This window comes from Camelus bactrianus, chromosome X, assembly GCF_048773025.1.
Source record: "Camelus bactrianus isolate YW-2024 breed Bactrian camel chromosome X, ASM4877302v1, whole genome shotgun sequence".
NCBI classification, from domain to species: Eukaryota; Metazoa; Chordata; class Mammalia; order Artiodactyla; family Camelidae; genus Camelus; species Camelus bactrianus.
In genome coordinates this window covers 93,443,460-93,587,638 of record NC_133575.1, presented here as the reverse complement: position 1 = coordinate 93,587,638, position 144,179 = coordinate 93,443,460, and the positions used below count along the sequence as shown (strand labels likewise).

Genomic DNA, 144,179 nt, shown 5'->3' with positions numbered 1-144,179 from the left:
ATGTGGAAACAACCTAAGTGTCCTGTTAACAGATAAATGGATGAGGAAGGATGAGGAATATTCTAAAATGGAATATTCAGTCATGAGAAGGAAGGAAATTCTGCCATTAATGACAACATGGATGGAACTTGAGGGCATTATACTCAGTGAAATAAATCAGACAGAGAAAAACAGATACTGTATGATCTCACATGTGGAATCTAAAAAAGCCAAATTCATAGAAACAGACAGTACAATGGTGGTTACCAGAGGCTGGGGGGAGGGTGGGGAATTGGGAAGATGTTGGTCAAAGGGTACAAATTTCTAGTTATGAAATGAATAAATTCTGAGAAATCTAATGTATGACATGGTAATCGTCATTAATAATACTGTATTATATACTTGAAAGTTGCTAAGAGAGTAGATCTTAAGTGTGCTCACCATAAAAAAGAAATGGTAATTATGTGATGTGATGGAGGTGTTAGCTAACACTATAGTGGTAATCGATATATATATATATATATATATATATATATATATATATATATATATATATATATATATATATATATATATAAACGTATCAAATCACGTTGTACACCTTAAACTTACACAATGTCATGTGTCAATTATATCTCAGTAAATCCGGGGATAAAACCAAAAGTGGGAGACAAAAGGAGATTTGGAGTAATGTGAACTCAGGTAACAAAACATTCCATTCTCCAGAATTTCTCATTCCCTATCATTCTGAGTCATTTGGGGTTTGCCATATACTTAATATATTTACAGTGTATTTTAACTATAGCCCAGGCTGCCTTCTAGAATGCCAGCTGTTGGGTGGGGTAAACTAACAAAATCCCATAGGATCTCTAAGACAGAAATCTGTATGAGCTCACACTCAAAAGGCTTTAGCTAAAGGAGAAACCGTTCCTGCCAATTTTGGAAAAAAAGCAATCTGCTTAACAGTGCAGCAGACTGGAGCCAGAAGCGGCCAGTGGGGCTGCAAATGAAGCAGTGGCTACAGAGGCAAGAGAGGAGGAGTAAAGGAGAGGCTTTGAATTTGACAGCAGGTTCAAATGCAAATGATTCAAGTCGCTAAAAGTATATGCCCAGTCCTTGTGCACAGATGTTAGCAGCTGCTTCTCTGAGCCCCCTTTCCTGGTTGCCTGCTTCAGTAAAACCACATGGTTGCTGACAGGGAACAGAAACAGTCTTATGGACTGGATCTTCCTGTTCCTAAAAGAAGGAAGAGAAGGTAGCGCTCTTGAGAGATTCTTTGCTTCTACCATGAGAGGGGCTAGTTTATGGCATCTGTTCTTGTGGGCTATTTATGCCATATTGTGTTTGGTAGACAGAGCCATCAAAGAGTGACTGTGTACGTTCCCTACCCAGGGATTGGCTAAGTCTTCAGGGAGTCTCTAGGGAGTCACGTGCAGTGGAGCTTAAGAGTTGTTTGCCGTTGGAGTCACCCAAGTGTTGTTGAGTGCTCTCTAGAACCCCAGTCCCTTCCAGCATTAGTGACCTTGAGGACTCTGAAGTCATGGGTGAGGAAACTCCAGGCTGGGCCAGGGCCTGAGGCTGCCCATGAATGCTGCCCGGCATAGGATGTCATCTTCGAAGTTTGTGGAGGAGAGGGAACTCATTTGGGGCTGCAGAGATCAGGGAAGGCTTCCCGGAGTAGGCGGAGTTTGGGCTGGACCTTGAAGGGCAGTCCTTCAAGCTGGAACAGCTACTACTGGACTTTGATGATGCCAGTATGGTCCCCAGTGCCCAAAGCTCCCCCTCCTGAGCAGATAGCCTCTGAGTAGTGGCCAGCAGGCGTGTCCAGCAGGCTCACTGGCTAAGGCCAGAGGGTTTCCTTGACCTGAATGGTCCAGATAATGGCCCCAGATCCTTACTTCACTGGGTTCCAAGAAGAACCCTTAGCACATCACATTCCTGAGCAGAGTTTCCATCTGCCGAGTACAGTTGCACAGTGAGAGATGCTTTCATTTCAAGGGACTGTGGCCCATAGGTTTGTGACTGTATAAGCCTAGACCCCTGGGGGGAAAATGAAGGCTTGGGAAACAGTGAGGTCCTTGTGGAGTTTCAAGCCTATTTCCAGTGGCTAAAGGGCACTAATGAGTATAATGCAGGCAAGAGACGTTGGTTCAAACAAACAACTAATTGGAATTAAGAGAAGAAGTGTGCAGAGGCCCCTAATGAATGGATATGCTAATTGGTCTTCTTTGCTAGCCCCTTGGGCTTTGGCTGTGACATAGACTAGCCTATTAGACGCCTGCTCTGTAATAGCTGCTGAACACTGGGGCCCTTTATTGCCATGGTAACATTGATGTCGAGAGTCTAGCTGAGCCCCGGATCTCTTAATTTACTACTCAGGCGGCTACAATTCTTTGGGTTTTATTATTCTTCGTGCCCCGGGTGCCAGAGTGGCAGTGAATCATGCTTATTCATCCTCTGCACCGCCCACGGTGTCTTTGAATAAGTCAGGGTGTCTCTTACTGTGTGTGATGAGCAGATTATTAAGTTAGAGCCTGTTTCTGCCTTAGCTAAGCTAGTACGTCTCAGAAACTCAATGCACCTCTCTAACCACTTGCTTCCCTGCTGCATCAAATGGCTTTTGGCAAGCAGAGCCATGGCACTGCAGTGGGCCCGCCAGGGCCCAGCCTCCCAGAAGCTTTGTGCTTGCTAGGTGTGCAGGGAAGAGCAGAGCAATCCAGGTGGGGCAGCCTCAGCTGGGAGAATGAACCTTGGATACACATGCCGTCAAAAGGGAGAGTCAAGGTTGGAAGAAGAGTCACTGCAGAGAAGGTCCTGGCTGGGAGCCATGGTGCTGGAAGTTTCAGTCAATCTGGAGTCGGCAGGTAGGGCCTGGGTGGAAAAGGTGATCCCTCATTCTGAGGAACTCCAGAGGAAGGAAGCAGTCTTCCAAAGCTAGAAGTTATCAGGAGGATGCATTTCACTTTATTTTATAAAAGGCCTTTGTTAAAAAAACAAAGCTGGTCACAGAGATCAGCTGCCTCTGAAAGTTAGTAAGTGACTTGTCACTGGAGCTGCCCGAACTTTGCTGTCTCAGTGTGGAGCTGTTCTAAGCATACACGGCTGGGGGTGAGGAGTAGGATGGAGGGTTTGCTAGATGACCTCTTAGGACTCTTCCAATTTTGAAATCTTCTGTGTCTATATATGATGATGTTTAATTTGTCAGGACATACGCTAAACTTGGATGACACTTTATATGTACACGTGCTTGCTTTAACAGCACATGTGCTAAAATTGGGATGATACTCTATATGTGTTTGTCTGTGTCTAACTCCAGCCATAGATGAAACCTTGCAACAGGTGCAGGGATATTTTCCTGACACCTCTGTCACTAAGAAGTGGGCAACCTGAAACTAAAGCTAATTCGTGCAATAAACCCCCAAATTACAAATGACTCTTGCTGGCAGGAGAGAGTCTTGGGTGTTGTGGTTTTGTTTGTTTTGTTTTTTCCTTTCATTGCAGCGTTTGACTGGGCATACTTGCGGGAGAATTGATAGACTAGAGAAAACTGTGGACTACACAAAGTCGGAGCACGTTTACAAGCCTTTTTTTTGTTCTGTTTATTGGGAATGGAGGGTGTAGGGCGGGGGCAAGAGGTTTTCTTGAGCTAACTAGAATCTAAGAGGTAGAATTTTCCCCTGTGACAGGCTGGACAGAGAGCTGTAAACCTAAAGACAGTCACTCACATGTGCAAAGCACAGAAAGGGGCTGTCGGCAACGTCGGTCTTTTCTACCAAAGCCTGCAAGCCGGTTTATTATCAAGCAGCAGCGTTTCCCCACACAAAGGACAATGATATTAATCCAACCTGAACCCACTCTAGATTCAGCAAGCACCAGTCAGAAATCATAGTGGCTCTCAGCTGCCTCTTAAATCAAAATCAAATTCATAAGCAAGAGCTTAAGGTCTCTCCATCAACATCCTGCTCAGTTACTCACTTGCTGTAAGACCACAGGAATGCCAATTGATTTCTCTGTTAAACCATCTCTCCACCTTGAAAGGTAAGTCCAGTGTCCCTGCTTCCTCACTCTCGGGAATGCTGCGGGCCTAAAACTCTTCAGAGGCAAATGGCAGGAGAATTCTGAAGTCAGGTGGAATTATTGCTCATTAGAGAGTATAGCTTAGTGTTTAAAAGCATGGGCTTTATTTGGAACTGGATTTGAATCCAGTTCTGACTCTTAATAGCTGTATAAACTTGGGGAAGTTACTTCACTTCTGTGAGCCTCAGTTTTTCCATCTGTAAACTCATTGGGTTGGCATAGGATCAAATGATATAATTTATATAAACTGCTTGGCTCAGTTCACCCAATTAATAATAATAATAATAATAATAATAATAATAATAATAATAATAATAATAATAATAATAATAATAATAATAATAATAATACAAACCAACCAACTGAACAAAAATACCTCGTCATTTTTGACGGTTCTTCCTCACAAGCCCTTGACCTGAGTGGGAAAGGGAGCAAGCTTCCTCAGGTTGGAGGCAGTGCCCCCATCTAGCCTGCTAATGTCTCTCATGCTGGGGATGTGGACCAGGCAAGAGGGAGGTGGTGTTTGGAGGTGGAGCAAGAGGTGAAAGGTGAAGGCAGACTGCTAAGCCTGAGGTATTTTGGAGGCAGATAAGGCCTTTGAGGACCCTCATTCACATCACACCTTGTAAAACAGTGGTTCAAACTTCAGTGCACTCAGGAACCACCATAAGAGCTGTTCCACCTGCTCATTCCCGATTACTCTGAAGATTACTTATTAATTTCAAAATAAAAATGTACCTTTTCAATGAAGAGTTCTAGAAGACAAACCTTAAATAAGTGATCTAATTTGGCATCGCCCATAACAGGGCAGTGGCATGTGACGCTTCTGATGTAATGCAGAGAGGGAAGTGAACAGCATTGCTTCTGTAGTGTTCCTGCCAAAGATGTTTAATATAAACCCAGTTGTGAGGAAACAATCAGACAATCCAGATTGTAAACAAGACAACTAACCTGGACTCTTCAAAAATATCAATATCATTAAGGAAAAAAGCCAAAGGTACTGTTCTAGAATCTAGATTAAAAGAGACTAAAAAGAAAAGATAATCAAGTGAAATCCATGATTCTTGATTGAATCCTGAATCAGCACAGACAGCTAGGATGCTTTGGAATAATTTGAGAAGTTTTGATATGGACTCAATATTGCATAATACTATTCCATCAATGTTACATTTCTTGGATGTGATAGTGGTATTATTATTACTCAAGAGAATGAGAGAATGCTCTTTTTCTTAGGAGACAGATGCTGAAGGATTTCAATGCAAAGTGGCACCATAACTGCAATTTAATTTCAAATGTTGTAGCCAAATACATACAAGTTTGTATGACATGTGTGTATCTGTGTGTGGAGAGAGAGCATGTGTGCAAATGCAAAATGTTAATTTCCAGGTGAAGGACATGCTGGTATTCATCATAGTTTACTTCCAGATTTTTCCAAATAAAAAGCTGGGGGCAAAACATAAACCTTTCCTACAGCTCCATCCCAGATGTGCCTTCTCATATCCCCAACACTCCCTTGCACCCCAGTTCTTATTCACCTAATATCCCCTACCCCATAGCAACAGGGGATGGTTGGAGTTAAGGAGACATGAAATCAGGGAAAGCCTCATGAAGGCAGCTACATCTGAGCTTGGCCTCCAGGGATGGGGCAGGATTTTGCTAAGCAGAGATAGCAGGAAGAGAACTTTCCAGGAAGAGGCAACAGCTCGAAAGAAGCTTGAAGAATGTAGAGCAGAGGTCCTCAACTTTAGTGAACACTCATGTTCATGTGAGGAGCTTGTTAACTATGCAGATTCTCTGATCCCAACTCCAAAATTCTGATTCTGTAGGTCTGAAGTTAGGCCCAGAAATTAAAAGGTTTAAAAAGCACTAAGGTAGATCTGCGGCAGCAGTTTGAGGACCATGATTTGGGAAACACCAGCATGGGCGGTTGCCTGTTCCACATACACAGAGGACTGGCCCTGTCGCTCTCTTGTTCAGCTCAACCTCTCATGGGTTAATTGTCACCAAGGCCGACATTCACCTTCAAAGAGAAGTCCTCTATACTAGGTCTGTTAGTCACGGTGTCTGCTGTGTCCAATACTCTGCTCACTGCCTCCTGGTCAGGAAAGCAAATCCAGCTAGTTGTGGCATAGGGGTGACCTCGACTGTACCAGGAATGGGCCCCATAACTTGATGACAGTTGAGGTCACCAGACGCAAAGAGTACTGTCCAATAGGATTGATAGTAACAAGCTAAGGCAGTCAGACCAGGAACCTGTGGAAGTGTTCCTATAGACTGCAGAGAGAATTTTCCAGTCAATGGCAAAAGGAGAATAGAGCAGGCTTAGAGAGGGCAGCAGGGACGTTAGACAAGATGAAGGGAGCAAGACTCAATGACTAGAGCTGCTTTGGAATTTAATAGTTTTCTAGGCTTGTGTATCCTCACCATAATCTTGTCTTGAGGTATCCTAAGTCAACCTTTTATCTATGATAAAAGGATTAAATGAATGCGCCTTCTGTGAGGCTCCCAGTTCTTAGAGAACCACTAATGCTCACACTGAAAAGTGTCTCTGGGGCATGCTGCTGCTCACCAGAGGAGCTAGCACGACAGAAGCAAGATAACTGTTTTTGTCTCTTGGCTCTTCAAACAGACATACAACTCAAGAAAAGAAGCTCTGGGGCAGGGCCAGTATAGCTCAGTGGTCGAGCACATACTTAGCATGCAGGAGGTCCTGGGTTCAATCTCTAGCACCCCAGTTAACAAGAGAAAAAGAAAAGAAACCCTGAGTCCACTTTCTCAAGACTCTTCTGGGTCCCCCAGTGCCTCCCTTTCCTATCGCCAGTCCTCCTTGCTTGGTTCAGGATGGTGGAAACCCCAACTTGTGTCATCCTCTTCTGAACTGTTTTCTGACCACCAGCTCTGGCTCCAACACAAGCAGAGCCCAGCATGGTAAATCCACACCCAGAAGTCAAGAAACAATCACCCTCTGTTCAGACAAGAGCAACAGCTGCTAGCTGGGGTCAGGGAGGGGATAGCTGAAGGCTGTCGGGAGGTTATTTCTACGGCTCAAAACTCTGCCACTGGGACATGACAACCTGTTATCTGGCTAGACTCTCAGGCCCAAAGACACCTATACATTGTAGACTTTGGATTCAGGGAGGTGAAAGAAAAATTTATGGTCTAGTCAGACTTTGGGACTCCCAGTCTCCAGCTCTTTCCAGTATATCAGTTCTTCCACAACTCTTCCACCCACTTTTGTAGAAGGAAGCATGACATGGCTTGGCATTGACTTTGCCCGCCCTTTGCCTCCTGAAAGTCTGTCTTCTGGGCAGGGTGACCAGAAGCTGTCAAAAGGGAGAATCCTCAGCCTAATCCTCATCCTACGCCTCTTCCTCCGGGAAACTGGGACACTATCCTCTGAATTCACTAAACATACAAGGTATAGAGAGGAATTCTAGCCCCAGACCGGCTATAAATGCACAGTATAATGTTGGACAAGTTAGTCACTTAAGCTCTTTGGACCTGTTTCCTCAAAGGGCTGTTGTGAGGACAGCATGTCATCACTCTGCTGAGAGTGCTAGACGAATCATCAGGCCTTCTGGGAAATGATAAGTGGGAATGGCCTCACTCCTCCACGGCCTCCAATTTTTTCTCTCCCCAGCCCTACACTGGCAGCTTCAGTTGTTGCTCCAGCTTCAGTGATCAGAGAGAATGATTGCCTAACATCTCAATGTTGTGCATAAAAAGAGTTTGTAGATAATAAGAGCAAAAGACCTATATGAACAAAAGGGATACTTGGGACTCCTGAGATTAGAAATCTCTACTGAAACCACTTTATACAATTAATTTGGGGGTTATAAATATATGGAAAATGTGATCTTGAGATCCCACCATTGTATACCCCCTGAACCTTGCTGAACCTGGGTGGTCCAGCAAGGATACAGGAGGCCTGGTGCCTTTGATGTAGAGTTTGGCAAGTATCCCCCAGGAGCTAAAACTAGTAGTCATTTAGGGAACAGCTCAGGTGAGCCTGTTGTGTCCTCTGGGAATTTTTTTCATCAATATGAATATGCCTGACAAAAGCCTATTACAAGAACCATAACCCTGGGAAAATAGCATGATTAAGAAGATAAGATGATAGATTAAGGGCTTCCGTTAACCTAGGAGACAGAAGGAAAAAGAATTATAATCAGATAGTTTTAACCTCTTCTCTGCTTAACGAGACACCCAGATCATCCAACTTGAAAAGTAAGGTCAGGTCCAGTGACACGTAGGTGTGGAGGAAAGGCAAGGAAGAGTGATGTCATACGATGCAGCAGCTCCCCCTGTGTACAGCTCAGGAAGCAACAGCATCCTGGGAAAAGAGTGTGGGTTCTGGAGTCAAACAGGCATGGGTACAATTCTCCGTTCCAACACTTTTCACCTGTGTGACCATCAAGACTTGTGATGGTTCTGAGATTTTATCTTACTTGCAAGCTAACAAAACCTGCCACATTTTTTTTCATGGATGCTGGCAGAAGACATGAGACTCCTGGGCCAGAGATAAGGGACTTTGTTTCTCACAGCAACAGTAGTAGCCAGAGTATAAGCATTTTCCTGTGTCAGTTCCCCTTGCTCCCAAGACTCATAAGAGCTACTCAAAACGGGGCCAGGTGACACCTGCACATGCTGTGGGTTGTGTTACAGGAGAGCAACAGTGACCTAAAGGAATCTGAATCCTTTATAATGGGCAGTAATTTGCCTTTCCATTGCTCTGGAGGGAGCCACTATATCTTCCAAAGCTGTTCATTATACAAATATCCTTGAAAAAGTTGCCCAGAACAGTGTCAGTCTGTGTCTCTGTTCACAAGATGGGCAGAAACATGGGAGATTCATGGGAAATTGTCTCACAGTAATGATCATGAGCAAGTTATGCAATCTCTTTGAATCAATCTCTTTTTCTTCATCTGTAAAATGTGTATTGTAATAGTACCTATCTCATGGAGTTGTGAAGATTAAATGAGTTCATACATGTTAAAGCACCATACACCTAGAAGATGCTCAACCAATGTTAGTTTCATTATTCTCACCCTCACTTTCTCACCACTGTCACTAGAAGGCTCTACTATTCTGCACTTCCTGTTCTGTTCCTGCAGTCATTTCATGGCTCCCAACGAAGACCTCAGTTTATTTCTCACCATTTTTTCTCCCTCATTTGCTAGTTTCCATTCATGCCCTGTCAGGATTTAATTCCCACTTAACTGATTAATTCTTTATTTAACAGATATTTATAGGATGGTGACTCTGTGTCAGATACTGTGCTGGGTGCTGGCAATACAGCAGAGAATGAAAGAGACATGGTCAGCAGCCTCACGGAGCAGGCCCTTTAGTTGTGGGGGTAGACATTAAACAAGTAAATCAGAAATTATTGATCACCAGGAAAGCATAACATATGGAAGAGAGCGTTATCCACATTATTTGATCTGTACTGCCTCACTGAGAGACACGGTCCACATAGAATCATGTCTCTTACCACTTTTCCTTGATGGAGTCAGACTTTAATCCTGGGCTCTAACTAGGTAAAAGGTCAATCTAAACTTGCGGACCAGCTAGTATGTAGAACACTGTCCAAGGAGTGGAGTCCTATTACTTTTCAAGACAGGCAGCAACACTGGTGACAGAAAGGAGAGTCATGAATATAAGGCTTCTAGAATCTGCCGAGGACTTGAAAGAACAGATCCCAGTTGACATTATTAGACATTCTTTAAGAGAAAATACAGCTATGAAAGGTGTTTTTGAAAGCAAATCTGTTGGCCTTCACTCTTAAGGAACCTACACAGTGCCCTTATTTTTCACAATTAGCTGCACAAACCTTCCTCCCTTTATTCAAAGGTCAGCGTCACCTCTGGCATATAAAGAAATGATCATGCACTCTAAACCAGTGAGATATTTTCTCTTCCTTCTCCTAGCTGAATATTTTTTCTCTCCAATGGGATTGCAAGAACCTTGAAGGCAAGCCTTGTTCCTCACACTTCTCTTGTAACCCACTTCCACTCTTTCCCTTCCCAGCAAAGCCTGCATCTGTTCAGTGACACGGTCTGTTTTTTTTAAAAAAAAAAAAAAAGCTAAAAAAAGGAATGATGCTGTGGAATGGCATGGTGTTTACAAGCATATTCGTGGTTATTTTATTTATAAAAATTCCCAGACTTCTCTGGTCAGTCACTCTTATGGTATCAACAAAAACATTTTTTTCCCCAAGTATTTTGTTAGCCCAAACAGACTGGTCTCCCTGGTTTCACAGATAGAAAGTCAGGTGTTAATGTGAACCAATCCCATGCTAGTACAGTACTGCTAAAAATAGAAGCAAGGAAACATTATCCCTAACTCTCTCTTTAATCATTAGCTCGGCCACTTAGTCTAATCCCCTTGATCATGAGTCAGGGACCTTTCCAAGACGTCCGTCACTGCTTCTGCCCAGGGCAGGGGGCAAGGGGTGATTAACTTCAGGGGAGGGCTTGAGGAGGAGGTTGTTACCTCTCAGCTATTGTAACTTGGAAGTCAAGAGGAGGAGCCAGCTCTTTGGAGAAACGAGATTGGAAGGAATTTTTGAATGCTTGTGAGCAGTAGAGAAGAAGAAGCTATGACAATTGCAAAAAATTAGCCCAGGCACTAAATCTGGCTGTTCACTTATCAGGACTGGACCTAGGAGACCTTGGAAAGTCAATAATTCCTAACTTGATTCTAGAGAGGGGGATGGTGTAATAAGAAAAGCATAGAATTTTGACTTTGATAGCCCACTGTACTTAAGTCTAAAGTTAATATACTTACACACCTCCTAAAAAATGTGAGAAATTTAGAGCACTATAACTGTAATCACTTCTCTCCAGACTTTTACTCCTTTTAAAAAAACTGTGAAATATAATATACATACAGAATTTGAAACAGACTTTGTTTTTAGGGCAGTTTTAGGTTGATAGCAAAATTGAATAGAAAGTACAGAGAGTCCCCATATACTCCCTGCCCCCACCAACCTCCCCCCACCATCAACATCCCATACCAGAGCAGGACATTTGTTACAATCAATGAACCTACACTGACACATCATAATCACCCAAAGTCCTCAGTTTACATTAGGGTTCCCTCTTGGTGTTGTACATGCTATGCATTTTGACAAGTATATAATGGCATGTATCCACCATTATAGTATCATACAGAATAGCTTTACTGCCCTAAAAATCCTCTGTCCTCCATCTAGTCATCCCTCCCTCCCCACTAACCCTTAGCAACCACTGACATTTTCACTATCTCCAGTTTTAACTTTTCCATAATGTTATATAATTGGAATCATAACAGTGTGTAGTCTTTTCAGATTGACTTATCTCACTAAGCATATGAATTTAAGTTTCTCCACATTTTTTCATGGCTTGATAGCTCATTTCTTATCTGTACTGATTACACAAATTTGATGCATAAAATATTGTGTGGCCTAATGAAAAAAAATTAAAAGCTAACACCATAGGGAACTCACTACCCTGGGCAAGAAATAGAAGATTGACAGCACTCAAGAAATAATCCTCCTCCCATGTGGCCTTGTAAAAACAACTAGTCTGGACTCTTTAAAATATAAATAACATGAAAAGAAAAAGGGTAAGGTCTGTTTTAGGTTAAAGAAATCTAAAGAGACAAAGTAACAAAATGTAATATGTGAACCTTGTTTGGTTATTGGTTCCCCACCCCCACCCCCCAAAAAGACCCATAAAAGACATTCTTGGAGAAGTTTGAATATGGACTGTTTATTAGATGATACTATACAATTATGTTAATTTATTCAAGGATGATAAAGGTATTGAGGTTCTATAGGAGTATGTCCTTATTTGGGGGAGATTAATGCTGAAATATTTAGGGATGTTTCCTAATGCCTGCAACTTATTTTTATACAGCTCAGCAAAAATATACATGGATATATATGGGAGTTCCATTGCTGGCATGATGATGTGAGGAGCTCTGTGGACCAGCTCTTCAGTGAAATTGGTGGAAATTGTGAAAAAAATACATACGACCATTAAAAATCTCTGGAAATGATCCTAAGGACATACAAAAAATGAAGAAACATCTACTCAAGAAAGTCTACTAAAATTTGATTAGAACATGGGGACAATGTGGTATTTGAACCAAGACCCATTCCCTTCCTCCCTCTTTCCTAGCTCTGCAAGAAGAAAACTCCTCTCCAGACTGATGCAAATAAGAACACAGGTCTCTACCTTCCCTGAGCTCCCAGTTGGAGGGCTGACATCTCAGGAAGTGCAGGATGTGAGCTTTTCTCATCTGGCCCTTAGCTATCTGTTGCTGAGGCTAAGATCCAGTGAGTGTGGCCAAGAGGTGCAGGTTTCCTTTTTCTGTGCAGCCCCCACTTGTGGGATGGAGGCTCTACCTTGGGTATGGCACTGCTGAGAATATTCGGGCACTGATCACCCTTGCTCTGGCTTGTAAGGTGGTGGTTCTCTGCTGGGAGAAGCAAGCCTTGAAAACTTGAGGTTACTGCCCCCTATTCCTCTGAGTATTAAGCTTCTAGAGGCAGAAGAGAGAAGGGAGCAGAAAAAGTATTTGAAGAAATAATAGCTGCAGTCTTCACAAATATATTGAAAAACATTTGTCTACACATCCACGAAGCTCAATGAACTCTAAGGAAATACAAAACAAGATAAAAACAGGAAATGCAAGGAAATACAAAACAAGGGATTTATAAAGAACTCTTACAACTCAGTAATACAGAGAGAAATAACCCAATTAAACATTGGGCAAAATATCTGAATAAACATTTCTGCAAAGAAGAAATGCAAACAGCCAATAAGCACATAAAAAGGATGCTTGACATCATGACTGATCAGAGAAATGCAAATTAAAACCACAGTTGGATGCCATTCACACCCACTAAAATGACTATAATAAAAAGTCAGATAATAACAAGTGGTGTCAAAGATTTGATAAAATTATAACCCTTATACACTGCTGGTGGGAATGTAAAACAGTGCAGCCACTTCAGAAAACAGTCTGGCAGTTCCTGTAAACATAGTTACCACATGATCCAGCAATTCAACTCCTTGGTACACACCCAAGAGAAATGTACATACATGTTCACACAAAAATTTGTACACAATGGTTTGTTGTATAGCAGCATTATTCATAGTAGGTAAAAGGTATTAACAACCCAATGCCTATCAACTGATGAATGGATATACAAAATGTGATATAGCTAGACAATGGAATATTATTTGGCTATAAATAGGAATTAAATGCTGTTATAGACTGAATTATGTCCCTCCAAATGTATATGTTGAAGCCCTAACCCCCAATGTATATGAATTTGGATGTAGAGCTTTTAAGGAGATAATTAATGTTAAAAGAGGTACTAAAGGTAGAGTCTTAATCCCATAGGACTCGGATGCTTATAAGAAGAGGATGAAATACCAGAGATCTCCCTCTTTGCAGGCACACAGAGGAAAGGCCATATGAGGCCATTGAGAACATGGCGGTGTGCAACCCAAGGAGCAGTCTCACCAGAAACCAACCATGATGGCACCTCGATCTTGGACTTCCAGATTCCAGAACTGTGAGAAAATAAATGTGTTGTTTAAACATCTCTGGTTGTAGTGTTCTGTTATGGCAGACCAAGCAGACAAATACAAGTACGGACACGTGCCATGGCATGTATGAAACTTTAAAACATTATGTTAAATGAAGGAAGCCAATCACAAAAAACATATGATTCCGTATATATGAAATGTCCATAATACACAAATCTACTGAGACAGAAGGTATACTAGTGCTTGCTTAGGGCTGGGAGGATGGGGGGATGGGGAGTGGATAGCTAAAACTATGACGTTTACATCTGAGGTGATGAAAATGTCCTAAAATCAAATATGCTTATGGTTGCATATAGCTGTGATTATATTAAAAACCATTGAATCATACACTTCAAATGGGTGAATTGTATGGTGTATGAATTACATTTCAATAAAGCTGTTAAAATGTATGTATGTATACATGGAGAAATATAAAGCAAAATGCCAAGATGTTAGCATTTGTTACATCCAATTAGAGGGTACGTAAGTGTTAATTGTTTTATTTTTCCAACTTTTCCAGTATCTGTCAAATTTTCCTTAATAAAAAATTGAAAAAAAAATAGAAGCCTTCCCATGTGTCCCTTCTTGGTCACTCTCATTTTTCCTCTTGAAGAAATAACCAATATGTTGACTTTTGTTAATCATGTCCTTTCTTTTCTTTATAGTTCTACTATCTATGTATGAGTTCCTAAACAATGGAGTTTAGTTTTCCTGTTTTTCAGCTTTCTATACATGGGGTCATAGAGTATGTAATATTTGTTCCTGACTTGTTTCCATCAATATTATGTTTGTAGGGTACATTTGTGGTCTTACATATAGCCACAGTTCATTAATTTTCATTGCTAAATAGTATTTTATTGTTTGGAAATATCACAAATTTTTATCTTGTCTACTGCTGGTCAACACTTTGGATTATTCAAGTATAAGGGCTATTACAACAGTGCTGCTAAGAACATTCTTGTACATGTCTTTTGATGAACATACATACAAATTTCTGTTGTGTGTATATATAGAAGTGGAATTGCTGGGTCACAGAAAATGCATTAATTTCAAATCTAGATGATGCCAAACTTTTTCAAAATGGCTAAATCACATTACATCTCCACCAGCAGTATGTCAGAGTTCCTGTTCCACATCTCTGCCAAAAATTGATATTGTAAGGATTAAAAAAAAAAAACTTAGCTATTCTGGTAGATGTGTGGTGATATTGCATAATGGTTTTAATTTGCATTTCTCTGGTAAAATTGAGGACATTTTCATATGTTTATTGGCCATGTGGATTTCCATTTTTGTGAAGTTACTGTTTATGACTTTTTGCCCATTTAAAAATTTTTATTATAATTTTCCAGCAATTCTGTACATGTCCCAGGTCCTAGAACTTTATTTGCTACATATATATTGCAAATATCTTCCTCTAGTCTATGGATCAATTTTTAATTCTCTTAATGGTATCTTTTAATGAACTGTTTAATTTTAATGGAGTCAAAGTTATCAGTTTTTTTCTTTATGGTTAATAATTTTGTGTACTATTCAAGAGATTCTTCACTATCCCAAGGTTGTGAACATAATCATTTACCTTTTAAAAGCATAATTTTGCCCCTCAAATTTAGATGTATAACCTGTTTGTACTGATTTTGGGGTATTAATTGAAGTAAGGGTCCAATTTATTTCCTTTTTCTATGTGTGTACCCAGTTGTCCCAGCATCATTTTTTAAAAGAACCATCTATGCCTCTTGGCTATTCTTTCAAGAAGATTTTGCCATTCAGCTGCAAGGAGTGCATTTAGCTGTCAGCCTCCGGTGCATCACCTTTGAGATCGCTAAAGTATTTAAGCAAAAGCCAAGATTTTCCCACACAGCCCCTAGTCAATGACTGAGCATGGGAGGTGTACAAAGCTAAGGTCTGATCCTTTCTGCCCAATGAGGAATTTCTCTAATGAACTCTTCATTCAGGATGCCAAAATTTTCACAATTTAAGGTTCTCAATGCCCAATCTTGCTTTCCCTTCCTTTCCCACGTTACCCTCCAGTAAACCTCTTGTGCTTTGTGCTCCATTTAGGTGTCTCCTTACCAGAGGACCTAAACTAATACATCTGCTACCAGGAGTGATCCAAGAAATCAGGCAGTAAAATGGAGTTTGGGAGATGGTATTACTCACCACCAGGCTGTCAAGGCAGACCCCATCCCTAGTGGTAAGTGTGGTATGTATTGTCCCAGGCACCAGATGGTGGCACACTTGCTGAAACTTTCACAAGTAGTGTCTTGGGGAAATGTTCTATGAAAGGGAATGCTTTGTCCATGCAATGATTCAGGCTTCTGGGAAATGGGGGCAGGGGGCGTGGAGAAGAGGGAATCATACAAAGACAATGAAATTTATCAGCTGTTATTTAGTTTTATTGATACCTACAGAAGGATAATGAAAAGGTGAGGGCTGTTAATGAACAGTCAAATACTGTGAAATATAGAGTGTCTCTTTGGTAACTTACACCAAAGCTCTTATCTTCTGCAAGGGAAGAACACAAAAAAATCTGAAGACCAAACTCAGGATTTTAAAGAGTAGAGGAGCTTTGAAGATGCCAATATTTGGTAGAGGCAAGTTTGTTATGCTAAAGTCAGAGCCTTGGTTGGGAAAACTTGGGGCACATGTGGTTGAATGACCCTGAACATTTTGGCTTCTTAGTCCATTCCAGTTACTATAACAAAATGCCACAGATTTGGTGACTTATAAACAACAGAAATTTACCATTCACAGTTCTGGAGGCTGGAAGCCTGAGGTCAGCATGCCAGCCTGGTTGGGTGAGGGCCCTCTTCCCTGGTAACAGACTTCTTGCTGTGTCCTCACATGGTGAAAAGGGCTAGTGAGCTCTTTGGGGTCTCTTTTATAAGAGCACTAATCCCATTCATGAGGGCTCCCCACTCATGACCTAATCATCTCCCAAAGGCCCCGTCTCCTAATACCATTAATTGGGCATTAGGATTTCAACAAATAAATTTGGGAGGGACACAAACATTTAGATCATAACAGCTCCCCGAGCTAGCACTGCCAGATTTAGCAAATAAAAATATAACAAAAATTAAAATATCACATGGGACATAATTATGCTAAAATTGTATTTGTTTATCTGAAATTCTAATTTAACTGGGCATCCTATCAATTATCTGACAGCACTACCCCAGCCCCCTCTGCACCCTCAGTACCGGCACAGGTGGCCCATTCCTTCTTATTAAGAAATAATGCACCAGCCCCCCTCCCCATGTGGGAAGACACTGCAGAGGCCTCTCTCCCTCAAGGCAGCAGGAGACCCCCTCAGGATCTACCCACCTCTTCTCCTGCAGTCATAGCAGCATAACCCATCTAAGAACATCATGGGCCTGATGGGGGAGGACAGGGCCTGTATCCCAAGGGATATGCACAAATTAGCTAGAATGTGTTGGCTGGAGTCAGAAGAGTATTCATGGGACTTGATTTTGAGGGTGCTCAATCAAGGGGGCCATGTCATAAGACTGGATAAGGGAGAATTTATTGATTTGAGGATACTCTCTTGGGGTATAAGATTTAATACTTATAATAGTTCATTTTATGTGTCCACCTGACTGGGCTAAGGGATGCTCAGATGGCTGATAAAACATGATTTCTGCGTGTATCTGTGCAAGTGTTTTTTGGAAGAGAATAGCATTTAATTCAGGAGACTGATACAGAGGTTCACCCTCACTCATCAGTGTGGACAAGAGGTCCACCCTCACTCATCGATGTGGACAAGCATCATCTAATCTGTTGAGGGTCCAAAAAGAACAAAACGGTGAAGAAAGGGTGAATTTCCTTTCTCTCTTCTTGAGCTAGAATGTTCATTTTTCCTGTCCTCGGATATCAGAACTCCTGGTTCTCAGGCCTTTGGACTCAGAAGAAATGATATCACCAACTTTCCCAGTCGCCAGCTTACAGACAGCAGATCATGGGACTTCTTGGCCTCCATAACCACATGAGCCAATTCCTATGAATCCCCTCTTACATATCTATGTATATGCTATTGATTATATTTCTCTGGAGAGTTCTTACTAATACAGATTTTGGTCCTGGGGGCAGAGTAGTGCTGCTGTATCAAATACCGAAGAAACTGAAAGCAGCTTTGGAACTGGGTAATGGATAGAGGCTGGAAGAGTTTGGAGGTACCTGCTAGAAAAAGCCTACAATGCCATGAACAGACCATTAAAGGCCATTTGGGTGATGGCTCAGAAGAAAAGAGCTGTAGAGACAGCCTCAGTCTTCTTAGAGAATAGCTAAGTGGTCATAAACAGAATGGTTACAGTATGTCACAGAATGGACAGTAAAGGTCATTCTGATAAATTCTCAATGGAAATGTGGAACATCTTATTGGAAACTAGGGGGAACTTGTTATAAAGTGGCAAAGAGCTTGGCTGAATTGTGTTCATGTCCTAGTGTTTTGCAGAAGACAGAATTTGTGAGCGATAAAATTGGATATTTGGCTGAAACTATTTCTAAGCAAAGTGTTGAAGGAGCAGCTTGGCTTCTCTTGAATGCTCGTAGTAAAATGAGACAAGAGCAATGGCTTAAAGACAGAATTGTTAATCAAAAGTATAACAAATTAAAGTTTTGGAAAATTCTCAGCCTATCCATATGGTGAAAAAATGAGAAAGCATGTTCATATGAGAACACTAATAGCATGACCAAGGGATGCTTTGATAAGATTAGTAGGGTGTAAGCTGTGAACTTAATCAGCCACCCCAGCAGGAAAACAGTCTATTTGAACTGAAGGAGGAGATGGGAAAGAATGAGAGAAAAGTTCTTAGATTTTATAGGACAGGACCATAGAGTTATTCATCTGTGAAAGTGCAATATTCTTCAAGACAAGGGACAAAGGACCCAAAGGCAATTCAGAGATTATCATGGCTGCCTCCTTGGTTCCAAAGGTGGGGGGCATCTCCTGGGTTTCAACAGACCAGATGACTCCCACTCAAAGTTATGGGTGCTGGACTTCTGCCCAGTGGAGTTGTTGGGAGCTGAGTCACCCCTAAGACCCAGACTGGTAGAGCCACCAGCATGTGATTCCAGCCTGAGAGAGCTGCCACATGAGCTGCATCCAGCAAAGCCATGGGAGCTGAGCACCCCAGTGTGTCCTGAAGGCAGAGTTCCTGTCCCAATGTGTCTAGAAGGTGGGACCTCTGCCCTAGAGGGTGAAGCGTTAAGTTAAAGATTATTCTCAAGCCTTAAGATTTAATATTGTTTGTCTTGGAGTTCGACTCGCTTGGGACCTGCCACCCCTTCCTTTCCTGTTTCTCCCTTTTGGAATGGGAATGTCTGCTCTATGCTGGTCCCACCATTGCGTTTTGGAAGCTCATAACTTGTTTGATTCCACAAGTTCACAGCTGGAAGGGAATGTGTTTCAGAATGAATCATACCTTGAGTTTCATCCAATTTAGATGCTATTTAAATGAGACTTTGGACTTTATACTTTTAAGTTGATGCTGAAATGAGTTGTCTTTTGGGATGGAATGAATGTATTTGCATGCAAGAAAGACATTAATTTTGGAGGGCTGCGGTGGAATGCCATATTCTGAATGTTTGTGTTCCTGCAAAATTCATATGTTGAAGTCCTAACCCCCAAAGGTGATGGTGAGGCCTTTGGGAAGTGCTTAGGTCATGAGGGTTGGCAACTGGAGTAACCTACACATTGGGTCTTTTGTCCTGGGGCATAAAAGCTACAATAGTGGAAAGGCAAGTCAAAGGTTCTAAAACTGCAGCTGACAGCCAAGATAGTAAATAAAAATCAATACTCCACCCCCTACCCCAGGCAGAGATTGGTGCTACTCTAAGGATCTCAAGGGTGAAACGATGGTGTTCCCCATTTCATACATACACCAGTATAGACCCTGCAAAAATTGAATAGAACTTGAAAAATTGCTGGAGATGACCACAAGTTTAAGCAATTAGTAGCCAATCACAACCTCTATGCTGGTCATGGATCTTTACTAGAGCAGATTAATTTGGCTTTGGGTACATGATGTATGGCTATTGATTTGGCAAATATGTTCTTTGCTATTCCAAACAAGAGAGAGGATCAGAAAGAGTTCACATTTATGCAGAATGCAGAACAATATTCATTTATAGTTTTGTCCAGGGATTTGTTATTTTTTCCTGCCTTCTGTCATAATATAATTCAAAGAGATCTGGCCTCTAGGAACATCCACAAAAATATCCCATTTATCCATTACATCGATGATCTCATTGTGCTGATTGAGCAGGATGAGCAAGCGATGGCTAGTTCTCTGGAGGCCTTGGTAAGACACATGTGCTCCAGAGTGGAGGAGATAAAGCCTATAAAGATTTAATGAAGTGTTTCATGAGGGCGAAAAAAAAAAGATTTAATGAAATGCTTAAGGATCCAGGGGTCAGGAGCATGTGGAGAAATACTTGCCAAAGTAAAACACAAATTGTAGCATCTTGTGATCCCTGCCACAAAGAAGAAACGCACTGTACCAGGAAGAACTATTTTGGTTTTAGAGGAAATAATTCCATACTTGAAAACACTGATCCAGTCATATAAATGGAAGTCTACCACCTTTGAGTAAGTCACAGACCAAGAAAGGGCTCTTTGCAGCAGATCCTATGGAGTGGGAAGAATAAGGGGTGAGAAATTTGTAGAGTTTATGGCAAGTCCCAGTGGGCTGCTGTTACAAAATGGGAACAGGATGAAATATGAATGGAGCTTATGTAATCCATTTGGACAACTCTTGATACTCCATTGCCTTGCTCTATTTTAATTGTGAATGGACAAGTGCAGCAACCCCAAACCAAGGTGTGTATGGTTGCCAGGGTCTCAGGTTTCACAGCATTGAGGGTTTTACTGACATCGCAAAGTAAGCCACCAGGACTAGCAGAGGTGATATCTGAGGGTGAGAGGAATTTAGGATGGATAGTGAAGGAGGGAGACAACACACGTAAAGCAGCTTCAGAATTTTGAATCTATACCACTGCCAAAAACATACCCACTACCTAGAGTACACTATTTGTTTGTACTTATTTTGTTTTTAAGCCTAGGGTATAGAGTCAAAATATTGTGTTCAAAAGTTTCTTGGGTTAGTTCTCACTCCACTCCCAAACCCTAAAGTGGTTGTGTTATTTGTTTAAAATACTCTTAGGTTCATTTGTTTCTGTTTTTATTCTATTTTGGATTTCTGTTCTGCCCCCGTACTTGAGGAATTTATTTATTTAGTGAAAGTAGAATAAAACAAATGACTTTTGTGTATTGATTTTGTATCCAGAAACCTTGCTAAACCTCTACTTATTTTCATACAATTATTGCTTAGTATTTTCATTGTATTATTTTTTTAAAATACGAGTCATACACTATTGTTTTGCCTTGTTTGTTCGGATTTACCCACATGATCATCAACTCTTTCTCACTATTTCTTTTTGTGATTTAGACCATCTTTCTGATATCACTTTTTTTAAAGTACATCCTTTACTAAACTCCCTAAGTGTTTGCTTGTCTGAAAATACCTTTATTTCACCATTGTGCACAAAAGAAAATATTTCCTGGATATCAATTCAGGATTGACAGACTTTTGTAGAACCTTTGAGGACAACATTGTACTGTCTTCTGATTTTCATTGCTGCTATTGAGAAGTCTGCTGACAGTCTGTTTTTCCTTTGTGGAGGATCTGTATTTTCTCTCTGGCTACTTTTTTAAAATTAAAAATTGTATTGATATAATTTTAGATTTACATACAGTTGTAAAAAGATAATACAAAGTCATACACTTTATACTTTGCCAAATTTCCCAATGGTAACATTTTGCAAAAATAATAATATGGTATCACAACTAGGATACTAATATCCACGATCTTATTCAGATTTCCCCAATTTTACTCACATCCATTTTTTGTGTATATGTCTGTGATGTAAGTTTATATTAAGTTCTGTGCAATTTTATCACCTGTATAGGTTTGTGTATCCACCACCACAGTCAAGATAATAAGTAGTTCCAACACCACAAGGATCCTTCATGTTGCCCTTTTATAACTTCACCCACCTCCCTCTTACCCCCTCCCCCTATCTCTAATCTTTGGAAACCACCAATCTGTTCCCCATTTTTATAATGCTGTCATTTCAAGAATGTTATATGAATGTAATCATATAGTATGTAACTTTTGGAGATTGGCTTTTATCACTCAACATAATTCTCTGGAAATTCATCCAAGTTCTGTGTATCAATAGTTTGTTCCTTTTTATTGGTTGGTAGTATTCTATGGTATGCACATATAATACTTTGTTTCACCATTCTCCCATTGAAAGACATCTGGCCAGTACCATATTTTGCCAAAAAGCTGCTGTGAATATCCAGTAACAGGCTTTTATGTGAACATAAATTTTCATTTCTTTGAGAAAAATGCCCCTGGCTATTTTTAAGGTCTGTTCATCTCTGGTAGTCTGCATTTCACAGTGTGTCTAGGTGTGAAGTTCTTTTTCGTTATTCTGCCTGGTTTGCATTGTGTTTCCTATTATCTGTGGATTCAGATATTTGCAGCCATTATCTCTTCAACTATTCTTTTTCAATTTGCTCTTTCTGAAATTCCAATAAGATGTATATTGGACTCTCATACTATCTTATTTCACTTTTAACTTCTTTCATATTTATCATCTCTGTCTTTCTATAGTGTTTAGTGAGTAACAGCACAACTTTATTCCAGCATGACCTTGATACTACAATCATACAAAGACATGAAAAGAAAAGCAAAGTGCAGACAATCCTCAAGACCCTAGACCCTTTAGGAACACAGACACAAAACCTTTGAATAAAATTTTAGCAAACAAAGTCAAAACTACAATGAGGTATCACCTCACACTGGTCAGAATGGCCATCATTAAAAAATCCACAAACGATAAATTCTAGAGAGGATGTGGAGAAAAAGGAACCCTCCTACACTGCTGGTGGGAATGCAGTTTGGTGTGGAAAACAGTATAGAGATTCCTCAAAAGACTAAGAATAGACTTACCATATGACCCAGGAATCCTGCTCCTGGGCATATATCCAGAAGGAACCCTACTTCAAAAAGACATCTGCACCCCAATGTTCATAGCAGCACTATTTACAATAGCCAAGACATGGAAAAAGCCTAAATGTCCATCAACAGATGACTGAATAAAGAAGAGGTGGTATATTTATACAATGGAATACTATTCAGCCATAAAAATGACAACATAATGCCATTTGCAGCAACATGGATGTCCCTAGAGAATGTCATTCTAAGTGAAGTAAGCCAGAAAGAGAAAGAAAAATACCATATGAGATCGCTCATATGTGGAATCATAAAAAAAAAAGAACATAAATACAAAACAGAAACAGACTCATAGACATAGAATGTAAACTTGTGGTTGCCAAGGGGGTGGGGGGTGGGAAGGGACAGACTGGGATTTCAAAATTTGTAGATACTGACAGGCATATGCAGAATAGATAAACAAGATTATACTGTATAGCACAGGGAAATATATACAAGATCTTGTGGTAGCTCACAGCGAAAAAAAATTTGACAATGAATATATGTATGTTCATGTATAACTGAAAAGGTATGCTCTACACTGGAATTTGACACAATATTGTAAAATGACTATAATTCAATAAAAAAAAGTTAAAAAAAACCCCTAAAAATAGACTTACCATATGATCTAGCAATCCCACTCCTGGGCATATATCCAGAGGGAATTTTAATTCAAAAAGATACATGCACTCCAATGTTCATAGAAGCACTATTTACAACAGCCAAGATATGGAAACAACCTAAATGTCCATCAACAGATGACTGGATAAAGAAGATGTGGTATATTTATACAATGGAATACTACTTAGCCCTAAAAATTAATAAAATAATGCCTTTTGCAACATGAATGGACTTGGAGATAATCATTTTAAGTGAAGTAAGCCAGAAAGAGAAAGAAAAATACCATATGATATCACTTATATGTGGAATCTAAAAAAAAAGGCACAAACTTATTTACAAAACATAAACAGACTCACAGATACAGAAAACGAACTTAATGGCTACCAGAGGGGAAAGGAGGTGGGAAGGGATAAATTGGGAGTTCGAGATTTGCAGATACTAACTACTGTGTATAAAATAGATAAATAACAAGTTTCTTCTGTATAGCACAGGGAACTATATTCAATATCTTGTAGTAACCTATAATGAAAAAGAATATGAAAATGAATATATGTATGTATATATATGACTGAACTATTATGCCATACACCAGAAATTGATACGACATTGTAAACTGACTATGCTACAATAAAAAAAATTTAGCAAACAGAGTCAAGCAATATACAGGAAAGATAATAAATCACTAAATTACTGTTTATCCCAGGAATCAAAAGTTGTTTTAACTTTTTAAAATCAGTCACTTTAATTCACCATATTAACTGACTAAATGCAGAAAAAAGATTTGGCAAAACCCATCACCCATTCCTGATAAAATCTCTCAGCAAACTGAGAAAAGAACGTCCTAAACCTAATGAAGGCAACTATGGAGAACCTATAGCTACCATCATAATTAATGGTGAAGAAATGAATTTTCTCCTAAGATAACAAAGCTAGTATGTCTGGTCTCATGACTTCTATTCAACATTGTACTAAAGATTCTAGATCATGTAATAAGGGAAGAAAAAGGGGAAAAAGACATACAGGTTGGAGGAACAACTCTTTATTCACAGGCAACATGATGGTCTGTATAGAAAACCTTAAGGAATCTACAAAAAAAGTTATTAGAACTAATATATGAGTAACAAGGTTGCATAATATGAAGTCAGTATACAAAAATCAATGATATTTCTATATACCAGCTTTGAAGATCCTAAAATTGAAATGAAAACTATGCCACTTATGGTAACATCAAATGATTTTGACATAATGAGCTGACAAAAGATGTGGAAGATCTGTGCATTTAAAAGTATGAAATATTACTTGAGAGAAATAAAAGAAAACCTAAATAAATTGTGAGATATATAATATTACTGTATCAGAGTACTTGATATTCTTAAAATGTCATTTCTTTCCGACTTGATCTGTAGATTCAGCACAATCCAAGTAAAAAATCACAGCAGCTTTTTTTTTTTTGCAGAAAATAACAAGCTTTTTTTCTATTTAGAGTAGACCTTTCAATATTTCTTTTAGCATGGGTTTAGTATTGCTAAACTCTTGTAGTTTTTTCTTGTCTGTGAAATTCTTTATGTCTCCTTCTATCCTAAAGGATAGCCTTCCTGGATAAAGTATCCTAGGCTGCATCTTTTTTTTTCACTCAGGACTTTGAATATATCTTGCCACTCCCTTCTGGCCTGTAGTGTTTGTGTAGAGAAATCAGCTGAGAGCCTTATGGGGGTTCCCTTGTAACTCACTCTTTGCTTTTCTCTTGCTGCCTTTAGGATCACTTCTTTATCCTTGACTCTGGCCATCTTGATCATGATATGTCTTGGTGTGGGTCTGTTTGGGTTCTTCCTGTTTGGGACCCTTTGAACTTCCTGTACTTGGATATCTGATTCCTTCTTTAAGTTTGGGAAGTTTTCAGTCATGATTTCTTCAAAAACCTTTTCAATCCCCTTTGATCTTTCTTCCTTTTCTGGGACCCCTATTATGTATAGATTGGCATGCTTTATATTATCCCATAGGTCCCTTATGTTGCTTTAATTTGTTTTTATTTGTTTATCTTGCAGTTGTTCTGATTGGGTGCTTTCTAGGTCACTAATTCATTCCTCTGCATTATCTAGTCTGCTTTGTACAGCCTTTAGATCTATTCTCATCTCAGCCAATGAGTTTACCAATTCTACTTGGCTCTTCTTTATTGCTTCGATTTCATTTTTGACATATTTTATATCTCTAAACACTATCTCTTTTAGTTCCTTCAATACTTTGGAGACCGTCTAAATGTCCATCAATGGATGACTGGATAAAGAAGACGTGGTGTATTTATAAAATGGAATACTACTCAGCCATAAAAACTGACAACATAACGCCATTTGCAGCAACATGGATGCTCCTGGAGAATGTCATTCTAAGGGAAGTAAGCCAGAAAGAGAAAGAAAAATACCATATGAGATCGCTCATATGTGGAATCTAAAAAAAAAAAAAAAAGACAAAAAAACAAAGCGTAAATACAAAACAGAAATAGACTCATAGACATAGAATACAAACTTGTGGTTGCCAAGGGAGCAGGGGGTGGGAAGGGATAGACGGGATTTCAAAATTGTAGAATAGATAAACAAAATTATACTGTATAGAACAGGGAAATATACACAAGATCTTATGGTAGCTCAAAGAGAAAAAATGTGACAATGAATATATATATGTTCATGTATAACTGAAAAACTGCTCTACACTGGAATTTGACACAATATTGTAAAACGATTATAAATCAATAACAAACGTTAAAAAAAAAAAGAAAATAACAAGCTGATTCTAAAATTTATATGAAAATGCAAAGGAACCTAGTGAAATATAGTGGTGAAAAAGTAGAACGTTAGGGAGCCAGCATCAAGGATGCATGTTGATTCTTCTTATTTCATGTCAGGAGACTTCATGGAGGAGACAAGATTTGAGTAGGAGCTAAAAAGATCAGCGAAGGAGACAAACTGAAGACTGATAGACCTGATAAATGACCTGACATCTCTGTCCCTGATTGGAGAATGGAGCAGTTCTAAGCATCTTGCTAGTCCTAAGCTAGATGGACACACTGGGTATTCTATGTCAGCAAAAAACAAGATGGGAATGACATTGGGTTTCAAACCACAGATGGCATGGTCAATGAGAAATGTATTCTCAAATCTAAGTTTTTCTGGTGTCTCTTATCTCTCTTGAGATTGGCCTTCTCAATCTTCTCGGTCTCTAAATGACCCTTAAATATTGCTGTTCCTTACAGTTCTTTCCTAAGATTTCTGTTCTTCATATCATACAGATTCCTCCTGCGTGACCTCATCCACTCCAATGTTTTAAATTATTCTTACATCTTCCACATTTTTATCTCTATACAGATTCCCCCCCAATCTTCAGATCTATATACTCAGCTTCCTATTGTATATCTCTACCTAGATATCCTACAGATATCAAACTCAAAAGGTTCAAAATTGAATTAATTAGAATGATGTCAGCAATAATGGAGTGGAAAGGACCTCAGAAAATACTCTCTTTCACAGAGCCAATGAGAACACTGTTAATAATGGTCATAATCTGCTTTTTTAGATCTCTGGAAAGTAACAAAATGCTTGCAGGAACCAGAGTGTGTGTTGAAGAAAAACAGCTAGAGTGCAGTAAGAACAGCAAGCTGAGTGGCATTTTAACTTGCTCTAAGCCCATCTCCTTCTCTCCAGTCCTGCAGTAGCCTTTAAAACTGACAACCCACAATAATGTGGAAACCAAAAGCCTGGCAGCCACTAGAGGGGCAAAATGGGGTTAGAGCTCCTTCAAACCCTATACCTATATAGTTGTCATTGTTTGACCTGTTTGATGGTTCCCTGGAAGACACCATTCACAAGGTTTGTTTTTATTTGACCTTAGAGCTCACCCAGTGTGAACAGCCTTTTCCTTGAGGGTGTTTGCTGAAAATAGTAAGTGGCAATTATTTAACATCATTGCTGCTAGACACAGTGGGAAACAATAGGCTTACCAAAAATCTCAAAAGGAAAAGTGGGGAATGAAAGGCCCATAGGGGTTTTGACAAGCTCTGACAATTCCTGGGACTCTAGAAAGTCACACACATGTGTGAGTCTGTGTGCACACTCAGGAAAAACCTGAGGAGGCCCAAAGTTCTCACATCCAGCTGATTTTGAGGTTCTATGTAATCAGGAAATGAGGGCTAAGACAGATTTTCAAGTTATCTGGCTCAATATTAAAAGCTCCAAAGTGAACACAGAGCCCCTCAATAAATACTGGGAGATATTGATTCCAGGCATTTAAGGAAACTATCTAATCATTAGCTGCTCAGTAAGCTAACCAAGCAAAGACATATGATGAAGAATACAAACTTTACAGAATTACTTCAGAAAAGTCATTAACCAAACAAACAGCAATATTAACAAAAACAAACAGAAAAACAAAACATAAAACACCCTGGGCATAAGAGAGAATCTAATTTTAGGAGTTGTCACATTATATTATTGAAAAATCCAGTTTTCAGAAAAAATTATGAGACATGCAAAGAAACAAGAAAGACTGACTCATACACGGGAAAAAAGCAGTCAATAGGAAATGTCCTAGAGAAAGCCCAGACATTGGAGTTACTGGGCAAAAACTTTAAATGAGAGGTTTTAAATATGCTGAAGTAAAGGATCTCAAGTCTACTGAACTAAAGCAAAGTATGAAAATGATGTCTCACTAAATACCAATTATCAATAAAGAGATAGAAATTATAAAATGAATGGAATAGAAAGTATGGAGTTGAAAAGCTTAATAACTGAAATGAAAAATTCGCTAGAGGAACTTGACAACAGAATTGATCAGGCAGAATAAAGAATTAATGAACTTGAAGATAGTTCAATTGAGATTTTTGAGTTTGAGGAGCACAAAGAAGGGAAAAAAGGAAAATGAACAGAGCCTGAGAGACCTGTTGGACACAGTGAAGCATCAACACAATGGGTGAGAGGAGAGAAAGAATGCGGCAAAAAGTACATTTGATGAAATAATGTCAGAAAGCTTCCCAAGTTTCATTTAAAAAGAAACATGAATCTGCACATCTGAGAAACTAAACAAATCCAAGTAGGATTTGTAAATGTAAATGTAAAAAGATCCACGCCTAGATACATCATAATCAAACTGTCAAAAGACAAAGAAAAAGAGATCATCCTAAAAGCAGCAAGAGAAAAGTGACTCATTTGATACAAGGTTGCTCAACAAGATTAACAGCTAATTTCTCATCAGAAACCATAGAGGCCAGAAGGCAGTAAGGTGACATATTAAAAGTGCTGAAAGAAAAAAGACTGTTACCTAAAGAATTCTATATCCAGTAAAACTTTTCTTCAAAAATGAAGGAGATAAAAACTAAGAGAATTTATTGTTGGCAGATCTTCCCTACAAAAAATACTAAAGTGATATTTTTAGGCTTAAATGAAAGAACACTAGATAGCAACTTAAATCTACATGAAAAAAAAAAAGAAATTGCTAAATTGAAATACATAGATAAGTATAAAAGACAATATAAATGTATTTTTTCTTTATAACTTCTTGGTTTGAGCACCACCTCTTCATTCCATTGGTGAAGGATGGATTCCCCAACCTAAGGTTATGGAGATGGCTGAACATACAACACCCAACACTGGACAGATGAAATGGACAGCAGTTTATTAGTCACATATACACACAGCCCAGTGAAAGAGGACAATGCATGCCATGCAGGGCCACAAGGGGTTTGCACTTGGGAACAGGGTGAACAAAGAGGGTCTGAAGGAGTCAGACTTTGTAGTATCAAGAGTATGCCTTGACTCTCAGTTCCCACAGAAGGATGTGATTGGCTTGTTTGAATAATTCCATGGGCCGACAGGGAACTGAGGCATGCTATTCAGGGTTAAGTAGGAACTATTCCTGATTCCCATGAGAAGGAGAAGTTTTTGGCTAGGGGACCTTATCATCCATAGGAACAGAGTGAGGAGGGGAACTTGGATTTAGGCTACTTGAGGCCTTCCTGATTTTACCAGCTGTCAAGGCAGCACTCAATATTAATTTTAAGATTTACATCACAGCTGACCTCTTGAATCTTGATATCAATTTAAATCTTGATCATGACTGAGACTTTTAGGGATAGGAAAAGTGCCTCCCTAGGAAGTGAAGTAGGAACTTGACCAGGAGAAAGAGGGCCACATGATGAAGAGATCATCAAAAAACATTAACTTTAGAGGTGTCCCCCTTGGTGGACAATAAAGGCAGTTGAGGGACCTGTGTGGCATTGGTGCAGGGAGTACATGTCCCCAGAAGGCATGAATTTAGACTAATCAATGCCTGTGGCAATAGTGACACCCAGTGGGGGTCCATTTGCCACTTTGTGACTTTAATAAGCGTTCTCTGAGGAGCTCAGTTTGCCTTTCACTCAAACCAACTTCCTGGGGCCTATAGGAGGGGTGGAAGTTCCACTGAATGCCTTCCTTAAGAGCCAGCATTGTGTATTCTGAAAAGTGAAATGAGTACCTTTGTCACTATCACTGATGTCTACAACTCCAAACTAAATAAGAAGCATCCTGGTAAGGCCTTGTATTGTGGCCTTAGTATATGTAGAGACATTTTGTGACCTTGGTTTATATTTTGGGTATCTATGGATCAAGAGATTCCCAGAGTTCTTTATCTCAAAGGGGGCAACTCTTAGGCAATGGCCCAAGAGTTTGTAAAAATGTACAGATGAGACTATTTGTTGGCCAGGGTATCCAATGTTAAAATGATTACCTGAAGTGTGGCCAATTTTGCTGACTCTTGTGTACCATCCTTTTCAGAGACATTCTGGTTAAGGGATGAAAAACAGCAACATCCTATTGAACTCTATCAAGCATGGTGGTGTGATGCCATCCATAAAGTGTATGAATGCCCATTATTGGCCACCTGGTTGATCCTAAGGGAGTCCCCAGGTTGCCAAGAGTCTGGGAGACTAGCATCATGGTATCTGGCAAGTGACTGAAGATAGAGGAGACCACCCCTCTTGTAGCCAGGTTTGGCTCCATCCAGTGGCAAGGAGACCTCATTAGCTGTGATATGCTTGTGGGGTGCTGCTTCCATGACCCAAGGCATAATGGGCAGCTAGGTATAAAAGGTCACAGGCTCAGGGACTATGAGAACCTTGATTTTCAGAAGATCTCGGTATGTGGCCATCAGTTGTTGCCCTGATGGTATGTAGTATAGGGCTATGATGCTTCTTGCTTCAGAAGCCTATGGACAACTTAATTTATAGTCATCGTAGGTGGCCTAGAGATTCCAGGAGGCATGAAAGGATGTTGCTAAGCTACAATGAAGGAGTCTCTGAGGGAACTAACAGAAGTGCTTGTTGATTTCAATTTGACAGATTCTAGAGCTTTTTGTTGGAGAAGGCCCTATTCAAGATGGGCCAGTTCGCAAGTAATGCATCAGTGATATAAAGTAAAATTTGTAGATGAAGAATGTGATGCCTCCAGAACCAAAAAAAAAACAAAAAACAAAACCCCAACCCTCAAAGCTGTTGGACTTGTATTAATATTGTGGGCACTTAAAAGGTCAACAGCTGTTTAAGACAATGTCAGAGATGATATAGCTCTCAGTTTATCAAAGAATTTTCAGAAATGTAACAGAGGTGGTCTTGCCTTATGTTTGGAGCAATGGTCTATCCTCTTTTTGTGAGTGCCTTTGTGAGTTATTTGTATGTCCTCAATAAGTGTGTCAAATCAATCTCCTTGGAGGAGTATGTTATTGTGGTAATGTCATATCTGTGTTCCTAGAGAAAGGTGGATGCAGTTGGGATCTGGTGTGTGATGGCAAGTTTGCTGTGGTACCCTAGTAAATACACCCTAGTAAAGGTATATTGTGTCCTTTCAGAGGTGAAGCCAAACAGCAGTTGAGAAGCTACTGAAATAGACACTGAACAGAATATACTATCCAAATCTATAATAGCAAAATATTTACCAGTTGGAGAGAGTAAGTAATTACAACAATATTTGGTGTAGGGGCCTTAGTGGATGAAACCACAGCATTGAGGTTGTAGTTATCTCCTGTGAGGCACCATTCATTCTTTCCAGGTTTAAGAACAGGCCAAATTGGGATGTCAAATGAAGGAGCAGTGGAGATAATCACCCCTTCACTAATTAGGTCTTATATATAAGTTTTAATCTTTGAAGTCCCTGTTTTAAGTTACATTAGGTCATATTAACTATTTTAACAGGGGAATCCATGGCACCTCGTTTAGTTAAGGCAATTTGTAAATGCCAAAGACTTTATTTAATTTTAATTTATTATTCATTGGGTCAGAATGTCCATGCCCACTACGGGACATTTTAGGATAGTGAGTGCTATGACCATGGGGAATATAGGCAAAATGGTAATTCTGATGGTTAAGGTGAAGCATACCTATTTGTCCTCTATTTTACATTCAGTAACTCCCTTAAGATTATGGAGGGTACCTTGTTATAATTTAATGGGTCCCCAGGTATAACTGTAATCTGAGCCTTAGTATTGACTAACTCCATGAACATTTGCCAGTTGGTGCATTTCAGCTGCAAATGTTGAAGTTAATTCAGAGCCTATGTTGTAGAGGTGCAAAAGTGCCCTTTTGTCTTTTTGCTGTATGAATTATTTTAGTACATTTTGTATTTCCAATTGTGTCCAATTGTGGACCTTTGTTTCAATGTAATGTTTTTCCTGCAACCCTGAGAATTGAGCTCTTTGTCCCACAGGAGGCATGAGCAGCAGAGTGGTGTAACAGAAGATCATTGGGTCCACAATTGTGCTACAGCCCTACTCTTTCCCCTGCAGGGGCTTCCCTTCCCCACCCTTTTCTTTCTCTAAAAATTCCCTCATAACAGTTTAGATTTCTAGCCATGTGAAGCCACTGCTTTCAGTTTCTCTCTCTGCCCAGTCATCAGTGAAGTGGACTTTCTTGATGGTTATGGGTTGAGGTCCACATCCAGTAAGATCATTTTGTCTATAGCCTAAATGGAATTCATCAAGCTCTGTGATTGCAAGATTAGGACTTTTGATGCACTGGTAAGCAGCAGCGTTAGGCAAAACCCAGGCACATTGGTTAGGAGTTATGCATTGGGAGAGCAATTAGGTATGAAATACTCCTTCCCATTTTTAAAATCATTGATGCCTGGGCCATGGGCCACCATGGATGTGTACCTGAATACCTTTGGGGGTTAGGAGAGCATACTTGACAGCCACAAAGGAAGCAGCAGTACAGGAGATGAGCAAGAATGTTCTCCTTGCCTGAATAACAGTGACTGTTAGGCAACTAATAGTCAGCTTAATTCTCCCCAAGATGATGGTCTCCTTCCTTTCCACTAGCCTCACAGAGGTGTCCCTGGGTCTGTCCTAGTAGCACACAACCATGAACAAGGTATGTTATGGCTGTTCAAGCAGCCAGTGACAGTAGCCAGGCTAGACAAAGTGATCAGAAAGCTATAGCTCCACCCTTGGTAACTGCACCTCAAGTGCCAACTGGTTAGGAATCTGTGTGTGCTGCCTGCACAGGCAGGAGCCTCAGAGACCAGCTGCCAAACACAGGTCAAAACCATGATGGGATATAGTCAATTAGCAGTAATTCTTATCTTGAGGATTAGAGCATTCAAAGTGGAAAGAGATGGCAATACCTAGCAAAGACCACACACAGTGCCTTGCAAGCCAAAGCACAAGTCCACCAGCAACTGGCAGTTCTGTCCAAGACAGCATTTGTCATATCATGGAGTCAGTTAATTAGCCTGAGCAGTTAATTAAAGCTGACCAGCTGTCCTGGGTCATGGTTGGTCCATCCTGTTCATGACGCCAATTGTTTTGATCACCTCCTCTTCACACCATTGTTGAGGGAGGGATCCTGCCCTAGGGCTATGGGGATGACCACGTACACAACACTGGACAGATGAAATGGACAGCAGTTTATTAGTCACATATACTTGCAGCCTGAAGGGGGAGGACACTGCATGTCACACAGGGCCACACAGGGTTTGCACTTGGAAAGAGTGAACAAGCAGGGGTATGGGAGGCAGGCTTTGCAGTATCAAGAAGACGGAGAAGCCCCTGGTTCCTGTGGGAGGATTTGATTGGTTTGTTTAACTAATTCTATGGGCTGGCAGGGAACTGAAGCCCACTACTCAGGGATAAGCAGGAACTGTACCTGGTCTCCATGATAAAGAGGGTTGTTTGGCTAGAGGATCTTATCTGTGGAAGCAGAGTGGGGAAGGGAATTTGCAGTTAGGCCATTTGAGGCCCTCTTGATTTTACCATATGTCAAGGCAATACATAATATTAATTTTAGGCCATATACCACATTCCACCCCTCCCCCCGCTGCTTTCTGATTTAAAAGACAACTGTGTAAAGCAATCATGACAAGTCTGTGTTGATGACACTGTATAAAGATGTAATTTGTATGACAATAACAGCACAAAGGAGCAGGAAGAGAATGGAGCATTCTTGGAGCAAGTTCTTGAATAATATTGAAAACTAATTTGGTATTAATTTCAATTGGTTTGTATAAGTTAATATACTCATTGCAATCTCCAGGGAAGCCACTATGAAAATATAGTAAAAGAAACAAGTTAATCAAAATGGTAGGCTAGAAAATAATCCACTTAACCCAAAAGAAGGCAGTAATGGAGGAGCTGATGAACAAAAATGACATGAAATATAGAAAACAAATAGCAAAAGCAGACATAAATCCTACCTTTTTGATAATTACATCAAATTCAAACATCTTAAACACTACACCCAAAAGGCAGATTTGGAAGAATGGATAAAAAGCATGATCCAATTATATGCTGTCTACAGACATCCTTTGGATTCAAAGACACAATTAAGTTGAAAGTAAAAGGATGAAAAAAGATGCATCATGAAAACAGTAACTAAAAGAGAGTTGACATACTAATATCAGACAAATAAACTTTATGACAAAAATTGTTACTAGAGACAAGGAAGAACATTTTATAATGATAATAGGGTCAATACTTCAGGAAGATATAACAATTATAAATATATACACACCTAAAAAGAGACCCCCTCCCCAAACTACAGGAAGCAAAACCTGACAGAATTGCAGGGAGAAATAGACAATTCAACAATTATAGCTGGGGACATTACTACTGAACTTACAGATGTTTTTTTAAAGGCATACTATGAATAATTGTATGCCAACAAATTAGATAACCTAGGTGAAATGGACAAGTTTCTAGAAAGACACAAGTTATCAAAACTGATTTAAGGAGAAATAGAAATCTGAATAGACCGATACAAGTGAAATGAATCAGCCATCAAAAATTTCTACCAAAGACCTCCCCCTCCCAAAACAATAACACAAACCAGATAGCTTCACTGGTGAACTCTACCAAGTGTTTAAGGAAGAATTAAGACCAATCCTTCTGCTCAAGCCAAAAACCTAGAAATCTTCCTTGACTCTTCCCTTTCCATCACCCCTCCCCCATGTATCCCAAGTGCTTAACACAGTGCTTGGCATATTAATAAGCATGTATTCATTTATTCAATGAATATCGTGTTCTTACCATATTCCAGGTACTGTTCTAGGCATTAGACCTACAACAGCGAACAAAAGCCCCTGACCTCATGCGACTTACATCCTAGAGAATGAATGAATGAGTAAATCTTTTAATACTTAAATCAGGTACCACTTCTCCCACCCCTTCTCAGTCCTCTCTCTGTATCCAGCATACACTTTTACCATTGCATTTAGTTTTCTGTGCCGAAATTATCTTTTTTTTTACAAGACCCCCCCCCACTTAACTGTGAACTCCTTGAGAGCGAATCTTATTTATTTATTGAATCTTATTTATTTCTAGGACCTGGTACATAGCAAGTGCTCAATAATGGTTTTTTCTATACTATTCAAGGTATCTTCTAACTTTGAACACCATCTCCACCCTCTCTGGTTCAGTTCCGCCTCTAGACCCTACCACACACATACACAACTTGATGTGGTCAGGAACACCAGTCAGTTCTTTGTTTTTCCTGGATTCCAGATTCATTTCACACATAGGACCTTGGGGTGGTGCCTCAGGCAAAGCCTGCAAGTCTTGAAGTCATCTCAGCTGCCCGCGGAGAAGAGACTGCTCAGCCCTTTCTTTGAGTTTAGAGGGGGTTGTTACAGCCTGGTCATTCTGATCCGTTTGGTCCTGAAAGGCTACCCTTTCCACTGTAAACTGGGGTCTTAATAATTCCAAGCTCTTGCCTCGTCCTGGGTTAAATCCCTGCGGTGAGTCTGGGGTACACTCTGGACGGGTTAAGTGGAAGTTTTTCAAACTGGGGAAATAAAGATCAGCAAGAAAGTGTGACTAGTGCATTCAGCCCAGCTCCACTCCTGGGAGGACATCTCAAACCGCAGCTCCTGGTGAGGAAGGCCCAGCACAGTCAGCTTGGACGTAAGGCACACCGGGTCATTTGAGTGGTGGGACGTGGCAGTCCCCTCGATCCCTGCCGCACTTCCTATCTGTTAGGGAGTATAAATAATGCCGACCGCAGAATGTCTGCAGGTCAGTGTAATAACCGCCGTGCTTCTGTCAGGAAAGTGGGCCAAGAAGGGTTAATTAGACCAAGGGACTCCAGTCATTTTGGGGAGGAGAGACTATTTTTCATTCCACATAAGCCTTGAGAACACCTGTGCGGGGCGGCGAGGCACGTGTGCTTGTGTGTCTGTGTGAGAGTGTTGGACGAAGCTGTCAGTGAAGGCCTTGAAGCAGATGGGGGGAGCACGAAGAGTGATGGATTTGAGGGACTCGGAGAACGGATAATAATGAAAGGAGGGGGTTAGAGGAGCCGACGGGGAAGACCCTGGGGGCAGGAACGAGGCTGACAGTAAAGGTCCTGGGAGTGGGGAGGGGCTGACAGTGACCGCGGTGACCCTACCCAGAGCTCTGGCAGGGCTGCGGCTGCTGCCTGCATTTCCTTGCTAGTTGCTCCGGTGTCCCAGGCGGGCCCCCGTGGGCTGGACTAATACCGTGTGTGCCCCGCCACAACGCCAACACATCAAACAAGGCGCCATTAGGACAGGATCGTTTTCCTCCAGGCAGCTACTTGCTGCAATCATTCTGCTGATTAAATTTCATTCTGGAAAGTACTGCACAGACATTAATCAGGTGTCACAGCCACTCCATCCTATAGAGCCAAAGCCTCACTGACCTTTAAAAATACACCAAACAGTTGCTAGAACACATGTCCCCTGGGAGGATAGGTCCTCAGGCCAGCCCACAGAAATCTACGCTCTTCTTGCCCCCTTCCAAGCCATCCTCCTCTCTCCTGGAGATAGAAAAGGGTAACAGAGACCTTTCTGACACTTTTGCCTGGGGGACTCTGGTCAGCTGTCCATCTTGGCGGTGCCAGCAACCCCCTACATAGGTGGATTTGAAGGTCTGGAAGGTCTTCCCCATCTCAAAATAGCTTCCCCACTGGCCTGTGCCACCGCCTGACATTTTCACTGTAATAAGCACTCCTCCCAGTTAAAACATTGTAGTCTCCAGAAATCCCCTGCTTAAATAAGACAAAGTAAAACTGGTTTATCTACAGGAGAGAATCCATAAATAATAACGGCACCTGACAATCACATAGCACTTTTCCTTGCTTTCAGTGGACTTTCCCCTCTGTGATCTCGTTTCATCTCTACATCAGCCCTTTGAAGAAGATACTATTATTATTATCCCCATTTTGCAGATGTCAAAATGGAGGCTCAGAGAGATTAACTGATTTGATCAAAGGCCTAGGGCTAAAAAATGGTCTCCTGATGTCAAGCCTTAGGTGCTCTCTGTCATGCTAATACAAATGAATACTGGCAACGGAGAGTTCTAAAAAAAGATGTGTTTTCTACATACAGGCACATGTAGAATAGATAAACAAGATTATACTGTATAGCACAGGGAAATATATACAAGATCTTGTAGCTCACAGCGAAAAAGAATGTGACAATGAATATATGTATGTTCATGTATAACTGAAAAATTGTGCTCTACACTGGAAATTGACACAACATTGTAAACTGACTATAATTCAATAAAAAAGTTAGAAAATAAAAAAATAAAAAGAGATGTGTTTTGATGGGGGTGCAGGCAATGGCTGGTGTCACCTCCAAATAGGGTGTCGGAGAAAGGGCTGTCTAGCCAGATGACTGATGGAGACGGTGAGCCCCTGAGTGTAGGGGAGGTAGATGGGGGATAGGAGGGGTCGAAAGCAGCCTGGTCTCCTTCAATTCGAATGTTAGTATTAGTGCACCCCAACTTTTCTCCCCGCTGGTAGGTGGAAAATAAAGTGCCTTATCTTGCTGCCAGAAGTGGTGGAGAGATGCTGGATGTAAGTGGGGAAGGGAAGTTCACATATTTGTGTCTCCCTGGGTCGGGCTGTCCTTTGTGCCATGTACCAGCAGCCTCTGGCCGCCCCACTCTCTTCAGGCAGTGTCCATTCAAGTCCAGGGCATTAAGATGAAGACAGAGCATTACAACACTGTATCAGTAATATAAGACAGTGCCCTGTCCTTAAAGCGTAATATCGTTTAAAATGCAGTGTGTAGTAGACTGCAACTCAATTGGAAAGGATGCCTTGGACCATTTGGGACGCTACAGAACATTTGGCATAGCCATTAAAAAGTGTCCTCCAGAGCCCAGGAAACTAATTGCAAATGGTTAGGTAATGCACAGCTGATGGAAAGAAGATTTCCCCTTAAGTTGATTCCATGGAATATGTACAAGGATGTTTATTGCACTATTGCTTGTAACTATGAAAAACTGGAACTAAATTAAATGTCCAACCATGGGGAGTTGGTTAAATAAGTCTGAAACATTCCCATGATGGAATGTTATATAGTTACTAAAAAAATGAGGTAAACCTATATATACTGACATGGAAACATGCCCATGAAATAATATTGGTGTTTTTTTCAAAAGTAAGTTACAGAATAATATTTATAGTTTGGTTCCATTTTTGTTCTCTACCTATGTGTGTAACTCTGTGTGTATGTGCATATATGCTTGTTGTGTATGCGTAGGAAAAGTGGAAAGGTCTGGAAAAATATACACCAGACTTTTTATCAGGTTACTTCTGAAGAGTGAGATTGGAGAGGGAAGGAATTTCACGTTTTAATTTCTACACTTCTGTATTGCTTGAAATTTAGGTGCATATTTCACTTTTGCACCTGCTGACTGTTTGTTAAAGGAAGACAGCCTTTACTGAGCAGCCCCTCCTCGTTATAGCAGGATCTGGGTTCCTAGCAGGGCTGAGAGGCAGGCATGGAGCTGGGTGCATTTAACCTTCAACAGAACTTCTTACCCATCCAACTGAACTGCAGTGCTACATTTTTTTAACAGCAAGACACTAAAAGACAACCTTACTAAGATACCCTCTCTACTAACCAAAACTGCTCATTCTATCCCTGTCTCTACTCTGTCTTTCCCTCAAACTCCCACCACCCCATCACACCCCAGGCAGAATTTCTTTTATCTTCCCACAGGTCAGTTTCCCAGAAAGCTGTTCCTTTCAGGCAATCCACAGAGTAGACAGCCCCCTACTGGTGTAATTTCAGGGGCCTAGAAAGAGCTGGACCAGAAAAAGTACTCGCCATGTGCCAGCACCAACAAGCTTTAATCACACAATTAAAGAGAAGTACAAATTCCCTTTACAGAGGTGACATATTGCCTGAAACTTGCACTCCGGCAAGGCAGACTGAAAGCAGAGCTGTGTGTGTGTGTGTGTGAGAGAGAGAGAGAAAGAGAGAGAGAGAACCAAAGTAGGTGAGTCCTAACTCCAAGTACACAGCACAGGGAGGACAGAGTACAATTTATGAAACATTTACCTGTTTGTTTAATTTGTTTATCAGATAGAATTTGGAGGGTTTGGGGGGCTAATTTTAATAATAATACATGCTCACTGAATATATTTGAAAGATACAGAAAAGGATAAAGAAGTTAGTCACCTGTAATTCTGCCTCCCAGAGATAATTACAGTGAATGTTTATGACTTTCCTCTTAGTCATTTTTCTCTGCATAGATATGCAATTAAAAAAAATCAGGATCAAACTATACATGCAGTTCTTAGCCTACATATTCACTCATCATTATGGCTATTTCTATGTTCTTAATATTTGAAAACAATTTTCATAGCTATATAATATGAGCATCATATGGCTGTGGTATCATCTGGTTAATCATTCCCTTAATTTGGGGCATTTCTGGTTTTTTCCAGTTTTTCTCCTTTTATAAATAACATTGCCGTGGACATCCTTGCACATAAATCTTATTCTGGATTTCTCTTTACTTAGTACAGATTCCCAGAAGTGGAATTACTGGGTCACAGAGTGTAAACATTTTTAAAGGCTCTGTGGAGCAGTTTGAACTGGTAGCAAATCTATTGATTCCAAGAAACTACCGAACACAGAAATCCTCTCCAGTCCAAACTTGAACAAAGCAGTTGGACACACACCCCCACACGCAACAATGCCACATCTATTAGATGTTTAATGAATGTTTTTGATGGGGATAAAGGAAAAGTATGTACTGAGCTCTGTAATTAATTAGAGGAAGGAAACAAAGCAGTTACAGCTTCACTGAATCCTACCCCACTATCCCCACCAACCGCCATCTCTGGCAGGTAAACCAGGGCATTCGTGAAACCCACCAAATGATCACCAGACCTATTCCTATGGGCTTAAGGCCACTCACCCTCATCTCCTGCCCTTTTTCCCCCTGATTATAAAGCAGTACATCCAGTGAATTTTTCTGTATGGATTTTTTCCCTTCAATAAAGAGTTTACTGTATAAAATATGTTAACCATGTTTACTCATTGACTGATCTCGCTCTAACCTTAACCTTTTGTGATGATTAACCTCTGTCACATTTATTCTAAAATTCAAAAAAGCATTATCTAGCCTTTTTGAATATCAAGATTTCCCTAGTGTATTCATTGATGCTTGTGTTACTGTTCTCTGTTGCTGTTTTCTGCCTTCAAATTAGGAAAATGTGAAATTCTGTGGGAAAAAAAAACCTTTGATTTTAAAAAGAAATTACCTCCTTTCTATAGTAAGAAACAGGTTGTTCTTCAGAACTTCTCTATCAAGAAGTTACTAGACATATGTATACTGGTATCATTTTTACGCTTTTGTTAATGTTTCCAAACAATGTACTTTGAAATCAGAATCATTTCTTTATATTCATTTTCGTATAATTCTCTTGATGGTCTTCGGAGCATTAGAACACATTAATGATTAGTGATCAGAAACAAGCTGTAATTTCCACTCCCTGCCTTTAAGAGCTAAGTAGGTATTGTAATACAAGTGGAAGGGAGTTTTATTGTGCAAGAATGAACTATCATTGGGTTTGATTGATTGAAGATGAACTTTGATGTGGTGCATTTGAAAGCTATTAAATGCACCTTATAATGCTTAACAAAAGTATATTATATTATTATCGACAAAGTTTACGTTTTAAAAGGAGTATTTAACTCTCAAAACAAATAAACAAAAGTAAAAAACAGTGTACGTGGAGAAAACTATGGGGGAAAATGCATTCTAACCCGTGAATCGTTGTTACCTCTGGGGAGAAGAACTGTGGGGGAGAGGGTAATTGCTGCGTCATGCGCCTCTTCAGTGTCATGTTTTCTTTCCGTAAGCAGAAAAAAGCAAGGGATAAAAAGTGCCATATATTCAACAAGTATTTAAGACCCTACTATGTACCAGGCATAACTAAGTGATCATTGTAGAGATTTTGAAAGCTGCGTGCAGAGACAACCTGGGGTATGTACAACAGAGAGCAGTAATGAATAAAAGAAAACAACCGAGCAGTTGGAGGTTTCTAAGGTACTTGTGGACTGTGACACTATGTTGCCTGCCTTCTAGGACTGCCCTCAGCCTCCGGCTCCAAGATCTGTGATTCCCACTGGACGCCTAGTACCCAGCTGAACCCCAATCCGGCTCTTTGACAGGTCCTTCCCGTCGCTGACTGTAACCAGGTGTGTCTCAAGTGCTACAACATCTCCTTTGCAAGGTAAAGCCAAGAAGGTGTGAGGACCCAGTTATTTTCACTTGCTGATGGGGAGAATGTACTCTGCTACAAATATTTTGGAGGACAACTTGGCGATATATATTAAAAGCCTTAAAAATATTTGGACTTGATAAAACTCAGTGTAGTGGTTACTTCTAGGAGGGTTATTGGCTGAGAAGGGGCTCAAGGGAACCATCTGGGATGTGGGAAGGGTTCAACATCTTGATCTGGTGGTGGTCACAAGAGTATATTTATGTAAAAATTCATTGATATGTATACTTAAGACCTGTGTACTTTACCATATGTTGATAAAAATGTTTTAATTAGGAAATATATATTTAAAACTTTTGAACCAAAAATTCCACTGTAATATTGTATCTTATGGTAATAAGGGTGCAAATATTTAATTCACTGTGTTATTTATAATGTTGAAAAATTAGAAACTTCTAATATATCCCATAACAGGGAGTGATAAGTAAATGATATTCCATCCATTTAAAATCACATTATGGAAAATGGCTTCTTAGTATTGGAAAACACTTATGATGTAGTGTTTGGTCACTAAAGCAGGTCACAGAATAGAAAGAAAACAATAACAAAGTAAAGGCAAGTACCAGCTTTGTGCCTTGGTGCTGTGGTGATTTTCCTGGTACCTGAAGAAAAAGACCAGCTGACAATGGGAATGTATCGAGTTTCATGGGCAAAATAACACCATCAACCATGGTTCTCCTCTGATTCTGCTGTTTGTGGTGCAGGCACTGAGTACTAGGCATTGACCTAAGGTAGTCGGGTGGGTAAAACTCAAGCCTCGATTAGGGATGTTGGACTCTTTCCAGTTCTCTCTTATTCTGAAGCTCCTCTCTATCTTTGGTCAACTCAAGGATGGGAGCTGAGAGGTAGGTGGTGGTAAATCATGGTGGAGAGGAATGGTTAGGATGTAAATGTGTGTGTATGTATGTGTGGGGGTGTGTGTGTGTCTCTGCATTTGTGAATGCTTGTGTGGCCACTGTTTCAAATATGCATGAATGCACGTCTGTGTATGTACACGTGGAGACATGATCCCTCTAGCCCACATTCCCAAATTTGGAATCAGAAAGGTACCACGCTAATTTAACCAAGTCAAACTGATCATCAAAATAAGGTGGTGATGGGGGGAGAGTATGGCTCAGTGATAGAGCACACGATTAGCAGGCATGAGGTCCTGTGTTGGATCCCCAGTACCTCCACTAAAATCAATAAATCAACAAATCAACCTAGTCACACCCTCCACCAAATAAATTAAAAATTAAAAAAAAATAAGGTGGTGATGGAGTGTTCTGGCTATTCCCAGGGTGAACATGCTAGAGACAGAGCGCCATCTGGCATTTTTCTAGTGGTCTGAAGGCTTCTGGGGAGCACGATCATCACTGGTTTGAAAAAGACAGAGAGAAGCAGGCTGCAGCCCCATTGGCAAACGTCTCCTCCTGCTATAAAACAGTTTGTAACCTACGGCAACATTGTATGCTTGATTAAGCTTGCAATGAAAAGGATTTATTTTAAGCCATTTTAATAATTTCTCTTTTATCAGAAGCTAACCAAGCAGTTTTATAGTAGCCCTCATTAGCATGAAAGACCTGTTCCCTCATCTAGGTGTCTTGCCTATTGGTAAATTTCACAATGAACTGATTTATGTGTAAAACGCACAAGTGTTTTGACGTGAAGAAAATCAGAATAGCGCTCCAGAAAAATGCCTCTAGCTTTTTAATTGTCCAGCTCATTCTGAGTTAAAATAAACTTTATTTTGGTGGAAAGGGGGTCTTCGTACCAGGCTTGGTTGAAATGTGTTGTGGGTCCCCCCTCCCCCCGAGTTCCCATTCTAGTCCCTCCCCTTATCCCAGATCCTCTGTCCAAACAAGCCACCACCTCTGGGGAGAAGACTGCTACTACTCTCTGAGCTGCCGCAGCTGCTACTATTGTCACTGCTCCTGGTCTCAAAGTCATTTTTAACTTGACTGAGCCTGCTGTGTTCCAAGTCCCATACGGTACCATGTGAGGCAGTTCGAAGGAAATATGCAGTACACAGTTCTTTGAAACAGCCAACTCCTCTAGTATTTTTTTAAATAGTGTTTCATTTCCATGCAGGATTCAGGCATACAGATGTTGCATACAGCAAGGCTCACCCCCATTAAGGGCCCCTCACTAGTTCACGGCTTTGATTATAAAAGTCACATTACAGATGCCTTCTGTATCAACTAACGGGTAACATTCTCTCTAAAGTGAAAAGGCCTGACTCTGTCCATGGAAACCAGCATGGTAGCAAGTTTCTCTTCGGCTTCTTCAGGGACCTCCAGCTGTACGGTTGCTATTGAGGAGTCCAAATCCCTAAAGAAGGTGTAAAGCTGTCTTTTACAGCCTGTATAAAAACTGCTTTTCTTTGAGGCTACTTTCACAGAAACAGAATTAGTTAATTATGAACTCCTGAGAAATCAGTGCTGGTTGCTGGAGTTCTTTGCATTAAATGCATGAGATATTTAGAGTGGGGGAAGGAAGCGAGAGTAAACAGAACTAAAGACAAACATGGCAAGAGTGTAAATATGGACTTTCTCTCCGCCTTTGTGGAGCTTGTGGCCGCTCTGACACAAGCCAAACATGCTTAAGACACGCACGTCTACAAGAGTGGGCCTCTTGTCTGGATCTAGGACATAGATCACAGGTTTCTAAGGCACATCTATGGTGTAGGGCTGCTGATAATACCTGACCCCTAGGGTGCCCAAGTTCTTTATAAAGGGCCTCCTTTTCAGTTTTCAGGAAGCATCTTTTCTTCCTTTGGAAGAAGGGAAAGGGCAAGGGCCCCTGGTTCCATTTCCTGGATAAGGAAGCAAAGCTTTGCAGTAGGTTAGCAAGCCAGAGCTGGAAAGACCCACGTTCTCTTCTTCATCCCATCAACTCTCAGGAAAGTTTTATACTTGATTTTGGGGGTATTTTGGGGGTGCAGGTGGAGAGAGGGTTGCAGCAGTCATCAGGGGGAGGTGGCAGGAAGGAGACCTGGCAAGCAGAACCCAGGAGCTCTCACTGGGAAAGAATGGATGCCTTCAAACAGGTGAATTCTCTGGGATTCTGGGCCCACAGGGCTGAGTTTCCTGAAGGAGCTGGAGCCCACTGCTCTCCCCTTCCTCACCTTCCACATCCCTTGGCCACCAGGCAGAAGCCTCAGGGCACTCCGAGGAGGCCTCATCCTATTCTGCTGCTGTTTGGGGGACACCAGAACCACCCTCTGGGCCAAGGGCATAGTGATTCCAGCCCAATATCCTAATGGGGTCTGAAGGGACAGGCTGGGGAAGGATGTGGCTGTTCTCCAAGATCAAGAACATTCCTACCACAACCCGTTTCCCTTAGCAATCCACAGTAGATCTGTCAGCCATAACTTTCTCCCTCTTTTCAAGACTATTTGTATTTTCATCCTGTTGCACCTCTTGGGGCTAATGAATTCCTTAGGCTCTCAGTATGCAATGTAGAGTAACATTTCTTTTCAGCTGCCATAGCAGGAGAAGCACTGACCTGGGAGTCCAACAGATCTAGGTTCAAATCCCACCTCTATCACTTACTGGCTGAGTGAGTACAGGAAATTTTCATCCTTTCTCTGAGACTCAGTTTCTTCATCTATAAAATGGGATTATCGATACCTCTTCTTCCTGCCTTGCATGGCTGCTGTGATGAGAAAATGAGATCCTTGACATAAAAGAGCCTGGAGCAAAAGCACAAACAGGGGTGCTGATGCAGAGTCATATTTGCTTTAACTGAATCTCCTTCTAGCTCTTAGGGGGCTGTTGGTTCTAGAATTCTCAGATCTGGTGAATAAGGCTGTGTTCCCTTGCTCCATCTCTGCATAATTTTATACACTCTAGTCACATCCCTTCCCAGACTTCATCCTTCTAGACTAGAGTCTGCATTTGTTTAATCTATCTTCATATGGCAGCCCCCTCCCCCTCCCCCATTCCTTGATTATAGAGTGGCCCTTCTCTGGATCATCTCCAGCTCCATTATGTCATTCTGGAAGCACTAAGACCAAACCTGCACAAATGTGTGTGTGTCTCTGTGTGTGTGTTCTCAGCTCTGAACCTCTTACTCTGCCCTCTCCCCAATTATAAATCCTAGAACAAGATGCTTGCCCAAGACCCTCTTCAAACTACAGAGAAGGCCGGTTGGCCCCAGGCTGTAGCCTCCCCCTCTTTCTCTGCGCAGCCCTGGCCTCAAGGGGCTAAAACAGCTCCCTGTCTGGCTTTGGAGGCTGGGAGGTGGATAACTAGGATGGGGGGGGGGCCGAGGGGGAGGGAGGAGGGGGGTCTTGCGCAAGCGCACGTCGCTGCTCGGACCGCCAATGCTGCTGCCTCCTGGAGCAGAGGGAGGCAGGAGAGGAGCGAGGGAGAAGAGGGGAGGGGAGGGGGAGGCGGCACTTGAGCTGCAGCTCGCAACCAGAGGCAGTCTCTCTCAGCTCTCGGGAGGTACCGGGAGCGGCAGCCGCCGCGGAGTAGGATGCTCTGCGGGGCGCCCTGAGCCGGGGGCGCGTGAAGCAGCTTCGGGGACCGGGGCCACAGGGCAGCTTTCACCATGCATCAGTCCCTGACTCAGCAGCGGTCCAGCGACATGTCCCTGCCGGATTCCATGGGTAAGTCTAGCCGCCCTTCCTAGGGGCGGCGGCGGGCAAGGGGTGAGTGCGCTGCCCTCCGGACTAGGAGCGCCTCGGCCGCTCCGACAGCCAGGGAGCGGGAAGCTGGGCGAGGGAGGGGGTCCGCGCGCCCCAGCTTCGGAGTCTCGGACCAGAGCCCCAGGGGAGCGGCCCGGCGGGGGCGGGGACGATGCGCGGAGATCTGAGCGCCCAGATTGCGTCGGAGTATCCCTGCCCCGGAGTGCGGGTGTGTGCGTGTTTGTGTGCGTGTGCCGACAGACTTGCAGCTGGTGGTAAATCCCAGCTGTCTGGGGATCAAAACACTTCCCTGCAACCTGCGCCTTCGCTTTCCATTCGACGCTCCCTCTTTGCAAAGTCCCCGTCACTTCTAAGAGCTCGCGACTAACGATAATTAGAAGAAGCAGGGTCCTCGCCCCCTCCCAACTTTGTCGACGCTGCCCTGAAATTCAGAGCTGCAGTAGGGGGAGGCCTGACTTGCACCTCGCTGATGGGGGGGTTTGCGCAACCCTGGGGGATGGGCGAGGGGGAGAGAAGAAAGGAGAGGGGCTGGCAGGAGGGGAATTCCTGAGGAATCACTCAAGAAAGCGCAGCCTGGTCGTCTGCAGCGGCAGGATCAACATTCCTTGAATTTGATTCCTATTTTGCTCCAAATGCACGGAATGTGCGTTAGTGTGAAAAGGGGGGGGGGGGGACGAGTGAAAGCGCGAGAAAGAAAGAGCCAGCGCTCGAGCCCGCGCATCTTCTGAAGTCGCGCTTTCCCACTCTGGGTGAAAGGGAGGGGGAGGGGGGAACCCACTAGCTTGATTTGGTTCAATATCTTTCCTTATGGAAACTGGGGGACAGCTACCTCCAGGCACCAACTTGGCTGCCCCTCGAAGCTGCTTTTTGGTAGTTACAAACAAACAACCCTACCCACCCCCACCCCCCGCCAGTCCCCCTCAGCTTTTAGGCACCTTCCCAAGCCCTATGATTTCACTGGGCGGAGAAATTAATTTGGAGCCCAGGAGAGTGGGAGGGGATTGTCAAACCATGATCCCACCTAATCTTAAAATTCGCCTCGGATGTACTTGAACCAAATCGAATTCTCTCTTTACAACATACTTTACATTCTGCAAAATCCCTCCGTCCCGAATTCTTGCCATCCAGTCTGCTCAGGTCTTCTCCGAAGAATTTGCGGGAACATCGAGGGGAGGGGGCAAGGCAGAGGGCTGAACCCCCTATGTGAGCGCCCTACTGCTTGCAAAAGACTCAGTTTCAGCAGAATTCGTTCACCGCAGGGGCCCCAGAAAGTGTTATCTCCTGGATGGTGGAAAGATCCATATTTTCAATGGTTTTGCATATTCAATATAAGAATTTGCTCTTTTTTTTTATTTTTAAGGGCGTAGTTATTTGCAACGTGGTACAAATGAGGCCAAGGACTCGGGTCCGAATCCAGAACTCAGCAGTACCACACTCCCCCCCAGCTCTCTCCCCAACACACGCACACACACACACACGCACACGCGCGCACGCACACAGAATGCACTCCTCACCTTGGCCAGCTGTGGCGCCAACGCAGCCCTGGCTCCCCGACGCCAGGCTGGTGCGCGAGGGAGGGCTGGGTGGAAGAGTGCGAGGCTTCGGCCGCGCGCATCCCCTCAGCGGGCCACAACCACCAGCAAACGCGGCCCCCAGCGCCCGCCCGTCTGCCGGTTTGGGAGTGGGCAGGTTAGGGGCCCCGGGCTTAAAGCGTTGCTCCTTGGCACGCTGCTCTGTGTGTTGGGGAACAAGATGAAGAGAGTTCTTTCTCCGGCTCCCAGGGGCCCTCAGCCAATCACGCGTTTTCCGAAAGATCTACGCAACAAGAAGATGAGTGGGCTTCGCCCAGCCCAGAGTCGACACTGCGGGAAAAGAGTCACAGATCCCATATGGACGCTCGAGCCCGCTCCGCGCAGCCGGCTTCGTAAAGCCCGCAGACCGAGGGCACTAGCAAATTCCCGAGTCGAGTGGTAGTCCTGGGTTTCCAGAGTTTGGACAGGGGAGTATCCTCGGAGTTCCCTGGCGCTGGTCCCGCACAGCCCAGGCCTGAATCAGCGTCTAGGCTGTTTAGGAGCTACTCCCACTTAACTCAGTCCTGGCAACGCCACCTTCCCTTGCATGGGGGGAGGGGAAGTGGAGGTGGGTGGGTTAGTGTTTCAGCCTCCAAGGGCAGCATTTCTGAGGGGATTCCCTCTACAGGCAGGACACAATCGCAGCCAAAACAATAAAATATAAAATACACAGACACACACTGCACCAAGGTGCCTGCACTCTATGCTTGCCGGCTGCCTGGGGATGAGCGATTAGTCCAAGGCTCCGAGCGGAGCAGGCGCTTGGCTGGTAATTTGATTCCAGCGCCCCTTCATCCCACTCCCAGCAACCCCCATCTCCCTTTTGGCAACACCGCCCCCAGGCGCTAAGGCACCTCCACTACAGCGGGGCGCTCCTTCCCTTGTAAATAACACATTTGTAATCCACTGGTGGCCTCGGGTGTCTCCTATCAAAGAACTGCCCAAAGGGGGGATTTCAGCACCTTTAAGGAAATGTTTGGGAGATTGGCAGAGCCTTCAGGCTCTTGTGTGGGCAGCCACCTGTATCCACGGATGCTCAATGCTGGGACTTCCTGGGACCCTCCCTGTGTGGCAAAGCTGACTCAGGTAAGCAAATCCTAACTGGTTCAAATATCTGCCCGAAGAATTAGTCAGTCAGCAACAACGTAGTGCACAGGACAGTATACTGGGCCTCCATCCTTGCTGCACTCTGATAGAGATTCCATACCCTGTAATCAAGGGGGAATCAAGAACATGTACAAGGTAAAAAACAAGTGAGCAGAGACAATCATCCTGCCTTCTGGCAACCCACACCTTGGTTCCTGTCAGATACATAATCCTGGAACTAGTGGACATCATGGGTTGTGGACCAGACCCACAATTACAATTGGAATTGTAGTAGTTATAATTAATATACTGAGTGCGGTATCTGGGAAGTCAGGGACATGAAATAATGAGTGATTAGAGTAGAATGAGCTTAATCAAGAAAAACTTCTCGGAGGAGGTGAATTTTGAACAGGTTTTGAAGGAAGGGAGGGACTCAGGTTCAAAGACCGCAGTGCAGGTTGGGGCTCTGACCAGGGGGGGAACATAGAGGAGGGAGAAGCTGGCTGTATTTGGAAGGGTGGAGACAGCAAGTAATTGGGCGCTTCTAGAGCAGAGCATCCTGGTCGTCACGAATCTGGGGTGGAGGTGGGGCACTGCAGAGAGGGAGGGCTGCAGTAGTTCTGCAGGGAGGCTGCTGGGGGTGGGGGGGTGGCAGTGACGGGATTCAGACTCTCCCACTGCTATTGGTTGCAGGGGTGGTTGTTGTTGCCTAAATAGAAAAACACTGGGCGCCAAGTAGACAGGCCAGTGAGAGACATTGGGGTTGTGACCCTAGTTGGCCAGAAGGCTTTTAGTTCTGGGGAGCCCTTGGGTGTATCCTGTTTTAAAAAATCAATTCTATGAGCGTCACCCATATTTATTCACCCAATGGCCCCCACAGTCTCTTTGATGAGAAAGGAAGCGATTCTGAAATGTTGCCTCTTGTTTATTCAACAAGTATTGACTGCTCACTCGGTATCAGACACGGTGATGGGCGCTGTTTTCAAATACCTGCTCCTTTATTTAAGTACCTCATGGTGTCTGAGGTTTTTTGATATGTCTACTTACTAAACAAAATCGGAATAAGGTGTTCCTGTGTTTACAGGAACATCTAAGGCAGGTCCCACATTGTACCCTAATAAGAACAGAGCTCTAATTCTCCCTTCTCAAATAAAACAACCAGCAGGAAAATGTCCTAAGCAGACATACTAAGTTGCCTTTTGGGAGCCTCTTGCTCTCAGTAGATGCGACTTTTAAGTCAAATTGACACTAAAGATACACGGAGGGGTGACACTTGTCGAAAGGATTCACCCTGGGGTTCCTTACAATGGTCAACTCCCCAAGTGCAACTAGAAATAACTTCATTTTATGCAGTTTTAGTCCTTATGGTGTAAAATAAGGGGTGACTTGGGGGAGGGCGTGAAGGGACAGAGAATAGTCAAGGGAGAGTTTTCTTAGGAATTTCGTCCAAAGCTAATCCTATCTGGAGGCAAGGCCCCTGTGGAGCTACAGGATCTCTGCCTGGGTTTCTCAACTGACTGGATTTTCAATTCAAGTTCTAAAGCAGGAGGAAAAAAAAAAGATTTTCAAATGACACCATGTGGTTTGCTGAGTCACTTTTCTGACCTGGCTCTTGTGCTTTTAAGAGTTAGAGTGATATTTGCAAAGGAGACCCAAGAGCTGTGAACAAGATCAGAAGCCAGTTGGCGGGGAAGGAGCAGACAAGTGATACCCACAACATTTAGAAAACCCGTACACACACACTCCCCCAAATCCAGTCTCTAAGGCGATGTGTTTTCCCTGTGAGGTGTTGAGACACTTTGGTGTGTCACAAAGGTACTCTCGGTGTATCCAGATGTTCCCTCACTCTGTTTTGCCAGTTTGGGGCTGGGGAGGGCCAAGATGGTGTGAGTGACAAAGGAGAAGGCAGACAGGACTGGGAGGTGATGTTGGTAAGTTCGTGTTAGAGCCCCTCTGTGGAGCCAACAAGCACATTCACTGAGAAGCAGCCCATCATCAAATGGACTTAGGGACCTCGGTTTAAAGACTCATTTAGGATCCCTCGGAATCTCGAGGAAGGATAACTAACCTTCAGATAAGCAGGAGAAACCAATTCTGCTCCTCCACCCCCAACCCTTCGCAGTTGGAGTCTCCCGCTGGGCTCCTAGTGTTTACCAGCAGTCCCCTCCCCATTTGCATCCCAAATAGCCCTCTCACACAAAGGGCCCTGATGTCACAGGTGTCTCAAGCGGTCCTTCTGTTTTCTCCCCTAGAGGCTGGACTCAACCCCCCCCCCCAAGAGGAGCCTCGTTTCCCAACTCTCTTTACCTCTCCTCCCAAGGTGTGATGTGGCGCTTTCATCTGTGGGTGCCTCGAAACGCTCAAGCCACTCTACATTTCGATGTAAAATGGTCTTAGAATAGTATCGTATTAGAAATGACCCTGATGAGTCACGGCCCTCACTTTCCAGGCTGACGTCAGGGGAGAGACCGCCAGCCCCTCCCCCCTCCCTTGGAGCCTTGGGCAGGGACCGCCCTAGGGGAGACGAGATGGCTGGTGGGCTCAGCCAGGGGGGCGCTCCTGACGTTCTTCTCTCTTCGAGGAGGGGGAATCTGCCCGGGGCTGCATGGCCAGCCGCAGACCCTCCCTCTCACCACCAGCAGGCCTCCGGGGTCTCGCTGCTTTTCTCGCCTCCCTCCCCCTTCCTTTATCCCCTCTCCCCTCCGTCCCAGTGGTGCAGTCTGGGCGGCTTCACCGGCAGCTGCTTCCTGAGGCTGCAGTGAGGCCTCCCAGAATGACAGGGTCCTCGGAACAGTCCCCAGTGGCCTCTTTAGGCCCATAAACGACAGCCCAGTCACCTGGGTGGGCGACCCCATTATCAGGCTCCCCACCGCTTCATCTTACCCACTGGAGAACTGGTCTCTCATAGCAATTCCCCCAGTTGCTTATTTTTATGATGATGCCTAGGTGGTAACTCATCCCTGGTCTTTCCTGTTGAGAACCCCCTCCTGTGCCAGAGAAACGCATTCAGAGTGTTGAGCGGTGCTCCATTCCTTAAAAAAAAATTAAATTGAAAAGCGAGTCTAGATACCATTTTTCTATCTGGTTTAATAAGCCTGTTTTCGAAAAAAATATTGGTCTGCGCTATCATGTCTGATAAGCACTGAGTAGGAGAACGGGTTTCTCATCATTCGTATTTATGTCACCCTCACATAAGCCTAAACGGTGTAAGTTATAATCCTCTCCATCTACCTCCCCCGATACACATCTTTGTGGACTAATGGCCTCCAAACACTTAGTTTATTACACACATTTGTTATGTGGCAAATCTTGCCAACACACCATTTTAAAGTTTATACATGAGGTGGCAAATGTCAGAAATAAATGAAAGAAAAAAATCCCAGTACCTGGCTTGCTTCTGATGTTTGCACTGAAAATGAAATTTCGTATCTTCAGCTTATGAAAAACCCTTCTTAGTTGCATCTTGGCTTTAAAATATTTTCGTTTAATACCTCCACAGTACACTTTCCATTTATCATATGCCTTATAATTTGGCCTAAAAAACCACTCCACTAAATAGGTATGACACATCTTTTATAGAATGCCAAAAGCAGAAAATTTGTTTAGCTTTGGTTTTACATAACTGGTATGATTTCTTCTGTTGTTTATTTTCAAACTGGAAATATATATATTATTATTATTGCAAACGTGGCATCTGATGGCTGCAAAAAAACTAGAGCTCTATCTCTTCCCCAGAATCCCACTCCCCAGAGATAACCCCAGTCACCAGTTGGAGTAGGAAACGAGAACCTTCCTAGTGATTCTTCTAAGTCCATCCCTTCTCTCACCGAGATGATCAATTTCTGTTTCTCCGTGTGTTTTCAGGAGCCTTCAATCGGAGGAAACGAAACTCCATCTATGTCACCGTGACTTTGCTTATTGTGTCCGTGCTAATTCTCACGGTGGGCCTCGCTGCAACCACCAGGACCCAGAATGTGACTGTTGGAGGTTATTACCCAGGAGTTATTGTAAGTATAGAAGGCATAGGTAGGTCTCAGTAGCTTGCTGGCTACAGACATTTGGGTTCTACTCTGATGGTTTTCAATTCTGTCTGAGTTTTTGTGTTTGCTCAGCTTTCTCCCTTTACATATCTCCACGTTTACTTAGAGAGGCCACTCTGGGCCCGTTTAGAAGAGCACTGGACTAAGAAACAGAAGAATCCCAGCCTCGTCTCTTAACTAGCAAGTCATGTCACTCTTTAGGATCTCGGTTTTCTGATCTAGGAGATGTTACTAACTAGCAGTGTTAACCTTAGGCTGAGGTCCTTTCCTCTCTGGGCATCTGCTTTCCTGTATATAATAGAGGTCACCTGATCTGACCTGAAATCTGAGGACCCTGGCAACCTGACAGTCTATGACCTACAGCACTGATCTCCCAAGTGATCCTGCCCTCCTATCAGGTAAATTGTGAAATAGTTACTCCTAAAATATGTATATTTATTCATTTACAAATTATATACATGTTCATCAAGCATACAAAAAAGCAAATGCAAAAATTTGATAAAATGAAATATACATTAATGTTTAATATCTTCATACTAATACTAACAAATTTTGAAGAATGACATGCACTTCACATGAAGTCTGTCATTAAAGATAGTGGTTATAAATCCTTATTTCAAATAGCCTCCTAGATAATTTTGACTACTTTTGGCTGACTTCTTATCAGATATGTTTAGATCGTCATTGTCGTCACTGGTTTTTAACGTGATCTCACAGCGTGGCTGACAAAGAGCTCACCCCGAGAGTTCCAAGTATCAGTTCTGTCATTTTCCTCTTGCTCGCTGTGTTTACATTATTAGGGTCATTTTCATTTTGCGATTTCTCAACAGGAGTCTTTCCAAACCGCTTGTCTGTTTTGTTGGGACTAGTTTAGTTAAGACTAGATAAGACTGTCCAGGCACATGTAAACTGCCCCACCACCAACCCTTTGCTGCTTGGAACTTGCCCTCCTCCAGAAGGACAGCTCGCCTTGTCACCTGGCATTCACACCAACGGAGGGCGCCAGTGACAGTCTGTTTATTGAATATGTAACATATAATTTCTTTCTTCTTCTTTTAGATAAATGAAAAATAAGAAATGAGAGTTCAAGTAGTTTCTTTCCATATTTCAGTGGATTATTTTACCCGTCCCTGGGGTGCCTGCAGTCCACTCTGGAAACCACTGAACCCTGCACACAAAACTTCATTTTATAGCAAATCATCATGTTGTATGCTTTAAATACATACCATTTTATTTGTCAATTACACCTCAATAAAGCTGGGGGAAAAGCAAACAAAAACCTCATTTGGATCTACACACACTGCTGTTCAACCCAAAAACCTAACTCTAGAGGTTGGATCATACTTTTAATCTCAATTAAATGACTTCCCAACTGTAACTGCTAGAGAGGGGAAAGGAACTTTAGGATGGTTGTTTTTTTTTCTTTCTCATTTTAGGTTAGCAAAGAGGTCAGAAGTCTTTGTTGTTTTGTTTCTTTTCGTTCTCTCTCTCTCTTTTTTTTTTCCTGGAGAGGTGGGGGTTGGAGAGAGAAGCAAAGGAAGGGGAAGGGATTAAAGATGGATGCCTTTGACAAGCCAGCGCTGTGAGTGACCAAGCCTGACGCCTGTTGCCTAGGTCACCGATTCCACAGTCAGCCTCCTCAATAGCCCTATAGCCAAGCAGGGGCCTGACGTGGGCTGTGCCTCGCCGCGGCTGAAGGCTGCCCGCCCCGCCTGGGAAGCTCCTTCCTCACAGGCAGGCAGGGCTCCCCCCAACCCAGGGCAGGTGTCCCACAGACACCGTTTGGTGCCCTCTGTTAAGCATGTGATGTGAGAACTCACCCGGTCCACTTCCTGTGGTGAGGCAAGAAAACCAGTCGTCAGCAAAATTGGGTTTTATTTTTAAACACAAGAAGGGGGAGTGGAGGGAGGAAGAGGGGTAAGATTGCATTTTGGTGGCTTGGAAAAGCAATTTATAGGGTCTGCGTGACTTTGTGTGCTTCAGGTAGCTGCATTTAGTAAAAGATTTCTGACTGATGAGCCACTGCTCAAGCCAAGATTCAGACTCTCCCTGGGTGGGGGAAGGTATTTTCCATGTCATTTAAGAGTAGCAACTGCTATTCATGAACGGGGGCTCTGAACCTTCTCTGTGGAATATCTGCCTGTGGGTGGCTGGGTTGGAATACATTAACAAAGGAAGGAGGGCGCGTGATTGTTGTTATTCGAGTACCTGATGTTCAGCTAGCGCTGGAAGTTAAAGCACTGGGGGCGTGTGTGTGTGTGTGTGTGTGTGTGTGTGTGACTAAGAGCTCGTTTGGAAATGTTATAGGAGAGCCATCCCTAGCAGTGTGCCCTATGGTTTAACCTAAAAAATTTTGCTTTTATAATTCCTGTAGATTGTTTCTTTAAAATGGGTTTTAATTATAGAAAGTGAAGGGGGAAGACTGCAGATTGAAGACCAGAAAAATCCATTTGAGTTTATAGGTCAGGTCATATTGTAACAAATGCAAGAACGACTCATACCTCGGAAACAATAAACTCCTGAGAATCCAGAGTTATGTGAGAATGCAGTGCTTTCACTAATTGAATAGTTTGGTTATTAGAGAGGTACTGTGCAAACTCTGAGCCAGTGGTTTCCCCACCTCGGAGTGCATTTTAATAAACACTCCAAGGGAGTGTAGTTCAGGTGGATCAGCAACCACCTGGAACACTAAAACAGTAAAACCAGAATGACCATACTGTGATATTTTAAGATTCTGCACTATCAATTGGTCGGTATGAATATAAATGACCATTATATAGACTTGTGAAAAAATGTCAGGTTAATGGGAACTCTGCAGGTTATTGGTGACTCTGGTTAAAGCTGTACATGAGAATTTAAATTTTTAAAACAGGCAAATTAGGGAGCAGTTTATTAGATTAAAAGAAGACTTACCATGCAATTCGTTTCAATGTTGAGATCTCAGGCATTTCAAAATGTGATGTATTTGCAGAACTCTAAGTCACATGAAACTTTTCTGAGGCATCTTTATTTTGCCAAATGAGATGCCCTTGTACAGGGAGGTGCATTTTGATAGGGTGTATGCTACTCTCCCTGAGCTGGAATGTGTTATCATCATCCAAAGACACATATGCAACATGCATTTTTAAAGGTGTGCTAATCTGTACAGGCTGAACTGTACAATTTTTTTCAACATGAAAACCAACACAGAAAGACAAACTGGCTTAGGACTTGTACTGCCTTTGAATATTCAAGACCTATTCCATTGCAGAAGAGCTCCAGTGAGCTTTCTACTCTGGAGGCAGAACCTCCTCCTAAAAAAGGAAGAACCTCTGTTGTAAGAAGCCGAAAAAGGCAGGGGAGAGAGCCTGCACCTCTGTAACTCTCTTAACCTTTGATCCAGGAGAATGATGCCTCTAAATGTGTTTCCCATGCAACCCACAAGATGGAGTTGGCCACCTGATCAGGGCTTTCATTCTAGCACTCTCTCCCTCAGCTGTTGTACTGCCAGGGCCCACACAGCCTGGGTTTTCTTTCAGGAAAGAAACCAGGAGTTTCTGCCTATTTCCCAGGTTGGGTGGTGGTGGTCTGTTAATCAAAAATTACATCAGTGTTACCATGGGATAATAGGAGACAGAGACAACAGGGATCATGAAGAACAATCAATAGTCCAGAAACCTTCTCTAGGCCAGGGTAGCGTCTGCTTCACATGTGAAGACTCTTGATAAATCCAACAAAGTTTTGACTAACTTGAATGTTCAGGAAATATAAAGAGCTCCGGGTACTGGGATTTGGTGGTTTATTGTGAATTAGGCAGAATTTTTTTCCACCTCTTGTTGAAAATGTTTCTAAACTATAAGATCATTCTAAGATAAAGTTCCTAGCTTAGTAAGTACATTTCAAAGATGAGACTTGAGTTTTGATTGGCTAGATAAGATTAACCTTCATTGGCTTCCTGCTGCCTCAGCACTGTCATTCAAAGCTCTCTGAAGATACCCTAGGCCTGGGCTCCCCTACCTCTCTTTTGCTCAGATTGTCAATTCACAGTCCTCTGAACATGACTTGGGTTGGAATGTCCTCCCTGAATGCTTTCTCTGTTTATCTAAATACTCTGTCCTATCCCAACTTAAACTCACAGTTAGGACATTTCTCAACCATTGGGATCCACAGTGGTGTCTACCATCTTTGAACTCCCTACCATAGATTCCTCCTACTCATGGTTCTTAGAAAATACTCACATTCTGCTGTGTGAGAAGTCGGGCTGTATTTTCATTTACCTTTGTTTATACAGGTCTGCAATCCCTTATCTGAATCCAGATGTGTTTGCAAATTTAGACTTGTTTAATTTCAGAAAGATTACACAGTGCATATATCATACATTATCTAACATCCCAGTGGGGTCTTGAGATCTACCCCATAATCAAATCTCTTCATCTTTCTATAATAAACTGTGAATTTGTATACTAAGTAGATAAACATTATAAGATAACCTCACATCAGTTCAAAGTCAGGTTTTGCCACCAACTTAGTTACAAAAAGCCCTTTTGGTTTTAAGAGCTTCATGGATTTCAAGATTAAGGAAAGGGATCGTGGACCCCTTTACCTAAATATAGCTTCTCGAGGCTGAGTCTCATTGGTCTTGGTATCATATCCCACCTCACTTCATGGCTTCCAAATCACAGGTCTAGCACAGTGCCTGCCACAGCATAGCTGTCCAATGAATACTGAATGATTATTCAATGATTAATCCTTTTGAGCCTCAGCCCCAGTGGATGGGAATAGGCTTAAGTTATAATGCCCAGCCTAGAAAGAGGCTTTGAATCTGACCAATTTCTAATGATTTGTCTTTTTTCCTCTACAAGTGGAAGGCAGCCAAAACAAAGCAAACTGGTTATTTGTTCAGGTAATGGGGAGTCAAGATGGGGGTCCAAAGGTCCAAACATTCCATGATTCCCCGCAGTTTCCGAGGGATGACCACAGAACTTACCTTTCGGAGGCCTTGGGAGAGCAAACAGTTGATTAGAAGCAGCTGCCCAGTTTCAGGAAATTCTGTTGACTTTTCCTTCTTTACTTTCACCCCCTCAGCTCTTCCTCAAATAGGACTTCTCAGTCCAGCCCTGTAGAGAACTTCTTCCCTAGGGGGCAGCGGTGAAGGTCACTATTCTGCTAACTGGCCACAAATGCAGTAAAGCGTGGCTGGAAGAACACCAGCTGTTAGTCAGAGGATCTGAGAGCTAGTCCTGGCCCTGCTGTGAACTTGCTCTGAGTGGGGACGAGTCCGTACAATCATCTAGGCCTCCATTTTGCTATCTATCAAATGGGAATGTTAGGAGCACCACCAACCTCTGTACCAGTCCTGTGACCAAAATGGATGGCAAGTGCCTCTTTAAGTTAAAATGCTTTTCAATTGTAAGGTAGTTTTAATGACACTGGTGAGTTCATCACCCTGTCACCCAGATGAGTGAATTTCTCCAGCCAGGATTTAATAGATGTTAGTTTCTCACCCAGTGAACTCTACCTATCTTTGATCCCACTTAAAAATGTCTCCTCCTCTGTGAAATCTTAGAACTACCATGTATTTAGCAGCCTAGCAGCTGATATACAAGTCACGCTACATATAGACCTTATCTCATTTAATCCTCTGAGCAGTCTTGTGTGGTAGGTACCATTATGACTCCCATTTACAGATGAGGAAACCAGAGCACAGGGTGGTTAAGGAACTAGCCCAAGATCACACAGTTTATAAGTAGAGGAGCCAAGGATATAACACAAAATGAATTATTCTCTACTTCTATAGCGTTTTCTTTGTACGTCGCCTGTGGTCCTTAACCCACAGTCTGTCTCTCCTGCACTATACTATGAACTACATGTCTTTTTATTAATCTGACAGAAGTACTTAGTGAATGTTAGAAAATGGAATGAACCGGAGTGGAATAGAAATGGAATGAAAGAAAAGGGGAGGGAACTGGGGTAAGTAACTGGCTGGCCTGGGATTTCCAGTCCCAGAGCGCCTTGTCTTTCCAGCCAATTCCATGAGGCTTCAGCTCACCTCTTCCAGTCTCTGTCATCGGAGTGGTTTGAGAGTGTCAGGAACAGTGCGTGGCTCTGCCTCCTGTCTTAAGGCAGAGACTCCGGTTGGGGCTCAGCAGCCATTCAGCGAATATCTGTGGAAAGTGATGAACTGTTCAGTCAAAGGGCTTCTTTTCCATGTAAGAAGCTGTCTCTGACTTTCTCTCAGTCTCCACAAATGGCCCAGAGTGTCATAAGCACAGACTATTCATGGAATTCTTTCTGAAAAATAAAAGATGGGGAACATATTGGAAGGGGAGATAAGATAGAATACGAAACTCTTAAGAAATAGAGCAAATAGTGACAGGATTTTCCAGCTCAAATCAGGTTAGAGCTGCTCAAAATTTAAATGTCTTTAAAAATAGTAATAATAATCACTAGAACAATAACATTTACTGAGTACTTACTGTATGCTAAGCACTGTACAGAGTTCTTTGGCTGTAGCATTTTGTAATCCTTACAAAAACCCTATAAGATACTCACTACTGTGGTCCCCATTTTCCAGATAAGAAAACTGAGGCTTAGAGAGGTCAGTCCATTTGTTCAAAGTCGTACAGACAAAAGTGGAAGAGCTGGGGTTAGAAGCCAAGCTACTCTGATGACGTGGTGTCAAAAATTTTTTTTAATTGAAGTATAGTTGATGCACAATGTTGCGTTAGTTTCCAGTGTACAGCAAAGTGATTCAGTTACACACACACACACACATTCCTTCTCAGATTCTTTTCCATCATAGATTATTACAAGTTGTTGAGTGTAGTTCCCTGTGCTATCCTGTAGGTCCTTGTTTTTTATCTATCTTACATACACATAGTGGTGTGTGTCTGTTAATCACAAACTCCTAATTTATCCTTCTCTCTCCCCACCATTTCCCTTTGGTAACCATAAGTTTGTTTTCTACACCTGTGAGCCTGTTTTTGTTCTGTAAAAAAGTTCATTTGTATCATATTTTAGATTCTACATATAAGTGATATCATATGATATTTTTCCTTCTCTGTCTAACTTATTTCACTTAGTAATGATAATCTCTAGGTCCATCCATGTTGCAGCAAATGTCATGATGGCATTCTTTTTTGTGGCCAACTAATACTCCATTGTGTATATATACCACATCTTTATCTGTTCACCTGGCAGTGGATGGTGAGCAGATGTTAATCACTATACTTAATCACAACACATTTTAATTACATTTCAAATAAGACCAGGTGGGAGACAGGCATAGTTCAACTGTTGAGTGAGGCATATCCTCTTCAGTTTCTGTTTCTCAAGAGGGGCTGCTGAGTGGTCCTGCAAAATGAGTCCTTGAGAATTTGTATTCATTCCTTCCCTTCATTCTCATTCATGCTTGGGTTTCTGAGACAACTACCCAGTCTCCCTACACTGCCCCCCCCCCAAGCTCATGGCCAGTCTTGGGGTCCATTAGATTTCCAAGCCTAGCTGTAAGGCTTGGGGGCCTCAGACTGAAACAGCTGCCCCTGTGAGCCAAGGTTAAGGCTGCAGATGGAAAGCCTGGTCATTAGTGAGGCTAAAGAGAAATGTAAGTACATTGCTGGAGTTGTGTTAAGATTTACTGGTCCATTCCCATCACTTTTTACTTCTTCCACTTTCATCCCTGTCAACAGCCATTGGTTAGTGATTGTTTTCAACTGAGGATGGCAGACTCAATCCACTAATGGCAGAACTGGGAGGAAAGTGGGATGTGCTACACTGAGCCATAATCCCAGCCACTTAGACAGGGAAATTGTTTTTCAGGGTTTTACACTGCCATTTCTGTTCACCCTTTAATGAGTGTTTTCTGTCCATAACTGAAGCAGAGATGGAAGAAGAGGTGAATAAGTGCTAACATAAACTGCAGTAGGTCAACCACAAATACAGGCTTTCAAAACAATAGTTCTTTTTTTTTTTTAAATCTAGGTTAAGGTGCTTGCTGATTCCTAAAGTACTCCCTGGGTTTGATTAGCATGCCAGATGCATCAAAAATTGCTATTTCAAACCTTTATTTTGTAATTCGTGCACCAGGGTAGAAGGTCTCTTTTCAGACAAAAGATAAAGATCAGAATATAATGCATGCTTTTCACCATTATCTGTCTCTTACTGACTCACCAGTCACATGGTAGGTAATGGATACTGAAATTGAAATAAGCAGGCTCTGAAAAGTGATGGTTGACTTTTACTTTTTGCTTTTGGGCACATGAATTTCTTTTTAGGTGTGATTCATATCCACAAGGAAAAATTGGCAAATGGTGGGAGAAAGACTTTTCTTGCTCAGACTGTATTTGTGTAAGTAACAGCTGCATGGGCTTTAGCATCTATACCTCAGGTATTTTCTGTTATCCTGAACCATATCCCAGAGCTGGAATGATCGTGTGGTCAGGCTGACCATCTTCCCACATGCTTTGTGTGCCCTGTTGCTTTGCAGCTCGGCTTTGGATCGTTCCTTGGAATCATCGGCTCAAACCTTGTGGAGAACAAGCGGCAGATGGTAAGTTTTCATCGCCATAAAATCAAATTCTTCATCTGAAAAAGCTCAACATTTCTATGGATAACACATTCCTTAAAGCTGCCCAAATGGGGCCACAAAAGAAACGGCTACTTGGACTTTTCTGCTAAGCCTCCAGGGAACTTGGTTTAAAGTGATCTTGCGACATGGAACTGGTTCTCACCTTGCCAGACGCTCCCTCAGTGACCTGGCTCGTCTCCCCTAAGTCACAGGTGTAAAATAATCTGTATCTTGCCCTTTGCTTTCCTCCTCACTTTCAAAGGAGTGCGCCAGCCTATCCAGTCGGGCTATTGTCCTCACCAACAATGCCTTTGCTCCTGTGATTTCCGCTGCCACAGCCCCGGCTTCCCAGCCACCCTCACACCTTCCTCTCTGATGCATAATCTTTGGGGGGAATTTTCGCAGAGGGTTCCTGCCTTTTAGGCAATTCCAATCTAGGGAAATTTAATTAACAGAACAAATATATTGAGGGCACAGGAAGGCAAGATCAAACTATGAAACCTTCCCTCTAGTTCAAGCCTAAGTATGTGGTAAGGTTGAGAAGAAGGGTAAGCATGTAACAGGAGGTGAAACTTCCCAAGTTCTAAGTCCTCATGGGGGCCCACAAGGGCCATCTGTTGTATTTTCCTGCTTCAGCCTGAGAAGTCTTCCTAGAGGGCAAGAGAAGAAAGTATAGACCCAACTGCAAGCATATTGCAGTTTTATGGGCTTGTAAATCAAGATGCCTGGTGAGTGGTCAGATGGTGGACTGATTAGCTCCCCTGGTACAAGTCTCTGTGGCATCTAGACTTAGATAATGGGGTCTATTTAACAGCAAGTTTAATCAGATAACGTAATAGCTCCAGGGACAGAGAACTCTAACCATATGTTCTCCCCCAGCAATGTGGGGAATCGCCCTCGGGGGAGTTCTAATGGTTCTCTTCTTCCATTTCACCTGGGTTCTCCTGCTGCCAGTTGTGTTTGCACTTTGGGTTTAAATTATTCAAAATAACAGGGGAGTTCTAATTGTAGAGCTGATCATAGCACAGCTAATAATGCCAATTTCATGACATCTTTCATCCATTATTTACCAATTCTCTGTAGCGCCGTGAAGTGAGATTTATGGGGCGAGGTTTCTGAACAGCGCCCAAAGGGCATTAAGTCTTTCCTCCCAGCCTGTTGAGATGGGAGAACCTTAGGGTGGCTTTGACTTTGATTTCCTCCTTCTCCCTTCCTGGAGAGCAGCTTAATGCCACGTAATTCCCCCCCTTTCCCTCACAAACACCTCAAGGAGGGTGTTTGAGGGTCAACAGGGACAGATAGTGGGCTCAAGCAGCACCTGTCCCTGCCCTTGGAAACACCTTGAAACACCTACCCCTACATTGGATTGGAGTATCACCCTTGTAATGGAAGACAATTATGAAATTTTCTGTTATCTAACATGATCAGAGAATAAGGTTCCAGCAAACATTTTTTCTTACTTGAAAATGTTCATATATACCACACAGTTTTGGAGACTTCAACCCTTGTAAAATGTCTTTGACACCTAAGCCTTAATAAGTTGAGTGTTGCTTTCTTCAGCGTTGCCAGGCCATGAAGGGTTGTGAGGGGCCTTAGAATCACCCCTGTCTTCATCTGTGCCCACCGTGAGGGGTCCAGAAGAACAGTGGACTAGGAGTGGGCGGGGACAGGCTCTTCTCTAGACTGGATGGTGATGCTGAGCGTGCTGCCTCCCCTCTCTGAGCCTCCAATTCCACAATAAGTAAAATAGGGAGTTGGACTACATAATGTCAAAAGCCCAACATTTTTCTGAGTCTGAGAACAGAAGAGCCACGCAGTCTGATTCCTCAGCCTCCTCTTCCTTTGTTGCTCACACTCATGAAGTGAATTTCTTAGCTTGCCCTGAAAATGTGAGATGCGCTTTGGCCGCCCCTTCTATGCACCCCACTCCCCAGCTCCCACTCATCCCATGGGACTGAAAAGAGCATCCCTGCGAGGTGGCAGCCAGAGTTCTGTTTGGCTGCTGGTCTCTCAGGGATTGCCTGGTCTCTGGAAGCTGTGAGAGTGGAAGGCTAACAGACACTTTTGGTTTGTACCCCCGCAGCTGGTGGCTTCTATCGTCTTTATCAGCTTTGGTGTGATTGCGGCCTTTTGTTGCGCCATAGTTGATGGGGTCTTTGCTGCCAGACACATCGTGAGTATTTTTACTCCTGGATTAAAGTAAATGTGCAATACGATGACGCTGCATCGAGTGTGTGTGTGCTGGGTGTGTGCTCAGTGCTGTGAGGGGTACAGAAGAGGGAGAGGGCAGCATCCCTGCCTCAAGGGGCTGACATCAAGGTGACGACATCCCAGGAAACACACAGGCGTGTCGAGAACTGGGTCTAAGCTGAGGGATCTAAGCTCTAATTGCCGGAGTGGTTTATCTTGGACTCGCAGTCAGGGCAGGCTTCCCAGTGGTGGAGGGGCTGGAGCTAAGCCTTGTTTGACATGTGGGCGAGATTTGGAAACTTCAAAAACAAGGACATTGGGGCCAGGGGACTGGCCTGGAATTGGTGTCTGGAGTGAGGAGGTGGGGAGAGAGCAGCAAGAAGCCACATGACTTCCTGAGAGCCTCGAAGGTGGCAGAAGTGACCTCCCTCCCCTTCAACAGCAAGACAAGAGCTTGAGGACACACACCTTTCCGCGGATACCTGAACTTTGCTGTCCCTATAGCAGAGGTTGGAGAGGAGCCTTCTGATTGGGGTCTGGAGAAAGCCCCAGATCTACAAGCCTCCAATCAGAGCCCCGTCCTGGAGTTTAGGTGCTAAACTTCTCCCTTCTCTGGAGAAGTCGTGCCTCAAGAAAGGCCGTTTTACTCCTGAAACCCACACCTATGCTCTTTCCCCAGGGAAGCCTGGGATTTGGGTCCTTCCCACGGGGCTGTTTCCAAGCCCTCGCCCTGCTTCCGGCACTTTCCATTTCATAGAATTCCAGAAATCTGACCGAAGACCACCTTCTCCATTGGGCTCAATAGACACAGTCCCTACGACCCTGGACTTTCAGGGTCCCCTAAAAATATTATAGTTTCTTTTCAAATCAGAAGAAAAATGATGAACTCTCTTGCCAGAAAAAAAAAGGCTTTCACAAATATAAATTTACTTGTCTTTATATCAATGCAGTCATAAGATATAATTAAAATAAATAAAACATCACTTTCAATATTATTTAATGGAGGAAGGAAGGAGTTCATAAAAGCAACAGTCCCAGGGAAGTGATACTGTAGCCCTGATCTGGCCCCTACACCAAAATCACAGCAACTTACTGAGACCCTGCAATAAACTCAGATGCTCATTGTTTCCACAACTGAACCAACACTGAAAATGAAAACAGCCTGTGAACCAGTTGGAATTATATGTTTTCTAAAACAATTGAATTAGAACAAAATTGTAGTATCAGAACATTCTATGGATCAATGATGCTTTATTCCATTTCTGTCATTGGCTAACAGGGCAGGTCATCCTGAAGTCATTTATGGGTATCATTGGATCCAGAGAAGGATGATTTGCAAGATGATTATCACAGTTCCAACTTGTTCTAAGATTCTCCTCCCAGACATAAGAGTCAGTCTCTCATTTGTCAAGATGAGAGGAACTCATATGGTCACTGCTGACATCTCAGGAGATAATTTCTGGGCGGGGCAGGGGTTGGGGAAAAGTAAGGGGTGGGAGAGAGAAGCCTTTTGCCCAGTCTTCTTTTAGGGCCGGAAATATGTAGGCTCCTATATCAGACCCATCCCTTTGATTTTAGCTGAGAGCAGCCATCTTTTTCTTCTTAAAAGGGCGAATGACACAACAGGTACCATCCACAATCCTACCACCCTAACATAGCAATTCTTATCATTTTTGCATATTACCCTCTGAGTATATACCTACTTTTGTAGTCTGCTTGCAGTCATAGTATGTGTGCTATTTTGTTTCAACAGAAGCCATCTTATTAACAATAATTCATTGTTTTTGTGTAGTGAATTTAGTGGTTCAGTGTGCCTTGACATCTATTATCTCATTTGAGACCCACAGCAATCCTGTGGGATATGTAGGGCAGGCGTTATTATTCCCATTTGACAAGCACTCCTCACTCGGAGGCTGTCTCCATGGCAACATAGGCCTAGTGGCCAAGAAGCCTGCAGTAGATTTTGATGGCATCATGAGCTAAAATGGCTTCCTCCTTTCCCTCCTCCTCCCACTCCTAATTTTTTTTAAAATAGCTTTATTGAGATAGAATTCACATCCCATATAATTTACCCATCTGAAGAACATAATTCAGTGAGCTTTAGTACATTCACAGTTATGTGCAAACTATCACAACGTCAATTTTAGAAAATTTTCATCATCCCTTAAACAACCCCGTACCCTTTAGTTGTCACTTCCCTAATCCCCCTATTCCCCCAAGTCCTAGGCAATCACTAATCTACTTTCTTTTTCTATAGATTTCCCTATATTAATTAACATTTCATATTAATGAAATCATATAATATGTGGTCTTTAGTGACCTGAATTCTTTTACTTAGTATAATGTTTTTCAGGTTCATCCACATTGTAGCATGTCTCAGTGCTTCATTTCTTTTTCCAGCCTAATAGTGTTCCATTGTATGGATATACCACATTTTGGTTATCCATTCACCAGTTGATGGACATTTGGGTTGTTTCCACCTTTTGGCTGTTATGAATAATGCTGCGATAAACATTTGTGCACAGATTTTTATGTGGACATATGTTTTCATTTTCTTTGAGTATATGCCTATGATTGGAATTATTGGGTCATATGATGATTATGTTTAACCTTTTGATGAACCGCCAATGGTGGCTGCACCATTTTATGGTCCCACTGGAAATGGATGAGTGTGCCAATCTCTCCACGTCCTGCAAATTCCTGTTATTATTTGACTTTTTAATTCTAGCCATCCTAGTAGGTATGAATTGGTTTCTCATTGTGGTTTTGATCTGCATTTCCTTAACTCCTAAACTCTACTCCTAAACTCCTGAGGTTTTTGATCACTGGCATCAGTCAAAGGCAATGGGAGAAAAATCCAAATTATATTTACTGGAAGTTTCTTCTAGTCTTTGACTCTAGGCTGTTTGTACTTCCTGCCGTTAGTGGTCTGTGATGGAGCTTTGGATTTGGGGGTTTAGAGTAAGGCTGGATAAGTCTTTGAGAAAACCTTTCTGCCTATACTGTCCCTGTCCTAAGATATCTGCCAGTCCTCACTGACACCAGCTTCCCCTCAAAACTTACCTTCTGACCCATCCCTCTAAACGTGTCTCATTCCTTCTCTCTCTTGTCCCCTATTTCCTTCCTTCCTCCTCCCCTAATGTAGCCATTCACTAGCTGGAAAAGTCACTTTACCTTCTGGTGCCAGTGTCTCCTCTTCCAGAGGGATGTAACAGTAACCTGGTTGCCTTTCAGGGTTTAATATGAGGATGATGGGAAATAACAGGTGTGAACGCGCCTGGAGAGGGCCAGGCATAGCGCACACAACACTCAGTGGAAAGCAGTCTCTGTTGCCAGTCCTCCCCCACCCCAGAGTTGCTAGGCCTTCAGATGTAGAAAGCTGCCACTCCCTCGCTGAGTGGCCTTTTCTTACCTCCCAATCCTGTGGGCTTGTTCCTCCCCGGTTGGTCTCAGTGTAGGAGAGCAGCCAGAGGCAGCACATGGGTGACCATCACACGTGTCTGTCTTCATTTAGGGCAGTTGGTGGTTGAATGCTCTTTGCAGAACCAGGAGATCACGAGGGCTATGACCAGCACATCAAGCCTCCCTTTATATGCGATAATAATGACGCCTGCCATTGCCCCAAAACGGAAAATAAACCCTCCAGGTGTGAACATGAGAACTTGTTTCCAGCCGGACTCCAGGCTAAGCCCACTGGACAATGTACTTTCAGAACATGGAGCAGTCAGGAGGTTCATGTAGAAGCAGCTGAAGGAAGGTCCTAGGTCCATGATGGGGCAGCAGGCTGGGAGGCAGGAAGCACTTGGGTGTCAGGTACAGGAGATGTGCAATCACATGGTAGACTCCCCCTGCCAGGGTTATTGGGCCAAACCCCTAAGGTCAGTTTGCATAAACCACTTGTCCTGTCCTAACTGCTTTTGGCTGAAGCCCCCTGTCACTCAGGGGATGATTAGTTCTTTAGTGTCCCCCTGAAACTGGGCAGCATCCCCGCGCACAGACTTTCATGCAACACCGGATTGTGTCCATCTGTTCAACCCCAGCCCCCATGACTGAGAGCTCCATCACCAGGCAGCTGGCCAAGCCAGCAGGGTAAGTCAACTGTCCTTGAGCCCCATGTTAGTTTTCTGGGCTGTAGCAGTATTTCCGGAGTTCACTGTCTTTATCTAATCTGCATAGTTGGATGAAAAAGGTTCATAGGTCAATTGAGTTAAAACCTACAACAGGCTCAGTGGCTGCCCATCCCCTTGGGGCTTGCTTCCTGAGTTCTTCCTTCTGGAAAAGCTGTGGCAGTGACAGCAGGGAGTACGTGTCAGCCAGCCCTGTTTCTGTCCCCAGGTGATAATGAGACCTCATTATTGGAGCTTCCATCCCTCCGTTCGGGAGTGTGATGTTGCAATAACCTGGAGTTTTGACTCTTGTTCCCTGGGGATTCTTTGCAAAAAAACAAAAACTAGAAATAAAAGAAAACTAGAACAGAAATTTCAAGAAACCCATTTCTTCTCTTTTTTTGATTGAAGTATAGTTGATTTACAATGTTGTGTTAGTTTCTGGTGTACAGCTTAGTGATTCAGTTACATATATATGTATTCTTTTTTGTATGGGTTATTAAAATATATTGAGTATAGTTCCCTGTGCTATTCAGTAGGACTTTATCTGTTTTATATATAGGAGTTTGTATCCACTAATCCCAAACTCCTAATTTATCCCTTTCCCCCTTTCCCCTTTGGTAACTGTAAGTTTGTTTTCTATGTCTATGAGTCTCTTTCTGTTTTGTAAATAAGTTCATTTGTATCATTTTTTTAAGATTCCACATATGAGTGATATCATATGATATTTGTCTTTCTCTGTCTGACTTACTTGACTTAGTATGATAATCTCTAGGTCTGTCCATGTTGCTACAAATGGCATTATTTCATTATTTTTATGGCTGAGTAGTATTCCATTATGTATATATACCACATCTTCTTTATCCAATCATCTGTGCATGGACATTGAGTTTGCTTCCATTTCTCAGCTATTGTAAATAGTGCTACTGTGAACATTAGGGTGCATGTATCTTTTCCAATTAGAGTTTTCCCCAGATATATGCCCAGGAGTGGGATTACTAGGTCATATGGTAACTCTATTTTTAGTTTTTTAAGGAACCTTCATACTGTTCTCCATAGTGGCTGCACCAAATTACATTCCCACCAGAAGTGTAGGAGGGTTCTCTTTTCTCCACATCCTCTCCAGAATTTATTGCTTGTGGACTTTTTAATGATGATCATTCTGACCAGTGTGAGGTGATACCTCATTGTAGTTTCGATTTGCAGTTCTCTGATAATTAGCAATATTGAACATTTTTTTCATGTGCCTATTGGCCATCTGTATGTCTTCTTTGGAAAAAGGTCTATTTAGGTCTTCTGCCCATTTTTTGATTGGATTTTTTTTTGTCATTGTATGATTTGTTTATATATTCTAAAAATTTAGCCCTTGTCAGTCGCATTGTTTGCAAATATATTCTCCCAGTCTGAAGGTTGTCTTTTCATTTTGTTTATGGTTTCCTTTGCTGTGCAAAAGCTTATAAGTTTGATTTGGTCCTATTTGTTTACTTTTGGTTTCATTTCTATTGCCTTGGTAGACTGCCCTAGGAAAACATTGCTACAATTTATGTCAGAGAATGTTTTGCCTGTGTTCTCTTCTAGGAGATTTATGGTGTCCTGTCTCATGTTTAAGTCTTTAAGACATATGAGTTTATTTTTGTGTATAGTGTGAGGGCGTGTTCCAACTTCACTGATTTCCATGTGGCTGTCCAGCTTTCCCAGCACCATTTGCTGAAGAGACTGTCTTTTCTCTGTTGTATATTCTTGATTCCTTTATTGAAGATTAATTAATTGTAGGTCTGTGGGTTTTATTTCTGGGCTCTTTATTCTGTTCCATTGATCCATATGTCTGTTTTTGTGCTAGTAACACACTGTTTTGATTACTGTAGCTTTTTTGTATTGTCTGAAGTCTGGGAGGGTGATGCCTCCAGCTTTGTTCTTTTTCCTAATTATTGCTTTGGCAATTCTGAGTCTTTTGTGATTCCATATAAATTTTAGGATATTTATTCTGATTCTGTGAAAAATGTCATGGTAATTTGATAGAGATCACATTAAATCTGTAGATTGCTTTGGGCACGGTGGCTATTTTAACAGTATTCATTCTTCCAATCTAAGAGCATGAGGTATCTTTCCATTCATTTAAATCATCTTTAATTTCCTTTATCAGTTTTTTTATAGTTCTCACCTCCTTGGTCAGGTTTATTCCTAAGTATTTTATTTTTTGATGTGATTTTTAAAGGAATGGTTTTTGTACTTTCCTTTTCTGATATTTTATTGTTAGTGTATAGAAAATGCAATGGATTTCTGTATGTTAATCTTATATCCTGCAACTTTGCTGAATTCATTTGTCAGTTCTAGTAGTTTTTGTGTGGATTCTTTAGGGTTTTCTATATATAGTATCATGTCATCCACATATAGTGACAATTTTACCTCTTTTCTTCCAGTTTGGATCCCTTTTATTTCTCTTTCTTGTCTGATTGCTGTGGCTAGGACTTCCAATGCTATGTTGAATAGAAGTGGTGAGAGTGGGCAACCTTGTATTGTTCCAGATTTTAGTGGGAAGGCTTTCAGTTTTTCACCTTTGAGTATTATGCTGGCTGTGAGTTTGTCATAAAGAGCTTTTATTATGTTGAAATATGTTCCCTCTGTACCCACTTTGGTAACAGTTTTTATCATGAATGGATGTTGAATTTCACCAAATGCTTTTTCTGCATCTATTGACATGATCATGTGGTTTTTGTCTTTTCTTTTGTTGATGTGGTGTATCACATTGATTGATTAGTGTATGTTGAGCCATCCTTGTGACACTGGGTTGAATCCAACTTGATCACGGTATATGATCTCTTTTATGTGTTGTTGGATTCGGTTTGGTAATATTTTGTTAAGAATTTTTTCATCTATGTTCATCAAAGATATTGGCCTGCAATTTTCTTTTTTGGTAGTGTCTTTGGTTTTGTTATAAGGGTGATGGTGGCTTCATAGAATGACTTTGAAAGTGTTCCCCCCTCTTCCATCTTTTGGAATAGTTTGAGAAGGATTGGTGTAAGTTCTTCTTTGTGTGTTTTGTAGAATTCCGTAGTGAAGCCATCCAGTCCTGGACTTTTGTTTGCAGGGAGTTGTTTTTTTTTTTTTTAAATTAGATTCTGTTTCACTTCTAGTGATCAGTCTATTCAAATTACCTATTTCTTCTTGATTTAGTTTTGGTGGACTGCATGTTTCTATGTTGTCCCATTTTTGGGCATATAATTGTTCATAGTATTCTCTCTGTCTCTCTTTTTTTTTTTTTTTTTTTGTATATCTGTGGTATTGGTTGCTATTTCTCCTCTTTCATTATTTTATTTATTTGGACACTCTCTTTTCTTCTTGGTGATCCTGGCCAGAGGTTTGTTGATTTTGTTTACTCTTTCAAAAAAGAAGCTCTTGGTTTTATTGATTTTTCTATTTTTTAAATCTCTATTTATTTCCTCTCTGATCTTTATAATTTCTTTCCTTTTACTGACTTTAGGTTTTGTTTATTCTTCTTTTTCTAATTCTTTTAGGTGGTAGATTAGGTTGTTCTTTTGAGATTTTCCTTGTTTTTTGAGGAAGGTCTGTATTGCTGTGAACTTCCCTCTTAAGACTGCTTTTGTTGCATCCCGTAGATTTTGTGTGGTTGTGTTTTCATTGTCATTTGTCTCAAGGTATTTTAAAATTCATTCTTTGATTTTATCATTGACCCATTGGTTTTTAGTAGCATGTTGTTTAGTCTCCATGTAATCATTTTTTTCTTGCTTCTCTCTCTGTGGTTGATTTCTAGTTTCATGCCATTGTGGTTAGAAAAGATGCTTGAAATAATTTCTATCCTCTTAAATTTGTTGAGGCTTGTTTTGTGTCCTTGTATGCAGTCTATCCTAGAGAATATTCCATGTGCACTTGAAAAGAATGTATATTCTGGGGTTTTTTTGGATATAGTGTCCTGAAAATATCAATTAAGGCTAACTGTTCTATTGTGTCATTTAGGATCTCTGTTGCCTTATTGATTTTCTGTCTGGAAGATCTGTCCATTGATGTTAGTGGGGTATTTATGTCTCCTACTATAGTGTATTTCCATCAATTTCTCACTTTATGTCTGTTAGTATTTGTTTTATGTATTTAGGTGCTCCTATATTGGGAACATGTATGTTAATGAGTATAATATCCTCTTCTTGTATTGATCTTTTATCATTATATAGTGTCCTTCTTTATCTTTCTTTATGTCCTTTGTTTTAAAGTCTATTTTGTCTGATATCAGTATTGCTAATGCCACTTTCTTGTCATTTCCATTTGCATGAAATATCTTTTTCCATCCCCTCACTTTCACTCTATGTGTGTCCTTTGCCCTGAAGTGGGTCTCTTGTAGGCAGCATATTGTAGCCTCTTGTTTTATTATCCAGTCTGCCACTGTATGTCTTTTTTTTTTTTTTTTTTTTTGGAGGGTAGAGGTAATTAGGTTTATTTATTTATTTATTTTTAAATGGAGGTACTGGGGATTGAACCCAGGACCTCATACATGCTAGGCATGCACTCTACCACTGAGCTATGCCCCCCCCCAACTATATGTCTTTTGATTAGAGCATTTAGTCCATTGACATTTAAGGTAATTATTGATAAGTATATATTGCCATTTTAAACCTTGTTTTCCAGTTGATTTTATATTTCTTCTTCATTCCTTTCTTTTTCTTTTTGTTTTTACTTTTGTGATTTGATGATTTTTCTTTTGTATTATACTTGAGTTCTCTTCTTTTTGGTTTTTGTTACTCTATAGTATGCTTTTGATATGTGGTTACCCTGTTTTTCAAGTATGTTAACCCATTACTGTATCTACTTGCTTTAAACTGGTAGTCATATAGGCTCAAACACATTCAGGAAAAAGAAAGGAGAAAAAACCCCTACATTTTCTTACTCCTCTCCTTCACATATTATTATTTTGATGTCCTCTTTTACATCTTTATGTTTATTCTTTTGCTGTTCATTGTAGTTATCATCACATTTCCAATTGTGATTTTCTCTATTCTGTAGATTATTGCTTCTTTTCTGTTTAGAGAAGACCTTTCAATGTTTCTTTTAGGATAGGTTTAGTATTGCTTTATTCTTTTAATTTTGGCTTGTCTGAGAAATTCTTTATCTCTCCTTCTATTCTAAATGATAATCCTCCTGGGTAGAGTATCCTAGGTTACAGGTTTTTCCCTTTTAGGACTTTGAATGTATCTTGCCACTCCCCTCTGGCCTGTGAAGTTTCTACAGAGAAATCAGCTGATAGCCTGGGGGTTCCCTTGTAACTAACTGTTTTTCTCTTGCTGCCTTTAGAATCTTCTCTTTATCTTTAACTTTTGCCATTTTAATTATAATATGTCTTGGTATTGGTCTTTGGGGCTCATCTTGTTTGGGACCTCTGTGTTTACTGTACATGGATATCTGTTTCCTTCTTTAGGTCTGGGAAATTTTCAGCCATAATGTCTTCAAATACATTTTCAATCCCTTTTTCTCTTTCTTCTCTTTCTGGGACCCCATTATGCATAGATCAGCGTGCTTTATATTATCCCATAGGTCTTTTACCTTATTTTCTATTTTTTTCATTTGTTTTTCTGTCTGTTGTTCTGATTTGGTGATTTTCATTATTCTATCTTCCAGATCACTTATTCATTCTTCTGCATTGTTTAATTTACTGTTTATTGCCTTTAGCTTGGCTTTCATCTCAGCAAATGAGTTTTCTAATTTTACTTGGCTCCTCTTTATAGTTTCTAGCTCTTTATTACAATGATCTGCATTTCTATTGATAGCCTTTCTTAATTCCTTCAGTATTTTTATTATCTCCTTTTTGAACTTGTGATAGTAGACTGGAGAGTTCTCTTTCATTGTTTGTTCTTTAAGGAGATTTGTCTTGTTCTTTTAATTGGGAGTGTCTCCTTTGATTCTTCATTTTACTTATATTTCTGACTCTGAATTTAGGAGTAATAGTTATCTACTGTGATCTTGAAGGGTTGTTTTTTTCAAGTGGGAGCACCCCTGTGTAGACTGTGCACATCTTTTTGTCATGAGGGCTGTTTTTAGTATGGATGCTTGACACATCTTTCCTCCATGTATGCTGGCTGTTATCCCCTTGATAGGGGGTGTAGTTGGTGTAGTGGTGACCAGAGCCTGCACTGGATGTTGAGTAGGGCCTCCTCTTGGCTCTGTGGTTGTCACAGCCCTGTCGGGGACAGGGTCTGCTCCCCACTTGTTGGCATAGAAGCCCCCAGATCCATTTCTGAGCTGCAGTGTGAGGTATGTGGGACTGGAGTGCTTCCAGTGAGCCACTGAGCCACTCCTCCTCCACAGGAGCTGTCCACTGGGAAGTGCACTCTGTGATGTTGTCTGTCACCTGTTGTGTAGGCTCACAAAGTACACTGTTGTTGGCACTGCCCAAGGCCCTACTTCAGCCATGGGAATTAAAGTAGTCTGTCCGGGTGTCCCTCAGGTGCTATGCTCACAAAGTCACCAGTGCAGATCCACTGAAGTCAGGCATCAGGGCTTACCATACTTGCATGTAGTCATGCAGTTGGATCCACTGTGGGAGCTACAGAGTCAGCCCAGATCCCAGCCCTGCCTCTGCATGTGCACCCACTGCTAACTCCAGACATGCCCCAGCCATGCACCAGTAATCTGCTCAGATGTCCCGCAAGGCACTGAGCTTACAAAGGCACAGGTGGCATAAATCCACCAAAGCCACCTGGGACACAGCTCAGATTTCAGCCCCGCTTCCGAAGTTACATGGCCCCTGGAAATAGACTCAGATTTCTGCCCTGCCTTAGCTTGGGAGCAACCTGTCAGCACTTGTGCTCTCCCAGGGCTCTTAGAGGCAGAGCTGTGCTGGCTGTGAGCACACTGAGAAGGGGGCTGCTATTGCAGGGTCCTGCTCCTCCCTTTGCATGCACACATTTACAGTGGGGCTTCTACGGTGGAGCAATGCTGGCTATGAGCATGCTGAGAAAGAGGCTGCTATGGCAGGGTACTGCTCCTCCCTTCATGTGCATGTCTTAACAATGGGGTTTCTATGGCAGAGCCACACCCCTGTAAGCATGCCAAGAAAGAGGCTGCTATGGTGGGGTCCCGCCCCTTCCTTCACTCAAGTTAACAATGGGGCTTTTTATAGCAGACCCAGGCTCCATTGCACACACTCCCAGTTGTGGCCCATACCACACTCCAGCCCAAGGAGCCCAGTCATCTCCCTGGGTCTGTCCTCTAAAGCTTGAATTTCAGCATCTAGCCCCAGCGTGTACCAGCAGACGTGCGTCTTGGGCTGAGGAGTGCAGCGAGGTGGCATGGACCCTCTGTGCTGGGCTCTCTCTGTTCTGCCTGCTGCAAACTGGCTGCTGTATTCTCCTTCGAGCCTCCGAAGCGCCCTTTCTGTCCTGGCTGAACTCCCCACTGGTGAAGGGGCTTCCCAGGGTGAGGGAACCTTTCCTCTTTCACAGCTCTCTCCCAGGGGTACAGGTCCTGTCTCAATTCTTTTTTTTTTTTTTTTGTCCTACCTGGTTATGTGGTGATCTTTTTTGTAGTTTTGATTGTATAAGAGCTTCTGCAAGAGTTCAGGAGGTATTCTGTGAAAATTGTTCCATATGTAGATGTATTTTTGATGTACTTGTAGGGGGAGGTGAGCTCCATGTCCTTCTCTTTCACCATCTTGATCCTGAGCCCATTCCTCAATAAATTTCTTAATTTTCTGTTAAACAAGTGGCCCAGTAGAAAGAAGTTATTAGAACATTTTTATCTGATCCTCACATTCTCAGGCTCCCTAGATGGGCAACTTTCAGAAATTAACCCACCCACTGCCTGCTCTGGGGGGGCGGGGTGTGTGTGTGTGTGTGTGTGTATCCAAATCTTTTACTACAAATTAGAGCACTTGAGGCTTTACTTTCCAAAGCCAAAACCCACTTTGGTTTGGTGTTTCACTTTCTAGGATCTGAAGCCACTCTATGCCAACCGGTGCCACTATGTCCCCAAGACATCCCAGAAGGAAGCTGAGGAGGTAAGAGCCAGAATGAGGCTGCATGTCTTACCTTTTGGGAAAGTTTCCTGTTCTGCCTAGAACCCCCTTTCTTTTACTCCTTTACTCAGGCCTACACCTTGCTGTGAGGTTTCTTTAGTTGATTTGTTCAGTGGGTCAGAGCACAGTGCTAATGGGGCTATGGTCATAGGTTAGAGCATCAGGAGGCCTAATCAGATTTACTTTGTTCTGTGGCCACAGGCTGCCCCTCTGACCCTAGCAGGCAGCCTCTCAGTGTGTGGCTTTGATCCCAAGAGGGACAGATGAGAGTACGGAGGCCACAGGGCAGGCCCCTCCCCCATTGCTGTGGCTGATGGTTCAGCTGCCTGGACTCTATGTCCAGCTGGAAGAGAAGCAGGAGCCCCACCAAGGCCCCAGGCCTGGACCAGGGAGGCAGAGCCTGAGTCCCACATTCAGGTGTCAGGAAGCCAAATGAGGGTAATTGAGAAGCCTGGTCCACTTTGACACTCTGGGGAGACCTGGACTGCTGGCCCGGCCCCTCTGATGACACCTCCAAGAGGCCAGTCTCATAACGCTTGCATGGACACACAAGGTGTGTCTCTCCTGCCCTGCACAGCTCTCCTTGCATTCCATGTGGCCTCACACAGAACTTGAGGCAGTGGGTGGTGAGGTAAAGCTCGACTCCAGGTCATTTTTGGGCAGCTTTCATTTCAGTTCACAATCTTCGTTCCCCATCCCAGAGACACCTTTAATATGAAACTCTACCATGTGCTTCTAGGAACCTCGACCATTTGGTACTCTATTAACCTCAAATTGAAAGTCAACCTCCCCGTCACCCCCAAGAATAATTAGAAAAATGGTAACTTTGTGATTGGGAGAAAAGGGAGACAAGTGGATGTAAAATGGCAATCACATTGCCCAAGTTCAGGGGAAGCCATTCTCCATAAAATACAGTGTGAGCAGTGCCCTTGGAGTCAGGCAAAGCGGTGACCCTGCTCCAAAGGCATCGGGGAAAATACTTCAATTACAGCTCTTCCATTGACTTGCTCCATTTTCCTTCCCCAGTCACCAATTTACCATTTTTCGAACTATTCTTGGGTTAGGAGGGAGGAGCAGAAATGTGTATGTGCCAACAGCTTATCAGAAAGGCATGAGCTTTTGTATGAAGGACCCAATATAGAAAAATATGCCCATTTACTACCAATATTCTCTATAACACAGCAAAACAAATTTACAAACACTCCATTGCATCTGTATGGGAGTCTGGGAGAGCCTGGAAAATTTCTCACAAGCGAGAGACAGTAAATGGAAATTACTTTTTAATTTTTTTTGCAAACTCAACATGTATAAAATGTCATTACTATTTTCTTGATTCCATTGTGATCACTTTCTTGTGTTAACTTGGTGACTGTACAGATGTTAATAATGACTTCCACAGGTTTGCTTGTAACCCTGGTCCCCCTAACCCTATTTTTCCTATATAAGGTCATAAGTTCCTCAACCAAAAATTCTCCTTCCGCGAGGGTTATGAGGAACCTTACCCAGGCAGCTAGAGAGGTACTATTGTACTTCAGAGTGCATGTGATGGCCCCTCTGTCTTCCCTCCCATCTGATCCCCATCCCTCCTCTACCCTGATTTTCCTTCCACTCGTATCCTCATTTCCTACTGTCCATTTGTTCTTCTGTCTGTCCTTCCATCTGTCCTTCCTCCTCTCCATCTCCATCCTTCAGGGATGGGGCACTGAGGGCTGTGGCTGTGGCTGGACACGAGCCCAGCTACACAGTGACTTACCTCACACACAGGTTCAGCCAGCCACCGGCCCAGCCCCATCCCTCGTGTTCATTTCACAGCCATCCTTACCGTCTCCATCAGTCACTAACTCAAGTTTCCAATCCCAGAGGGTCCTACCTCCTATCCAATGCCATCTCATCTCTTCACTGTTGTGTGCCCTCAGGTGAACTGCCCTCACCTCAGCCGTGGATTCTGCACACCTCGCATCCGGGGCAACACCTGCTTCTGCTGTGACCTCTACAACTGCGGCAAGTGAGTGCTGAGGTCCTGGGCACAGGGATGATTATTTGGCCACAATGGCATGAAAAGGGCTAGTGTGGGGGAAGGGCGCCTGGTAGGGATCAGAGAAGTAGAAGACATTGGTCTGCCAACAGATTTCAGCTGACATGCATTAACTGCCTTCTCTGTTCCAGGCATCGTGCTCAGTGTTCTCAAATATCTGATCTCATTTAATTCTTATCTGTGATGTATGGAGAATTATTATCCCCATTTCACAGATGATAAGAGTGAGGCTCAGAGGCAACGGACAACTAGCCCAAGGTGACACAGAATTTAAAAATGGTAGAGGTAGGATTCAAACCCCGTTCTAAGTCCAAGTTCAACAACATTCAACAAATAGTCATTGAGCACTTTGTGCCTGGCCCTGTTCCAGACACTGGAGATTCAGCAGCCAACAAAACAAGGTCCTTGCCCTCGTGGAGCTTATATTTTATTAGGGAAGAGTGTCAATAAACACGTGAATATATACCATGCCAAGTGTTGATCAGAGCTCTGAAAAAAAAAATGAAGCAGGAGAGATAGGTAGACAAAGTGGAGACTGTGTGTGCCCCATTATATGGAGTAGCCAGGAAAGACCTCTTTGAGGAGGTGAAATTTGTGAAGAGCCCTGAATGATGTGAGAGGGCAGCCCAAGTAGATACTTGGGTAAAGAATGTCTCGGAGGGAACAGCAAGTGCAAAGGCCCTGAGGCAGGAGCTGGCTTGGTGCTTGTTCTGCTAAAGCATGTTTAGGTGCCAGGAATACAGAGACTCCTGCTAAGAAGTTCACAAACTAGTAAGGATGACAGACATGGGAGCCACTAATTACAATAGTGTGTGCAGAGATCCATGGACGTACTGGGGAGCCTCATGACACAAATGACTGAAAGTCAGAGTTGCTGGGGGCAGGAGGTGGTGTCAAGGAGGAGGTGATGTGGGAGCTGGGACTTCACGGATAAGTAGGGAGTTAGGAAGCAAACCCAAATGGGGTGGAGGTGGGGACCGTATTCCCAGCAGTGGTGGTGGTGTGGGTGGTTACACAAGGTAGTAGAAGGTGAGAGCAGGACTGTAGTCACAGATCAGATCATGGAGGGCTCATTGGCCATAGAGATGCCTTTGGACTTGACCCTGTAAGCAGTGGGGAGCCATCAAATGGTATGGCATGGAAGATGATTTGAATGGTTAGAGACTGGAGGCAGCTAGGGGGGCCACTTTAAGAGTCCAGCCCAAAGGGAATGGAGCCTAGATGAAGTTGGTTTGGGGACATTTGAAAGCAAGGAGTACTTTTAAGAGTAATTTAGAAGGTGGAAGAGACAAAAATGCGAGAGCAGGTGATGCCAAGCCTGAGTGGACAGCCATGCATGTGGGGCGTGTCAGCCAATGCCTGCCACGGACATATTTTCTTCAGACTCTCAATGCAGGGATGCTGAGGGCCAGAATGGGGAGGGTGGAAGGGAGGAGTTGGCCAAGGGGGCCTGGATGGAGGTAGATCGATCTAGAGGGGTCACATGGAAGCACCCCTTCCTTACTCCCTGCTCTCGGTGTTGGGGGGCCAGTTTCTCCTGTTTGAGGGTTAAGACTGACAGATCAGGGGTGGGGTGCGGGGGGAGGAGAAGAGGGACTCATAGCACTGGTCTCATTTCATTACAAGGCTTGGCAGCAGAGGAAGAGAAACTTAAAGACTCAAATGAGGCTTGGGGATTATCTGGAAGGTTCAATTATTCATGTTATAATAATAACTAACACTTGTAAAGGACTTCCCGCCTTCACAGCGGTGATGGAGAGCTGGCTATAATTGTACTTCCTGAGCCCATCCTTCCAAAAACGATCAAAGGAATGGAAAATAGGTCCTTGGGGAACTGGGGTTATTTTGCTATCTTTTCTCTTGCCTCCCCTTAACCCTCCCCCTGCTCTGTCCTTCCCGCTCTTTTTACCTTCTCCCTCGTCTCGACACCTCTCCTCCACCAGCTCCCCTCTCCGCACTCCTTTCCCATTTTGCGGCCTCCTGCGCCCGAGGCTGGGAGGTGGCCAGACCTGGGCCTGAGACCCCAGGAGGAGAGAGGAGGCCTGCTGGGAGAGAGACGTGATTCCTGGCTGGCACACCTTTCTCTCTGCAATTAGGTGTGTTTCTGGAAAAAAAGGTTTGACTAAACTAAACCCTACTTTAAATTCCATTTAGCTGAGCCCTTAGGTGAATTTTTTTTTAAGTGGAGACGCAAGGCCAATTTATCTTCCTGTCAATCTGAACTTCATAACCACTGACTTTCTTAAAGCAAGTTATGCCGGTATTGTCTTCAAGGCCCTAGAGGAATTTTATGAGGAGCTCTGCTAAACTCTGGGCTCCCTAAAGGCAGAGAACGTGACTTAATCTTATCTGCATCCTCAGGCCCCCAGCACAGGACGGGGCTTGAGTAAAGACCTGATGACAAAGGAGTGACATGTTTTGAAAAGGATCAGAAAGAGGAACACCTTTTACCCAGGAAAATAAACTACGAGACTAGGCAACTAAGAGGGGTCCTGAGGACACTGCCCCTTTAGACCTTCAAGCCTGGAAATGGTGTTCACCCACCTGGTGCCTGGAGACCAGTCTCAGGAGCCTTGCCCGGGCAGGTCTGCGGTGCTGAGATTCCAAGGGCAAAGCCACTAGAAAAGCACTTACCAAGCTTTTCATCAGGAAACAGTCCCACTCGGTCAGAAACCAAGGCCGTGAGACTTAAGAGGTGATGATCCTACAATAGAGGGAAAAGATTTTCCTTGACCCAAGGCTTTTTCCAGCCAGCTGAGGGGAGACTGAAACTCTAGGCCTAAGCATAGCTGGCAGCAAGCCTTCTGAGGCTGGGAGACTAATTTTGCCGAATGCATATTTGTTTTCCTCACACAAAGCCTATTTTTAATCAATTGCCAGCTCCTCCAGTCCATTTCCTGGAAGGGAGGCCAAGAAAAAAAAAAGTGGGAACCAAAACATCAGGCAGTCATTTGTACAGCGCTATGGAAACAGGGTTTCTACTGTCCCCTTGGAGCCACAGACCTTCTTTGACGTCAGGGGCAGTGAGGTTTTGATACCAAGCTTAGATGACTCCATCTCGTCTTGTGTGGGAAGGTGGCTTTCTCTAGGACACATCTCAGCGGCTGCCTTTCAGGACTTCACTCAGCTTTGAAGAGGTCAAGTCAAGATCGCTGGTTTTCAGTGTGTAACCTCCAGGACACGAAAGAAAATGGGGGTAGTTTGTGAACTGCTGCAGCTGGTAGTAAATCAAAAACGAGATGAGAGTTCACTTTCATTCATTCCTCCCTTTGCCAAACTTTCATTGAGCTCTTACTGTGTGCTGGGGACTGTTCTAGAAGAATAGAACATGACATCCCTAAAATATCATTTTGTCTTGAAGGAACTCAGTCCGCCAGGGGGATTGTGGGGAGAGGGATGTAGACAGATACACAGAATATGTGCAGTGAGAGAAATGCACCAAGGCTGCCCATTGCTGCTGCGGGCCACCAAGAGTTGGTGAACTGTTCCAGGTCCCTTTCAAAGAGCAGAAGGATGCCTTTCAGCCTTATCCAAGATCTGTTGCCTTTTACTTTGTTAAATGCGGACTGAAACACAGAGAGGTTAGTGGTTTCTCCAGGCACACCCAGCCAGTTGGGAGCAAGGCGGTGAAAGCCCACATTGGGTAATCAATCTTAAGATAAATGCAATGATCAGCACTCTTTGAACTCAGTTACTCATTCACTGAGTATCTATTGACGACCCATAACGTTTCTACCACTGAGCTGGGAGGCCGTGAGGGAGACACAAAAGAAGTGTGAGAGATGACCTTGCCCTCAAGAGGTTACAGTTTAGACGGAGCCTTCATGTCCACCTTGGCCTTGGGTGTAGCTTCAGGTACCCCACACAGTACTCAGCACTGAGTCAGCTCTCAGTAACTAACCATCGAATGAAGGGAATAACTGAATTATTGACATATGCAAAGTGCCAAACTAGGAAGGACAGACTGTCCGAGGCTGTGGGAGTCCAGGGGAAAAGCTAAGGAATGGGCACTGGGGTCCTTGAAGAAGGCGCTGGAGACGTGTGTGTTGAACTCTGAGCAGTGGGAGAGAGGAGGTTGTGCAGAGAACAGAAGGCAGCACCTCCCATGCAGGGGCAGAAATCTGAGCAATGGTCTGGAGTCAGTGCCCAGCGTGGCCAGTTTGGGGCCTCTGAGGTCTCCGGCCTGGCTGGAGTGTGGACACCATTTTGGAGTCGGATTATGGCAGACTGAGGAATTGGGACACTTTTCCCTGAAGGTGATGGGGAGCCACGGAAGGGTTTTGATTAAATGAATGACTGAGTTTTAAAAATGTTTTAGCAAGCTTAATCAGGCAGCAGTAGGGTATGGCAGGAGAGCCCTGCCGTCCTGGAGGCTTGAGGGAGGGAGCAGTGAAAAGGCACAAGATGGCATTTCGGGGCAGGGGGAGCTCTGCCCAGAGACTGAACCAAACAGAATCGTGACTCTCAAACAGAAACAAACCACATGAATTTGTTAAACCCTGAACCAGATCTAAGTATTAACATTCTTTTGCTTCATAGTTTAGTTAAAAAAAATTTAGTAGGTGCTGAACCCACACAAACTGAAACCAAACATATGTTCTCTACAACTACTGAATATTTTTAAATGAACTATTTTGTGGTCTGTGCCTTTTAAGTGTGACTGCCTTTAAGAGTAAGATTCAAAGGGTTGAATCATGTTGCCAGAGGCTGGCTCTTAGAAGGGAAAAATATAGCTACAGGTTTCCAGGGGGCTCTTCTCAGGTGCTGGAGTACTTTTGTGGGTCCACTCATTAAATCTGCCTGGCTCAGAGAGGTTAAGAAACTTGCTCAAGGTCAGTCAGTAAATAAGTGGCAGTGCCAGGTTTCACGTGCTGTCCGACTCCAGAGTCTGCTATGTCACATGGCCCACCTGTCCGCGCTACCAGCCCTCCCGCAGTGTATTAGGAGGTAGGCAAAATAATTTGGGGGAAGTCAGAGCTCATTCTTGAGCCCTCTGGGCTCCCCTACAATGCCCTGCTCACCTTCACACACTCGCCTGCCCTTTTCAGGGGCTGGTGCTTGTAAAGCTGTGCCCTTTCGAACCAGAAGTAATCCGTGTATCCTTCCTGTCCCATCCCCAGGCCTGAGTACCATGCCAACTGATGGGAGACACTCGTATACGCTTACGCGTGGCTCCTGAAAGGGCTGAAATCCAGTTCAAGTTCTGATGAATTGGAACACCTTTAAAATTCCACTATGGAAGCTTACTATTTAAAACAGTGGGTCTCAAATGAATTTGTTAACACAGATTCCAAAGCCTCATCCCAAGAGATTCTGCCAGATTTATTAGTAGGACTGGGGCTGGGCCTGGGAATCTGCCTGTTTAACCATCTCTTTCTCAAAGAGGCGTGCACACGTACACAGACCCACAGAGACATTGCAGGCACACACAAGTAACGCAGTGACACACACAAGCAGGCACACAGACACACTAACACAGATGATTCTGATGCAGGCTGTCCTGTAACCACCTGATTTCAAGTCCTTAGAGGAACACTGGCTTTAAAGAATTCTAAGGTAATTCATCTGCAAAGTTTCAAAGTCTTTTCTTGTGTGAATAATCCCTCCCAGCTTCATCGTGGAGGTTAACTTTTAATTTTTTTTTTCTTTTTAAGTTTTGGTGTTCTTATAGCAGAGGAGTCACATGTAACAACCTTTCTGACATCAGGGCATTGGGTGGTGACTTTAATTTTAAGAATCACAGTGTTTGAGATTTGTTACTGATTCCAGTGGCCAAGTTGTAAACTTGTTTACAACATCCAGGAAGACAGGAACTTTCATTTATTAATTTAACAGGTATTTCTATAGCACAGCAGTGAACAAAACAAACCAAGTCCTTGCCCTCACAGAGATCACATTCAAGTTGGGACTGGGGGCCAGACAGTGAGGAAGCAGACACGCTATGGAAGAATTAGGGAAGGGAAATGTGTGAGTCAGCTGGAGCTGCCATAACAAAAATACCATAGACTGGGTGGCTTAAACAACAGATCTTTATTTTCTCATAGTTCTGGGGACTGGAAGTCTGAGATCAGCACAGTCAGGGTCTGGTGATAGCCTTCTTCAGAGCTTGCAGACAGCCACCTTGTGGCCATGTCCTCACGTGGCCTTTCCTCAGCGTGTGCAGGCGTGTGGAGACATCACTCTTCCTCTTTTTGTAAAGCCACCAATCCTGTCGGATTAGGGCCTCATCCTTATGACCTCAGCTAACCTTCATTACCTCCTAAAAGCCCTTTGCCAAATACAGTCACCTTGAGAGTTAGGGCTTCAATATATGAATTTTGGAGGGGGACACAAGTCAGTTCATAGCAAGTCATGGGATGGAGAGTGACTGGGCTGGGTGGGGTTGGGGTGTCTTTGGACAGAGTGGTCAGGGAAGTCCTCTCCAAGGAGGTGATATGCAGATTTTGTGCAGGAACTCAGCTTTAGTTCTTTATTGGAATACTGGTTTTTGTTTCTTGGTGGTTTGTTTTGAGAGCAGAAACACTGAAATTGTTGAAGTCTGAATTCAGATTCCAGCTCTACCACTTAGGACTTGAGCAAGTTCCTAACCTCTCTGTGCTTCAGTTTCTTCATCTGTAAAACGGGAAGGGTGGTAGTACCTGCCTCATAGAACACTGAAAGGATTTGCAGTGCTGCCTAATAGAACCTTCTGTGAGGATGGAAATGTTCTGTAATCTGCTCTGTCCAGGACAGTAACCAGCCATGAGTATGGCTGTGGAGCACTTAACATGTGGCTGGTGAGACCAAAAAACTGAATTTTAAAATTTAATTTTACTTAATGTCAATGTAAATCGCCACCTGTGACTAGTAGCGGCCGTATTAGCACAGATTAAATGAATCCACCATGGAAAATACTTAGCCCCGAACCCGGCACGCAGCAAGTGTCAATAATTGTCATCTAGCATTAACGGTAGTGATAGTAACAAGTGTTTCTCAGCCAGGTAGGAGGGTTTTTTTTTTTTGGGTAAACAGCCATTAAGCTTTGATAGATTATAGTGTCTTGCTCCCTGAGTGCATACTTGGCTACGATGTCCCTCACAATGGCTCCCCACCCGCCCACCTGTCTTTTCCCTGAGCTGCATGCGTGGTAGCCGAAGCCCTAGGGGCCAGTCTGCTCCCCGGGGACTGACTGGAGTGTGCTTCTCCCTGCGCAGCCGGGTGGAGATCACCGGTGGCTACTACGAATACATTGACGTCAGCAGCTGCCAGGACATCATCCACCTCTACCACCTGCTCTGGTCCGCTACCATCCTCAACATCGTCGGCCTATTTCTGGGCATCATCACTGCTGCCGTCCTGGGGGGCTTTAAGGACATGGTAAGGAAGGAAGTGACTTCTCATTCTGCAGGGGCCCCCTCCCTCCCATCAGGGCCGGGCGAGGCTAGGCGGTCGGGGGCATTGGCGACCCATGTTTTGAAGTTAGGGGAACAGAAGACGTTGCTTCAAGAATGTAGCTGCCTTCAGACATCTCAGACATCTCAAGTCAAAGGAGCCAGTTCATGTCGTCAGTCTGCTAAGACTTCTTGTTAACATGAGTTGTCTATGTTCTTGAGGCACCTTCTGGGGGTGGGTGGGGTTCATGCTGATTATGTAAACATAGCTTTTCATTACCACCCACCTCCACCCACACACACACTTGTAGTAGAAACCTTTTTGGGTGGTTTTTCCACTAACAGACTTTGGGAGAGATGGAAGGAAGACATTTTTAGCTACAGGTAAGAGTACTGCTAGTCTCCCCCTCCCCCGGAATTTCATCCTGGACCTTGTCCAGAAAGAGCCTTGGGACTCTTTCTGCCTGCGAAGGGCCAGCCCTAGGCTAAGCTGCTTGTCAGATCTTGTCCTCAGCCTCAACCTCAGTCTCAGCCTCCCAGGGTCCCCTACCCTCCTCCTCAACTCTTTTCCATATTGGCGTGTGTGTCCGCAAAGGCGCCCCAGGACTCAGCACCCAGGAGGTGTTCTGTAATAGTAGGCGCCTTCCTTTGCTTTTAAAGCATTTCAAAGCATTTATTTGCTTATTTAATAAATCTTGATCTCTGATTATGGAGATAGTCGCTTTAGGGCGATAGTTATCAACCTGGCTTCAGATTAAATGGAATCACCTGAGGTGCTGTAAAAAAAAAAAAGTGCCTGGCCGCTCCTCCAGAGATGCTGGATCAATCGGTCTACATTGAAGCCCAGGCCTCAATACTTTTGTAAAAGCCCTCCGCCAGGTGATTGCAGTCTGCGGCCATGGCGCAGCACGGCTGCTTTAAAGAAATCTCCCACGTGTGTCGAAGAAATTATTTTGTGCCTAAAAAGGATTTTATTTTCACCCCAGAAATGAGGCAGATAACGCCTAGGCCCTTGGCTTTTCCTGTCCCATTTCGGGGTTGCTGAAGAACAGGAACCTGAAAGGCTGGACTGTCGAGAGGATGAGTAAGGGAGAGTGAAATGTGGGTAGGTCAAGGGAAGGAAATAACTCCTCAGTTTGGGGCAGCAAGTGGTCAGCGGACCCGCGCTGACTGGAGGTATTGAGTGTTCCTGCTGGTGACCATCAGTCAAGGTAAAGCCTTCCTGCTCAGCCCCGTCTGTCTTTCTCTTTTTTCTCTCTGGCTCTCATCCACACATTTCTCCTTCCCACACCCCTCCTCCCACCTGGGAAGCCCGAGCACTGAGCAGTGGGGGAGGCATCAAGGTAGGTGGGCCCCTTGGAGGGAGTGCGATGTTTGGGCCTGCAGGAGCTTTGGGGTGAGAGAGCTGTTTCTGGGTTGGGGCATCTTTGGAGAAAGATGAAGGTGAAGAGCAGGGGCGAGAGATTAGATTCATGAGGTGAGGGGACGAGTGGGAGTTAGAAGATGGGGCCGCCAAGGAGGAAGCCCTGCCTAGATGACTTTATTAAAACAAGACATGGTGTCGAAAATCCTGGGACAGCAACTAGGTAGGCCCACATAAAACCCTTGGCCTAAGTCCAGATGTGCGTGGTGGCTCGTGAGGCACCTCCTTCCTGGGCGGAATGCCCTGGGGGCCTCAGGGAGGCTGGGGGTGCAGGCTGATGAAAGGCATTCCCAAGGAGGGAGGGCGGGTGCCCAGGGCCATGAGTCCACAGCCTTCAACGGGGTCAAGGAGGGGATGCCATCTCCAGAGTGGCAGGAACCCGAAAGGAGGAAGGCGGTCTTCGTTCCTGACCAGAGGGGTGTGGGGAAAAGGCTCTGGAAGAAATGTTTGATGGCCAAAATGTTTGCTGCCCAAAGACAGAAGACTTTGAGGTGACTCTTGAAAAAGAGATTCTGTCTGGCCGTTTTCTCCTACTTGGTGTCTTTGGCTTACAGTGAACTGGCATTCTTTCCAAAGTCCGCCGCCACTGTCTCAGCAGAGACTCCACTGAGCCCAGGCCAGACTGCTCTCACCGATCCCTGTGCCACCTGGTCACCTGTTGCCCTGGCTCTCAGAATGCTGCTGACCCAAAATGGGGATCTCATAACTTAAGCCCCAGAATTTGAACAAAAATACACTCCTATGTGCACACATACAAATAGAGCCCATATTTATTGTGAAACCAGAATTACTGATGTAAAATAGGACCAGGCTGTTATTCAGGACGGTCCCTTTGCTCCTTCCCTGCCCACCTCTTCACTCCCTCGACCTCTCCTGGCGTCCGGTCGGTTTTCTCCACGTCCTCTGCGCTTCTCTTCTGTGACTTACTCAGCCTTCCTCCTGTGTTTCTTTCTCTATAATAGAGATGATCCTGGCCCCCCGGCCTCGCTGCACATACACAAGCCTTTATAGATACAGTTCACATGGCGTGATTCTTTCTCTATGCTTAGGCTTAGTTTATTTGTGTAGAAGAACTGGTTTTGCTTTGCTGGAGGGTGTATTTTTAATTGACACATGGCCAAGGGAACATGATTTCTGGAGCTTCCTCCAGGATTACATTTCATCTTAGAATCCTGGTGGAGGGGTAAGGGCACTTCTGAGCACTCTGCCTCTGTAAAGCGAGCCAGCCCTTGGAATGGTCAAGATCTCAGCCGTCTCCCACACACCAGAGAGGCTGTGAACATTTCTCTGGTTGTCTGTGAGCAGCATCATAATGACTGAGGTTCGTAGCTCTTCAAACCTAGAGATGTAAACAGTAACCCACTCCAAGGAAGAGAGCAACAGACTGTGTTGAAACTTGCTCTCAAGGAGTTTCCTCTGCCAACACCCCAACATGGTTGCCTATGCCATTGCCAAAGCCTGCCCACACATTTTCATCACTTGAGAGGAAGCTTCTGCTCTCCGTTCATGCAAGGTAGATGTGTACCAGAAACCAGAGGCGTGGGTTTTGCAGACAGCTCTTGATTATCCACACAAATGGAGAGGGTGTCAGTGACACGAAAGATGGAAATAAAACATTTACCCTACCCCTTGACCCATGGGGCACTCATAAGGTACAAAACACAGTCCTGCTTGGGAACTAATGAGCAGTGGGGCCTGCCTTTAGCGGTGGTCGGGCCTTCTTGAGATCAGGGCTCCCATCCTGGACAGGATTAGCTTTACCCCTTGAGGGGCTCCACACACCACTGTTATAAAAAGTGGTATTAAATTCTTTCTGTATTATTTTGTTTGCCTCCCAGAAATGGACATATCAATATACTCTGCTTGGTCTTTCCTGGTTTCTGTGCTAGGGTTTTGCCTCCAGCCTTTAGGGCTGATGTGAAATGAATATCCTTCATTGTCTGCCCAAGGGCTCCCCAGCAAGGCTGGAGTCTGCAGGAATACTCACGACTTTTACAAACCCTTTGTGGTCGATCACCTTTCTGTCAGAGGAAGAGCAGTAGCCTTGTCTATTTGACATTTTGTAGTTGGGATCTTAATTATTTTTTTGTGAAAACTCACAAATAAATGATTCCAACTTTTTATGGGTTTGAATTTTTCAAAATAATAGGTTGGGGGGAAGTGTCACAAGTAATACATATTAGTTGTAAAAACTTTGGCTGTATAATAGTGAAGAGTCCCCATTTACTTTCTAATAACCCCTGCCCTCCTCAGAGATAACCAGAGTTAACAGTTTGTTCTGAATTTTTCCAGATTAGTTTATTTTCATTTACAAAGTACATACATATATCATTGTTTGCATCTTTATTTATACATAAACTGCGATTGTGCTATATTGATATAAAATGGTGGCTTTTTAAAAGACTTTATTTTTTTAGAGCAGCTTTAGATTCACAGCAAAATTGAGAGGAAGGTACAGCGATTTCCCATGTACTCTCTGCCTGCACACAGGCACAGCCTCTCCCACTGTTCACATCCCTCATCAGTGTGGCATATTTGGTACAATTGATGAACCAAAATGGGCACATTATTGTCAGCCTAAGTCCATAGTTTACCTTAGGGTTCACTCTTGGTGTTGTACACTCTATGAGTTTGGACAAATCTGTGGTAACATGTATCCAGCTTTATGGTCTCATACAGAGCATTTTCACTGTCCTAAAAATCCTCTGTGTTCTGCCTACTCATCCTTCTCCCTACTCCCAACCCATGGCAACCACTGATCTTTTTATTGTCTCTATACTTTTGCCAGTGGCTTGTTTTTGTTTTTTAACTTTAACCATATATCCTGGACAACTTTCACCAAATATAGGTGCACATCATTGCTGATCAAGAGTTGCATGGTACTCTGTATTATGGATGGACCATGGTTTATTTAACCGTCCTCCTAGTGACGAACACTTATGTTGTCGCTAATTTGTGTTTTTCTCCAGAACCCAACCCTCCCAGCCCTGAACTGCTCTGTTGAGAATGCGCACCCGACTGTTTCTTACTACGCCCGTCCTCAGGTGACATCCTACAACACCTACTACCACAGCCCTCCTCACCTGCCACCGTATTCGGCTTATGACTTTCAGGTATGTTTTGAGAGAAAAAGAACTTTCCATGACCCTTGCTCTCATTCATGCTCTCTTGTTCTCTCCCTAATTGTGGAACCTTCCTGATGTGTATGAGGTAGCTGGGCTCTCTGTCCCTGATGGCCTTTGGCAGCCCATGGGTACCCACGGCTAGCTTAAGGCCTATGTGGGCAGGCGATGATGGGAGAGATGGGGAGAGTGGGAAAGACACAAGAGGAGAAGAAACAGAATAATGGGAGAGAAGGGGAGAGAAAGAGACAGGGCCCAGGTGTCCTAAATTGCCTTGACCTACACTGGGGAGAAGACGGGGGCTCATGATTATGTCACCATGGACCCCTGATCAACAGTGGCTTTTTCCATTTCTCTGCCACAGGGAGAGGCCTACCTAGTCCTACTCCTTAGCACAAGGGCATTCTCAGCCACAAATCTGTAATGAGGATGAAGTCCCTTCTTTTTCTCCAGCCTTCCTAAGTGGGACCATAGAAAATATTTTTTATAACACCCCTCCCCTTTTTTGCCTCGTTATCACATGAGACTGAAATAGTGTTACCACATTTGCACTTGCCTATTGTCCTTTTGAGCTAAGACTAAGCACAGAAAAACAGAACCACAAAGGCTTAATTAAAAGGAATTCACTGTAGGCAGAGCACTGAACGAGGCACTTCAGGAAAACAGATGAAATGCTCTTTTAGGCATTTGCGCTGATCATAAACCCTGGACTACAGCAGAGTGGGATAACTCTTGAATCTGGTTAATGCAAAGTGTGGGGACCAAGGCAATGCCTTTGAAAGGATGGAGACTCATAATGAATTTACTTCTATTGACTAAGAGTGCATGAATGCTCCAAGGGGACATAAAAGCATGACTGATTGGGGGTGCTTCCAATTAACCAGCCAGCTGGGAAAAGCAGAGTCCTTGGGCAACCTAATTTCAGCTTCAAATTAACAAAATAATTGAAACTGAAAAACCTCCATTTAGCTGAATTAAGTGTACTTTTGTTTGGTTTAGATACTGTTTGGGGATGTCTAGGACTCTATAGTGCAATAGTAATACGTATGTAGAGTGTGAACCTGGGCTCGTTCCCTGTTGTAAAATATAGCACCAGCACAAGGAGGCATTTGTTAAAGCTTGGAAAAAAATGTTAGAACTTGTTTTAAAGCCTGCTGTGTTCACAGGTAGACAACTCAGAGAACTTGTTACCCAGATAGGTAATATAGACTGGAAGACATGAATATGTTCAAAAAGGGCATAGATAATTTCTTTTTTTAAAATTGAAGTATAGTTGATTTACAATGTTGTTAGTTTCTGGTGTACAGCGTAGTGATTCAGTCATATATATATATGTGTATATATTCTTTTTCATATTCTTTTCCATTATAGGTTATTACAAGATATTGAATATAGTTCCCCATGCTATACCATAGGACCTTGTTGTTTATTGATTTTATATTTAATAGTTGTATCTGCTAATCCCAAACTCCTAATTTATCTCTTCCACCCCTCTTCCCTCTGGTAACCATAAGTTTGTTTTCTATGTCTGTGAGTCTGTTTCTGTTTTGTATATAGGTTCATTTGCATTATTTTTAGATTCTACATATAAGTGATATCATGTAGCATTTGTCTTTCTCTATTTGACTTATTTTACTAAGCATAATAATCTCCAGGTCCATCCATGTTGCTACAAATGGCATTATTTCATTTTTTATGGCTGAGTAGCATTCCATTGTATAAATATGCCACAGCTTCTTTATCCAGTCATCTAGACATTTAGGTTGTTTCCATGTCTTGGCTATGGTAAATAGTGCTGCTTGAACATTGGGTGCATGTATCTTTTCGAATTAGAGTTTCTTCCAGATATATGCCCAGGAGTGGGGTTGCTTGATCACATGATAACTCTAGTTTTTTAAGGAATCTCCATACTGTTTTCCACAGTGGCTATACCAAACTTACATTCCCACCAGCAGTGTAGGAGGGTTCCCTTTTCTCTACAGCCTCTCCAGCATTTATCATTTGTGGACTTTTGAATGATGGCCATTCTGACTGATGTGAGGTGATACCTCATGGTATTTTTTATTTGCATTTCTCTGATAATTAGCAATATTGAGCATCTTTTCACATGCCTATTGGCCATCTGTATGTCTTCTTTGGAGAAATGTCTGTTTAGGTCTTCAGGGCATAGATAATTTCAGTAGTGACAGAGGCAAAAAGCAATCCGTTAAGAGAATGCAGGGATGCTGAACCTAGCACAAGAGGGTCACCACTCTTTGGGGCACCTATAATATAAAGTCATCCTGGGACAGAGGGGCCATGCATGGGTCCAGCTGAAGAGACTGCCTCTATTTTTTTTTTATATCTAAGTAAATTATATTGACTATATTGATTTTGGGACTTTTCACTCTATAATGAACTCCTGAAGTAGGAACAGTAACCTCCCTGGTGATGGTTGCTGCAAACTCTAACATAGGAAGGCCTTGTTTAGGGGATGGAGCCATCTCTCTGTCCATCATTCCTCATTCAGACACTGCCCTAGGCATGAAAATGAGATTGGCAAAGCCAGTGGTGACTCGGGCTGTTGGTTTCAGTTCCACCAGTGTTTCCTCTGTGTTCCTGTATGCCAGGCACTGTGCTGGGAGCTGTGGACATAGGCCTTGCATTAAGAGATCAATCTAGGGACCTGAGGGGGGATGGTCCGGGGACAGTTGTGGGGACAAAAAGGTAAACAGACTATTACGCATAGTGCTATGGAAACCCAGAAACAGGGTTCTTAACCCAGAGAAGGGATCCAAATCTAGTCACCTAGCCCAAAGCTACACTGTGGGCTTCTAGCAGGCACTTCAGGGATTTCTGGGCACCTCACTTTTGAATGACAGCCCCTATTCAGTGAGCACTTACAAGCGTTGTGCTAAGTGCTTTACATATATCATCTCATTTTAGTCCTTTGAGGGAAATACTCTGGTCATTGCCGTTTTTAAGTTGAGATGACTGAGTCACGGAGAAAGTAAGTGACTTCCCCAAAGTCACTGAGCTGGTAAGTGGAGGACAGGATTTGTATCCAGGTCTGTCTGACTCCAGAGATTGGCTTGAGGGATTCTTTGGAGAACCTGGAAATCTGAGCACAGCGTAGATCTTTTCCCCAGTTAATTTGAGGATATTTACCTATTCTACTGGTTTAAATTGTGGGCTTCCTAATCATGACTCAGAAAGAATCTCTTTATCTTATTACAGCATCGAACTGCTCCCCACTCCAAAGGCTGCAGGGACACCCCTTATACCTCTCCTGGTTCCTTCCCTAGGTTCCAGCCATCTTTTGTATTTCCTTTTTGCAGACTTTATAGTTGTATGTTGTGGGTTTTGAGGAGTATATTTTTAAGTGATTTGTTGCCATCTAGAACTTAAGTGGCATTTCATTTTAGTATTTGAGTGGAGCTTTCTTTTGTTTATCAAGTTCCCTCCCTTATCATTTCGTAGAAGGAAATACCAGTCTTTACCCAAGAAAGCCAAGAGGATAAGGGAACATCTGCTATGTTCCCAGATAAATAGAAAGCAGTCAGCAAAATGCACACCAGCTCTAGCAATAAAATCACCAGAAGCATAGACCTGCCAAAAAAAACAAAACAAAACAAAACAAAACAAAAAAACCCAGAGCTCCCTTATTCTCTTCTCGGATTGTAAAAGGGCCCAAGTTATAGCAGGAAAACTGACCTTTCTAGACTTTCTTCTGAATGACTTCCCCATTCTGGTCATTTCCAAATAGGACTATTTATGTGACTTTGCCTTTGAAGACTTCTGTTTTCTTTTTCCCCTGAGGCTGACAGAAGGAAGAGGAGAGAGATTTATAGGGTTTTGTTCTAACCCCTCAAAGTCATGCCCTTCCTGGGTAGCTGTCCAGTTAGGAAGCTTGGGAAACATTTCTTGTGGTCAGATATGAGTAGGACTTGGGTCTGGTCAGCTGGCCCTGAGGATATTGTGAGTGCTGAGCTTGGAGAAACAGGATTCTTTTTTTTTTTTTTAACATTTTTTTTATTGAGTAATAGTCATTTTATAACGTTGTGTCAAATTCTTTATCTCTCCTTATCTATTCTACATTTTAAAATCCCAGTCTGTCCCTTCCCACCCCCGCCCCGTTGGCAACCACAAGTTTGTATTCTATGTCTGTGAGTCTGTTTCTGTTTTGTATTTATGTTCTTTTTTTTTTTTTTTACATTCCACATATGAGTGATCTCATATGGTATTTTTCTTTCTTTTTCTGGCTTACTTCACTTAGAATGACATTCTCCAGGAACATCCATGTTGCTGCAAATGGCATTATGTTGTCAGTTTTAGTGGCTGAATAGTATTCCATTGTATAAATATACCACCACTTCTTTATCCAGTCATCTGCTGATGGACATTTAGGCTGTTTCCATGTCTTGGCTATTGTAAATAGTGCTGCTATGAACATTGGGGTGCAGGTGTCATTTTGAAGTAGGGTTCCTTCTGGATATGTGCCCAGGAGTGGGATTCCTGGGTCACCTGGTAAGTCTATTCCTAGTCTTTTGAGGAATCTCCATACTGTTTTCCACAGTGGCTTTCCTTGCTCCCCTCTCCCACTCTTAATGATTTAGATGTCTTCTTTTACAATTTTGTGTTTATTCTATTATTTGTAATTCATGGTAGTTATCACCTTTCCAGTTATGAGTTTCTCATTTTTGTAGCATCCTGCTTCTTTTCTATTTAGAGTAGACCTGTGAATATTTCTTTTAGCATGGGTTTAGTGTTGCTAAACTCTTTTAGTTTTTGCTTGTCTGTGGCTTGTTTATCTCTCCTTCTAGTCTAAAGGATAGCCTTGCTGGATGGAGTATCCTAGGCTGCATCTTTTTTTCATTCAGGATTTTGAATACATCTTGCCACTCCCTTCTGGCCCGTAGTGTTTGTGTAGAGAAATCAGCTGATGCTTTATGGGGGTTCCCTTGTATCTCACTCTTTGTTTTTCTCTTGCTGCCTTTAGGATCATTTCTTTATCCTTGACTCTGGCCATCTTGATTATGATATGTCTTGGTGTGGGTCTGTTTGGGTTCTTCCTGTTTGGGACACTCTGAGCCTCCTGTACTTGGATATCTGATTCCTTCTTTAGGTTTGGGAAGTTTTCAGTCATGATTTCTTCAAATACCTTTTCAATCCCCTTGGTTCTTTCTTCACCTTCTGGAACCCCTGTTATGTGTAGATTGGCATGCTTTATATTATCCCATAGGTCCCTTATATTGTTTTCATTGTTTTTTTTTGTTTGTTTTTCTCTCAGCTGTTCTGATTGGGTGCTTTCTTTTGTCCTGTCTTCTAGGTCATTTATTTGTTCCTCTGCATTATGTAGCCTGCTTTGTACAGCCTTTCGGTCAGCTCTCATCTCAGCAAATGAGTTTACTAATTCTACTTGGTTCTTCTTTATAGCTTCTATTTCATTTTTGACACCTTTTTTATGTATATAAACATTTTTTATTGAGTTATAGTCATTTTACAATGTTGTGTCAAATTCCAGTGTAGAGCACAATTTTTCAGTTATACATGAACATACATACATTCATTGTCAATTCTCTTTCACTGTGAGCCACCACAAGATCCTGTATATATTTCCCTGTGCTACACAGTACAATCTTGTTTATCTATTCTACATTTTGAAATCCCAGTCCCTTCCCACCCCACCCCCCCATTTTGGACGTATTTTATATCTCTAAACACTGTTTCTTTTAGTTCCTTCAGTACTTTGATCACTCCTTTTTTGAAATCTTGATCTAGTAGGCCATCAATGTGTATTTCCTTGATCGTGCTTTCAGAGGATTTCTCTTGATCTTTTCATTGGGAGTGGTTCCTCTGCTTCTTCATATTGCTCATGTCTCTCTGGCACCAGTGGGCAGGCAGGTCACTGCCCTTCCCGATGCTGCAGTCAGATGCTGCACTTGGGCGAGGCAGGTGGGCGGATTGCGCCCCCTCCCAGCACTGTGGCTAGGTGCTGTGTTCCTGCCAGGAAGGTGGGTTGCCATCCGCCCTCTCCCAGTCACTCTGCTGCTCTGTGCAGCTGCCCACTCCGCCTTGGGTCAGCGCTCCATAGGCGGGCTCGGGGAACACCGCGGAACAGTCCCGCCCCTGCTCTGTGCCAAATCTCAGCTCCTTGTTTGTCTTGGCGGTTTGAGTTCTCTGAGGTTCCAGGGCAGAAAGATCCTATCTGCCTCGGGCTGTAAACAATTCTCAGTCCTGCCTAGGAGGTTGCAGAGCCCCCGGGTGTGGATTCAGGGCTCGGCCCTGCCCCTGCCTGGGTGCTGTGCACAGGAGGAGATGGCAGCTGTGGCTGCACCCCACCTCTCTTCTCACGAGAAGAGCCAGTAATGGTGCCGCGGGTCTGAGGAGACAAAGGCTAAGGTGCCCCTCCCCCCAGGGCACCCCAGCTGTGTTGCTTTGTTTTTTTGCAATTTATGGGGGACCGAGGTTGTTCTGCTCTGTATCCCCTCCCAGCCATGGTGCGCAGCCCCCTGCAGTCCCATGGGGCTGCCTCAGTGCAGCCGCCCCAGTCCTCTGCCCGGCTTGGGCGGCCTGTCCCAGCCCCTGGCTGCTGGCTTGCATCTTGGGCTGGGTGTTGCGGGGACCCTCTGTGCCCGTTTCACTTAGTTCTGTCAGTCAAGGGCTGCTCTGTACAGATCCGAGCCTCTGAGGCTCCTCCTCTGTCCCGCTGGCCTCTTGGTTGGAGAGGGGGGAACCCAGCGAAAGAGCGCCAGTCCTCCTTTGCCGCTCCCTCCCTGTGGGACCCGTCCCACACTGTTTTGCTTTTCCTTCTTTCTTTTTTCCTTTTCTCCTACCAGAGTTTTGGCGTCTTTGTCTTTTGAAGAGGGCAATGTTCTGTTGGAGTTCAGCAGGTGCTCTGGTTGGCTGAGTGGGTCTGTAGATGTGAGTTTTGGTGTATTTGTGGGAGAGGGTAAGCTACAAGTGTCCTTCTACTCTACCATCTTGCTTCTCTCCCAGGATTCTTTCAAACATTGCACAACCAGCTGTCCCATCCACCCAGGCAGGAAGACTAGAAGCCGAGACTCCTGGTGCCTCCTCACCTCCCCAGCGCTCACTTCTCTCTCCCCTTGCATTCCTTTCCCCATTACCTGTACTTCAGTGTCAGCCAAATTCTGTAGCATATAAAACATCAGTTTCTACTTCTGCTGGGAAAGTCATCCCAGTGTAGCTTTGGGTAAGCCCCTAAAGGATTGCAGCCATCCTTCCCAGCCTGGCCTACTGGGCCAGCCCCCTGTTTTACTCTAGCCATGGACTGGTCCCTTTCCTGTCCATTTGGTGACCTGCCAAGTTTAGCTTCAAACCAAAGTCTCAGGCTATGCAGTATGCAAGCACCTCTGTTTATGCTCTTTTTAAATCACATGAAGGTAACTAGGTTTCATTGTCACCACTGAAAAGGACCCATTATAAGTTGTGGACAGCAGTAGTCCAGGGGAGGCGGGGTGTGGCACAGGTTGCCAAGAGCTTCGAAGGCTGCTGCTGCCACCCCTCAATTTTCCCCCTTTATTTCCCCTCTCCTGCGTTTCTCCTTTCTTCTCCTTTGTCTTGTTTCTGATCCCCCCTTTTCCTCACTTTTCCTTTTCTCTACTCTTCTTTCCATACCCCGGCTTTTCTTTCTGGGCCAGAAACAGAGGGGGGATGCAAAGAACCAAGAGCCCCTGGATTTTACCCTTGGGATACAGGATCTTCTGCTGGTACCCTTTATCACCCGGCTGGTTCTGGGGCTCTTTTCGGAGTCACTGCCTCCCAGTGCTTCTAAAGAGAGCAGCACGCGTGACAGGAATGCACAGTGGTCACGCGGAGTGTGGTCAGCCATCGGGCAGGGAGGGGCAGACTAAGGTGGGAGATGGGAGCCTCGTGTGTCCGGCAAGGGCACTCCTCGGTCCTCCAGAGCACCGCCCCCCTCGGCCACCCCAGCCTCTAAGAAGCAGCTCAGGAAGCTGGAGCTGACCAGACCCAGCAGTAGGCTATTTAGATGCTTTTCATGCTTTTCATGCTTTGTGGTGCAAAAGGATTCAAAGCTCTGTTCTTCCAAGCTGCCTGAGCTGCCTGTCCCGTTAGTCAAGTCGACTCTTAGGCAGCAACTAAAATGCACCTGGCCAGCTCTCCAGCCGCAACAAAGCCACATCTTTCCCAAGGTGCCTACCTGTTGCTAGGAAACTACGCACTGGTACTGTGGGCACCCCCTCCCCGCCAAATCCCCAGGGCGCATGGACTACGGCCAGTGAGCTCCCTAGCTCTGCTAGGAGCCCTCGGATTTGATCCTTAAGATTCCCAGCATCCTCAAAGGGAAGTGAGAAGCATCCCACTCCCTTCCCCCTTAATACTTCCTCAAACGTGAAAATGAGAAGTGAAAACTCAAGGCCATCGCCCCACCCCCTTTTATGATCAAAGTGTACAACTGCCACCCATGGCAGCCTTTTGCTGCCTCTCAGGACAGAACAACCTTCAGGTCCACTGTAGAAAACTTGACCCTCCTGCCTTCTGTGGCCGGGCTGCTGCACACTGGCCTCCCAACTCTCACCATCCCAGAGCGGGATTTAGGAGGGCAGAGAACCACATCCTGGTCATGGAGATCTTGCCCCTGGTGGGGTTTTGCTCTCCTCTCTGGTTTAAGAGGACAGTGCTCTTTGTTGAAGAGAGCAACAGGAGAGAGGAGAGAGTTGTGCAGGGTGGAGCAGAAAACCAGGAAATCACAAGACCGATGTCTTAGAAAGCATATCTCCTCCGGGAGGGAGGAGAAAAAACTGGGATTATAGAAAGGAATCTGACTTGTTTCTCAAGTTGTTTTGCCTTTAAAGGGCTTTCTGTGACCCTGTCATTCCCTCACTCAGGGAGAAAGAATGGATAGGGTGAGGGAGGAGGGGATGGTGGCAGCTACGGTTTCTTCCCAGTCCTAACATTATATGGCAAGAGACAGAGATTTCAGTGTCTCAAGCATGACCTAAGGAGTGCAAAGGTCAGGCCTGGGGATAAGGAGAATCAGCCAACTGGTCTCAGGCTCCAGACACCTTACAGCAAGGCTGACTGTAGATCGCACCAGGCCTGGAAATAACACGCTCTACTCAGACTCAGGCCAGCAGAACAAAGTAAAGGTATTGCCCACCCCCATCAGCGCTTGAACCTTTGAGAAATTTTGGTGTAAGTTGGTCTTTTTTTTTTTTTTAATATAGCAGTTCCTCCTAGAGCTGAGGCACAACAGACAATCGCAGTTCTGCAGCCCTGTTTGGTGGCTTACATTGGCTCTTCCTGAGAGCCTAAAACTGGCCTCCTGCCTCTCACCATCCCTGTAGACCCCTCCTTCAGGCCTCAGCTGTGCTCCACTACTGCAGCAAGGCAGTGGTACCCACAAGATGTGACCATATTCATTGGAAATAGATTTTGGTTTTTTTAAAAAATGCCAAGCTCATCTTCTATACTCCTGACGTTATGGTCATTCATCCAACATTTATTGAGGGCCTGCTACTTGCCAAGCACCATTCTGAGCTCTGGAGAATAGCAGTGAACAAGAAAGGCAACTTTCCTTGAGCAAGAAAATCATTCAAGTCAAGGGTATACATGGGCCTGGGAGAGAGAAGTGGCCGATGACTCCTAATGTGCTGATTCACTAGGTATTTTTAAAACCCATTATCTGTCCCCTTCCCAAAGACTACGAAAGGTGGACAACACAGAGAAAAATGGAATCCTCAAGCGGCCCTGCAACCTGACAAATTGCTCCTCATTCTTATCACTGGCCTTCTCACCTCCATGCCTTTTGTTTCTCTTTGCTCTCCAGCTGACCCTGCACTTGGGGGTGGTGGGCCAGAGTTTTGATGAAATAGACATTGTTGGACTTAGAAGACTCTAGATCCAAGAAAGCCACTTAACCTCTCTGACCTTAGTTTTGTTTTGGTCTGAGATGGGCTCTGTGACATATTTTTGTAGCAAAGACTTTCCCAGGTATTAATGGCTGAACCGCAAATGTTCTTAAGGCCCAGACTACTTTTTTGAAGACTAGCTGGGACGCTGTTGCCATAGCTCAAGGGGGAAGTACTGGAGGACTGAGTTAGAAATGTGGTAAAGGGAGCGATGGATTCAAGAGTAAGCATAGAAACAGGAGTAACAGGATTTGGTAACTGACTGAATGCAGGGTCCAAAGGGAGGGGGAGGAGGATTCCGAGGCATCTCTGCATAAGCTTTGGAGCCTGAGTGACTGAGAGTAAGTGGGACCAGCTCAGTTTCATTAACCCTGTGAGGTTTAGGTGCTCTTGGTTGTTCCAAACAGAATCACACTGGGTCCATATCTATTTTTAAATAATGACTGATATCGGGGCATTTTGATCTCACTGCCTAAATTGATATTGTTTTATTTTGATTACACAGCATTCCAGTGTCTTTCCATCCTCCCCTCCCTCTGGACTTTCTGACGAGCCCCAGTCTGCCTCTCCTTCGCCCAGCTACATGTGGTCCTCGAGTGCTCCACCCCGTTACTCTCCACCCTACTATCCACCTTTTGAAAAGCCACCCCCTTACAGCCCCTAAAGAGGAATGCCTGCTGGCTATTGACATTATTGTGGCTTTTGTATTTCTGCTTTAGTGGAAGTATGTAGGGTACAACATTCAAAGTTGATTCTTCCGCATAGTTTAAAGTTTTACAATGGCCTGCCTGGCTAGGGAAAGATAGGGAAGAAGCTTATTTGTTATCAGTGGGGAGCAGGGGTTGCTAGGCTGAGTGCAGCACCTCCAAGAAGGGCAGTGCACACTCTCTAACCCAGGCTGGGGAGCCATCCCAGCAAGCAGCTTGTGTTTGGACCTGCGTCAACCTGTGGCTCCACCTGTGTGCAGCAGAAGCATGGTTGTCATCTGCCTCACTTCGTGTAAATGGAGTGTTGTCCTCCAGCCCTTGGCAGATTGCCACCCTAGCACCTCGGTTGAAGCACCTGGCTTAGAGGCCCTATCTTTCCCTTCCACTACAGTCAGTCCCTAAGGAACATTTCCCAGATGATGGGGCTACATGGTCATTCCAGCGCAGAGAGTTCTGGATAGGACTTTGTTTGCTTGTATCTAGATGTTGAAAAAAGCTGCCCCTCTTTTACTCCTTTCTTCTCCGTATTGTAAAAATGGCTGTTGTGATCATTCAGCTCAGCTTTTGTGATTGGTACCTCCCAAAGGGAAAAGTGCAATATTCCTTCAAGTAGTGGAGAACATGACTGACTGATCAAGCAGCACTGAAATACACAGAGCAACATGTGAGATGTTTAAATAGATCTCAGTTGTACATCTGATAACTTAGGAGACAGCGGTTCTACTACATGTTGCACTTGCTGGAGATAGAAATCTTAAAATTCAGAGTTATAAAATGCTAGATTAGGTTCTTTGGGTCGTGATATGAATTGTTACTAATCTTTGTGACTATTTAATCTTCAAATACTGTGCTTCAACCCCAGCAAACTGCACGTATCCTGCACCCCACCCCAGAAGAATCATCTGTATTTTAATACCACTACTCTTATTGGTCCTTTTTTTCTGTTGAGACCAATCATGACAGCGTTCAAGATTATGAAAGTGTTACAATGCCGCTTTAAGTCTGCAAAACCTCAACTGTAGCCAACTTGACAAATTCTTCAGTATTACTGTAGATTTAAAACCCATCTGGCACATTGTGGTAGGTATTTGTACAGTTCTTTTAAATATATATAGCTTTAAACCATCAACCTGATGAATTTAACACTTTGGCACCCATGCCTTCACTTCGGAAAGAACATTTTCATTGTGATCTTACGTTAACCTGAGAATCGACTGATTTACAGGACAATTGATAATCCTACACTTGTACAATGTAAAAATACAGGGGCTACAGGAGGGTACCTAACTAGACAGTTCTGCAGACACAGAACACACACAGGAGAAATTTCCAGCCAACTTCGCTACCTCCCGACTTGCTGGATTAGAGGTAGCAGGCAAACGCTGGTGCTCCCATCTACCTTGTAGACACCCAGTCATCAAGAATTATCAAGGCACAAATGCCCTCACTGTTAACAGTAAATGTTTGCAAAACCTTCAGTTGAACTTTCGGCATCATGAACGATGTCTCATCCGGATTTCAAATCTGAACAACTATAATCCTTTTGCGTTACATAAAATTACTATTATTTTCTACAGTTGTGAGCATATTTAAAATTCTATTGGAGTTCAAAAAGGAATAACCAATTGACTTACTATTACAAATATCAACTTGTAATACTCAATGATATTTTTTGCCGTTTACACTTTACATTTTGCTTTAGAGAACATGTACGAGTATTTAATTTTTTAAAGGCACCATTACACAGTATATTCTACATTTATCACATTTCTTAGTGTTAAGATTCTATGACTCATTTGTATGTATTTTTCTTACTTTACAAAATAACTTGAAACAGTGTAGATTTTGTAACACTTAATTTGAGCAGCTTTTTTATTACATTGAATTATAAAAAGTGCATGTTACCTTAGAAAAATTAATATTTGCTGCTTTACTCTTTTGCAAAAATATTTGCTGTAATGAAGGAATTTATATTTCCAAAATGTACCTTAACTGCATTTTGTAATATTTACTGCTGTATTCCTAATTCTGCTTTAAAGTATTGAACTGGGCATGAAACATTAAAATATTAATCCAGAACCTGAATAAACTGGATGTTGCTTAAAATCTGTATCACTGCCATGTTGGAAACCCAGACTGCTTTTGTGATGTTTCAAATTAATAAAACTATCCTCCTCCTTATCAACTTACATGTGTCTTCATGGAATCAACACACGTTATCACGAACGCTCTAAAGCAACTGACAGCAGCTGACTGACTTTTGACTATTATGGTTCAAGATACAATGGGCATGCGATTAACCAACATATAAAACCTAATGGGAAACTCTGTCATGCTGTCATCAGAAATACAGTTCCAGTCTCCTGCTACAAAAACTGAAAAGCAACAGACTATAAAAGTCTATATAATTCCTGGAAGGTAATCTCATAAAAAATGCACTCAAAAATCAGAATTAAAACATTTTATTTTTGCCACAAGAAGCTCTATGAACTAATATCAGGTAATGGTTAATGAAAAGTAGAACTTAAAGTCATGATAGGGAAGATTGTACAAGTATGAACATTACAGTATTGGGTGGAAATGAACAAGGTTTCATGACTGACATAGGTGAGAAAGCCAGTGCTGCTGAATTAGCATTTCATTCTTTAGAATCCACATGCCTTGACAATATAAAATACCTTGATCATTTTTACTATTTGTTTTTGGTACAACGGGAAAAACTGCAGCGTCAATTCTTCATAGTGGTTGTATGTGGGGGATCATTACCAGCAAAATGATAATGATCATTTAAAATATATTAAGTGAATCTTGCAAGATTGCTATGGCATTTAAAAATCTTTGCTCAGTTTGAGCATTTTCATTTTGTCATTTCTTTTTAACAAATTGCTACTTGAAATAGTTCCTATCTGGAATATCTATAGGTAATGTAGCATAGGAGCAAATTTGAAGCCAACTTGAAAGGAAAAAAAAGTTCAAATACCAGAAAGCTAAGTATAAAATAGGAAAAGCCCATGGTAAGTTTTAAACAGCATCTTGCTACAGATTTCCAACCCCATAAATACTGGGAGTGAAGGGTTTTAACCCCAAAGGAGTATTTCACATGAATTCTGAACTTTGGATATAGAGACTTCTAGAAAAACTGAAACCCTGACATACATGCAAGTAAGAGTCTTCTGGCAAAAATACAATTTAAAGTGAATTTTCCAGTTTTCTTCCTCCCCCAAAACTCCAGAAGATACCTTCAGTAGGCAAAGTTTGAAATTTCATACTCAGAATTTACATAGAGCTCAGCAGCAGCAAATAATTATATCCAGATAATTCAGAACGGATAGTTTTCCATTATAGAATTAATTCCTGGTTTGTCATAATAACCTTGTAGAAACTACCAAGTTTTATTATGACAGACTAATTTATGTAGCAGTTAAGTCTGAAAGGACTGGAAGCTCTGCTGGCATCAGTATCATTCACAACTTGAAGAATTATGTCTAACTGGTGGGACAGCATTAATGAAACAAATTTCCATTGAAAATATTTCAGAGTGTACCCTATGGTCAAAGAGTAATGTTACCAATACCTACACAAAAAGGAAACAGATATTCTAATTCCAGAGATCAGAGTCTTAAGTTGTAAGATAATTTAAAATTTTCCAAGGATTAGTTTACAAAATGGTCTGAAGGTCTCAACTCACAGAACAGAGAACACATAGCTGCACATCATTCCCATCCTCGGTATGCAAACGGTTATATTTTTCTTTCTCCTTGTATTATTGCAAATACTGATGCTGGATACCCTCAGATACCATCTTAAACACTGAAACCATTATCTTCACATCTAGTTCACTATCAGAAGAATGATGTATACGTGGGAAATCATGATTAAAGCTTTAAGTTCAAAGTCAAGAAATAAGACTATTTTCAAAAATACATGGTTAAGGAGAAAGAAAATATCTATGTTGAATTAAGAAATACTTAAGCAAGGTTACAAATGACTAATAACTATGCACAACAATCTCTTTCAGTATCTATTAATTTTTTTCCTTTGCAAAAAGTCATTTACAGAAGTTCATCAAGTCAATCCTGTTATAAATGCTAGACTATATATTTGTTCCAACCTGCTTCCCTTTTAATACTAGCACTTTAATAAGTTTTGACTTTATTTTCTAAGTGTTTAAATGTGTCATTTTAAAAGGGAGAAAAATGGTATTTATTGTTCTCAAGAAAAAATGGGAAATCAACAAGCCTATTTAACTTCCAAAGACAGCTTCTGATCGCTATAATATTGCAGCAATTTGCAGATGGAATGGAACTTATTTTAGAAGGGGTAAAAACCTAAATGGTCTTGCTGAAAGGACAATACTAGATCACTGATTCAACTATTTCAAAAAAAAAAAAAAAGTCCTATTAGAGATTCTAAGTAATATGAACATTTAAAAATATATGCCAGTAGCCTCCTGCCCAAAATATGTAGGAGTCTCATTTATGAAATTTGTCACTTATAAAGATGTATACATAAAAATTTACTTGGTGGTTTTCAGATTCAAAATTCGAAAAATTTCATGGGACTATTTTTAACCATACTGAGCAAAAAGGAAATCTCCATTCACTTCCATGCTCTGGCTGTATCCCGTTAAAAGCACAGAATTCCAAACAAACACGGCAGAACTTTTCATCTTCTATCTGCATTATGGAGATTTGTTGTTTTCCTTTAGTATTTTTGCCCATGGAAACCACATTGCAAAAGTATATATATACTGTATATATACGGTAGTCCAGCCACCAAAGTCTTTTCTGGACTATGGCGATAAAAGTAAGATTTCTCATTATGTAAAACTAATTCATTCTTCAAATGAGAGACTTGTCTGCATGGCCATTTTCATGGGGGGGGCGGGAGGCAGGAGGTTGCTATCTATTTCGACTAGCAGTATACACAACCAAGCAGAGACTCATTCTGAAAATTTCCAGGACAACTTTAGAAGTTCTTGTTACCTTTTTATGCCATATACAAAACACAACACACATTTATAGTCTCAATATTAAGAAAATTGAGAATTCAGCAGTAAAGTGCTAACACGGAAGGGGAAAGTTGCAAGACATACTAGGGTATGCTAATAACTCCAGTTATTTTCAAAGAACATTCAGACTGCTTCAGATTCTATTCAGGAAACTATCTCTCCAAGCTTTTTTTTTTTGCCTCTTTTAAATGTGCTGAAAGCTAACTATATAAACAGATACTGGGGGAGGGGGGATTTCTTAATCTCTATTCACACTTCCAGAATAATTTGTTCCTAAAAATTATTAACAAATAATCCAACTAGACTACCTTCAGATGACGTGGCAGATCAAATTAATTTGTTTTACAGGTCTTCTGAAAGCCCTGCCCCTTAATCCAAACCAAAACTTTCTGATTTTTCAAAGTTCAGTAAGATTCTGGTATTATAAATTCAAACTCAGTACTGCCATCTGTTACATTCTGTTTAAAAATTGAATCATTTTCCTGCTGAATAAAAATATCTTCCCAGGTCATTGGCTTGTTCTGAGGAGTAGATGTGGTCCCTACTGGAGGTTCTTTCCCAGCATCAACCTTATACCCAACACCATCATCCTTCATCACAGGCATAGTGCCTGACCTATCAGAAAGGTATGCATATTGTCTGATCTGTAAAGACCTGCACGGATGTAAACGATAAAGCTTCGAGTCTCCAGAAGGATCTTGACTATGAACTGACTTTATGTGTGAAGACATAAACTGATAGTTGATGAAAGATTTGCCACAGGCCAAACATTGATACCTTCGCTCCCCTGTGTGATGAATTTCATGCTTTGTGCGATATTCTGCAAGAGGAAATACCTTCTCACAGTAACGGCAAGGATACTTCTTCTCCCAAGAATGAATGTTAAAATGTCTCCGCAAGCTTGTCAGACAGACATAGGACCTTTTGCATACAATACATATATAATAGACCCTTCCATCTACTATTAACTCATAGTGATCATCGTGTTTTACTTTCATACGTTTATTTGCCGTCTCACTGCTAGATGTTTTTGGTAGCTCATTCTCAAGTCTGGCCTCCCCTTCGTCAGGGTCATCTTTGACAGGGATCACTATATCATAAGTATCTTCACCGATATTTGCATAAACCTTGCAACCCGTCGACAAGCCTTCGATTTCAGTAGCTGTATCTAAAGTAATGATCTTCTGACCCTCCATTAGATGTTTTGATCCTAAACCTGGATCATTAGTGTTTCTAGTAATTATATCTGAAATTTTTAAAGAATTGTTAAGTGGCTCTTGCAGAAGTGTAGGAATTTGCATCTTCTGTATCAATGATCCATCAAAAGTGGTATTTGGGGGGTTATCAGCCTGTGGGACCAAAGAGGTATTACTGACCGCTGAATCTGGACTGGAGCTAATAGTGTCATCATCATCATCTATAATTTCCTCCTCTTCCTCTTCATTGGCCTTGTTTCCTGTTAAAACAGCACTGTTTGGTGGCTGCTGATTCTGCACAAGTAAATTGATTGAAGGAGACATATGATTTGGAAGTGAAGAACTGACATTTGGTGGTGTAGTAAGTGGTGTCTGATTTAACAAAATAATATTGGGAGTCAGATGTGTCGGGGCCGAAGATACCAGCACTTTTTCACTTCCTTGTGTTTGGCTCAGAGTTGCCTGATTCACAGAAGTAGGAAGTTTCTGAGTAGGTGTGATATTTGTTAAAGGGGGAGAGCTATTGCTAGCACAAGGTGCAACATCTGAAATAGCAACAGAGCCTGGGTTAGGCTGGACCTGTGCCACTGCATTGGTACTCGGTAAAGTCTCCTTTGCAGGCAGAATCTCAGAGCAGAAAATGACGTCATCGTCATCATCATCTGAATCGGTAACAATGATCTTTTTTGTCTCATAATCTTCAGCAGATAAGGAAAAAGACTCTGTTATAATAGGCATTATAGTAGCCCCATTATCTTGGGCTTCATCTTTTGATTTTTGTATTTCTAGGTTCTTGTCACTAGAACCAGGAGGTAAGGTTTCTGCATTACCATCTTGAGCTGTACCTGAGATGCTTTTAACCTGTGACAATGGAACACCAAGCTCTGCTATAAATTTAACTCCTAATAACTGCCCTGATTTAATTAACTCATCAAGTAAATCTGATCTAACACGAACAATTTTAGAACTATAGATATAATTGAGAATTTCTGCAAAGATCTCTGCTCTTATAAAGCTCAGTTCAACAACTTGCCCAGCAACTGAGAAGAGCTGATGGAAGTAAGTACTGGAAGCTGAAAGAATGTTCCTGTGGGCTCGGAATTTTCGGTCTTCCACAATAACAGTGACATCGCAGAAGAGTCCATGGCCACGTTGCTCATTCAAGGAGTTCAGCAGACTGCCAGAGTATTGAATGTCTGTAGCAGAAATCAGTTTTCTAGTCTCCATGTCTGCAAGAGAAAGGGAGGAGATGGGAGATTAGGATAGAAAAACAGAAGTACCTCGTCATTCAGAATTTCAGCTACAGCATCATTAAATAGTTCATTCAAGTTTTAACCAAAGTTTGGCATAACTTTTTGGTTTTTATATAAATTGTTCATACAGGCTGGTTTTTAAACCACATGTCAAATCTCATGACTTCCCCCTAAGAAAAGACAAGCAAGGTTTAAACTGATCTACAGATTTGAACACTAATCTCTTCCTGTGAATCAGTTACATGCATCACCACTAAGCAATTTTTAAAGACTAGAACTAATTTTCTTAGTTCCAATTTTGGATTTTCTCAAAAAGAGTTAAGAGTTAATTTTTAACTATCTTAAAACTTTAAGAAAAACCTTCATCATGAACAAATAAGTTATTTCACCTGTAAATGAGTGACTTAAATGTTAGAAAAGCCTTTTTTGTGTGCAATACTGAGTCCGAAACAGTCTTCCTAAATTTTAACTTTAAGAGCATCTTCAAAAGCTACTCCCTGCAGCCAATGACTAAATTAGCATTTATAAACACTGGCGATGATTAACTCTAAACTTCCCATTATATTTCTGTTCTTATTTAAATTGGGATGCCTCATCTGAATGAACTATGAAACACCTTTCTTAATCTCTCCTCTTTCTTCATCCCTTGCCCCTTCCCCTCACCTCTTTACCCTTACAATCTCCAGAGGTGGAATGTTAAACAGAGTGCCAGATGAAGTCAACAGATGCTGTTGTGAAAAAATAAAACAAAAGAAAAGGAAAGTTTACTATTTCTTAAAGCTCATTTGCAAGAAAACACAAAACAATTCATTTTGTTGGTAAAGAAGTAGGTGCACTGATATGAGAACTTTCTTCACATCAAATACATTAGTGAAAACGAAGACATAAACTTACCGGAACAAACATTACTCTAAAAAAAGGGGGAATGTCAGTAAGTCGTATTGCTGTGTACCACCCCCTAAACACTTTTTGGCACTTTGCAGAAGACATTCCCAGTAACAATGACACTGAATTGTAAAAAAAAAAAAAAAAAAAAAAAAAAAAGAATCAAATAAAAAGTATATATAATAGCAATTAGTTGATAAATACTTTTGGAAAAGAAATTCTTCTATTGCTAATATTCTTTCCCTTTAGAGTTAGCAAAATAGTACCACTGTCACAGTGCTTAAGTTATATACACATGGAAGGCAGGGCGTCTCAAATAGCTTCTCAATTTTTCAAAATTATAACTTAAAAAAGTAGGAGAACGTTAACAGTACCAAGGAATTCCAGGTTACCATAAAAGCATTCATCAGAAAGTGTGACCTTTGGACAACAAGCCAGCAACCAGGGCTTCCGAAATATGGGGATTTCGGCACAGGTTACTTTTCAGTGGATAGATGGGTTTTTCTGAATAAGGTCCCACAATTTTTGTCCTTTGCAAGTGGGTTTTCCCAGTGGGGGAATGCTTTACATGTACGTGTCCAGGTGACACTGGGACTTAGATTCATTTTGTTGTTTAGGTTTCCAACTCTTCCCCGTTAAGGTGGGCCCAGGAACAGCACAATCGGTCTGAACCTACCCCAAACAAGATCTGCGACCTGACTGTAGAAAAGCCATTCTGCATCCCTGTGAAACAAACCCTTGACTGAGGGCAGGTGAAGGTGGAAGAGAGAGAAACGCCACCCGCGGGAGTGAACCAACCAACACGCGGTTCCCTGCGGCAGCTGAACCCCATCTCCCTCCTTCCCCTCCCTCTTCCCCATTTGCACCCGGCCGGCGGCAACCCAGGCTTTTCACCCCAATTCACGTGAAAAGGCAGCTTCTTGCAAACACCGAAGGAGGCAAGGCCAGCCCAGCCAGGGCGGGGGTAGTAAGGCGAGCCGGGGAAAGTAGAAGGTGGCGAACGGGAGGGTGGGGTGTTGGGAGGGGATGAGGCCAAGCAGGAGGCATTGTTGTGCCCTGGGAAGGGGACGGAAGGGGAGGATGGGCCCGGCAGAAAAGCTCTAAATCAAAGTAGGGGCTGGGAGGGAAGAAAGAGGCGCAAAAAGGAAGGCGGAGGGGCGAGGAAAACGCCCAGCGGTTCTCCGCCGTGGGCTCCCCACGCTCCGGGCCTACCCGGGGCGCCGGCAGCCCCTCGGCCCCTGCCGGAGGAGGGAACTGCGCCGCGGCCCTCCGGGTCCGTCCCCTCCTTCGCTCCCGGGCCCACACAAAGAAAGGGCCGGAGGAGCCGAGCCTCCGACTCCGCCGCTTCCTGGTTCAAGTGAGGAGAAAGCGGAGGCAGGCGCGGCCCAGGGACGGAGGAAGCCGGCGCGCTCCCTCGCCCCCTTCCGAATCGGGGCCGGCTCCTCACCTGCTTCCCGGCGCCGCCGCCTCTCGCCGTCGGGCCGCGCGGAAGGGTGGGAGTCCTCCAACAACCAGAAGCCAGACTCAGCGGCGATTCGGCTCCTTCTTTAAACGTCGCTCCAGTCTTGGTCGACGTCGACGCGGCTGCCGCTTCCTGCCGCCACCGCTGCCCCACGCCGCCGACAGAGGGCACCGCGCGGGGGCCAGGCGCCGAAGGCAAAGGCGCCCTCCCCTTCCGAGCGCCGCTCGGCTCTTTCCGGAGGGGCCCGAGCGCTAGGCGGCCAGGCTTCGGCACCCCGCTCCGCCTTCGGCTCCTTCCGCAGGGGGCGGAGGAAGACTGGGAAGCTCCGGGAGCGCTCGGCCCCTTCCGGAGGGCGAAAGGGTGGGAAAAAGGAAAGGGAAAGATGGGGAAATGCGGTCACCAACGGCTGGAATGATAGCGAAACTAGTCTCTTTCACCTCCGTTCCGTGTAAGCTTCTAGGGCGTAAAAACTTGAGAGACTAGAAAGGTTTCGTTTCTTTAGCAAGTTTGAAACTGCTGTTTAATTGTTTGTTAGATGATAAACCACCTTGAAATATAATCGGAATAAATATAATAAAAAAAAGTATCGACTCATTATGATTTAGAGAAATTCAAGTTCTAGAATAACACAATAACAACTACATGAATAATAACTACTTTGAAGAAATAAATCCAGTTTTTGGACCAGTACTGTCTTCTTAACTGAATACTAAATGATGCAACACCACGTTGATTCCTTCATTTCAACTATCATTTTCTGACCACCTGTTCGATCTGTACCAAATCTTATTTTAGGTTCTATGGAATACAAAAATGAATAAGCCAAGGTCTCTACCTTTTAAAAGAGTTCAGTAGATAGGAACACAAACGTTGACAAAAGTATTTGTAAGGTACAGAACCCAGAGAAGGGAATAGCAAACTGAATTTGAGCTACATCCTGAAAGATAAATAATATTAACACTTACATTGTTTATTTATTATTTTTATTTACATAGCATTTCCTCCTCAGAAGGCTTTACTGTCTGACACAAGTAGGTGTTCAATAATTGTTTAATGAATGAATACATGAATGAATTGTAGTAGTTTTAAAAACTCCCCTGGTGATACACTTCCGACTGAGAACCATGATGCATGAAGCAACAGCATGGATGTTTGGAGGACAAAGTATTTCCCTTTAGGCTGATTATTGATCACATTCAACTAAGGAACCAAAATAGTAGCATTTTTCTTCAACAATTAGAGCCATTCACTACCTTCATTTTCTTTTTCAAAAATGTATAGGATAATATTGCATCAGTTTCCAGAAACTTGAATTGGCAGCTATTTACCATTCAGTTGGAGTCCCTGTGCTTCCTTCCTACAAAAATCTTGCTGAAAATGTCTATCGGGATATTCCAGAATAAAAACAGATCAAACTATATCTAATTTTCTTCAACATGAAATCAGACAAGGAACTCATTATCTATCCATTTCCAATCTATTCTACATTCTCCTCAATAAAGTAAAGCCACAGAGTAAAACATCAAAGTACTGTAATACAGCTGTATTTTCACATGGAGATAAGAAATTCACATGAAATTCCTTAGGCATTTCTCCAAGGTTTTGTATCGTGGGAAAATAGTCTATGTAGGAATTACAGCATTACTGCTTTTTGATTATGACTCAAAATTATTAAAGTTTCATTGTTTATATAATGACATTTCATGAGAAGTGGGAATGCACTGTTGTAAAAGAAACTAAGACAGATGGTAGTATTTTCTTGGCAACTTAACACGACTAGCAGATTAATGACCTTTTTTTTTTTCTGAGTCAACCTTCCCCAAAATTTAGTACCAAAAAAAAATTTTAGGAAAAAGGACAAAGTATGTCTTGAAAGTTTAGGATCTATTTTCAGTAGCTTAGTTGACTAAAACTAAAATGAGACGTACCTTTGAAATATAGATCACAGTGGCAGTAGCTGCCACTCTTGACATCAAATATTTGATAGTTTCCTGTCAGTAAATTTTAAGACACAATACAATTTCTTTTGCACCAGCATTAACAGCACCAAGGCTACTGACAGAATTGCCTTTCCTTTGTCCCTTTCTTGAAAGAGCTTTAAAAGTGTGGAGCCCCAAGCGAAGTATGATGAAAACCTGTTAATTCAAAGTATAGGAAACCTTCTCTTCCTTCTGTCCGTGTCGCTTACCCCATAACTTGGCAAAAACTAATCTAAAATTAAAAAGCCACCTATAACCCATGCACCAATGTCAATTAATCTACGACAAAGAAGGCAAGAATATACAATGGAGAAAAGCCAGGCTCTTCAGCAAGTGGTGCTGGAAAAGCTGGACAGCTGCATGTAAATCAATGAAATTAGAATATTCCCTCACACTATATATTAAAAAGAAAACTCAAAATGCTTTAAAGACCTAACCTAAATGTAACACATGACACCACAAAACTCCTAGAAGATAACATAGGTGAAACATTCTCTGACATAAATCATAGCAATATTTTCATTGGTCAGTCTCCCGAGGCAAAAGAAATTAAAGCAAAAATAAACAAATGGGACCTAGCCAAACTTAAAAGCTTTTGCACAGCAAAGGAAACCATCAATAAAACTAAAAGACAACCTATGGACTGGGAGAAAATATTTGCAAATGATGCAACCAGCAAGGTGTTAATATCCAAAATATACACACGGCACATACATCTAAATATCAATAAACCAAACACACAATCAAAAAATGGGCAGAAAATCTAAACATATTTTTCCAAAGAAGGCATACGGATGGCCAACTGGCACATGAAAAGATGCCCAACATCACTACATATTAGAGAAATGCAAATCAAAACCACAATGAGGTATCACCTCATGCTGGTCAAAATGGCTATCATCAAAAAATCTACAAATAAATGCTGGAGAGGGTGTGGAGAAAAGGGAACTCTCCTTCACTGTTGGTGGGGATGTAAATTGGTGTAACCACTATGGAGAAACAACTAAAAATAGACTTACCATATGATCCAGAAATCCCATTCCTGGGCATATATCCAGAGAAAATTCTAATTCAAAATGATACATGCACCCCCAATATTCATAGCAGCACTTTACAATATCCAAGATATGGAAGCAACCCAAATGTCCATCAACAGATGAGTGGATAAAGATGTGGTATATATATATACATATACACATACAATGGAATACTGCTCAGCCATAAAAAAGAATGAAATAATGCCATTTGCAGCAACATAGATGGACCTGGATATTATCACACTGAGTGAAGTAAATCAAACAAAGAAAGACAAATATCATATGACATCACTCATATTTGGAACCTAAAAAATGATACAAATGAACTTATTTACAAAACAGAAACAGACTCACAAGTGTAAAAAACAAATTTATGGTTACCAAAAGGGAAAGGGAGGGAGGGATAAATTAGGAGTATGGGATTAACAGATACACACTACCATACATAAAATAAACAAGGATTTACTGTGTAGCACAGGGAACAATATTCAATATCTTGTAAGAACCTATAATGGAAGAGAATTTAAAAAGCAAAAGTATATAGATATAAACATATATATAACAAAATCACTTTGCTGTACACCTGAAACTAACATAATATTGTAAATCAACTAAACTTCAGTTCAAAAAGTGAAAAAAAAAAGATGTGGTATACACACATACACACACGATGGAATATTACTCAGCCATAAAAAGAATAAAACATTGCCATTTGCAGCAACATGGATGGACCTAGAGAATATTATGCTTAATGAAGTAAGTCAGGCAGAGAAAGACAAATATTATATGATATCACTTATATGTGGTATCAAAAAATAATACAAATGACTTCATATACGAAATAGAAACAGACTCACAGGCATAGAAAATCAATTTATGGTTACAAAAGGGGAGAGGGAAGGGAGGAGGGATAAATTAGGAGTATGGGATTAACAGATACAAACTACTACACATAAAATAGATAAGCAACAGGAATTTACTGTATAGCATTGGGAATTATATTCAATATCTTATAATAACCTTAATGGAATGGAAAATAATCTGAAAATAATCTGAATGGAACCTTAATAATGGGAAATAATCTGAAATATATATATATATCTGAATCATTTTGCTGAACACCTGAAACTAATGCAATATTGTAAGTCAAGTATACTTCAATTAAAAAAAAACTAAACATATAGCTACCATATGACCCAGCAATCCCACTCCTGGGTATATACCTGGAAAAAATGAAAACTCTAATTGAAAAGATATATGTACCCAAATGTTCATAGAAGCACTACTTACAATAGCCAAGACATAAAAGCAATCCAAACGCCCATCAATAGATGATTGGCTTAAGAAGATGTGGTATATATACAACGGAATATTACTCAGCCATAAAAAAGAATGAAATGCCATCTGCAGCAACATTGATGGACCTGGATATTATCATGCTTAGTGAAATAAATCAGATAGAGAAAGACAAATACAATATGATATCACTTATATATATAATCTAAAAATAATACAAATGAATCTATATATAAAACAGAAACAGACTCACAGACAAAGAAAACAAACTTATGGTTACCAAAGGGGAAAGAGGGGAGGGATAAATTAGGAGTTTGGAATTAGCAGATACAAACTACTACATATATAATAGATAAACAACAAAGTCCTACTGTATAGCATAGGGAACTATATTCAATACCTTGTAATAACCTATAATGAAAAATAGGAAAAAGAATATATATGTATGACTGAATCACTATGCCATACAACAGAAACTAACACAACATTGTAAATCAACTATACTTCAATAATTAAAAAAAATAGAAATGAGTCAAAATAAAGAATTAAGAATGGACATTCTGCAGTGAGCCAGTCTATTTAAATGGAGGACTAAGACCAAACAACAAGGTTGATTATGAATATGTGATAGAGTGAAACTATTATAAACCCTGATACAATAAAAATCCATTAATTCATTTGTTCATTAAATTCATATCAGTTAGTATTTACTCTGGGCCAGGCAATGCTGTACACATTATGGATACAATCATCATCAAGATGAACTCCCAGTCTTCATGAAGTTAGATTCTAATGGGAGAGACATACAACATATTATCTAAATATGTAATATAACATAAGATAGTAATGAGTGCTATGACAAAAAATGTATAAAAAATAGAGAATGATGAGGGTGCTGTTGTAAATAGTGTGGTCAGGGACGACCTCTCTGAAAAGATGATCTATGAGCAAAGAACAGAATGAACTAAGGAAAAGAGCCATGGCAAATGTCTGGGGAAGGGCATTCTAGGCAGTGGAACACATCAATGCCCTTCAACCAAAGACTACCAGGAACATACTCATAGTTGACAAGTTGGGTTTATTAGTTTTTGCAGGGAGGGAGAACAAACTGGAGTGTTTCAGTAAGAGAAGGTGAGAAAGAACCTACTATAGTATTTGGGCAATTTAGGAGAGGGTTGAAGGAAGCAGGAGTTTGCTCTAAATCAAATGCTGTCAGAAAGCAGAGGCAACTGTATGACTGGGCATCTCAATAATCTTATCTACAAGGGGTGGGGGTGGGGGTGCAGACTAGAGCAAGAATAAAGTTGTAATTTGTAAAGTAGCAGTCACCTATTTTGGCCAAGAGAGGGAGTATTTGGTGTTTTCTGGGTGGCACAGTGACTTTTTTAATCTTTCTATCTGCACTTAGAAAAATCTATGAAGTGGTCTTGTTTTGTTTCACTTTGTCAGTCACCTAGTGATTTTGACTTAGGTTGGGGTTCTGTGAGTTTACGTCCAACAGAAGAAAGTGGCCTGAGCGCTAGCCATCTTCCAGATATTAGGGGCTGCTTCCTAACCCATTTTCTCAAACAGCAAGTGGAAAACCTTAAAATATAAGGAATAAATTTTAGAGGTGTTGGGAAAGGAGAGAGGAGGTATAATTGTGGCTATGTCCTCATCTTTAATAGAAAATAGTCATTTAATAGTGCATTATTACTCTATGGGACACACTTATCCTAAAACATTATTCATTGTTTAGCTGAAATTCAAATGTAAACAGACCTACTGTATTTTTTTTTTTTTGCTAAGCCTGACAACACTAAAATAAATACACTGTCAGCTGCATAAGAAATACTTTGAATACTTTGTGCCTTTCCTTTTCATTCCATTTAGAGTCTTCTTTTAATTCAGGATAGACTCTGAAAAAATTATGTAATTCAATTTGAGCCACTCCTCTATATTCTATATGGGCATATATATATGCACATATATGTGCATATATTATGTATATGTACATACGTACACACAAACACGAGACACAGTAAGCACCCAATAGTATATAATACATAACAAACACACACAGAGCACTTGGAACACAAGCAGAATTGACTATGTTGGCAATGCGGCCGCTCTGTGAAATGTATCCTGTGGCTTGTCATCCTTCCCTTCAGTCATTTCAAGTACAAGGCTGAGAAAGACACGGTCTCAGGTCCAATTTAGACCTGGCGAACCTCTTGCGGAACCGGAAAGATGGGCAGAACCGATTGCAGCGGCGGCTTGTTTACACCGATGCACACACCCCTTCCACGTCGCCTGGAGGCCACGTAAGCCGGGGGAAGGCTTTTGCCGATGTACCCGGAACGGTTTCCATGGTTGCCTCAGCTTTGCAGGGGGTTGCTCCGCGGCGGGTTCTGAGAGCCCAAGAGATCGAAATCTTTGTAGTCTCGAGAGACTGTTCCCTCTTTTCTCGGCAACAAGGGCTCGGGTGGTCTGACTCGCACAGCCCGGGATGGGGAAGCATCATAGTTCGTCAAAGAGCCCCGAGCCCGCGGGGCCGCCGCTCTCCCTCCTACCCTTGCTCTCGGCCGGGAGACCAGACTGGCCTCGGCCATCAGTGAGGTGGCCTCAGCCGAGGCTCCCGAAACCAACCCTGCGGCTCCGCTTGCGGCTCGCGGCGGCTTTCGCAAGAGCAGCCCTCGGCGCCGCGGGGCGCCCCCTCCGCTTCTGCTTCCTCGTCTGCGGGGCGCGGCCGCCTCTTGCGCCGCTGCCGGAGCGACGAGCCGAGACCTAGCCTCCTGGACAGGGACTGGGAGGAGGTGAGTGATGCGGATGCACCTTCGCTCTGAGGATCCCACCTGCCTTCAGAGTCCTTTTCATCTCTCATCCCGGTTCTTACTGTTCGCATTTCGCTTTCTACCTTCCATGCGCCCATTTCTATCTTTTTGCTTCAGTCTATCCACGACAGCGCCTTATTTGCCCCTCTCTTAATTCTCACTTACCCTTGAGCCCCTTCATACGGTGCTCTAACCGCTCCACCCCTTCCGCGACTGGTCTGGCAGCGGACATGGCCAAGGGTCTCAGACATATGAATAGGATTTATTTACTTTGTGTTATCATTTGTGAGCAAGTTTTTATTCTCCACTGGACTGAGTTCATGGAAAGGAGGAGCCCGATTTTATTCATCACAGAATTTGCAGTGCCTAGCACTTAGTAAGAGCTCAATCATAGTGTGTTGAATGAACAGATCGGTTTGAGACGATAACAGGATGTGTAAGTGGAAATTCTTTGTAGGGAGCTGGGGAGCGCTGAGATTAAGGGTTTAAACTGAAGAGGAGAAAACTTTCCCCCAAGCCATGATTGGATGAATGTAGGAAAAGTGATGTGCATAAATGCAGATGAAGCTACCTTGAGCAAGATCTTGTTAAGTGGTCTCAGTCTTGACCTTGAGGAATGAGGGGAGGGTGAGATCAATTTTCCTCTAATGAAAGTGAGTCCTGGAGGGGAAAAATAGTTAACAAAGAGAAGGAAAAGTTGTAATTATTGCTGAGTAAGTATTCATACCTACAAAGTGCCGTGAATGCGCTAAAGACGAGAAATTTACAAACATTACAGGCATTGAAGGGCAGGTTGAAATTACAACAGTTGGGAGACGTCTTGATGATATTTTTTTCCAGCAGTGGGAAGTGAGGAGGAGGATAGTGGCTGGATTCAGATTGCCTGAGTTTGAAGCCCTGCTTTGCCACTTAATACCTGTATGACCTTGGGTGTCAAGAGCTTACCTGAGCTACTCCATGGTATTGCTGCCTCAGCATTCATTTTGTTTGCGGGGCTTTCAGGGACCTTAAATTGTCACTGGCCTCCTTATGTAATCACATGCCCTAGATAGCAACTTACAGAGTCACAAGCAAATGTAAGTTCCTGGTATGACTTCTCCAACAGGCCTTGTGATCTACAGTCTCCCCTGCCTCCTAGCACCTGTATGCTGTACGAGCCCCTTAGAAAAGACCACCATGGGGCTTACCAAAACCCCTGCTCTTTTGGTTTAAATTGACCAATCTCGCCCTAGTCTGGGACCCCAAAACACTCCACCCACAGATCCTAATAAAAGCATGTGTCCCAGATCCTGTCACTCTCTGTCTGCACAATAACTTGACCTCCTTGTGTGCCTCCTGGAAGCAAATTGTGTACTTCCTCCAGGACCTCTGAGTAGTAAACTGTTCTATTTCAGTTTCTCTTGTGGTCTGTTGCTGACCTTTGGCTCACCATCCAGCACCCTGTGCCCCACTTAACAAATGTTAATTTAAGAAAGTAAAAACATTGGTCAAATTACTTAACATCTTCAAGCTTCACTTCTTCACCTGTAAAGAAGGGGATAAAAATAGTGCTGACATTTTTAGGGTTGTTGTAATGATTTAGTGCCTGGAACATAATACACATTTCGTTTTACCTATTAGGGTTTCATACCTGGGAGCAGGAACAGCAAAAATAGTCCTGAGTTATATTGGAGAACTACTTCTCCAAGTTATATGTTTCAGAAAGGTCTCCCCAATCTGTGTCAGTCAGAAACCAAACAGCTTTAGAATCTTAACCAAAAGGTGTAAGGACAGCTTGGATGAAATTTGCATTTGTCCATGTAGAAGATAAACAATTTATCTTAAGAATCCAGATGAAAGCAGGTAGCAGCCGGGACTGTTTTAATGGTCTCGTATTCACCCTGTTGGAGGGAGAGAGGGAATCCTCTCTTGGGTTATGGGGCAGCTGAACACAGGACCCCTGACACTGGACACAGAAGATCCACTCTGCAGGGCTAATCTGGAACTGCTCCTGTCCCTTTGATAAAGAGGTTTGTTTGGCTAGAGGACCTTATCCGCAGGAGCAGAGTGGGAAGGGGAATCTGCATTTAGGCCATTGGAGGCCCTGCTGGTTTGCCCAGATGTCAGGCAGTACATAACATTGGGCCTCAATTTTAGGCCCTACACCACAAGGATTCTGTGTCTTTGCAGCCTGGCTGGCATCATTGACCCTTATACTTATATATTTCAAGGACTGTTATTTGTATGTTTACTTTTTAGAGTATCTGCTTCTGGGAGCGAGAGACCCTGTGAGTCCAAATCTGTATAGTTATAATACCTTTTCCCCTGAATAAGGAAGTAAAAAATAATTTATTCAAACAATGAAACCAAATATATTTATTTTGTAAGTATTTTTTAAAACAGAGACAAAAGCAGCTAAATGTTGGGAGAATTAAGCCTCTGTTAGTTTTTTTTTTCAGTTTATGAGTAATAATAGCAAATATTAAATAGAAGAAATGACAAACATTACAATAAAACAAAAAAATTTTTAATGTCCTCCAAAGAGCAGATAGAGAATGTACTCCTATTCTAAAAAGGAACTAAAGGGAAAACAAGAGAGAGAACAAACCCTGAATTTCATTGAATACAACTTTTGTCACATAGAACTTTTCAGAGCTCCCTTTATTTTCTACTTCTTCTAGTGCTTCATTTTAAAAAATTGTCCTTACTAATTCTTGGGTTTCTGAAAACTAAAGTTTTAACCAAATTGGAACAGACTTCTTTTTCCTTTCATAAATATGCATAAACAAATGAAGTTATTTCCGAATGTAAAACTGTTTCTGTCACGTATTGCAGGGGATGAAATGAGCAGTTAGGAGCTGTGTCATGTGTGCAGCAGAAGGGACACACTTGACAGCCTCGCAGGCTGCATTTCTGGCCGGGCATCTCAGCTGTCTGTAGTCTGTGCCATTTGATAGTACTACCAGAACACCAGATCCTAAGTGTTGAGTTTACATTTATACCAAGTTTTTATTAAAGTTTAAAACATAAAGGGAGGATAGAATAACTAAACTTGTTGAATGTGAAAATACATATATATACATATAAATAACAGAATTCAGTCATCAAGTTATAATTTACATTCACATATCTTCTGGAAAGTTAGTGAGAGAGGATTAGAGAATTGGGAGCTCCTGAAGTATGAGGACTTTCTCCAAAGAATCCTTGTTATAGACTGAACTGGCTGCCCCCCAAATTTGCATGTTGAAGCCCTAACCTTCAAAGTGAATGTATTAGGCAGCAGCCCTAATTCAATGGGACTGGTGTCCTTCGAAGATGAGGAAGAGACACCAGAGATCTCAATTAACCAGTCTCTCTTCCCCGCCCCCCCCCACTCCCTCCTTCCCCTGACCTGAGCACAGAGGACACAGAGGAGATGCCACATGACAACACAGCAAGAAGGTTGGGGGTCTACAAGCCAGGAGGAGAGGTCTTACTAGAAACCAACCCTGATGATACCTTGATCTTGGATTTTTAACCCCCAGAATGGTGAAAGAATAAATTTCTGTTGTTTAAGCCACCCAGTCTGTGGGATTTTGTTATGGCAGCCCTAGCTGACAATATAATCTTGAACCAGAGTAAGTCTTTTAAAAAATGTATTTTAAAAATATGACATTTGTTAAATCCGAGTCCATTGTTAAATTTTTTATTAAGTGAAGAACTCTAAGTACATTTCACATATTTCTTCTTTCTTGTGAGTTTTCCTTTTATATCCCTTAAATTTTAAAGCTATGGAACATACATAAGAAAACATGTTGCCAGTGGATTTCAGCATGCTACTTGTTCTCTTTAAATTATAATTCATGGGGTACTAATTTCTTATTCATAGAAGGGTTCAGTGTTAAAACAAATATGCATTTATCTCATTTTGAATTATTTTTTCCTCAACTAACCCAATAGCAGGTTGCATGCCAGATTTTAGCATTACAAAGGGATTTTTGAAATGAATGTGCTAGTATGGTTTTCTTTAGTTAATTTTCCTATATCCAATACTATCTGAAGGCTTAATGCTTCTTCTGTTTCCTTATTTCTTTTCTGTTTGGTGCTATTCATTAGCTGCTGCTTCCCTTTCCTCTCTTTCTGTGTCTGCTTTAGGTTGAGTTCAGACAGTGTGCTTGACAGATAAACCTGTAATTTGTGACAAGTTGATAAAGCATTATTATCAGAAACTTGTTCTTACATATATTCTTTTAAGAACCTGAAATCATAGAATTAGAGAAGTCACCCTAAATATAATTTTCTAGGCAATACCTCTATTCTAGATGTGACTTCAGAGAAAAAGATTATATGACATGGAAATTCCCATTCTAAACTATTGTAGCATGTTAATAATACTCATTTTCGGAATTCTCTACAACAGGATGAAATCCCTTTACACTGTAGTGTGTAAGGTTCTTGCTCTGGGGAGACAGAACAGTTGCTGCTCTACCATATGCCTGTTCCACATAAAGAGTAAAATCACCAAGTCTTCCGTCAGCCTTCTTATCTCCAGTTTCTTTCATCTTTCCTTATGATTCCTGTTTCCCTGCATTTTCCCTATGGTTTCTTCTGAAAATATAAATCTCACATCCTGCTTTCAGTGTGAATAGCACTTTGTAAACTATAAAGCATTATGCAAATAAAAATGATTATTATGTTATTATGAAGGTGGTAGACCCTTAAACTGTACTGTTACAAAAGCAGTCCGGTGCTGGCTCTTAATGGTTCTTGGACAATCAGTTTGTCACTGAAAAGTTTTAAGTCTGTATTTTTATACTCCATGATCCGTATTTTATCACTTTTCTGATTCTCACAACCATTTTCTTTAAACTCAGCTCTGATGAACATACACCAGTAGAGGATGAAGAGCCAAAGAAAAGCACCACTTCAGCTTCTACTTCAGAAGGTATTTTTTAAATATGGAAATTTTTTATTGAGGAGTTTTAGAAGTTTGTAAATAGTTGAACATTAGACTTTACTCAAATTGCCATCATCAGTTCCTTTCCAGTATTTCAAATACAATAAAATTGATGCTCAGAAATACTTCTTTAGAAGTTGTTTTTTCGTATTTTATGTAGACGACAAGAAGAAGAAGAAGAAGTCTAGTCATTCAAAAGAAAGGTCCAAGAAAAGGAGGAAGAAAAAATCATCTAAAAGAAAACACAGGAAGTATTCTGACGATAGTGACAGTGACTCTGATTCTGAAACAGACTCCAGTGGTAAGAAAGCCAACATCGTTCTGCGAGCCTTGCTTCAAAACTAGTTTTACTTCTTCAAGGCTGATTTTAGAGGAAGGTTCTTAAAAACAATAATAGCCAAGAGTTTTGAACACTCCTGACTTTGTGTGGGGCTCCCTGCTAAGTGCTTGATATGCATTATTGCTATTTAATCCACACAGTAACTGTAGTTCACCTCTTAGAGAGGCGGAAAGGGAGGCTCGGAGCAGGTTGTAAATACTGCACCCAGGGTCACCCAGTTGGGATTCAGACCTAGGTGTTGCGGCTCCAGATTGGTTGTGTACAGCTGTACAGGCGTGTGGTGCCAAACCAAGTCATAGGGGCTGCATCAGCCCAGTGGAGTGGCTCTTTTGTGCGATTCTCACACTCAGTGGGCAATTGCACTTTGTGCAATTTTCAGAAAGCCGCACCACAGAGGAGCCGTCAGGCTGGCAGCTGATTTATGGAAGACACCCCCTGGGGGCCGATGCATCCCAAAAAACCACCTTTTTGTGCCCCCTCCCAGCTGATGATTGATAGAGGGTGTCTCCTGGGGACACATTACACAGAGGCGCCCCTTCCTCTGATGTCACCTGGGTTTCCTGGCCACCATTGTCACTTTTCTTCCTCACTGCTGGAAGGCTGAGCTTTCTTGAAGCACAAATCTGAACATGTTGGTCCCTATTTAGAATCCTTCAGTAGCTCTCCGTGGCCTTCAGGGTGAAGTTCAGACCCTGGTTGAGCTCTCTCATCACACAGACCCCGCGCTCTCGTGCAGCATCCTCTGTGGCCTGAGGATGACTTTCTGTCTCCTCCATATCTCACGTCCTTTCTCTTGACTCTCTTACTTAGTACAGAGAGTCTGTCTGCCTGCAAGGCCAGTCTCTCCCTGCCTGCGACTTGGCTTACTCATTTTAACAGTGGCATGCCTAATTTTTGTAAAAAAACTGATTTTAAAAGAACGAGCTTAAGAGTCACCTTTTCCTGGTCAACCTTTCCTCAACCACCCTCCCCAAATCAGCCTGATTTTGAGATTCCTCTGTGCTCCCAGAACACCCACGTCCTTCTGTCACTGGATGCTGTTTACCTCTTTATCTCTATCTCCTCCATTAGACTGAGCTCCTGGAAAGCATCCCCCACAATACACAGCAGGAAAATACTCTCACATTCAGAAAAGTAAAGGGAATAGTATAATTAATATCATATACATATCACCTTAATTCTAACAATTATTAGTATTTTGACATTTTTTTAAAAATACAGGTTTTTTGCTGAGGTATGTAAAGTAAAATACAAATTTCATCTACACTTCAATGCTAAATATTTCTGCATGCAACTCTTAAAAAGAGAACATGTTCCTGCTTACCTACAATACCATTATCTCACCCAGTAAATTAATATTCCCTAAATCATCGAATACCTAGTGTGACTTTAATTTCTATGCTTTTCATGTCTAGCATGGTTTGTAGCATAAATGTGTGAATGAATGAATTTTTCTGTAAAAATAAATGGGATCGCAAAAGCATATTTATCTGGTCAAAGGTATTAAGGTTTTAGAGGTAAATTTTTTTTCAGTTTTAATATTTTTAAATTTTCAGATGAAGATACAAAAAGGAAAGCAAAAAAGCCCAGAAAAAGGAAAAGAAGAAACATAAATGACCAGGGTTTTTTTCTTTAATTTTTATTACTGCAAAGGTCAAATACATATATATACAAGTATAGAGAACAGTGTAATGATCTCCCATATACACACCACCCAGCTTGAATAATTATCAACTTGTGGGAAGTTGCCACCAGCCCCCAATTATTTTGAAACAAATTCCAGATATCACTTCATTTATAAACAATTCAGCATGTTTCTTTAAAAGATAGACATTCTTATTTAAACGTAACCACATTACCATTACAATGCCTAATACTTAACAGTAATTCCTCAGTTCTTATCACACTTCATTTTTATTTTCGTTTTCTAGCCTGACAGTTTCACATGAGGAAGACAGCATAAAGAAATCCAAGGTCTCACTGCTTCTTTTCAATGATTCATTAATCTGGAATATTCATCAGGGGAATCCCTTTTGCTTCCAGCAACACTAAACCAAAAGGTTCCCTTTTAGTGTTTAGTCATCAGGAACCAGGGTTCTCTCAAGGATGCTGAATGAGACAAAATACATTTGAAGACATGACTGTCACTTCTTAGCTGGGAAGACACAATAATATGGCCTCTGTGGTGGGGGGAGGGGAGAAAAGGGAGAAGAGCCTCTCTGGCGTTGATGGCATCTCCTCTTGTGTTTACTTTGAAGCAGCAGTTCCTTTGGGCCAGAATGGTTTCCATTCCCCTATATGCTCTGCAAGAAGGGAGAGCAGTGAACAGAATTTGGAGCATCTAGAAGAAAACCAGGTGAATGTTTGGATGCCAACTTCGGATAAAGCCCTATGAATAGTGGGCTTCTTAAGAAGATTCCTGAGAGTCCAGGATTGTGCCTGAGCTTCTCATCATGGAGCTCGACCCTGTCTTGCAACATACTGTTCTCTCAGTAGGGACCTTCCCCACCCTGTCTTGTACGTGTATGTATCTAAGAAGTGCAGGGCCTATTGACAGTGAGTTAGGGATGTCACCTCATGAAAAGAGACCACCTTGATATTCCTTAGCAATTCTTACCCATACAATACTAACCCCACTTGGCACACAAAAACAAGTATACGAGGGAATTCACATGTTTACTGAAAGTACGAAAATGTGCCTTATAAAAACACGATGCAGTTTGCATTTATTCACTTCATTTGTCAGGCCTTCGGTGAACTGCTCTTGATGATGTGCTATGAAGAATCTGAATCTGGCAGAAAAACATTTTGGAAAAACTGTCACCCTGGAAGAAAGTATATCTATATATACTTAGATAGATAGACAGGCAGCACAGGTGTAGGAAAAGTGGTTCTATTTTTTTTTCCTTTGGGAACTCATGTTCCCATTGATAATGGGCAATTTCCACAAGTTGGAATTTACTGATCCCATTTACTACCCATTAAAGCCCCCAAAGTTTAAAACTTATTTTCCAATCATTTAAAAGGCTACAAAAACAAACCAATGTGAGATATACAGGACAAGATGTCCAAGTCCTGAAGCAGGCTTTAGAATGGCTGCCCTGCCAAGTTGCTTTTTTCAGGTTTACTGACCTGCATTCTAGCTTCGGTCTCATTCATGCATATTGCAAGCTCCTTCCTGAGGGGAGGGAGCCACAAATGTTTGGTATTTGGAAATGTGGATGAAATTAAATATACAGATGTTATTTCACGCTTGTTTTAAAATTTCTATTCCCCTCAGGCCCCCTACCCCAGTATACTTTTCCATAATAACCAACTCAAGGCTTGCTTTAGAGGGTGGTTTCCTCTTCTGTACAAAATTTAATGTGGCACCAAAAAAAATCAGGAATCAAGATAAATAATGTTTTAATGCAGTATTTAACAAGTATCAAAATTAGTGCAAAAATAATCCATAATGAAAATACTACCTAAATTTAAACATAGGTAGGATCTGACCCTGTACTTGCTTCACCGTGCCTCATGAATGGTTCCAATAAAACGTTATTTACAGAACAAGTCTCTCGCCAGTTTCCCTACTTGGTGGATTTAAATACTGCATGAAAATATTTACCTTGATGCCTAGTAGACACTGACCCCACCCCAGAGTCCTGGGGAAGGGGGCCCTGGTGGCGGCTTTGGGCTATGAAAAGGAGAGAAGGGACTCTGGAAGAGGGCCAGAGGCATCCAGAAACAACAGAACTAGGCACATCCAGGAGCAAGCCTCATACACGGGGAACACATCGGGGCGTCCAGTGTGGTGTAAGAGGCTCTCCATCTGTAGCTGCAAAGGGGTAAATGTGATGTAGTAGAGGTGATGCTGCCTGTCCCCAGGCTTCAGCCCCTCAGGCTCCTGGCCACTGCCACCTCGTCCTCCCCCGCCCCTGTTCGGACCGTATTTCCTCCTCTTCTCCCGCTACCATCCCTGAGATCTGGGGAGGCTTCATATCTGAAGAGGGGGAAGGGGAAAGGGAGAGGTTATAGGGAGGCGAAGGACTGCAACTGAGAACAGCAGCAGCGTCCTGTCCACTCGCCTTTCACTAGGAAAGGACATTTCCTGGACTTTGCCAAAGCATTTGTACGGGTCCGCGCACTGACCACGCAGTCCTTCCCAGTCTCCGTCAACTCCAGGCAGTGATAGTATCGTCAAGGCTGCCCCCGAGCCCAGGCTCCCCGTCTTGAGTGCTGTGGATGAAGCTGACTCTGCGCTGGATCCGCGGGAATGCCCTCATCGGGGTTAGATCTGGGGTCAGTAGCGGGGTCAGGTCCTCTTTCCGGCGCCTGGTCTGGGTTATAGCGTGTCGGCTGCAGGTGCAGCGCTGGGCGGCGCCTGAGGCCGGGGCGTGGCCATAGAGTAGTGGGGTCCGTGCAGGGAGGGTCCTGGCGGGGGCGCGCTGGTTGGGGGAGTTGGAGCTCCGACTTGTGGCTTAGCTGACTAGGCCCTGCTCGGGCGGGGTGACTGACCTGAGGAAGGGGCTTTGCTGCACTGCGCGAGCCGACTTGGGGCTGGGGAGGGGCGGGGAACCAGACCTCACTCGCCTCCGAGCCCGGGAGCAGTGTTGGGAGCATGTCTCTCCGCCTGGCCCTTGACAGGCGCAGCTCTGTTGCTTTTAGTTCCCCCGGAGCGAGAGACGCAGAGATGGGGCTGGAGAAAGCGCGAGGTCCCCAGCAGCCCCAGCTGGCTGAAGCAACGACCGTCCCCCTTGTCGCGTGGGCTCTGAGCACGACTCTTCCCTCTGGGGAGTTGGTAACCCTGGTTCCGTTCCACTCGCCTCCAAAGTGTACGAATTGGGACAGTGATTCAGATGAAATGATTAGCTAGGGGACTGCCTGCTCTGGGTTTTTGCAACAACGCTGAAGCAGAGCCTTCTGGGCTCCGGGAGGCGCATGGTAGTGGGATTTGGGGGCTGGGTTTGCAGTGCCCGCTGCAAGAAACCCAACCTGTCCCTTGCAGATGCAACAAGTACTCCAGATTTGTAGTAACAGTGTAAAACTTGCCAGTGCTTAGTGTATCCAAGAACGCTTACAGTGCAAGGGGCCCTTCCTTGGACTTTGCACATAATTGTGGAACATGCATCGTCCACCTCTGGCTGCAGGCACCCTACAAAGGCTCACGTTTGCCCTTTACTTGGGCGTGTGCTGAAGACCAGGGAGTTTCCATCTTCTACAGCGGTGCCCTGGGGAACCTACACCCCATCTCCCTCCCTTCTCCTCCCACCCTGTCTCTCCTCTAACTTCCTGAATTCCTGTTTCCCACTGAGAAAGGTCAAATTAAGAACCAGGTCAGATTGAGGGCTTTATGGTTCTTCAAGAGGTGTTTACAGGGGCCCTAGGACGTGTTAAAATCCTGAAAACTTTGCAAATTTTCTCTTGAGTGAGTGAACTTCAGGGGTTGGAAGTTCAATCTGGACTGGAGGGGCTATGCCTCACCCTGCATTGCTCTGTCTGTCCCTCAGGGGTGGGGGGCATGGGAACCATTCATTTCCTGGAGAGAACAATAGTTTTTTTTTAATATCCTGAATACTAAGAATAGCTTCTAACCATGGGTCCTATGCATCACATGATTTATCCGATTTTTACCTGCATGACCACCATTATTATCATCCCTTTTAAAAAAGACATTAAACGAGGATGGAATGGCTTAACCTCACTCACAGACAAGCCCTGCCCTGATGATGAGGTGGTTCCACTCACTGCACTTAAAGATGTGGCCTGTCTTCCACCAGTGAGTTGAAATAGAGAAGAGCAGGGAGACAACAAACCTGCCTTCAAGGGGACAAGGGGATTTGATTAAACAGCCTCTTAGGTAGCTTTATCCTAAAGAACATTAATTATTTTTTTCGTTAATTAATTCCATTTATAAATTCTTCAAATTTCTCATTCTTAATGACACTTTAGGGCAGGTGTGGAGGAGAGGAGGTGAGATTTGTGTCCGCATCATTAATGGGCTCTTTGGGAGCTTGTCTTGGAGAGTGGAGGTTACTTACATCATGGGCACTAACACTTTGGGATTGAATATTTTCACCAAAACTTTACAGATGACCATACCACACTGCTTTATATTCACCACTTCAGTCACCTTCTATTTATTTATTTATTCATGAGGGTCTGTGAGAGGGGAGACGGTTATCCTTGGGTGGTTTGCAATGAGGAAAGGATGTTTTCTTGTGAAATAATGTCCCTCCTGCACCTTTTTGTATCTGTGAGCTTCAGTCAATAAGCCAGTGTTGGCTGCTGGTATACAGGGCCCTGTGCTGGGCAGTGTTGGGGCGTGTCACAATGCCTGACCCTGGGGGTTTTGGCAAGCAGAAGGATCTGTTACAATTTGTTAACCCAATCATGGGCTCCCACATGACCCAGCCCTTGTGCTGTGGGTTCTCAGAGTCTGGAGAGGCAGATCGGCCCACACCACAGAAAGAAGCCACACATTATGGAGGCAGACTGCCCAGCCCGACCATTTACTCGCTCCATGACCCTGCTAGTTGGCTGACCTCTGTGTGCCTTAGTTTCCCCATCTGTAGAATGGGTATCACAATGGCACCTGCCTTATGGTGCTATGAAGTTTAAATAAAGGAATAAAGATAAGACCCATGGTGAGCGCTCAGTCAACATTAGCTGGTGCTGGAGTAAAGGGATCAAGAGTGCGGTCAGTCTGTATCCACGTCCACATTGACACTGAAGATGTCAGGTGAGGAGTTACTGCGAAGAACACAAGCATCTGTACAGGTTAGACGCAGAGGACAGTGCCTGGCACAGTATAGGTAAGTACTTGATTCACGTGAGCTACTGCTATTATCTGCATTGTTGCTTCTGTGTTATTGATGAAAACTACCTCTAATTCATTGACCCTTACCCGAGTCATTGGCTAGCAGTGAGAACTGAGCCTGGATGCAGGGAACGGTTAGGAATTCAATACAGTACACAGCTCAAGCAGAAAAGACTTGAGCCAAGGCCCCAAGCCGGGAGCAGGCAGGTATGTCCAGGAGATGGAGGAATGTCAGGGATCCACAGACTGTGCACGATGGAAGGGAGACTGGAGTATCATAGGACATAAGGTTGAAAGGGAAGAAATAAAGATGTGGCCCTGCTGGGTGCAACTGCCAGTTATTCTATATGTAAGGGGGAACCAGGAGATATTTCAAGCAAAGGAGTTTCATGAGCACATTCATATTCTGGGAGGGTGACACAGGCTGCTGGGGGTGGGAGAGGAGAGATGGAAGCTAAAGTTAGGGATCAAGTAGTAGTTTGTGGTAATAATAAGTTGTAAAAGCAAGTCCCCATGAGGGCCTGGCAATGAGAATCGGAAAAAAAGGGAGAATCAGAGAATTTACGGATTTGAAGACGATTAGAAGGGAGAGTGTCGAACAGCTGTGAAGTTTAGAGCATGGTGACTGAAGGGTGGTAATGCCATTACCCAATGTAGGGAGCACAGGCTTGTGGTGGTAAACAGTTAGGGCCGCACATGTTGAATCTGAGATTCATGTGTGATTCAATGAACTGTTAGAATTATGATCCTGGCATTTGGGAGACAGAGCAGAGATAAAGGATAGATTTGTAAATCATCAGTGCAAAGGGATGATGGTTGAATCCACGAGAGCAGAAAACATCGTAAAGGGATAAAGGGTAAAGTGAGAATTCAAGAGTGCTAAGACTGGGCTTTGGGCAAAACTACACCTCAAGGAGCAGGTAGAAGACAATCAGCAAAGCAGACAGAGAAGGAGCAGTTGGAGAGACAGAAGAAAATCTCATAGAGTGCAGCTCATGGAAACCAAGAGAGGAGGGAATTTCAAGAACGAGAAAGTAGCCAACTGTGCTGAGAAGTACAAAGAAATAAAGAAGACTGAGACCTGGGTTTGGGGGTTTGGTAAGTCCCTGAGGAATTAAAAAAAAAAAGTTGGTAAGATAGGAGTCATATTTAAGGGACTGTAGAGAAAAATGGAAGGAAGAAAAATAAGTTGGCAATAAACATACAGTACAATTTAAAGGAGTCTGACACCAAAAAGAAAGGAAGGGTAATAGATAGTTACTTAATTGTCCTGTACAAATCTTTTTTTTTTTAAATCAAAAATTCTTTTGTCAGCTACAGTAATCAAAACACCATGGTACTGGCACAAAAACAGACACATATATCACTGGAACAGAACAGACAGCCCAGAAATAAGCCCACACACTTAAGGTCAATTAATCTTCAACAAAGGAGGCAAGAATACACAATGGAGAAAAAATAGCCTCTTCAACCAGTGGTGTTGGGAAAGCTGGACAGCCGCATGTAAATCAATGTAATTAGAACACTCCCTCACACCACACACAAAATAAACTCAAAATGGTTTAAAGACCTAAATGTAAGACATGACACCATAAAACTCCTCTTTTTGAACATAGGTGAAATATTCTTTGACGTAAATCTTAACAGTATTTTCTTAGATCAGTCTCTCAAGGCAAAAGAAATAAAAGCAAATTAAACAAATGGGACCTAATCAAACTTAAAAGCTTTTGCACAGCAAAGGAAACCATCAACAAAATGAAAAGACTACCTATGGAATGGGAGAAAATATTTGCAGATGATGCAACCAACAGGGGGTTAATAGCCAAAGTGTACAAACAGCTCATACATCTCAATATTGAAAAAAACAACCCAATCAAAAAATGAGCAGAAGACTTAAGACATTTCTCTAAAGAAGATACACAGATGGCCAATAGGCATTTGAAAAGATGTTCCACATCGCTAACTATTAGAGAAATGCGAATCAAAACCACAGTGAGGTATCACCTCATACCAGTCAGAATGGCTATTATCAAGAAATCTACAAATAAATGCTGGAGAAGGTGTGGAGAAAAGGAACCCTCCTATACTGTTCGTGGGATTGTAAATTGGTGCAGCCACTATGGAAAACAGTATGGAGATTCCTCAAAAAATAAAAATAGAGTTATTACATGATCCAGCAAACCCACTCCTGGACATACATCCGGAGAAAACTCTAATTTGAAAAGATACATGCACCCCAATGTTCATAGCAGCACTATTTACAATATCCAAGACATGGAAACAACCCAAGTACCCATCAATAGATGAATGAATAAAGATGTGGCATATATATACAATGGAATACTACTCAGCCATAAAAGAATGAAATTTTGCCATTTGCAGCAACATGGATGGACTTGGAGGGTATTATGCTTAGTGAAATAAGTCAGACAAAGACAAATAATATATGATTATCATTTATACATGGAATCTTAAAAACAATACAAACAAATCCATATACAAAAGAGAAACAGACTCACAGACAGAAAACTTATGGTTACCAAAGGTGGTAGGGGGAGAGGGACAAATTAGGAGTATGAGATTAACAGATACAAACCATTATACATAAAATAGATAAGCAACAAGGATTTACTGTATAGCACAGGGAAGTATATCCAATATCTTGTAGTAACTATAATGGAATATAATCTTCAAAAAAAACCCTGAATCACTATACTGTACACATAAAACTAATGTAATACTGTAAATAAACTATACTTCAATTTAAAAAATTCTTTTGTCATGTCTGTAATCCTGTATCTGAGTTTCAAATTTGGATGTAAAATAAGACTCACCTAAACACAGTCATAGGTTTTGATCAGAGAAGCAGAGTGAAAAGCAATGAGGGATTTATTATAGGGATTAGACCTGATGTGATCGTGGGAGCCGAGGAAAAAGTCTATGAAAGGCTGCACATGCACTTGGCCCAGAATCTGGAGATGTTGGAGGAGGAGATCTTGTGGGCTGGAGTTGCTGTGGGCCCTACTGCTGTCCCACACCAAGGTGTACCAGAGGGTCAGTGCCACCACGTGCCAGTGGCAATGTCGCCTGGTCCTACACCAAACTTCAGAACATAATGGCTATTGCTCCACTTCCACCTCCCAAATCCTGCTCCAATTTTTCTTCTGGCCAACCTTTACTCAGAACAGGGAAGACAATCCCAGAGAACATATTTCCAGCCTAGCTAAAATGACAAAGCCACTACAACAAGTGTTAGACATTACAGTAGAATGTAACTGGTCACCACTGGAAAGGAGGATGGCACCCCATGGCAAAGACACACTGGGGTTGTTCCGAGCCTCAGTTATACACAAGGATTTCCCAGCATTTGGTGCTCAGATTCGACAAAAGCTGTGTCCAGGAAAGACTCATTTAAGCACCACATTTACTCCGCCAATCCTGTTGAGTGTATCTGTCCACAATGCTCAGTGGAGCAGAAGAAGGAACAGTAAGTATGCATGGAGTTACAGGCAGCATTTTGGAAACATTCTGGTCACCGTGAATTTTGGTCACTGACTGCTGACTTCTGAGGTAGGCCACCCAGCTGTGAACCTTCCACTCAGCTCTTCAAAGAGGGTGAGTATTCCTGGGTATATAGCCAAATAAATGAAAACACTAATTTAAAAAGATACATACACCACAGTCTTCACAGCAGCATTATTTACAATAGCCAAGATACGGAAGCAACCTCAGTGTCCATCAACAGGTTAATGGATAAAGGAGATGTGGTGTATACATACAATGGAATATTACTCAGCCATTAAAAAGAATGAAATAATGCCATTTGCAGCAACATGGATGGACCTAGACATCATCATAATAAGTAAGTCAGACAGAGAAAGACAAATACTGCGTGATATCATTTATTTGTGGAATCTAAAAAATACAACAAACTAGTGAATATAACAAAACAGAAACAGACTCACAGATATAGAGAACAAACCAGTGGTACTAGTGGGGAGAGGGAAGTGGGGAGGGACAAGATAGTGGTAGGGGATTAAGAGATATAAAACCACTATGCATAAAATAAATAAGCTACAAGGATACAGTGTACAGCACAGGGATTATGACCAATATTTTATAATAACCATAAATGTATAATCTTTAAAATTGTGAATTGCCATGTTGTACATGTGAAACTTACATAATATTGTACATCAACTCTACCTCAATTTTTAAAATTAAAATATAAATAAATAAAACAGAGTGAATGTTTCCTTCTTTTTTGACAACCCTTGGAGAAATAAAGGTGACACAGGGTCAGATTAGCTGTATAGGCTTTGGTAGAACAGTGATTAGTTTCCAAAGCTTCCGATGGGAATATGAACCTGAAATATGTCCCACTGTGACTCATGGATATCTTCCCAGATTAAAAGCAGAGTTTCAGGGGTTAGGGTATAGCTCAGGGGTAGAGCACATGCTTAGCATGCACAAGGTCCTGGGTTCAATCCCCAGTACCTCCATTAAAAAATAAAAAAATAAAAAAACCTAATTACCTCCCCCCACAAAATAAATATTTTTTTTTAAAAAAGCAAAGTTTCAGAGGCAAGAACTTCTGCTTCTGTACTCTCTCTCATACCTATTTAAATAAGAACTAGAGGGGGACCTTGGATACAAGAGAAAATCAGAGGAGAAAAGCTTAGCAGCAATGGGATGCTGCACAGGTGAGAGCAGATATTCTGCTGATTGTATGGGATATGCTGTGATTTAAGCACTTTCCAAAAGAGAAAGAATCAGAGGTGGCTTTATTACAAAACAGTTGATTTTTACATAAGAACCTTCAATGAAAAGTTACACTTTTCTGTTTTGACTGGCATTAAGCTCTATAACCAGAACATGGTAAGCAGCTCTACAGCCCACACTTCATTGAAATTTATAAGTTATCCTAGGGATAAATTAAGTTAGAAATAGGAAATATTAATTTAGCTACTAAAGCTTTACACCTAAAAACTTTTTCATGAAATTCTGATTACTCTCTTTTAAAGAGTAATAGAAATTATGGGAGTTACTTTGAAGAAGACTAGTTCTTCAAAAAAAAAAATAATAATAATAATAGCTAATTTTGATTTAAGACTTGCTATGTGTTAGGCACTAACCAATTATTTAACATGTATTGTCTCATTTAATCCTCCAAATACCTGTAGGCAATCAGTAGTCTGACTGCTTCCACTTAAAGATGAGGAAATTGGAGTCTGGAAAGGTTGTGATATGTGTAAAGACACACAGTAAATTCCAGAGCCAGAGTTGAAACCCAGCCTACACCACTGCACTACCTTCCTACAAAAATTCACACTGATCAACAGATAGACATTACTTCAGCAAAAGATGTATAAACAGGAATGTTCAGTGCAGCATCTTTTATAGGAGTTTAGCATTTGAAAAAGTTTATATGTTTATCATAAGGGGCTGTGATTAAAGCCCCTTATGACAGCCCTTCATTAAATTGTTTCCACTTAAGGATGAGGAAATTGGAGCCTAGAAAGGTGGTGATTTGTGTTGACGCTAAATTCCAGAGCCAGAGTTAATGAAGGTACCTCCATTCAATAGAATAGTTATGCATCTGTTAGGAATTATATTGCAAAGAAGTATGGATAGTGTGATTCAATTTTAGTAAATATAGCATCTTTATCAGTACTTTTATACAAGAAAAAATCTGGAAAATTATGCAGCAAAAATACTAACAACAAACATTTTGAAATGATAGGATGCTAGGTGAGTTAAAATATTAACTACTCCCAACTTTTCCTACAACAATCATGTAATAAAGAATAGAATAAAATCTTTCAAAATCACACTACTGCCCTTTCACTGAGAGTTACTACTTCCCTCTTGAGCTCCAGACTGGAAATCAGCCCTGACTGCACTCTGGTGCTATGAGGCTTTGAACGTCACTTATCCTCTCCCGGCCTCCTGTTCCACATATATAATGATGAGAAGGTGATTTCACTTCAAAAATTCCTTCCAGCTCTAACATTCTTTGATTTAGTCAATTTCATTCCTAGCGAAGTTCTTTATTAAAACAATGACAACAACATAGAAAGGGCTTGTGGGGATTTAAATGTTGATAAACGGTCTCCTCACACTTTATCTGTTTTCTCTGGCGTATGAAGTTGTGCCCATTATTCCCTTCCCACCAGTCTTGTGAAGGGAATGTTAACGCATTTCACCACAAATGTGTCAAATCCCTCTAGAAAAATAAGGGTCTTTTCCCAGAAAAAAAACATTTTTAACCTATATATTAACAAACAGGCAGGCAAACAAACAAAAAAACCTCATTACATGCCGAAACAGCATACCCTGCAACCCAAGCCAAAAAAAGAAACAAAAGCAAACTATCCAAACACAATCCCCACTGTTCTTGTTCCAAAGACTCTAGGCTTCTTTCTTAACATCACCTGTTACCTATACATCTGAACAATGATGATGATGATGACGATGACGATGATAATAATAATAACAACAACAACTAACCTTTCTTTTGCTTCTATGCATAGGGCCATTTAAACTAGCGAACTCACTGCAGAGCAGAGGAAGACGAGGAAAGAAGTCTGCTTTTTAGAAAGGCGGCAGCTGCCAGGTCTTGGCTTACTACCTGCCCGGGAGTTATTCCCGCGCGGGGGCGGCCCCTGCGCACGCGCGTCTGGCCGGGGAGTGCCAAGAGGCTCTCCAGCGCCCTCTGCTGTGGAGTTGGCTCCACGCCGCCTCTGCCCGCAGATCCTCCTGGCAGTCTCTTCCCCACCCGCAGCTTCCTTCCAAGCCTCTCGCCCTTGGTGGGGTGATATGAGACTGAGAGGTGATGTGGCGTGAAGTGGAGCTTGCGGGGGGCTGTGGTGGAGGGCGTTTGGAGTCTGAGAAGTAATGTGCAGACAGGGGAGAGGTTGAGGGGAGTCTGTCAGGGTGCGAGAGTGATGTGCTGGATACCGTGGCACCAACACCTACTTTCCCCTATGCGAGCGAGCATGGTTCTGGCACAGCCCATGCCCCGACATCTCCCGCACCCCGCAGCCCTTTGTTCTGCTTAAGGGAGTGGTACAAAGCCGGGGGCGGTTTTTCTATTGCCTCTTTAAACCTGCCTCCTTCCTATAAACCTGAAAATATACCCTTAGAGGAAAAGCGCTGTGTTTTCTATTATCCTTCCCAGCCAGGGCAGTCTTTCAGCAGTCTGTATTAAGAAAACAGAAGATACACCTCCCCTCCCTGGGAGGATCATCTCCCCAAGAGTCAGTGGGCTGGAGTCTTCCTTGCTCCCCACCTCTACTTTCCATCCCGTTATCAAATACTTTCCTAGATGATGTATTCACCTAAGAACTGTAAGATTCTGAGGTCTCATTTATTTCCACTCGCTAGCTGTGACAGCAGGTAAATCACTAAACTATTCTGAGCTAATGACATCAACATCATAGAGTGGATGAATAAACCTCTCTTATTCACTCGTTTCACATATGTCCAGCAGCTGGGCACTGGGCTAGGTGCTGGAAACACATCAGTGAGCAAGACAGATGCTTTCCTCACTGTCATGAAATTTGCCACCCAATTGGGAACCCAGACAATAAACTAATAAATACACAAGTGGTGCTAAATGTATCCACGTAAGGAACATGGTACAAGGAGAGAGAATCCAATGGATTCTGATTTAGGCTGTAGAAGTCAATTCCAAGGAAGGGACAAGAAAGCTTAATCTGAAGGATAAATAAGCCAGATGAAAAGTGTTGGGCAAAGATCCTGAGCTGGGAAGGTTTCATATGTCCCAGGAGAGGCGGTGTGGCTAGATATCAGGAGTGAGGAGAAGAGGGGCTCCAAAGGAGTTTGGAGAATTAACCAGGGGACTTGTAGTGTTGTACATTCTATGGGTTTGGACAAATGTATAATGATGTGTATCCATCATTATAGTATCAAACAGAGCATTTTCACTGCCCTAAAAATCCTCTGTGCTCTGCCTACTCATTCCTTCCCCTGACCCTCAACCCCTGGCAGACACTCATCTTTTTTCTGTCTCCATAATTTTGCCTTGTCCACAGTGTCATATTGTTGGAATAATACAGTATTTAGCATTTTCAGATTGGCTTGTTTCACTAAGTAATAATGCATTTAAGTCTCTTCCATGTCTTGTCATGGACTCTCATCAGATATTTTTATATGTCCAAAGAGCTAAAAGAAACAATGTCTAAAATCTAAAGCAAAGATTCTGCTCCAACATGTAAAGTGCTTACAAATCATCACTCCCATCTTCACAAGAAAAAAATATGAACAGATTAAAAATAAATGACTATTCTTGGATAAATCACAGAATTGAGGTCACGGGACAAATTGCAACCTTCAAACTGTAGAAATAGGTGATTCTGGTGATTACAGATTACAATGAATACAGATCAGTGCACCTGAAACTGAAACTTCTGGAATCTGTAAAACTGGTACTTAAATGGTAGCGTCAGTGAATTGCTGGTGCCTGAGTGTGAACTAATTTGAGGGGGCCTAATCTAAGTGAGCCCCCTCCAACAATCATGGTGTTTACCCCTAGGATCCTCCACAGATTTTCTTGGTAAAGATCAGAGAAAAACTGCCTCCTTTTTGGCCAGGAAGTGTGGAGAAGTAACCATTTTGAAATAAGCCAAGAACATTCTCCACAACAATGGCCTACCCAACAAGGGAGAAGACTTCACCAGAGTCTTTTTGGACTTGGGATAAGGGAAGTTACCAATCTTCAGACCCTCTAGCCATCCCCTTTCACATCAGGAGGGGAAATCTGAGAAGCACTTGTGAAGGTCACAGAATAGGAGGACAGGCACACTAAAAGACTGAGATTGGATCATAGGATTATATAATACATTGCCTCAACCCAGACCTGACCAAACATCAATAAGGGCGCCTGTATAATAACAGCGGCTCACAACTGAAAGAACTGCAATGCTCAGACTCTATTTAAGAAGGGGTTTCTGGGGGAAATGCAAGATGCCAGAAGACAAAAACAGACACTTGTGGAAATTGAATCCTCTGATACTACATATACAAAAAACAGTAAACACAGCATATCTCCTGGCCAGATAACAATAAGATGTCATACAAAGGCCTGTCTACTCCTTAATATCTGATAATTCATGGTTGGCTTTCAACAAAAAAAAAATTACATGACTTGATAAAAGGAAAGAAGAAACAGTCTGAAGAGACAAAGCAAGTGTCAGAACCAGATTCAGCCATAGCAGAGATTTTGATATTATCAGACTGAGAATTAAAAATAAGTAAGATTAATATGCTAAGGGTTCTAGTGGGAAAGTGGATAACATACATAATGTAGACTGAGACATAGAAACCCTTAGAAAGAATACAAAGGAAATACTAGAATAAAAAACACTGTAAATAAAGAAAGAATGCATTTCATGGACCCATCAGATGATTGGAAAGAGCTGGGATTAGAATCAGAGAGCTTGAAGATATATCAGTAGAAACTTCCCAGGCTGAAATGCAAAGAGAAAAAAAATAATTAATAAAAAACGGAATAGAATATCTTCCAATTGCTGTAAGACAATTATAAAAGGTATAACATATATGTAATGGGACTACCAAAAGCAGAAGAGAGAAAGAAACAAAGGAAATATTTGGCTGACATTTTTCTAAAAGTAATGACAGAAACCACACCATATATCTAGGAAGTTCAGAGAACACCAAGCAGGATAAATGCCAAAAGTTATATACACCTAAGCATATTACATTCAAATTGCAGAAAACAAAACACAAAGAGAAAATCTTGAAAAGAGTCAGAGAAAAAACACCTTACCTAGAGAGGAACACAAATAAGAATTACATCAGACTTCACTTCAGAAATAATGAAAGCAGGAAGAGAGTTGAATGAAATATTTAAAGTGTTGAAAGAAAAACCCAACACCTAGGAGTCTATATCCAGAAAAATCATCCTTCAAAAATGAAGGGACTAACTAATATATATAAAATGAACAGCAAGTTCATACTGTATAGCGCAGGGAACTATATTCAATGTCTTGTAGTAACTTATGGTGAAAAGAATATGAAAACAAATATATGTATGTCCATGTATGACTGTACACCATGCTGTACACCAGAAATTGACACTACATTGTAAACTGACTATACTTCAATAAAAAAATATATCTTAAAAAGTGAAGGGAAAATAAAGACTTCCTTAGTGCATTTGTTTGCAAGGCTGCTATAACAAAATACCACAGAAATTTAAAGAATAGGTGGCTTAAGCAACAGAAGTTTCTTTTCTCACAGTTCTGGAAGCTGGAAATCAAAGGTCACGGTGCCTGAACAGTTATCTTCTCCAGTGGCCTCTCTGCCTGGCTTGCAGATGGCTGTCTTGCTTCTGTCTCCTCACATGGTCTTTTCTTTGCATACATGTGCATCCTTCGTGTCTCTTCCTTTTCTTATAAGGATGCCAGTCGTATTGGATTAGGGACACACCCTTATGATCTCATTGAACCTTAATTAACTCCTAAAAGCCCTATCTCTGAATACAGTCATATTGGGAGTTAGAGCTTCAGCATAATGGATTTTGGAGGGGTATACAATTCAGTCCATAACTCTCAGACTAATACAACTGAGAGAATTTTTCACCAATAAATATCAAAAGATGTTCTTCAGAGAGAAAGAACATGATATTGGTCAGAAATTTAAATCCACATAAAGAAAGGAAACGTGTTAGTGAAAGAATAAATGAAGGTTAAAATAAAATCTTCTATGTTTCTTATTCTTATTTAATGTAATGCATAACTGCTCAAAGTAATAATAGCGATAATGTATTGGATGATTATAGTGCATAGATAAGTGAAATGAATCTCTGCAGTGCTATAAGGGATGGGAAGGAGGAATTGGGAATTCTCTGTTATAAGAAAACACTACCCATGAAATGGTATAGTATTATTTGAAGGTGGACTTAGATTTCTTATAAACTTATATTGCACGCTCTAGGTCTAGGGCAACTAAAAAATTAAAAAGAAATATAACTGTTATGCTAAGAGAAAAGAGAAAATGAAATAATAAAAAATGCTCAGTTAAAACCAGAGAAGGTAAAAAAAAGATATATTTTTTAAAAAACTAGTGCAATAAATACAGAACATTTACAAACATGGTAGACATAAATCCAACTGTATCAATAATCACTTTAAATGTGAATGGTCCGTAGAAGACTGGACTATATGCCAAGAAAGGCAAAGGGCCATCACCGTGCCGACTCTAGCGGGACCACCTATCAAGTCTCTTATCCCATGGTACCTGGTCCTGAGTTTCGTAGTGGGGAGCCCATCAAACTCCTTTGAGGCCCCATTATTGAGTGACCAGATCCAAATGTCTTTGGGAAAGCCCTTGCCCAAATTGTCCAGAAGAGGGCGCCTGATTACCATTTTTACATTGTTCTTTTCTTTCTGTCCCTTTTTGTTATTTTTGCAGTAACCGTTTATTTCTGTGCCCAGGAAGAAGGCAGGGCTATGGTTTGGGGCCTGCTGTGGCACTAGAAGGTTCACAGCAGTTGGCCTGATGGGCTTTAGGGAAGCCAGACAAGTGAGCAGAACTGAGGCCAGTCACCATCATCATCGGCAGTATTCATAGCTCTGGAGCCTCTGTGCTCCATACAAGTCATCCTTCTTCCTTGGCTGCTGGCCACTGACCCTAATGAGGGAAAGCTCAAGACACATCTGCTCCTGTAGTACTGAGAAAATTCTCCCAGCTTCAAGGAAGCAGTGGGCTTTTTCTGATTCCTCTACTTTTTTATTCTGTGTGTTGTTAGTCTCTTCATCATCCATCATCATTGCAGTAGCTAATGTGTACTGAACACCCACTGCACACCAGGCCTTGTTCTGAGTGCTCTACATGAATCTCTTCATTTCATCTTCTTTCAGTTCTATGAACTAAGTACTCTTAAAATCCCATTGTACAGATGAGACTCAGAAAGCTGCAACAATCTGTCCGAAGTCATAAAGCTAGTATCTGGCAGAACTGATTTAATCCCTCCAAGTCCAAAGTTTGTCTCCTTCCTATTAAGCCACACCACCTTCCACACTCCCTCCCCCCCCCCACCCTGGCAGGCCTCTAACTCTCCATGCCATCTCAGCAGCACAGTCTGTATGGGGGTCCTGGATGTGCATGGTATCTTCTAGGCAGTGAGCTCAGAGAGGACACTTAGCAAAGCACTTTCCTTTCTTTGTTGGGATTGAGACCAATTGTCTCAACATGAGAAACCCACCACTCCATATACAAAGCACAGTGGTTAAGGGCAGGGGCTCCCAGCCTTGGAGATTTCATAAACTAATAATATTAATAAAATAAAACTGGGTTCTGACATGGGTCATAATCTTTTCATTTTACTAATTAAGAGCATTTAAAAGAACACCATTCATTCTCCTACTTCTAATAATATTAATAACAGGAATAATATCTAAACCTTACAGAGAAAGGTTACAGTGAACCAGGTACTATTCTCAATCTTTCAGTGAACTGAGTTCATCCTCATAAAAATCATATTCAGCAGGCATTTTTGTTACCGCCATTTTATAGGCAAGGAAATTGAAAAAGAGAAGTGTTATGTAAACGACTCCTGATTCTGTGTTGATAGTCATGATAGTATACTCTCTCTCATCTGTTTCATAAAAGATAACTTTAAAAGAAACCATCTTACATTTCCCTTGCAAACCAAGCATACAACAGAGGCCCTGATCTCAAGTAAAAATACATTAATGCTCTGTGTCTCTGTTTTTTTGAAATTTAATATGAAAATACTAATATCTGTTGTGTGGAGTAAATGACAATATATATTGAGACATTAACCCAGTGACTGTCACATAATAAGGAACCCCCAGTACATACCAGCTGCGATGTTTATCACTGTTATTCCTCCTGGCACAGTCCTGCAAACTCATCACTTGCTGGGAAAAAACTGACTGTGGATACTATAGACTAGTCCTGTTACTGAGGTCAGAGAGTTTCTGTGACTGGCTCTACCCTCCTTCCTTCAATTGTCTCCAATTTCCCCATCCTTGACTGAACTGAAGCAGAGAGAAATGTGTAACCTCTTAGGATGACCAGTTGTGTTAAAGGAGGGTAGCCTTATTGTTTGGCCTTGTGATGGGGGACGTGGAAAGGGAGGTTAGGGTCTGATTTACATATTAACCTGAGTTCTGTTTTTCCCTTATATCTTTTTCTTGTAAAGCCCAGCTGGCCAGAGCCACTTCCTTGTTCCCTTCTGACTTCCTCCCAGAGGCAGTACCCAGCTGCTTTACCCCTCGCCCCTGCTTGCCACCTTGCTCCCCCACACCCCTAGACAGCTCTGGGCTGAGCCATTGCCATGGATTTCTTTCTCCCCTAGGCCTCCACATCCTCCTTTTCCACTTCTGATTTCAAGACATCCTTTGTTTCATTTTTTTGTCTCCCTCATTCAAGGGGTATGAGACAGAGAGTATTTCTTGTTCTCTGTCTTGCTTCCATTATTTTTCCTAAACTAAGATACTTGGCCTTAAAATAGAAGATCCTGATCCAACTCTGCAGTTGTCATAGAGGCCCTGGTTCTATCTGGGGACTGGGCTTTGAAGGGGCACAGGTGTACCAGCTTCGCCATCCATGCCTGAATGCTGCCTCTGAAATCACTTGTCTTTTTATAACACAACAGAACATGCTTTCAGAAGGAGTCTTGTATTCTTTGTTTCTAAAATATTGGGAGAACGGTTTCCAAGATATTAGCCTGCTTTCCAAAAATAAAAATTAATTCAACATAAGTACAGAGCTGGCTGGTGCTCAAGCATTTTTCTGTCAGTTGGCAGGCACAGATGTGCAAGAAGATTGGGAGAAAACAGAGTTACAGTGGAGTCACACCTGGCCTTTTGTAAGGAAAGTACAAATTGAATCACTTTCTCAAGGCCCACAAGAATGGACACCAAGGTAGATACTGCATGCCTTCTGGGGAGATTGTCTACTTTTCCTAGAAAAATAAAGAATGGCCCATTCCTAAAAACTCATCCAGTGCCATGGCTTGGAGAGAAGCCTTGAGTCTTCAGCCTTAAGTGAAAGATTTCTGAGCAGGATGGTGTAGTAAATGTCAGGCTATGAGCCTGGCTGGTGTATGTTGCCGTAATTGTTGGCCTTCTCTAAGCTGGACTCTGAATGTTCTCTTGAGCCAGCCACGCCACTGCTCTATGCCTGCACTCACTCATCGGAAGAATGAAGGGAGTGGACTGGATGACTGCAAAGGTCCCCTACAGTTGTTGTATAAACTATAGAGTCCAAAGTAGGTCAGTATAACAGTGGAGGTTGCTTATTTTTCTTAGAGGTAGACTGGCCCAGAGCTGAGGCTCAGAGCAGAGCCTTAAATCTGTAGCCCTGTGAAGAGTTCTGAGCAGGATGGAGGTGGTAGGCACTGAGCAGCTGAATCTGGGGTAGTGGGCACTGACTGTACCTGGGTGGGTGACTTGGGCCTGAGGGAGGGCATGGCCACTCAGAGGCTGGCCTTTTCCAGAATGCGTGCTCTGTTTTGAAGGCCATTTATCTGCTATGGGCCTGTGTTCCCTCATCTGTAAAGTGAAAGGAGTAGGCTGAGTGCCCCCAAAAATTGTTGGAGGGAGTCTAAGTGGCTGCCAGGGCTATCGGAGTTCTTAGCTGTGCCTCCAGTCCCACATCTAATGACCAGGGCAGGCAGGGGTGGTGGCTAGACCTGGTGGTCTGTGCACACTCAGCTGTGGGGGGTAGCTGCAGGTGCCTGTGTAGTGGCAGGGGCCAGTTACAGACACAAACGTAGTAGTGGGAGCCAGGGCCAGCAGAAAAGGCCTGGGCCAACTGTGGGCACACTGGCAGTTGCAAGGGCCCCAGTGACAGGCGACAGGGCCAGATCTGGCCCCACAAGCAGCTGTGGGAGCTCTGGCTATCAGTGTACACACAACTGTAGACAGCATACAGTTGGACCCTGTTTTTGTAATCAGTGCTGCCCATCTATGTCTTTTCATTGGGAAGTTTAATTCATTTACCTTTAAAGTAATTACTTATAAGTAAGAACTTACTACTGACATTTGGTTATTTGTTTTCTATGTGTCTTACAGCTTTTT

General features: G+C 42.4%; 2 protein-coding genes across 5 annotated transcripts; one reads left to right on the top strand and one right to left on the bottom strand.

Moving 5' to 3' along the window:
* The first annotated feature begins 45,733 nt into the window (after positions 1-45,733).
* On the top strand, positions 45,734-102,284 carry TMEM255A (transmembrane protein 255A). Of its 3 annotated transcripts, none has more exons than XM_074359982.1 (9): positions 45,734-45,966; positions 52,527-52,669; positions 61,167-61,229; positions 63,331-63,420; positions 75,477-75,545; positions 77,480-77,568; positions 84,792-84,954; positions 89,361-89,504; positions 100,958-102,284. In XM_074359982.1, exons 1-9 carry the CDS (start codon positions 45,909-45,911, stop codon positions 101,006-101,008), a joined length of 870 nt encoding a protein of 289 aa, XP_074216083.1. In that variant the 5' UTR covers positions 45,734-45,908; the 3' UTR covers positions 101,009-102,284. The 3 variants fall into 3 exon arrangements, with proteins under 3 accessions (XP_074216083.1, XP_010962251.1, XP_045379259.1); XM_010963949.3 differs by having other exon boundaries at positions 45,735-45,966; positions 99,894-102,284; XM_045523303.2 differs by lacking the exons at positions 45,734-45,966; positions 52,527-52,669; positions 61,167-61,229; positions 63,331-63,420 and adding an exon at positions 74,639-74,965 and having other exon boundaries at positions 99,894-102,284.
* A 257-nt stretch (positions 102,285-102,541) lies between these two features.
* On the bottom strand, positions 102,542-110,168 carry ZBTB33 (zinc finger and BTB domain containing 33). 2 transcript variants are annotated; one of them, XM_074359981.1, is made up of 3 exons: positions 109,888-110,168; positions 108,219-108,283; positions 102,542-107,531 (listed from the first exon to the last, which is right to left on the bottom strand). In XM_074359981.1, the coding sequence occupies exon 3, from the start codon at positions 107,527-107,529 to the stop codon at positions 105,511-105,513; it is 2,019 nt and encodes a 672-aa protein (XP_074216082.1). In that variant the 5' UTR covers positions 107,530-107,531; positions 108,219-108,283; positions 109,888-110,168; the 3' UTR covers positions 102,542-105,510. The 2 variants fall into 2 exon arrangements, with proteins under 2 accessions (XP_074216082.1, XP_074216081.1); XM_074359980.1 differs by lacking the exon at positions 108,219-108,283 and having other exon boundaries at positions 109,888-110,162.
* Between the last annotated feature and the right edge of the window lie 34,011 nt (positions 110,169-144,179).

What these genes read in the sequence shown, in the direction of transcription:
- TMEM255A (XM_010963949.3), top strand. Translation starts at nt 45,909, where the DNA reads ATGCATCAGTCCCTGACTCAGCAGCGGTCCAGCGACATGTCCCTGCCG. An exon ending in GTCCCTGCCGGATTCCATGG is followed by an intron (nt 45,967 to 52,526) that starts GTAAGTCTAGCC and finishes GTGTGTTTTCAG; the next exon opens with GAGCCTTCAATCGGAGGAAA. An exon ending in ATTCGGCTTATGACTTTCAG is followed by an intron (nt 89,505 to 99,893) that starts GTATGTTTTGAG and finishes TTGATTACACAG; the next exon opens with CATTCCAGTGTCTTTCCATC.
- ZBTB33 (XM_074359981.1), bottom strand. Translation starts at nt 107,529, where the DNA reads ATGGAGACTAGAAAACTGATTTCTGCTACAGACATTCAATACTCTGGC.